The sequence below is a fragment of the Crassostrea angulata genome, chromosome 6 (genome assembly GCF_025612915.1).
Source record: "Crassostrea angulata isolate pt1a10 chromosome 6, ASM2561291v2, whole genome shotgun sequence".
Lineage (NCBI taxonomy): Eukaryota > Metazoa > Mollusca > Bivalvia > Ostreida > Ostreidae > Magallana > Magallana angulata.
In genome coordinates this window covers 45297739-45441917 of record NC_069116.1, presented here as the reverse complement: position 1 = coordinate 45441917, position 144179 = coordinate 45297739, and the positions used below count along the sequence as shown (strand labels likewise).

General features: G+C 33.0%; 10 protein-coding genes and 1 pseudogene across 16 annotated transcripts; 7 read left to right on the top strand and 4 right to left on the bottom strand.

Moving 5' to 3' along the window:
* Positions 1–806: 806 nt before the first annotated feature.
* On the bottom strand, positions 807–4512 carry LOC128186781 (uncharacterized). The gene is made up of 3 exons (XM_052856672.1): positions 4395–4512; positions 1788–1965; positions 807–1519 (listed from the first exon to the last, which is right to left on the bottom strand). Exons 1-3 carry the CDS (start codon positions 4395–4397, stop codon positions 1224–1226), a joined length of 477 nt encoding a protein of 158 aa, XP_052712632.1. The 5' UTR covers positions 4398–4512; the 3' UTR covers positions 807–1223.
* Positions 4513–12096: 7584 nt separating this feature from the next.
* On the bottom strand, positions 12097–19748 carry LOC128190617 (uncharacterized). The gene is made up of 6 exons (XM_052862735.1): positions 19595–19748; positions 17413–17576; positions 16543–16721; positions 15194–15235; positions 14134–14310; positions 12097–12868 (listed from the first exon to the last, which is right to left on the bottom strand). Exons 2-6 carry the CDS (start codon positions 17493–17495, stop codon positions 12576–12578), a joined length of 774 nt encoding a protein of 257 aa, XP_052718695.1. The 5' UTR covers positions 17496–17576; positions 19595–19748; the 3' UTR covers positions 12097–12575.
* A 6672-nt stretch (positions 19749–26420) lies between these two features.
* On the top strand, positions 26421–30713 carry LOC128188809 (hydroxysteroid dehydrogenase-like protein 2). 2 transcript variants are annotated; one of them, XM_052860085.1, is made up of 6 exons: positions 26421–26519; positions 28386–28701; positions 28985–29185; positions 29403–29491; positions 29836–29977; positions 30141–30713. In XM_052860085.1, the coding sequence occupies exons 2-6, from the start codon at positions 28457–28459 to the stop codon at positions 30307–30309; spliced, it is 846 nt and encodes a 281-aa protein (XP_052716045.1). In that variant the 5' UTR covers positions 26421–26519; positions 28386–28456; the 3' UTR covers positions 30310–30713. The 2 variants fall into 2 exon arrangements, with proteins under 2 accessions (XP_052716045.1, XP_052716046.1); XM_052860086.1 differs by having other exon boundaries at positions 26496–26513.
* A 1472-nt stretch (positions 30714–32185) lies between these two features.
* On the top strand, positions 32186–38110 carry LOC128187539 (uncharacterized). Its single transcript, XM_052857959.1, has 5 exons — positions 32186–32524; positions 32908–33130; positions 33606–33769; positions 34220–34297; positions 38081–38110. The coding sequence occupies exons 1-5, from the start codon at positions 32273–32275 to the stop codon at positions 38108–38110; spliced, it is 747 nt and encodes a 248-aa protein (XP_052713919.1). The 5' UTR covers positions 32186–32272.
* A 6905-nt stretch (positions 38111–45015) lies between these two features.
* LOC128190682 (uncharacterized) lies at positions 45016–58194 on the top strand (annotated as a pseudogene).
* Positions 58195–61454: 3260 nt separating this feature from the next.
* Positions 61455–69577, bottom strand: LOC128187846 (protein NipSnap homolog 3A-like). 2 transcript variants are annotated; one of them, XM_052858477.1, is made up of 6 exons: positions 69434–69577; positions 65394–65613; positions 64811–64969; positions 64388–64498; positions 62754–62816; positions 61455–62429 (listed from the first exon to the last, which is right to left on the bottom strand). In XM_052858477.1, the coding sequence occupies exons 1-6, from the start codon at positions 69470–69472 to the stop codon at positions 62368–62370; spliced, it is 654 nt and encodes a 217-aa protein (XP_052714437.1). In that variant the 5' UTR covers positions 69473–69577; the 3' UTR covers positions 61455–62367. The 2 variants fall into 2 exon arrangements, with proteins under 2 accessions (XP_052714437.1, XP_052714438.1); XM_052858478.1 differs by lacking the exon at positions 69434–69577 and adding an exon at positions 67300–67320.
* An 88-nt stretch (positions 69578–69665) lies between these two features.
* Positions 69666–96057, top strand: LOC128187845 (protein broad-minded-like). Of its 4 annotated transcripts, none has more exons than XM_052858472.1 (36): positions 69666–69810; positions 72569–72736; positions 73050–73208; positions 73548–73737; positions 74097–74171; positions 74483–74608; positions 74832–74907; positions 75045–75148; positions 75328–75389; positions 75658–75802; positions 75911–75967; positions 76093–76198; positions 76441–76575; positions 76946–77032; positions 77458–77597; positions 78452–78484; positions 80122–80249; positions 80570–80771; positions 81214–81314; positions 81648–81786; positions 82169–82256; positions 82684–82802; positions 83242–83361; positions 83792–83880; positions 84400–84507; positions 85179–85290; positions 85561–85660; positions 86963–86992; positions 87887–88009; positions 88708–88785; positions 89951–90020; positions 90228–90343; positions 90731–90885; positions 91295–91435; positions 91784–91972; positions 95295–96057. In XM_052858472.1, exons 2-36 carry the CDS (start codon positions 72585–72587, stop codon positions 95406–95408), a joined length of 3969 nt encoding a protein of 1322 aa, XP_052714432.1. In that variant the 5' UTR covers positions 69666–69810; positions 72569–72584; the 3' UTR covers positions 95409–96057. The 4 variants fall into 4 exon arrangements, with proteins under 4 accessions (XP_052714432.1, XP_052714431.1, XP_052714433.1 ...); XM_052858471.1 differs by lacking the exon at positions 86963–86992 and adding an exon at positions 86120–86164; XM_052858473.1 differs by lacking the exons at positions 78452–78484; positions 86963–86992 and adding an exon at positions 86120–86164.
* A 3937-nt stretch (positions 96058–99994) lies between these two features.
* Positions 99995–112913, top strand: LOC128189993 (placenta-specific gene 8 protein-like). Of its 2 annotated transcripts, none has more exons than XM_052861839.1 (5): positions 99995–100191; positions 109752–109876; positions 110140–110248; positions 110823–110971; positions 112156–112913. In XM_052861839.1, the coding sequence occupies exons 1-5, from the start codon at positions 100158–100160 to the stop codon at positions 112261–112263; spliced, it is 525 nt and encodes a 174-aa protein (XP_052717799.1). In that variant the 5' UTR covers positions 99995–100157; the 3' UTR covers positions 112264–112913. The 2 variants fall into 2 exon arrangements, with proteins under 2 accessions (XP_052717799.1, XP_052717800.1); XM_052861840.1 differs by lacking the exon at positions 99995–100191 and adding an exon at positions 108752–108980.
* A 5822-nt stretch (positions 112914–118735) lies between these two features.
* On the top strand, positions 118736–121577 carry LOC128189634 (placenta-specific gene 8 protein-like). The gene is made up of 5 exons (XM_052861310.1): positions 118736–118828; positions 119550–119674; positions 119941–120052; positions 120746–120894; positions 121369–121577. Exons 1-5 carry the CDS (start codon positions 118813–118815, stop codon positions 121474–121476), a joined length of 510 nt encoding a protein of 169 aa, XP_052717270.1. The 5' UTR covers positions 118736–118812; the 3' UTR covers positions 121477–121577.
* Positions 121578–128320: 6743 nt separating this feature from the next.
* On the bottom strand, positions 128321–132299 carry LOC128189624 (sushi, von Willebrand factor type A, EGF and pentraxin domain-containing protein 1-like). The gene is made up of 4 exons (XM_052861296.1): positions 132007–132299; positions 131550–131628; positions 130841–131002; positions 128321–130148 (listed from the first exon to the last, which is right to left on the bottom strand). The coding sequence occupies exons 1-4, from the start codon at positions 132292–132294 to the stop codon at positions 128800–128802; spliced, it is 1878 nt and encodes a 625-aa protein (XP_052717256.1). The 5' UTR covers positions 132295–132299; the 3' UTR covers positions 128321–128799.
* Positions 132300–135503: 3204 nt separating this feature from the next.
* Positions 135504–139505, top strand: LOC128189884 (cornifelin-like). Its single transcript, XM_052861671.1, has 5 exons — positions 135504–135559; positions 136127–136338; positions 137301–137397; positions 137493–137641; positions 138904–139505. Exons 1-5 carry the CDS (start codon positions 135541–135543, stop codon positions 139009–139011), a joined length of 585 nt encoding a protein of 194 aa, XP_052717631.1. The 5' UTR covers positions 135504–135540; the 3' UTR covers positions 139012–139505.
* Positions 139506–144179: the final 4674 nt, after the last annotated feature.

Here is a 144179-nt window from a genome sequence, read left to right as displayed (position 1 = left end):
TTGTTAGGTTTATACGGGGGGGGGGGGGGGGGTAAATAAAATTATGAACAAAATTGCTTTAAAACAAGTGCCGTTTATCAATGCTAAAATACTATTTTGAAAATTATAGAAATAATAGTTATAATAAGTTGTGATGTATGTATTTTTCCAAAGTAACAAATATAAATTTCTTGTTGTATAAATTCATTATGAAACAGTTTAATAAAACTATAAAAAAACAAATACAAAAACGTCTGGAATCTAAAGAAGCTAAATGTGCTATAACATTTCACAACATAATGTTTTATGATATAATAATACTGCATATCAAACCGGTTTCTTTGAACAGTCATTTACTATTATAACATACGTCGGGTTCTTAACAATTTACCACATGCTGTTGCATCATGATATTTACAAATGAGCTCGAGATAAAGATACAAAATTTTAATTCTACTGATCAACATATTCAAAATAATCCATAAATATATTTATTGTATATTTGCCAAATATATATATTTATATTCATTTATGTTATTCACATTCTGTATATTCTTCAACGATTACTTTTTGGAATTTTATATAATTTTTTGTTGTAAAAACTGGTTTCAATATTTACCTACAATCATTATGTAGGGAATTATATTTCAAAGCTTTTATTTGCAGACCATGATCATAAAACTGTATAAAAGTAAATATTGATACTTCAAAAAAATAAAGTAGAGAAAATAAAGTTTCAAACAAATTTGAATATGACAAACACTAAAAACTGTTTATTTGTGTTTCTAATTAGTAAGCAATGAAAACACATATGCTTGAATTGCACTGTAACGAGTATTTATCAAAGGTAAGCAAAAACATGTTTACATAACAAAGAATTATGAACTCTGTGTCCTTCATGTAACTCGACACTTGATATTCATACGTTTGTTTCCATCAGAAATCATGCAATAAATCAATTTAAAAATAATAACGTCAACAATCAAATATAAGAACATCTATTTCAAATCGTTGCCATGCCCCTTTGAAAATATATGGATATTTAGATTTGAATCAAATTGACTACTACTCATCTCCTTGATAAGACAGTTTATAATGTATATTTTTTCTAGTAATAAATTACGATTATTGCATACTTATTGACAATGTAAACTTTTCATGATACGTCTATGATGATTAAAATAAATAAATATCTTAATTAATGACACATAAGTAACAAGCAAGAAAGAGGTCTTAATTTGTTTTTAACTAGACCTTATGTTTCTGTACGCTTTCTTGATTTCACGTAGGATCAACGGTAAATCACTTGCAATAGTTGATGATACAAAACCTCCTATGATAAGTCCACCTAGGATACTTCCGACTGCTTTCGCTGAGGTTCGCCCATCCTTTGCACATACTTTTAAACGCCGAGCTTTAGAAGTTTCGTTTGCCCTGATAGAGAACTTGGATTTTATTTCCTCCAGTCTGGCTTGTAATGCTTCTGTATCATTTACGTTTAGGTATGCATTGGATCCACATAGACAATGGCACGAATTGGCTGTAAAATATCAAATACCTGTTCTATTTATTACATTTCATTTAAACCTAGCACAATTGTACAAATGACATGGGTGTATTTTTAAATGGAAATATATTTTTGCATTACTATTGAAATAAAAGAAATCGTTAATTTTTGTTGAAAAAATGTTTGGGACTTTATTTTAAATAAATCATTAGCTTACATGTAAAGTTTAATGTAATGTAAGTATGATACATGGTGTGGGGAGGGGGTGCACTGTGTATGTGTTTCAAAATGGTAAACTCACTACAAGTAGGACTTGTTCCTGTCCAGTTTTCCAGGTGATTGCATCGTCTGTACAGGTCTCCGGATGTATCATTGAAACCATCCAGGCATCTATACGTAACAGAGTCGTTGAATTCCTTCCCTGTTACATTGTAAACGGCGCTGTCGATTTGCAAATGACTGTCGTTGCATCTAAACATCTAAAGTTAAAAGTTTTACTGTTTTTTAATCCAATTTTACCGTGTGCTTGCAGTGTAAACCAATTGCAAGTTTGTACGTGTATTAAAACATCATTCGAAATTTACTATTATTTATTATCATTATTTATTTACTATTACTATTTATTTTTAATTATTTATTATTATTATTCAGCTGGCAGATATTTTTTGCACGTGGAAATCATACACTGAACTTTAGATAAATAAAATGTTACTGTGCTAATTTCTCGCAGAAATTACTGCTTTGAACCGCTTTTGAACATTTTATCAGTAAATCTTCTATGATAACTGACGCTTATGCTTAATATTTGGATGCCAGTACATTTATCTTCTGTTTAAAATTTCTAATTATTCCAAATGTTTTTGTTAAGTCTTAAGTATATACCTTTGTTAAGATTATGCATATAATCAGAACCTTAAAAAAATATCTAGGTAGAAAGGATATGTTACATGTATGGTTTATTTTGGTTTTATTTTTATGTTCGGATTGCTGGAATTAAGAGAAATTTAAACATATGGTAGAGGTACCTTTTAAAGATCGATGATAAAGAAATCTATAATTTCATTTTCGGAAAGATTTGATAAGTCATAGATAAGTAATGCCTTCAGAATTAATCATAATTTTACATGTTTCCTTTCATATAATGCGTTTTGGTTCTGCCTTTAAAAAATTTCAATCTGTCAAATCTAAATATAATATTTTTCATGATTTGATATAAATTATATTAATTTTTGCACCATCTTAATCATGATTGTTTGATAATAATGCAATATGAAAATTTTAAAAAAATCATTCTATAACAGTGGAATATTTTTTAAAGAAGCAAAATTTAACCAATATAAAACATTATTCAATTAAAACAATTATTAACAGATACATACAACATACATGTTTATGTTTTTTTCTTAAATGTCTCTGTTACTCACTTATATTGACTTCTACAGTCATTAAATCTGCTTTCAGGAATCTTAAAACAAATACTGAATGTTCATTTATTTTCTTCCTCTCGTTTAATTAAAAAACATAGTTTATGGGTTGGCAATTCTTAATCGGTTAACTGGTAACTCTGCTGAATCAATGGTCATCGGTTACGCAATCAGCAGTCAGTTAGTCGTAATGAATTTAAAAAGGAGAATACATGTACCTGACCGAAATTTCATAACTTCATAAGATTGTGTACCTTTGCTTGCTCGTCCTTTAAGAATTTTTTTTGGAACAAAAATGTTAATGTCAAAATTTCATATCATACTGTATACTGGGAAATAGTCGCCCCCGTTTTATTTTCGCCCCTTTCGCCCTCGTTGTCAGCGGGCGAATTTAAAATTTGGCGGATTCCCAGGTTTTAAGTTATCCCTCTTTAAACAAACCTATGTCTGGGCGAATTCAAAACGGGGTGAAAACGTTTGCAAGTGAAGTCGGGCGAAAATAACACGAGGCGAAAATAAGTCTGTATAAAGTATTTTGATTTAGAATTTACAGAATATTCCTGTTGTACTTTCTGTGATATAAATATCGGTTAAATATGGCTCATATATGTTGTGTTTTGGTGTAAGTAACAAGTTAATTGGTCAGGACAATTTGAGGTTGATTGACAATTCTGCAAGCTACTGTCATCCCTTGAAAAAAAAAGTAGCATTTCAAATGCCACCTCCTTTTCACTTTTCACTTGATATGTTTGTAACAATGTTACAAATTCATTATGTAGGTAAAATTAATTTAGTTTCCTACATGTTCATATGTACAACGTTTTTGAAGAATATTACAGGAACCTAGACAGAAATTATCTCAAGATTATTTTTTCAGTAATAAAATTTTTACAGAATATATTCTTAAATTCGTTTGATAAGTCTAAAACCAAGCGCAACTCCTTGTACGCAATGGATATACAGTTTTTATATGGGCGGAATTGTAGGTCCACGGTCCGTCAACCCAAGTTTCCCGTGGAGCTACAGTTCTTCAGCTAGTTGCATGGTATTGTATTGGTATAAGTTTCAATTAAATCTTGATTTTTGTTGTTTATAACTTTTATGAATATATTGCTTGACACGAGTCATTTTGTGAAAGAAATAGTTATTCCTTTACGGCACAGCTTTGAATACAAAAGCTGAGCTTCGTTTACATAACAAAGATTACCGACCTCTAACTTAGATTTCAATTTCTAAATTTTGGTCAATCATACAAAATGCTTAAGTAAACTCATATATACCTTTTACATTTAAAACGAAAACTGTGTTAAGGTCCCTCTATATGGATGATTAATATGATTAATTCTATACCATTTTTTTTTATTTGACTCAATTGTTTTAAAATTATCTTCTCTTCTCGGGGGCATTTATGGGGAAATCGAGTGCACGTTTAGGATAAAAAACATATTTCAAAAATAAAGAATTAGTAATCACAGTTGATTTACCATTGAACAGATTCTTTGTCGTCAAACCACTGTACCAGATAGTTGTTTCAGACACTTGATCCACTTTGCAGGGTTCAGTTAATACGGACTCTTTGACAAGAAGCCACCCAATGTCCCCAGCACATCCATAGTGAAGATAAGTTACATAGAATCTTCTCTTTGCCCTAGGGACCTGAAAGCTAAAAACATTCAGGACAATTAAATGCTATAAAGACGAGTTACTTAACATTAATATTGTAGCAGTTTGAAAGTTACAGTTAGAACAACAATAGAGGAATAACTAGGGTTGACCTTATAAACTATTCAAATTATATGTGAAATAGCTTACAGGCTTATAAATGTTCCTCTAATAACTAGACTTGCTTTACGTCCTGTGTCATCAAACGGACCGGGGTCAAACCGGTATACATGTATACCTATTAACCCCTGCGAATGTTATTGTCATTTAAACTTAGACCATGTGGTTTTATTTGACCCTTTTAGTTTCGCAGTAAAAATCGTGCCTCGTGTTTATAAACTATTTAATGAAATCTATAGGTACTTGTAGTCAAATATAAAATCTAGACGTTTATTGATTTTAAGCTTTATCTTAATTAATTAGGGGATAAAACGAGTTCTAGAAATAAATATGACAATAGAAAATTAGGTTTTTTTCGGCTATTACAACAATTAACATGCTTAGCAGCGGTTCCCCTTTTAGGATTAATTTTTGATCCGCGCCCGACCTACTAATAGCATCAATAGTGAAACAGACTATAATATTTTATGCAGAATGTTCCTTGAAAATAGCTCGATATACTAAATTTTCATACAAAACAGACACCCATTCTTTTTTTAAAGCATGGTATTGCACGCCAAAAGCCTCAAACATGGCTTTGATTTTATTAAGCAACGCAATGTTTATACTTTCAACCACGTGTAGAGTGGTTGAACACGAACGATAACTCTGTTCTGAATATCATCGCTTAGTTTGAATAACCTCTAGATGATGAAAAAAGACAAGCATCTTAATGGATTTTCATGTTTTAACATAAATCAAAGAAGGATGTGATATGAACACGACTAGTATTTACGTATTTTGAGAATATTATCCGAACACTTATGCTTCCGCTCAAAATTTCACAGGAACTGAACAAATCTTGGTGATGTCTCGTGAACTTTCATTCGAGCACCTCTGGATTTATTACATACTTAGCAACGATAAAGAACACATTCCGAACACATTCGCAGGGCTGTATAGCGATTCGGGAACGCGTACCGACTCATCCACTGCAACTGTAGTTAAATGTGACAAAATTTGAAATTGGGTCACTAATGTTTTAAAGTAAAATATTTTATTTCTATACTAAAATTTATTTTAAAACATCAATCATATTTATCGATAATATTGTACCTTATTTGTAAATATTTTAGCGAATCGACAGTGCTGGTTGTGAGATCTGTGTATGAAGAACCCTTTAATCGCTCTTTTGACATCCAGTTGGTTTTGTCGCTATTTCTGCCATCAAACACAAAAACCAGTCACTTTTTCCTCTTTGTAAATTCTAATGGTCACCTGAAAATATTGATAGCAATATTTTTTGTAAGTGGCATGTATATATTGAATTGTGTACTTAATTATTTATTGTGTCACAGTTGTAGGTGGTCTGTCATCCTTAAAAATACTTTTGTACTCTATCCTCTCCTAATGCTCCTCAGACACAGTACGACTGTATATGCTTTTTTGTTTTCAGAAAAAATAAATTCAACATATATCAATTGATAAAGAAAATAAAAAGTCAACATTAATTTTAAAAAAAATGATAAAATCATTAAAATATTTCAAAAAATAAAGAAAAAAGTAAATAAAGGAGGTAAGCATAGACGGGAAACCACTGACTACTCTGTAAAGGCTTTGACAATATACTATAAGGATTCTTTCTCTTGGCATTGTTTTGGTGAAGAAAATGTTCATAAAGTACATGTATTTATAAGAAAGTTAGTTTGAAATGACTGTGGCTACGCTGGATTTGATTATTTAATGTATGTAAGATATAAAGTTGTATCAAAATGATGAAAAACTTGTCTTAGCATAAAAGGCACATGATAAAGCAAATGCTATGTCGACTCGTTTGTGAACATTGTCTGAGCATCAAAATCATGAAAACAGAGGTTCATTTCCTGTGACTTTTCTGAATTTCAAAATGATTTTGAAAATTAGATATATGCATGCAGGATTTTTTCAGAGGCATGATAATTTGAGGTCGCCTAAAGTTGTACAGGTCAAGGACCGGTAGGAGTCAATAAAAGGGGGCGTAGCCTTTGGGTGTAACTGAATTTTGTAGATGTTATAGAATGAAATGAAACCTTAAAATTAGCATTAATATAAGAATTACAAATTATATCATATCAATTTGTTATCAGATATTGCACTTCCATAAGCACTGATTTCGTTGTTTAACTTTGGGTTGGTTCGCTTATTTAACCATTGGTGCCCTTTTAGTTGTATAAAGACCATTTATCTAGTCTGTCATAAAAAAGACCAATGTTTATTTTAAAAATATTCCAGCTATCATAAACATTCAAATTATAAATTGACTACGTCCATTTAAAAGTCTTTCTGTTTTTTTAAATCTTTCATTATGATAACTAATACATATACAATACATTTAAAAGAAAAAGAAAGTGTTGATCATCACGCATTATTTTTCACCGAGCAGCTACAACGGAAGACCTTTTCTTTGCTTTGCAACGAGCTTTTCTCTAGTTACTATTTCAAATATCGATGAAATAGTGTTAATTTCACGATTTTTATTTTTTACTTGTTTGAAATATTTTTTTTTCAATTTACGTTCTATAAATGGCATTAACATATCACTCCAGTGAATAAGAGGTCCATTTGATAAGTGAATTACCCCTTAGCGGCTATCAAATCACCCAAAGCTCCTATATCTCAGCAAGCTACTAAATACTTAAAGCTGACTTGAATTCATAAAATCATTTGGTCGTCATATTAGTTTCAATCGCTCTTCTACTGCCACTGGGTTATATATACCGGTTGAGAGGGTTACGGTGGGTTGCTTTTCGATCGAGGCATTCAGGATGCATGGACTTCTAATGCAAGAACTACATATTGTATTAAAATCTTTTGTAATAAGAAATAAAGGAAACTACAATCAATAAAACACAAAATGTTTTTACAAGGCATTCGTATTATTTTGTACAGATAGGGCCGCCTTACTTAGCATGCACATCGAACACGTGTGTCGTTCATACAGAGTGCATAACATCTGCATCTTTTTGAAAATCCCCGCGGCACTACATTCAACACAGTAGATAAATGATAGTAAATTTAAAAAAGTAAGAACGTATCATTGTTTCCATCTGTTTCTACAAAAATCCCCATTTCTAAAATCCATAAGATCATTAACATTGCTCGATCGGACACAGTTTGTGGTTTGCGCATGAACAATGTTATAACATACACAGGAAAATGGTCTACAATCATTCGAGGATTTTTAAAGTATGTGTGTCTGGATTTCAGTCTGTCTTGTTTCGTCATGCGCTGGATATTCCTTGCAAGTGCAGTGATTCTCATATTATTTTTTTTAAAACGCGTTTTTTTGGGTCTTTTCTACCAGTGGAACGTGTTCAAGTGTATGAAATTCCTGAATGCGGTGAAGCATGAATAGTACCCTTGATCTTTTGTAGGGGGGTATGTAACGATGAGCAGAACAATAGAAATCGACAACTAATATGGCGGTAGTCGAAGAGAAAAGCGATATAATGCGTATTTATGTCAGCTTTAATGATATTGCTTGATAACTTTTTTTTCAATCGACTTAAAACTTACACCTTGGCAGTTAGATATGTCGATAACTTTTCTCTATTGATTTTATTTGATCGTCCTAAAACGACTTCACTGAGACGGGTTTCACTAAAAGCATATCTAATTAATTGATTATTTGAGGTTGAATGAATATAACAGAGGTAGGAAATATAATTATAATCGATTTTCCTAATGAATTGAAAATTCATTTCTTTTTTTTTCTTTTCTTGCAAGTCCATACAAACAATTATCATGATTCTGTAGTTTACTTTGTTGTCTAAAAAAGACAATTAATCTTCACCCACTGTTAAAACTGTGATTTTCATTATGAAAATTGATATCCCTGAATATCAATGATACCAAGTATAATGGTAACATAACGGCAACGATAAAATAAATACTTCTCTACGTCGAATAGATTAACATTCAATATAGATGTATTTTTAAAAGTCGTTTAGATAAATGCACATTTATAATAGAAAAGTTGATATAATGTCTCCCAACAGTAGTCCAATGTTAACAGAAAACTATTTGGATATTTTGACACAGATTCTTACATCCATACAATGATGTAATGATACTAAGAAACTAGATGAAAGCCCGCGCAAGTGCAGGAATTAACACTTTACAATACTAAACTCGCATTGATTGTTCCATCTTATTTATTACCTTTTTGCATTAATCGAACTCCGATCCAAGGTATCTGCCCGCGATGCATGATGAACTCGTCCTACACTTTTCGTTAATTAGTCAATCCGCGTTCATGTTTACCCCGTTCTGGAAGTTCTTTTCCATTCTCTCAATGAGTATCAAAACTAAAATCGTCCACTAAAGAAACTAATTCTCTCATTTTATTCATTCAACATGCATTTTTCAAATCTTAACTTCTACGTATTCTCTAAATAGGCTCACAGTAAATATATTCACTCTTTACGTAATCATTTAATATCATTTCATTGCAAGTTTATATTTTGATCGAGACTATCCATGATTTGGATCCGGCAAATCGTGTCCATCACCTTTCTCTCAGTTTTGCTATTTTGGGCTTGTTTATCGAAAATGAGAGTATGTTTTTAATTAATTTCACAATAATAAGTCATTAGTTTAAATTCAGTTATACCTGACGGACATCATCACACATGTGTTGAAATACCAAAGGTGTAAGTAAGTACTCTGGAGCAGGCATTTCGTAGTTTATTTGCAAAATGCCTTAATTTATAAGTATAGATTATCTGGTGCTCGCCGACTTCACTGGTTTATTTATGTTGAGCTCTATTTGATAATTGTATCGAACTCTTTCCAATCAATAAAACAGCAATATAGACGCTGTTTATCATTTTCCCTCAAAGTACAGATCTTGTATTACGCGACAAGCCAGGAATCCAAATGTGTCGGAAATTATTTTCATCGCGATGTAAGTTAAAATAGAATTAGCTTAAATTTCCCTAAGCTTCTAGTTTTGCTAATACATCAGTTTTTATAATTGATATTTTTTCTTTTGTTTTTTGTTTTGTTTGTTTTTTGGCGGGTTTTTTTTTGGGGGGGGGGGGGGGTGTATTAAAAGAATACTGATTGCTTCGACTATGATAATAGGTATATTTATGAATTCAGACTTTTATTAAAATTGTCTGCTAAATTGAGAGAACTATTACCCTGAGCGCCGAACATTTTTTCTTATTATTAGAAACAGTATCATTACATGTATGATACAATCATTATGATACCGGTATATTACCGGCACACTATTTATCGAAAAGATTAATTAATTAATTGGAAATTTTAACGTACTAATGAAGAGAGCCGCATGGTCGTGGCCTCCATAGACTGTATCTATTTAAGGACTAAGGAATCATTCTTTGAGTATTATGAGGTGCTAATTTCGGTCGGGGCATGGTCAAATCCAATAAATTCCGAAGGGCTTTACAATAGATTTGACCACACTCCAGCCGAAATTTATAATTCTAAAATACTATTTTGAAAATGATAGTAATATAGTTAGAATTAGTCGGTGATACAATGTAATTAATATCTTTCAAAGATAACAAAAATAAATTCCCCGTTGCAATATGATACAATATAAAAATATAATGATACAAAATTGTCTAGAGTATAGAGAAGCTAAATATGCTTTAAAACAATACAACACAATATTATATAATATGATAATTAACTAATTATAATAGATTTCGTACTGTTTCTACTTCCTCTTATTTTTTTTCCCACAAATTTTGTGTACGCGATTTCTCGGAAACTTCCAACCGATTTACAATATTTTTTCACAGATGATTGGAAGTGATCTGAATTTATTTTGTTTTTAATATTTTTGCCGTCGTTATTATTTTTTTTTTTTTTTTGCATTTAATTTATTTCATATAGAATTGAAATATAAGTATTAATCCTTACAGACGTCATCTATCCGATGTAAAATAAACAAAAAATTCTATTTCTGGTGAGATATCTCAAATATCTCAGATAGCCTTTTTTAATAAATGGTTTACCAAAGAGATCTCAGAAAGTCAAGTGATCAATTTACGAAACTTACAAGGATGATAGACATTTGATAGAACATGCGTTTAACTGCTTTCATTTTGTCAACCGTCACTTCCGGTCCTCACCGGAAGGGTTCAAACAAATCAAGCTGTTTAAATGTTTAACTGTTTTTCTTTGACAATTTTAGTAAAATTGATAAACAACAAAGTACAGTCGTCTAATGTTTAAGAAATACTTTTATTTTCACTGAGCATTTCCGTTTGTCCTTTTCCTGTCAAGAGACAAAAACAATGACTCCATGAGATCTAAAAAACGATGACGACTTGATCAACCAAACTTTGTTGGATAAAAGCCCTAAGTATGTATCCGTGTTTACATTATTTGGTTTGATTCGTCTATCTTCCGGTCGTCTTCGGAAGCACTTAAATTTTTTTACCTTATTTTATTTATTTTATATGAATGAATATATCAGCACACATTCTTATATACGTTAACTATACACTGTTGAATAAGCAAACATATGTACTTTCGGTGAGATACCGGGTATATCAAATATCTTAGGTACATATCCTTTTTGACAAATTTGATACCCGCGAGATTTTAGTCACTGTAGGTGATTAAGACACGAAACTTTTATGAATGATAGACAACTGATTGAAAATGTGTTGAACGATTTTATTTTGTCAACCGTCACTTCCGGTCCCCACCTGATGGGTTCAAACTAGTTCTGTTTTTAACATGTTTAACATATTTTCTTGGGTATTTCATCTAGTATGACAAACAGTGATAAACAGTAGGTAAATGTACAAGAAATACCGGCTTTCAGATTTGGCAGAGAGTATCGATATTTTATCGTATCATATAAAACAGAGCGGACGGAAGACCTACTCGTTACTCGTAACGAGATCTAGTATTATAAATCAAATTGCTTGTTTGGAACAGTTATTTACTATGAACACAGTGCGACGGATTCTTAACAATTTGCCTCATGCTGTCGCATCATGATATTTACAAATGAGATAAAGGTACCAAATTTTAATTCTACTGATCAACGGATTCAAAATAATCTATAAATATATCTTTTGTATATTTGTTTTTTTATTTTATTTTACTTACATTGTGCATACTCTTCAACAATATGTTTTCATTAATGAATTGCTGAAGAAGAATATAAATGAAATTTTTGTTGAAGTATTTTGTTTGTAAAATCAAGTATCAATGTTTACCTACAAACATCATATAGGGCATTATATCCAAGAGCTTTTATTTACATACCATGATCATATAACGGATGTCTTCAGAGAAAAAGTAAACATTGATACTTAAAAATAATTAAAGTAGAAAAAAAAAGTTTCAATCAAATTTGAATATGACAAACACTAAAAACTGTTTATTTGTGTTTCTAATTACATGTAGTAAGCAAGGAAAACAAACATGCTAAAATAGAACTTTGACGAGTATTTAACGAAGGTAAGCAAATACATGGCACGAACCTTATTTACATAACAAAGAATTGTAAACAATGTGTCCTTCATGTAACTCGACACTTGACATTCATGCGTTTGTTTCCATCAGAAATCATGCAAAAAATCCATTTAAACATAAAAGCACGAAATATTCAAATTTAAAAATATCTACTAGTATCTAAAAACGTTGTCATGTCCCTTTGAAAATATATGGATATTTAAATTTGAATCAAATTAACTGCTATTCGTCTCCTTGATCACACGGTGAATACTAGTAATGTAGATTTTGTCTAGCAATAAATTACGATTATTTCTTGCGTATTGTCAATATAAACTACTCATGATCCATTCAAAATGATTATGTTTTATAATGACATTTAAGTAACAAGCAAGACAGGGGCTTTTATTTGATTCTAGCTAAGACCTAATGTTTCTATATGCTTTCTTGATTTCACGTAATAGCAATGGTAAATCACTTAAAACAATCGTTAATACAAAACTTCCGATAATTAGTCCACCTAGGATACTCCCGACTGCTTTCGCTGAGGTTCGCTCATCCTTTGCACATACTTTTAAACGCCGAGCTTTAGAAGTTTCGCTTGCCTTGATAGAGAGCTTGGATTTTATTTCCTCCAGTCTGGCTTTCAATGCCTCTGTATCATTTATGTTAATGTATTTATTGGATCCACATGAACAATTGCACGTGATTGCTGTAAAAAATGTAAAATATGATAATATGATAGATTCAGGATCATTTCTTATATTCACAACATATTATTTAAACGAATGTTTATGTACATTTCTACTGGTTTCATTCTAAATCAATATTTACTTCTTGTGATATAATAGAAAAAAAATTGTTAATTGAAGATTGGAATGTTTTAATTATATAATTATTTTCATTATGGACCTATTCTCGAAGGTAGTTTATTTCAATAAAGAGAAAATGCTTATAATTATATCGACCAAGCCAAAAAATAAAAGGAAAAATATATAGTAAGGGGAAGCTATGCTATGTTGAGAGTTATAAAATATCTTTTGGTAACGATGAGAACTTTTCTGGCGTCTGTGTATTACATGAATCTTATTATAACAGTAGAGTGTATTAAAAAAATGATACCCGCGTGAATTCAAGATAACATGGGAACTTTTTAATTTTAAAAGGCTTTTAAAACCAGAAACACTCAATATTTTTTAATACAACTTAAAATGTATGTTTATTAGGCTTATTGTAACAATGTCTTGTATGCTCTCCTAAATTCTGAATCCCCCCCCCCCCCCCCACCGCCTTTTTTTGTGTTTGTGGTCTAAATTCTCTCTAAGACGGTAAAGAATGGGGAAAACGTCCTTGCTAAGCATTTTGTAGAATTGACAATATGAATTTATGAATAATAATTTCACTGATCTTAGAATACATGTAAAGAAGAGTATATTATTACATAATTTTAATCATCGGGTATTTTTTGGCGAAAACCTAAAGTAAAGGTACCGGAAGTCCAAAACCTTACATTTGTTTGTCATTTAGAATTTGTATAAGCAAGAGCATTACCATTTTAAAAACCCCTTTCGTTTTCGTTAAATCGCTCACAAACCAATCGACAAGAAGAAAAATATCGGCCTTTCCATCAAAAGTCGAAAAGTTCAAATGTTATGTAAATTTAGAAGAAAAGTAACATTAACATTTATTGATTTATAGGGTCTCTCCTCCTATGAATGTACATGTATGAATAATATTTTTTTTGAATATTGTTTAACGTCAATAGCGAACTGTTTGATTTTGATTGGATAGAGTGTAGCATTATATATTTATAATTATGTACATATGTTTCAACAGCTTATAATTCATTTGAATTTAGCCAATAAACAATACAATACAATAAAAAAAAACGATTCGAAAAACTAACTCATTTACATATCTTGATAAGTTAATCGAATTCTTAGATGTAATTTTGTTTTTTCATTCTACTAAACCTACTACAAGTAGGACTTGTTCCTGTCCAGTATCCAAGGTGATTGCATCGTCTGTACAGGTCCCCGTATGTATGATTGAAACCATCCAGACATGTATACGTCACAGTGTCGTTGAATTGATTTCCTGTCACATTGAAAACGGCGTTGTCGATTTGCAAACGGCTGTTGTCGCACGTTACATCTGAAGTTTCAACTTTTAAGTTTTAAAGTAACCCTTACTGTGTACATAGCAATTGCAAGTGTGTACGTGTGTGGAAAAACATCTGCAAGTTTGAGAGGTTAATATAAGTTTGCAAATATTTTTCGCCCGCGGACAAAAAAAAAACGCTCACCTGAAAAAAAAAAATGTTACAATTTTCTCGAAGATATTATTTGACGTGGACTGATTAATAATTTTTTTTAAATGACACGTATGTAAAAAAAAAACCAAACAAACAAAACCAAAAAAAATTAACTTAAAGAAGAAAAAGAAAGAAAAAAACAACAACAAAAACAAAAACAAAATGGGAGTTTAGAGTAATATATCTTTGTTTCATTTTTTCTTCAATTGTATGTTTAATTTGAAATTGCCAAAATAAAATACTACCGCTATTGAATTGGAAAACTGGATTTAAAACAATAATAAAGTAAAAGTCAATGACATACATATAACCGTGTGCATAACAGACTATTATTAATTTTATACATTTTTTTCAACAAATCCCTTTTTTATTTGCTCAAGTAATTAGTTTAGTTTGTCTACTGCCCATTTAATCATAGATCTGCATGCTTTATTGATAAATGTGTTTTAGATAACATGCCCTAAAACTTTATAAACTAAAATCCAACTTAATGCAGTATGATATCATAAACTGATATATTCCGGAATTTTAGCCACAAAATGCATTGTAATTGTTGGATGAAAATCTATGAAAATCAAAAGACACCATATACTTAAGACGGTGACTTAAAAAAACAGTAACAACAAATCTATAACAATTTAATTAAGTCACCATTCAATCAATATCGGTACTTGTTTAATAGCAGCTAAAGGATATATAAACTTAAAAGCATCCATAACTCACCTATATTGACTTCAACAGTCATGAAGTCTGCTATGAAGTAATCTAAAACAAAATATGATCGATAATTATGGTTAGTGTTGTGTTCCTGGTTTTTTTAAATTAAGAAATATGTAACATCATTCCAGAATTGCAAAATACTTTTTGACATGTTGGTAATAATGATACAATTTATATTGGTAAAATAAGTTTTCCATAAAACAATTTTCGGTAGAAACCTGCAACTGCTAAAATTCATTCTCCTCTTCAAACTCGCATCACTTAAAATTGTGAAGTCTTTCAATTAAAATGCGTTCCTCTGCACTAATTTACTCTGTGATTATTACATTCCAATAAAGTTATGTGTATACAAATGTAAACTAGGTGCGAACCTGATAGATTGTACTCATTTACATAAATGTACACGTGTAAGATGATCTATGTTTTACTTTTTAGTTTCTTCATCCTGATCTACTGTCTTTGTCAGCGTATATTGTAATTTTGAACGAGAGAATGTGTGACTGTATGAATTTGGTTTATATGCATTGTACATGTCCATAATACTTTGCTTATTTATTTAACTTTCAGTTTACTGGTACATCAGAAAGCTTTTCACGTTGGACGTTTTTAAGTTGAAAAGAAAATTATCATTTTTGCTTTATTGCTACAGAAAATGTCATCTGGATTACTCAGTTTACCTTATCTCTATTTGAACATTGTCGTGTTTATTTCGTTTTGTAGACTTTTTCACATTTTCAGCTCCATATGGCTGACCTTATTAAGTATAAGGTCAGTGATGACTCAAAACATGGTAATAATAAACAGCCCCTAACAGGGATACCTTTACCAAAATTTGGAAATAAATGACCCCTAGGTCAGGGGTTCTGGTGATAATGGTGCTTCAAATTGATCATATAGTAGAATTCCTATCTTAAAATATTCTTTATTCCTCGATATTCTAGTAGAAACACCAAGTACATGGTTTGGATGATCAATCTATTGAATTTTGTGAAAGCAGTAGCCCATGCAGGATCATCATTTAGTAACGATGTGGCTGAAATGCTCAAAATGTTAAAACGAAATCTTTAAAAATATTTCCTCTGCTCTTGAATATTTAGCAAGAAAAATACTGCAAGGTAAGAATGAGTATGAAAAAAATTAATCAACATGTAATTTGTAAAAACCTTAATTTTGTTGTAAGAGGAGGGTTTTCATAAAAATTGACCATGTAGTGCAATTGACTGAATTGTTTTCAAATCATCTTCTTTACTTACTGACATACTATTGGGAAAATTGGTGCATGTTGAGGATAAGCAAAAATGCCTTTCTTTAAACAAAACAACCTCAAATACTAGTAGATATGAACGATTTACCATTGAAAAAATCCTTTGTGGTTAAACCACTGTACCAGATAGTTGTTGCGGACACTTGATCCACTTTGCATGGTTTAGTTATCACGTCCTCCTTGACAACAAGCCAGCCAGTGTCCCCGTCACAGCGCTTGTGAAAGTTAGACAAATAAAATGCTCTTTTTGCAGTGTTGGACTGAAATCTAAATTCATTAAAGATAATATAATTAGGTGACACAGATACAATTCATTCAACATCTGGACAACATAGTGACAGTGTGAACGTTACAGTTAATACCATACAGACTGTACCAATCATGTGTGTTGTATTATATCAGTCTTTAATAAATTCCTCTTTCCAGGTCGGTCTATCAAAATGTATGACATGTTTCTTTTATTGCTTGATTACTTTTTCACCAGATGCTTTTTTAATGAATTCTAAAGAGGCTGGGTGGTCAAAACTAACCTTCAGGTCTCTCTTAAATATCGAAACATTATATTTTCGACCATATACTATCATTTAGTAAAGAAAAACTCCAAATGTTTTATAATCTTTATACAAGAGCCCTTCGTCTAAAAGAAGTAAATATAGCCTAAAAATGGTCATGACCAGTCCTCTTTATTTAGAGCTTTTCATAAAGGCTATAATTCGTGTCGAAGCTTGTTGATTCTGTTAGAGATACTAAACTTAATTCATTTCCTATCTGCCAAAGTTCATGGAATATTTGCGATATACATGTTCATCTTTACGATTTGTATCATAAAACGGGCCGCGGATCACATATATTTGAAATTGTGTCACCAATGTTTTAAAATGAGTAAAGTATTTGAATTTTAAATTAACTTGTATATAAAACATCAATTTTTTTAATCGACAATTAATATTCAATGTACCTTATTTGTAAATATCCCAGAGAACCGACTGTACTAGTTGTGAGATCGGTGTATGAAGAACTTTTGAAACGATCTTTTGACATCCAGTTGGTTTTGCTGGTATTTCTGCCGTCAAACACAAAAAACGCAGTAACGTTTTTCTCTTTGTAGATTTTAATGGTTACCTGTAAATATCAACTCAAAAATAAATACATGTATCTTTTAAGCATCATTTATATCTTGAACGCTGCATTTAAATGGCTGTGCTGCAGTGTTGGTTTTGTTAAAATACTGTGTCTTGGGAAAGGCCTTCACCACAGTTAGAATGTCTCCCATATACCCATAATGTAGCAGAAAATTACAGAATTATAGATTATAGATTGACAGGGTTTTGCCATGTGCCAGGTTGAAGTGATCGGTTTATGCAGTTGTTACTTCTTTCATGCAGTTATTGAAATTTGGCTTAATCGACATATTGAAGGAAGGGAAGGAACTTTACAGTTTTCAGTAGAGGAAATGCGGAGATTATGACACAAAATATGATATCGTAAAATGACAGGACACGATGTGAAATTCTACTGAAAAGCATCTAATGATACCCCTGCTTGTTGCTTTATTGGACTCTTCCGTCTTGGGGTTATTTTCTGTTAAATTCTTTTTTCTGGGAGGGCCCTGCTTGCTTGTTTGAAAATTTAGTTTTGTCGATGTCCCTTGCTATGATTTAAAGATGGCGACTGATAGCGGATCTGATACATTGTACATGAACCTTTCAATGTTCTGTTTTGGTGTTCCTTGTTAAAACTGATATTCCTTTATCTATTCGTATTTTATATTTGGTTGAACTTCTTTGTAAAACCATCTCAACTTGTTATAAATATTACTTTTAATAGAAATAACTCTAAAAAAATTTAATAGAAATTATAATAAAAGTCCTGTCTTGATTGCATTGACTTGATTTAGCGTTTGTTGGTTTTTGTTTTATTTTACTCTATCCAATATTCCAGAAGTAATGACCATTTTGTTGTGCTTAATAAATATGATGTTTTGTCCAAATGTTTTCATTCATTAAGAAAAAGATTTTTACTATCGAGTCATAGTTATGTGAAAGCTATTCATTTTATTTCATCTGCATTGGAGTTTCTTTTTCATCTTCTCTAATTATTACGGCTTATCCAAATGATTAGTGGATTAAAGAACTAAAAACACTTTAATCTTAAACTTCAAACTTTGTTTTCATACTTTTAATTTTGATTAATAGATCTGGTGTATATATATCCTGCAATAGTCTCACTCCGCCCCATTTAATATATTGAGCTTTGAATCGACTTTCCAAAGCCCCTAAAATGTCAAAACTAGCAAATAAATACTAGTAACTGATATAAAACAGGCCTCTGATCTTTTTTAAAATCATCGGTCAATTTAATCATAGTTTCGTTCTCTGGGCGTAAATTCAAATCAGATGTATAAACAATCATAAAGAGATTTGCTTTTTGTCAAAATTCCCATTTTATGAAGGTGTCGAGAACTCCAGTGAATAACAGTTCCGGTTGCTGAGTGAAAACAATCGAAAAACACAAATCTGTAGTTGTTATCAAATAAATGATTTGATCAAACAGAAACCTTATATCTTTCCAATCAATAAAACCAAAGTTTATTTTTGGTGTCCAAGTAGCGCAGTGGACAATGCAATCGCCTCTTGTCGCTGCGACAAGAGTAGTTGTATGTGAAAAGATATGTTGGTCGCTTGCATAGACACATGAGTTATTTTCGGGTACTCCACATCAATGACTCCCCCCCCCCCCCCCCCTTCGCGCTTACTAGCTTGCCAAAGAGAGATGTTTTTTTTCAATCGCTGTAAAATAAAAAAGTGAAGTTTTTTTTAAACTTTTGTCTAAAATCTAATTCGTCGCGATTTAGTGATTAAAAATGTGTTGTCGATAAATCTTCTATGTTGCTTACATGTAATTTGATTGCCTGAAACAAAATCGACTTATCTGACATGGATCGACTTCATCACATGCTTTATTTATTGATACGTTTCCCTCTATTTGAGGTTCAAAGCAACATGAAATTCAAGATAAAATTGACACTCTCTTGGAATTGAAAACCATCTTTCCTTTTTATTTACTTAAGCCCAAACGCATAGTAGTCTTGCTAATGTACTTTTTGTTGACAAAAAAAATTACATTGCTAAATTATTTACCTCCTGAATGTTCGTTTGTTCCCAGTCGTTCACGATTTCAGACTTAAATTGTTGTGAAGATGATGTGTGGAATCCGAATTCGTCGCTGATAAAGAAGTCATATAATCCAAACGGGGCACCTGTCACTACTGTTAACACAGGGACTTTCGTTGAAAGGCATACGGAAAGACAAACTGCCAAGATAACCAGAAAATGTCTCTGAGAATAATTTTTCGGTTTAGATACCACGGATTTCTCTTTACTTTGTAATGATATTATCTTACATTGTTCTTCAGATCAATACTATTATATTTTTAACTAAAAGCAAGTATTTTTTTTAAAAAGCTCTCACATAGTTTTTGATATAAAAATCGGATGCACTGCATTGCATAAATTTTCTGTCCTTTGCTTCCCTACTCAATTAATCTTAAGGCGGAATGCTACACTAAGATTTTTAATTTTAATGATCGTTATAATATAAAAGAGCGGATTTTTACTTTCCCTTAATTATTTCTATGATTTTAAGCATTTTAATTAAAAGTGCGTTGCTTTGAAGAAGCTGTTTTGGTTGTAATTACAAATATTATTAATCCATTAAAAATTGATTATATACCATATAATAAACGCTGGACATCCCCAGAAAAAAAGGTCATAAACCAATTACAATAATCTTACCAGAGATGTATAAAAATATCCAATGCATAACGGCTTTAGCATCGGATGGCATGATTGCAAATATCACCAGCTATCTGAAGGTGTGATTTTCAATATCGATTGTATGATATCCATATTTGATTCGTTCTTTGCAACCATACTTATTCCGTCGAGGCTTCGTTGGAACCATTCAATTTTAATTTTACATATACAAAGGTTCAAGCGAGTTTCCTCACTTGTCCAGGGACTGTCGGGCGTCCATCTATAAAAGTATTTACATTTTTTACTTAAGAAACAGAGGACAAACTTCAACCATACCTTTGACTAAGCATCATTTTGTTGAGGAAAATCTAAATGGTTAAATATTGGTTAAGAGCAAATTGAAAGCCTTTTCAAGTTTAATTAATGATAAAAAAAATTCAAAATATGAAATAGGGTTGATGTCTTAAACCAGAAATGCCAAACAAAGCGGATATGTATAACTAGAAGGTTGTCAGGGAGTCTTAAACCACACCAACTCCTTCTTAAAAAATATATACTTACACGTATTACATTCACATAGTAAAGTAACTGCAAATATTTTATCCCATTGACCAATGACCCCCCCCCCCCCAAAAAAAATTATTAATAGAAAGACATTCCTTTAAATTGTAATGTTACCATAAGTTTGACACCATTCAAAGTTTAAGTCGAAATTAATCAAATCATGATAAGCTACCGACCAAAGTGGTACAACCATGTTGGGTGAAAGTTTTACATAGACATTTTTAACGAAATACTTTATTTTTGCTACAATTCTATCTTTTTTAAATAATTAAAATTTTACTTTAACTGGATCCTCGTTTTCTGAAAAGTAAAGTTTTGATTTCTTTCGTGTTTACTGACAATTTTTCAGAAGAAAAATATTGATGCAAAATTTCGAACACAATCTCTGTAGGTCTTCTGGTGAGTTATCGAACATACAATGTAACAGTTACATCAAAGCAAATAAATTTTATTGCCTGAGTCATACAGATATACATTTATTATTGATGAAATGGTGTTCTAATTCGTTTACATACATTTAGAAAAGTTTACAGAACGTCCCCCTACGGTAGTCCAGTGTTAACAGGTAATTCTTTGGATAGCATGGTATAGCCTCTTACATATATACAATAATGTGATTCTTCTAAGCAGTTTTGCAATGTTTTCCCGACTTCACTATATAAAGCTTTTATCATGTTAATAAGCTTCTCTTCTTTGATAATCGTTTCAATCGCTTCTCATCAATAAAACAACAATGAAGACGGCGATACTGCTTTACATTGCAATTGATCGTATAACTTGGAATCCTTTGCATCCTTCATGACATCGGAACTACCGTGTTTGAAGAATTAGACGATGAAATTTCTAAAAAGAAAATATCAGATCTTGATTATATTTTGAATGAATATTTTATAGAGTTCAAGAGTATACTTATGCTATATTTACATAGTATTTTTAATCGTATATTATCATTCGGTTATTTTCCTACGCAATGGTCAAATGCGGTTATTGTTCCTGTTTTTAAAAAAGGGTGACCCAGTTGACCCCAACAATTATCGAGGTATAAGTCTTATCAGCTGTTTTTGTAAATTGTTTACCTCAATATTGAATCGTAGACTTATATTATGGGCATCTTCTAATAGTATTGTCACAGATGCACAGTTCGGTTTTCAACCTATGTTAGGTACTACAGAGGCAATTTTTGCACTTCATTATCTGATTTTACAAGTGCTTCAAGCTAAAAAACGTTTTTATTGTTGTTTTGTTGATTAAAAGAAGGCCTTTGACTCTATCATTAGGAAAAAATTGTACAGAAAATTCTTGAAAATGAATTATAAAAAAAAAGGTACTGCCCCTACTGACCTGCAATTATTAAGTCTTTATCTTCTTATGTATGCTGATGACATGGTATTGTTTTCTGAATCAATTGATGAGCTACAGAGCATGTTGAATATTTTATAGTTCTATACAAATGAATGGAACCTTGATGTAAATGTATCTAAAACTAAAGTTGTTATTTTTAGAAATGGTGGGAATTACCGCACCAACGAGAAATGGCTTTATAACGGTGTAAATTTAGAAATAGTGGACCAATTTGTTTATCTAGGCGTTGTGTTCAATTATAATGGTATTTTTTTTACCACTCAAAGCAATTAGCGGCACAAGGTCGCAAAGCCATGTTTGCTCTCAAATCAGCAATTAATCAGCTTTATTTATATTATTGTTTTCTCTTTTTCATACTTATGTGTGTAGCATTTTAAATTATGGATGTGAAGTTTGGGGTTCCCACAAGGGACAAGATATTGAAAAGGTCCACCTTGAGTTTTTACGCTTTGTGCTTGGTGTACGTATTTCGAGACTGGGCGTCTACCCTAATATCTCATTCGTATATATCGAATGTTCAAGTTCTGGTTTAAATTATTGCAGACAGAAAATTTTATATCAAGAGCTGCTTATGACTGGTCATATTGTATTTGTGAAAACAAAAAGCAAAATTATCAAAGCTGAACAAAATTTATTAAGGACCAAGTATATTATTTGGGACTTGGCCACATGTGGAATGGTCAAAGTAATTTAAACAGTCGTATTTGTCTACCAATCTTTCAGAAAAGACTTAAAGACAATTTTATTCAAACGTTGCATGGCAAGATGCAAATAGAAACAAAAATATTTTATTTACAAGCACTTAGTTGATAATTCTTGCTTACAATATTATTTAGAAGAATCAATTCCTAAGTTGTACAAAAAATGTATCTCTAAAATGGAAGTTGTCCATACATAACTTGCTTATTGAAACAGGACGACATAAAAATATACCAAGAGACAAAAGATTTTGTAAAACTTGTATTACAGACATTGAAGACGAATATCATTTTATACTTGTATGTCCAATATACATGTATTTAGCATTACGATCACATCTTGTAAAAAAGTATAACTGGTGTAAACCATCCATGTACAGATTAATACAGTTACTAAGTGTTAACAATATCAAAGAATAGTGTAATTTAGGATAATTCATTTACAAAGCCCTCACATTCAGAATGGCTTGAACTACATTGTGCCATTTGCTGATTTAAATTGTTATTACCATCAATATAAATATATAATACCGGGTATATATGTGCTATTTTTGTGTGTATTTTTCAGTAACCTGTATGTCATTCTCCAAATACAAATTATTCTGTAATCATATGAGTTTGTACGCAAGAGACAAGATTTGTAAGGACTGACCGTCCATTTTTGCCGATATTTTTGTATTGTTCACCATTATATTGAGTGCTATAATACGTATATCTTCTGCAATTAAGAAATTGAAATTGATTTCTTAATTGCAAATCCATTAGACCTAATTGGAACGGATATTAAAAGTTTCCTTAATCAAGTTGCTTCTGATGCTAATAACCCTGCAGTTTTCAAAGTCTTCGGTATTTTGTCTTTTCTTTTTTCCCATTACTAGTAATCTATTTTTGGGGGGATGGGGGTTGGGGGATGGGGTTGGGGTAAGAATAATAAGAATACTGTTTGCTTTCTACCATGAGAATGATTAAATTTCAGAATAGAATATTTAATTGAGTAAGGCTCTAAGATAGGAAGAATTATGTCGCTGATCATGAGCTCGGTAAAACATCTGCACTTTTATTGTGTCCAAGCTAATTTTTTTGTTGCTGTTATTTCGGCATCCATGCGTTCATATAAACGACACTTTCAATATTTATTTATTTATTAACAATGAAGATAAACGAAGATGGAGATGCAAGTTTCCGGATATATTTGAAAATCTCCTTGAGCATTCGTTTGCTAAATTGTTTAAAATATGTTTAAGGTTGTTTTTCTTTAACTGTTATACCATACATGCTCGTGTATTCTAAATTGAATATTCAGTTTCTCGTGAAGGTTTTTTTTATTCACGTGAATGCATAATTCACCTTATTTTTCTTTAACTGCTGTATCATATATGCTCGTGTATTCTAATTTGAATATTCAGTTTCTCGTGAAGGTTTTTTTTATTCACGTGAATGCATAATTCACCTTATTTTTCTTTAACTGCTGTATCATATCTGCTCGTGTCTTCTGAATTGAATATTCAGTTTCTCGTGAAGTTCTTTTTTTCTATTCACGTGAATGTTTGATTTTACATATACATTGCATAATTCACCCTGTTTTTCAGTATATATTCATCTAGGACAATAATGTCATACCTGAAAGTCCTTCACTCAGGAATACAGGAGTCAGTCTGTTGGAATGCTAGAAACAATCAAGAAAACAGATGATAAATGCTCTTGGTTTAAACACGAAAATGAACAGCGACAACTTTTATATTAAAAAAGTATCATTACGATATTGGTATTTTACCTGCACATTAATTATCTAAAACATCGATAAAACAAAGCATGCGTATAATAATTGTTTTAATTGTTTTAGAGTGATTATTGGGAAATTTAAAAGTACTAAAAATAATTAAGAACTTGCGCTTGTACATTGTATATATATTATACACATATATCTAAATACGCAATGCCGGGAAGAAACTATTTTATAGGAAATATTAATTTTCCCTTAATTGTTATTTGTGTTTTTCTACTATCGGGTGATACATTTAATATCTTTGAAACTGAATGTTCTGTTGAGGAAATGATCAAAGTTTGCACTTGATGAAATGTGAAATTAGTATACAATAAAACTATATACCATTGAGGGAGCACAATTTTAGTTTTCCAAGAGAAAACCCATATTTCCAGGATTTACTTGTGGAAAATTTTATTTCAAAGCACCTATAGAATGGTTAATACATTATGTATAGGCCTAATCAGCAATGTCATAATGATCAATCGATGAGTTTCTAAGCAAGTCAAATATTTGATGCGTTGAAGGATGAATGGCTTCTGGTTTTTTTATTTAGGATTTTTAATATAGGGATTGGATGGGGGCAGTAAAATTATTTTTAAAATAATCATTGATTGGCAAGCAAAATATATTTAAGAAGTGCAATGCAAATCAACTCCAAACTAAATTTTAATTGAGTGCAATATATGCCTTTCAACATTTTTTTTTTTTTTTTTGCATTTCCGAATATTCATTTTTGAGACAAGTCGTGCGAGATTCCATTTAAATACATCCGGCTTTCATATATACTTAGTGGTTTTCTATGTACTTAGCAACAATATGAACAATACCACGAACCTATCATTTTTTAAAGATTGATAGTCTTATTAATATAAACGATTGAAAGGTTGGTGTTTCATGTAATGTAAAATCAATCAATCATTTAGATCCAAAAAGCATGAAACAACAGGGTGTATCGGGTACCCTATCGAAACTTATATTGTCCTCTTATTCAGAATTTCACTTCAAGTTTCTTTTTATACAATAACAATCTCATGAATCAAACATGCGAGATTTAGTGAAGGGAGCGACATTGCAGAAAAATACATATAGCCCGCCTTAACGCGTTATGTAATTTTTTTTTCAATGATCATTACCTTCATCACCCGAAAGGTAACTAAATTATTGCAAATGAACATCGGGAAATAGCCAATATAGGATATTGAGACTTCATCATGGTTAAATTATTTCGTGCAGTCCGTGATTTTTTGAGGTTGCTGTTCAAGGTTTCGATCGATCGATAAACTGGTTATAGAACTACTGTAGAGTTCAATCCTGTCAGTTTCGATAAGCTGTAAAATACAATCAATTTCCGTAAATAATAGAGGAAATCATACTTTATAGTGGATAAAAATATTCTGAAATGAACCCAGCCTGGCGTAGACATGTATATATATGCTTGTCATTATGATCTGGCCAGGCTATAATGGGTGAAATACAAAATTTACAAAATGACACACTCTAAAGTAAGTGCGCACACCAATTGTTTGAGGGAACACACCCAAAAACTTTTTGACAAAAAAACTTTGATCCTAACCGACTATTATATTATATATACATGTAAAACAGTAAATACGTGTAATGTGAAAACTTATGTCTTTGTGATGTAGAACATAAAAAGTTAAAATGTCCATTTCAATTCGTACATGTAAAATAAAAATCCGAGAGTTTTTGGTGTCTAAGAAAGCTAGGTGGGCTAATTTTGGTGAAGTATTTTATTCGCTCTGGCAAATCTCTCGTCATTATATATAGATATTACGGAATTTCAAATTGTGGCCGTTTTCTTCTCTATAATTATTAAATCTAGATAACACCTTTTAAGGGAGGGTTCTAAACGCTAAAATGCAGCTTTTGGACATCGGAATGCGAAATTAATGTAAAGGTACTTTATATTTCTGTCGATCAATATGGTTTTTTAATCTCAGATATATCAGGTGTTAATGTTAGTGAAGAGTACATGATTTCACCCAATGTCTAAAAATGAAAGTAAATAATATTTATAAAAGAGAAGTTCGGTTCTAGATAGACTTCATATTTCCGGAAAACGAGCACTTATATTGAAGGGTGCAGTTGTAGACTCGACCTGCCTTTGATCCTGCATGACAGATATATCTGTAACTATATTTCATTTCCATAGATGACAATTAAGTTTAGATCCCATCATAACACTCAGTCTGAATGATTTATTTCCTTGTCGTCGCTTTAATAACTACAGACGGATAAACCGGCTCCCAACGACAGATATTAATTATGATGCGACCGAGGACTTAAAAAATAAATTATTCAATATGCTTAATAATTGCATTTTTTAGTAATCAATTAACTTTCTTTAACTTTGACAAATGTTTGTCAATAACTGAGATAGTTAAACAGTCACAACAAGATGAGGTTGTTCTACAACAGATACATACTGACTGATCGGTTAACTTCCATCTTTAAAGCATTCTAAGAATAGATAAACTGTAAATAAAACAATAAGATGATTTATTTGGCGCTTTGTGAGGGTATGAAGCTAGTTAGGATGTTGCAGAAAAAAACTTATAATTAACACGACGGCCGCGAGTTATGTAGTGGGTTTTTTTTTCGTGCAATTAATCCTAGCTATGCCTTTATAGCCCGATTTAATTTATGAAAGTCCAAAGAAAACATTTTACTGTTTATATTTTCATCCATCTTTAAATCATTTAAACAATTATAATTTTCCTTAAAAAGTGAATAAAAGTGTAATATATAATTTTCGAGATGAATGTTACTTAAAAGAGCAGCCAATTTTACATTGTAACTTTAGTTTCTGTTGATCAAGAATTAACCCACGCAAATTAAGTCAACAGCAAAAGTACAAAAGAAAACATGAATTAACTGTGTGAGCATTAATTATTTTCTATAGCAATACTAGAATTAATTAAAAAGCAAAACAATCCACCCAAAGCAGCTTAGAATGCATTTATTTTGCCGACAGCTATAGTTCATTTACTAGTTCGCGTAGGTCATGCATGCTTGAATTACAATCGATTATCGTAAGAAATAGAGGGAATATGGATACCTAGCATCTTATCTCGAACAACTTTTTTAGTTCCTTTAGAGAACAATTGTGATTAAGTTTCGGCAATTTTAAGCATTTGATAAACAAGCATTTCAAGTATTGAGGTCCTTTTAATTAATGTGTATATAAATAAAATTGGGACCGCAAATAAATTTTAGTGAATTCTTTCTGGTTACTCTCCCATTTCAAATAGGTTTTATTAATTTTGTTTACACTTCAATTACACTTGAGCATTATAATTTTTGTGTAACCCAAACAAAATTAATTTCATTTACGTCAAGTTCGTAGAAAAAAGATCGCAGTCGAAATTCTGCAGGTGTAATTTCTGATTTCATCAGCACCAACACTACGCTTCTACGAAAAGGCTCACGAGAGCTCAGAACATCAAGAAGCCGTTGTCTTTTTATAGATTAATTGATCTTTCTTTAAATTGCATGTTGATGAAAGTTTGGATTCATTTTCTGAATTTATTCTTCGAATTGCAAACTGAAAAGACAATTATGCATAATTTGCTAACACGTTTGGACTTTTTTCTGCATTGAACTTATAAATTGTAAAAGATCTACAATTCTATACATTAATAATTACAAATTTATTTATTGATTTTTTTTTTTTTTTTTGCTGAAAATATGATTATGTCATGAAGTATTTATAGTAACTACATGTATGTTTTTGTGTATTTTTTTAACATCACATTTTTTGTAGGGGCTGATACCCAGAGTAATATACCAAATTACCACTGTAAAATACATGTATGCCCCATCTCAACATAACCCATGAAATCGGCGCTAGTGATCGGCGCCTCCCGTGGAATAGGAAGGCAGGTCGCCATCACCTTATCCAGAAATGGATATTCAGTGGGCGTGGCTGCGAAGACCGAGGTTTCGCAAGACTCGCTTCCGGGAACGATTCATGACGTAGTTAGTGAAATCACAAAAGAAGGAGGCTTTGCAATACCGATTAAATGTAATGCAAGAAAGAGCGCAGATATAGAAGATGCTGTGAAGAAATGCATTAAAAAGTATGTAAACTTATTCAAGATTGACAAGAAACAATATTTGCATTTTTGATTTTTTTTGTCTTCGTTTCCTAATCTTGTGAATGCAATAGGGGTGGAATTGCAATTTTAGTCCACGGACACTTTTTTCTATAAAAAAAAGTTTAACGTTACCCCTGTAGTATGATTTTATAGAGACAAGTGTCTGTGTTTTAGCCACACTAGTTATTCATCTTTGTTCAACATTGATTTCATGTAAAATGTAAATGTAAATGCATTATAAAAGGACGTTATAACTTGATTTTAGATTCGGTAAACTAGATTTGGCTGTCTATAATGCTGGAGCTATTTTATGGAAACCCGTGATGGAGACTCCTTTGCCTCGTTTTGACCTCCTACATGAAGTAAATGTCAGAGGTGCTTACGTCATGGTCCAGCACGCACTGCCACATTTCCTTGAGAGAAAATCGGGAAGAATCATACTGGTATCACCACCAATTTACAAAAGGTTAAGCCCCAATACTGCGATTGAATACTGATGAGTAAAAATTCAAGATTTACGACCAAAGCAGATTTTTTTTTTCGTTTCAAGACTTTTTGAGGTAGAAAAAGTATTTTTCACCGAACTTTATGACAAAACTTGTGGAAGATGCCATTTGATTCAGTGTTTTTTATTGATTTTTCCTTAACGTATTGCCCATTTTGGTTTTTCTTTCATGGTACAGGTTCTTCAAAGGGAAGACACCATACAGCATCAGTAAAGTCGGGATGACTGTGTTGACGCATGGCCTGGCTAATGAGCTCAAAGACACTGGTTTGTCAACAGCTTTTTCTGTGCTTAAAACTTTTTAGTAGATATTTGATGTTTCATCATTGGATTGTGTATGTATTTTTTTCTATAAAACACAATGTAACTTCAATCAAATATCAATCAAGTATCATGCCTTATGGGCAAGTTACGGAATTGCAGTACAAACTCAATTCAATTTTTTGCGATACAAAGCAATCGTCTCTTTCCTGCAGGACTGGATCAGGAACTCTAAACTTTGATATTGAAACAACGTTTTTTTTTACCTATTTTTAAGGTTGTAAAATGTACGCCATTTTAAAGTGTCAAACTACACGTATTACCAAAGCATTTGTATATTTTATTTGCAGGTGTGTCAATTTCATCTCTTTGGCCCGCTACTGCCATCAAAGCTTTTGTGACGGATAAGCTGGGGACCCCGCCCTCTGTCCTGAGAACCCCAGATGTATTTGCTGACGCCGTTCTTGGAATAGCTGAAGAAAAATCAGACAAGTGGGTTTAGAAATTTGGTTCCTTAGTTTTTTGTGGGTTGAAAGTTGTACATATAAGAAAACAGAAAGATTTCTTGGTAAAATCACTTTTGTTAGTGTTTACTATGTGTTTCACAAGTCTATCTTCTGATGTTCAACGCACGTGAACATTCCTTTTTTTTCAGGTTAAATGGCTTGGCTCTTATCGATGAGGACTATCTGAGAACCACCGGCATATCGGACTTCTCCAAGTACCGCTGTGATCCGGATGTGGAGCCACCCAGAATGATGCCACGTAAATTCCCGGATTTAAGTGTTGAAGAAGAAAACGAAAAAGTGTTCCCTAAATTATAGCATAGCTGGTTCAGTGAGGAACTTTCACGGGCGGATCCAGAAATTTCTAATTTGTTGGGGGGGGGGGGGGGGCAAATTTTTTTTTCAAAGGCAGGTGATCAAGTGCCTGGCCATTTACTTATTTAAAGCGTAATTATATGTCAAATGTCTAAATTAGATTCTTGTGATTGAATGTGGTATATATATATGAATAGATTTCACTGGAACATTTCATTTTTTCAGTTAGCTATTTTTTGTTTAAAAGTTTAAATATCTATATCAATGGTCACTGTGTGATTGAACTTTCAAATTTCAAATTGATATCATTAATATGCATGCATTAAACTAGATCTATGTAAATGTACTCATCATTTTGTCATATGAAATAATTTACATGGAATAAAAATAAAGCTTTTTTAATCAAATCGATTTGGTTTTGATTTCTCAAAGAGATCAATGTTTTGGCCCAATGTGCTTGAGAAATAAAGTACGAGTTTTCGTGAATGTTGCAGAATAACCTCCGAGGTCGAAAAATGTTGTTTTGAAATATAAAAGCCGAGGCGTTAGCCGAGGCTTTTATATTCAAACAACATTTCGAGACCGAGGAGGTTATCCTGCAACATTCACGATAACAAGAACTTTATTTCTATTCTACTAACAGCTCAGTATTTCTACAGATCATTTCTTCTATAGAGAGACTATCTAGGTCATTTTGACAGCTGTTCCGTGTAACCCCAATGGTTTTGTTAGTAATGTTTACATGTGTATCGATCAAAAGAATCACATGCAGACGACAGAATTTTTCTTTGGATTTTTAATACTCTTTGTAAAAAACACGCAGTGAAAATGTGCTAGGGAGGTCCTAGGAACAGCCGTATTGATCTCTTAAAAATAAACATTTGAGGCAATACACATCGTTTTGACTGGAACTAACACGTGAAATTGACATGGTTTTAAAACTTTGTACGGTTTGAAGTTGTACTTTCATGATCAGTGCGAGACAAATAGGTATTTCTGATCTGATAATTTACTGATGACGTTCGTGGTATATTGGAGAATAATGTCCGCGGCATCTCTTTGATCTCGGCAATAACTGTAGTAGAAAATGTAATATTCAGTTCTTCTCGAAATTTTAAAACGGTACTATTTAATCATTTTAATGCATTACTTGAAAGTAACGTCCACGTGAGTAAGAAGGCGAATGCGGCTGTCGTTGTAGAAAAAAAGTACTGAACGAATATAAATTTTCTTCGATATTTACAACTTTATATGATGATAAATTTTTGAAAGAAAAAAATGTTTTTCGCAATATTTTACTGTTATACAGAACTGTGCGAAGATGCATGTTTGTTTTTCGTTGCATGCAGGGATATTTCAAGAGTTATACAAATTACATGTTCGTACATGTATTGTAATACATGTAAATATGTCACCTCTGTGTATATGGGTGCTTTCCATTTAACCGGCATCGCCGGATTTGCCGGTGTTGCCTTCGTCGCCGATTGCTGGAACGCGCGTCGCCGGCGAGCGATTGTGGCAACGCAATATACCGTTGCTGATTAGGAAACAATATGGCGTCGATGTTATCATATTCTACAAAACTAGTATTTCTAAAACTACAATTTGTCGTACTACATTGAAATACATTAAAACTGCAAATAGCCAACATTCCGCCAACATTTTTGGATCAAATTTTAAGATAGGTATCAGTTTTAAGCTGCAATCGTCATCGTTGGATCATTGTGACGTTGCCAACCGTTCCATTAACGTCGCCGTTTCCCGATAACGTCGCCGGCGAGGCAGCGTAGATGGAAAGCGCCCTATGTAAATAATTTAATTCTGGTTGTAACACGCTTTCTGATTGGTTGAAAAATTAATTTTATATCGTATAAAGGGCGCTTTCCATTAACGTTGCCTCGCCGGCGACGTCATCGGGAAACGGTGACGTTAATGGAACGGTTGGCAACGTCACAATAATTCCAAAATGGACGATTGTAGCTTGAAACGTAATTCGCGCATATGCAGAACATTTTTATTGAACGTATTTGAGGACGATGAGGCCAATGATTATGACGATGACGTTATGATGGAAGTTGTCCATCATTTGCTGAGAGGAAAAAAGAGACGGCAGCGTATTGCGGATTATTTTAGCGCAACAGTGCCTGCATACGCTCCTGAGGAGTTCTCATCCCATTTCAGAATGCGAAGAGAGACTTTTGAAGAAGTCTGTAGACAGGTATTGTTTCAATAATGATCATTTCATATGTATCCCTACTGCATCGCTAGCGGTTTGTGGGTGGATTATGTACATATTCGGTGGATCGACATTATGACACATTTTACGGTACCCATAAATCAATGAAATTGTTAATGAACTTTAACGAATATGATATATAAAACACAGTATTGAATATATTTTTTTAAAAACCTTATAATTTACTTTCAATAAATTTAATGAATATACAGACTGAGTATATGAAAAAAAAAACAAACATGCGCATGATAACGCTGCGCTTTAAAAATAATTTTTAAAAATCTTCTACTTCTAATATAAGGTAACAACTTATATGCACTAGATCGTTGTAAAACTGTACATTCTGAATATTATTTGACCAACAGATAGTGTCAACAGGCCACATTCCACAAGAGCAGATGCGTGGCAGGGAAATTATTGAACCCTCGAAACAGATAATGATCTCCATATGGATGTTGGCCAACATGGAAGGATATAGACAAATATCTGACAGATTTAACGTTACGTATTCATCCGTGTATCGTTGCTTCATGCGCACATGCAGAGCTCTTCAATGCCTGTCTGCTGAAAAAATCAAGTGGCCCACTGGTAATTTTGTTAAAATAAAAGCTTTGATTGTTACTAGTATTACCCATACGACCTATATCTGTAATTTTAAGGGGAAAAGATATTAATATTTCATGTTTTAAGGGCATCTAGAATGGTTGTTGTTTTTTCTAAAATTGGGATATTTACACACACAATTAAAAGAAAAAAACAGAAAAGAAAAATATGTTCATAAACGTCAAAATCCCTCAAGAGAATGTTTTAAATATACAACTTTTTCTACTTTTGATATTTGCATGCCTTTCAAAATTCCATGAAATAAAAGAAAAAAGGAAGAAACAGTTTGCTTAAAAATGCTTTTTTTTGCGTAAATTTTAGTTTAATAAAGGTATGTTTAGTTTGATGAAGGTGTGTGTTTGCAAAAACGAGCACCCTACGTTCGTTGTTACGCGCTTGCATCTCAATTAAGTCAATTATTTATTAAATCAATTTTACAACTGAATTTTTAATGTCACAGGAGCATGGGCAAACGAGGTCATGCAAGGCTTCGAGAAGATCAAAGGGTTCCCTAGAGTTTTAGGAGCCGTCGATGGATGCCATATTGAAATTAAAGCACCCCAGGAAAAATACCATCCATTGTCCTACCTCAACAGGAAAAGGAACTACTCTGTTATTTTACAGGTGACTATATAATTCAATTCATTAGCAAAAACACTTCCATCAATCTAATTCATTCAAATATACATATGATCATTTAAAATAAGGAATAAAGAATCATTCTTTAAGTATAATGAGGTGATAATTTCGGTCGGGGCGTGATCAAATCCAATAAAGTCCGAAGGGCTTTATGATAGATTTGATCACGCCCCGACCGAAATTATCACCTCATAATAATCAAAGAATGATTCCTTATTACTTATATTTATATAATTTTAAACCATCGTATAATGAAATATTTAAAACATAAATAAGCAAACCCCGCTGACGCCTCAATTTGGCTTCATTTGAAGTTACGGCTTTTATAGTACAAAATCGATACGTAGTGTTATCACAGGCAAAGACACTGGAAAATGTAAATATCACTACATATATATATAAAAGTAAATATAAAAGTAAATATTACTTTTTCAGGCTGTATGTGACCATACATTGCGTTTTACGGACATTGTGTCAGGATGGCCAGGTTCCGTACATGACGCCTACGTCATAGTAAGACAAACGTCAAAAACGTATCAATCCGCCTGACGTTACGTTTGAATTCTGTACAATTTTATGTCATTTTATAGATCAAATGACCGTTTTTATCAACAATTGATAGCAAATAAATTAAATTATAAGGAATGAATTCAATATTTATTAGTTTTATACGATATAAAATGGTTTGGAACAGTTTACGCTTTTTTATAAACCGCTTCGCGGTTTATAAAGCGTAAACTGCCCCAAACCATTTTATATCGTATAAAACTGAAAAATATTGAATTCATTCCTTAAAGAAAAAGGACATTTACTGTACGCACTGTATTACTTGATTTTACCTACCTAAACTATTAAATGCTTTCTTTACTGATTTACTGTGGTTTCATCAATATTCGTTGAATACCAATTTTCGTGGATTTTGTTGTTAAGTTGATCCACGAAATTTAATGTCCATTGAAGTGTAATTTCTATTAACATTTTCTATTGATAGGGTCATTGGCCACGAATTTACGTATCCTTGAAGCTATGATTTTCACTTTATCCACGAAAATTGATACCCTTGAAAATTAATGAAACCACAGTATGCGGGATATAAAAGTAGCAACATTGCAGAAAAAATACATTAAAAAATATTCAAATACAAAACATATACAAAATATTTTTTTCTGCAATGGTCGCTAACTTTATAACCCGCATGAATCATCAAAGAAAGCATTTTATTTTTAATATTTACAATCATCTTTCTTTTAACAGATAATGAATTGATTGAAAAAAGTAAAATAAAATTAAAGAAACTAAATTAATGTTGATATACACCAGTATGTTAGATTAAAGATATATAAGCCAAATCGTCTTAGGGAATTTGAGTCTGACATCATCGATGATTATTTCGTGCAGAACGTGTTTTTTTTTATAGAGGGAATCATACCTACTGGATGTAAATATGACACTTTTAACAATTATAAGACAGTGATATATGAAAATGACTTGCATGTCGTTTTAGTTGTTTTGTAAACAGAAAAGGATCAAACAATTTATTTTTTTTAAAAACGTAATAAGGCATCATTTAAAAAAAAATATATTCTATAAAGAGATAATAAACGTCGATATTTCATGCTCCAGATTTCAGAAATTCGTCGAAACTTTGAACCTATATAATTACATCTTTGATGTAACTATTAAACAAATTATTAATTGCATTTATCCCAATGATCTGAAGTTTGAGCGAGTTAACATGAAACTTTTGATGTTATTCTATACAATTTATTAACAATGAAGAGCTTTGTTGGTCGTCTATTATACCTGCATACATTTAAATTGGAAAATACACATATTTTTCTTGCGTGACAGTTTGTTTAAATTTCATATGCAAATAATTTTTAAGTTAGCGTTTAAGATCAATAGATGTTGTTACATGTACATGTATAAATAAAGAACCATGTTTGGAAAGTATAGGTATCAATTCATCGCATGGCGTGTGATGCGGAGCTACATGTACATGCATATGTACATGTTAGTTTGTGCAACAAAATTGCTCTGTCTTACATGCCTGTAAAATATTATGTAACTTTGGTCACGACCGATTGATTTACATGAAAATTGATTGGAATCAGTATCTTGTCAATGACGAGTTTATTTATAGTCTGTCCCAAGTTATAATTGCTTCCATTACTTTTTGATGATTTTTAATAAAAATACACATACCTTTGAGAGAAGTACAGCTGAAATCGATGAAAGGGAATACATCAAAGATATCTCCATTAACAAATTATCCCTTTTCACTCATAAAAGTTTACAGGTACGAAAACAAATTTCTCACGGAGATTTATTAAGGGAAATGTTTACATCTTTTTTCCATTCGGGAGTACTCGGAATACCTCGCGTAATTTTTCAACGTTATCATCCGGGCTTGTTGATGGCTGATGCAATGCAAAATCCCCGTAGACTTTCTATTTTGGGATATGTATTGAAACCTGAGGCGGTGGGGGGGGGGCGCTTCAAAACAGATAATCTGGACATTTTTTCATATTAGTGGATGAACGTAGTTTGAGCACTATTTGAGCATTATTATCGAAATATCAAGCGAAAAGTGGTGGACGCAAAAACTCGGGACAGAGCAATACATGTAAGTATATATATGACTAGACTTTGACCCGTGCGTGCACGAGTTGACATTGCATATGATATCGGATAATAGAAATAGTGCCTGTTTGGTAGGATAACAGTTGAAACTGACAACCCGAGGAAACCAATGTCAACCAACGTCATATTAAATGCACTGAATTAGAGTTATCTCCCGTATTTTCTTTGATGAACAGAATATATATATATATATATATATATATATATATATATATATATATATATATATATATATATATATATATATATATATATATATATATATAAAATTTCCAATGAAAATTTACACGCATTTGTATTATTGTTTCTGAGTTAATCCATGCAAATGTTATATTGTGCGGGAAACATAAACTAACAGGCGCGTAGCTAGGCGTATGCAAGTACGCAAGTGCTTCCATATCATTTTCAGAAAAGAAAAAAGAAATGAATGAAAAGAATAAAAATAAAATTTAAATAATGCTGATTAATGAAAACTTTCTTTTAGGAATAAAAATTAAACTAAGCCGCTGTTATCTCAGAATTTGCTGAGAAATAGCGCAGACGACTTGCCTTCTTTTTCAATAAATAAAAAAAATGCTCTTCTGTTATATTCTTTTATTATTTGCATGCAATTCTATAGCCTGAGTGATCGTGACAGTGATTATGAATAGATTATCGAGATCGAAATAACGGAATCTTAAAAAGTTTAAATAAATATTTATGTAGACAAAAATGTTATAGACCATTAGGAGAGAAAGACTTTTTAGATATAGAATAAATTGATTAAATTAATTACATTATAAATAAGGCACTACTTTTTTTTCTTTATCGTTAGTATTATGATGATGAAGTAAGCATTTTACACATTAAAAATTGGGGTTATTTTGATGAAACTTCTTTTTCTGGATACTCCAAATTAAGTATTTGAAATGCCGAAAACTCGCCAGCTTCCGGGCGTCCTGGGCCCCTACCATGGCTTCGCTCTGTACCCATTGGGGGGGGGGGGGGCTCAAGGCGGCCCCCAAATCCCCTGCCTTAGTTTGCTTCCACAATAAGGAAGCCTTAGCTACGCCCCTGACTAAACAGCCTCCCGTGATTTAGCGTGAATGTTATGCGCATGCAGATGATTTTTTAAGGAATTTTCGTTGATATTTAATTAGCGAAGCTTGATTGAGAAAAAAAAAACAAATTGGTAATCTTCAAGCACCAATTGTGTTTAAAATATATTAAAACTCTTCCGATTTCTCGGTATTAAAGCCCATAAATTCGATCGAGTCTATTATTTTAATATAGTAGTATAGATGTAAAAATAGAGTATTTGACCGTTTGACGATGGAAAAAATTAATCTTGAGGCCATCATGAGTGCAAAAGATATGGATATTGCGAAGCAGAGCTATAAAGACTCTTTAATGATTGACTGAACAACATGCAGGTTAGGCTAACAAATTCCGTATGAGACCTTCCCCTTCAAATGAAGGGTTTTTTCTCCTTTATGATGATCGACGTCGTTGACTTATGAAAGCACTCTAACTAGCAATTATTTGCGTAAATTTGTATTTAAAATATACTTTTAAATGGATCGCAAAGTCATATTTTAGTTGGATATCTTAATTAATGATGAGGTTTTTTTTACCTCAATTTAAAATTTGTTTCATTTATGTGATCAACTTCAGAAAAACATCCAGAGGCGCCACACCCCTTGATAATGCAAGATACTGTGGTTTCATTAATTTTCGTGGGTATCAATTTAATGAAGAATAATGACCCCCATAGAATAATGACCGGGGGTCATTTTTCTACGAAGAATAATGACCCCCCGGTCATTATTCTACGCAGAAAAATGACCCCCCGGTCATTATTCTACGTAGAAAAATGACCCATTTGCCTGAAGAATAAGTGTCATTTTCATAAAAATGAGCACACTCCACATGAAGAAAAGTGACCCCTGTAGAATAATGACCCCCTTGTAGATTAAAGTTTTTCAGTATATTTATTTTATTATTTGTAAAATAGTCTTTATTCTATTGTAATTTTTACTGCTGCAGTTTACAGAAAGTAACAGAAATTATAATTCATCTTCATATAAACTTAAAGTGAAAGAAGGGGTGTATCTTAGAAAATAAAAATCCTTCCGTTATAACAAGATATTGATTGTATTTCATCGGGGTATGGTTGTCATCTTAACAATTACATTTACATATATCTATGGTGTTCCAATAGGGCCTCTTCGACCTAAGTTGCAATGGCGATAGTGCGAAGGCGAAGGAGCAAAAGTGCGAAGATGCGACGACGAAGCGCGAAGATGTGATGCCTAAAGTGCGAAGGTGCGAAGGCGAAGGAGCGATACTACGATACTACTATCGCTCCTTCCCAACTTTGCACTCTGGCCTTCGCATCTTTATTTTATTGGTACGAATTCGCTAGGCCATCGCGCTAACTATGAATGTTTATAAATATTTTAATGTGTACATGTAACATATATGTTTACCAGTAATGGCTATGCCTAATCATTATCTACTCCACACAAAATTTAATGTCCGTCATAATGTGTACATATGCACGTCTAAACTCCTGTCACTTACCAGCCGTCTGTTTACCGTGAACCAAACACAGTAACATTCTAATTTCATTATGCGACACACCTTGCTCATGCATGGATCTAGAGGGGGAGAGGGGGGTCCGCCCCCCGTAAAATTCAATATTAATAATTTTACGCAGTAAAACGGGAGAGGGAGTCCGGACCCTATCCCCCTGGATAATTTTATCAATTTTGTAAAAAAAAAAAAAAAAAAAAAAAAGAATTCCAAAATATGCCTCGGAACCCTTTAAACGATGGAGAGCTCCGCAATTATAAAACATAGGTAATCACAGACTACAAAGCTCACCGAGACGAGGCATCACCTTTATGAGGCATCACCTTTATGAGACCATCTTTATCATATTGTATGAAAACCATCCTTTATGATCTTGGATATTCATGCATTCTGTTTTGACACAATATCGTATATCATCTGTTTAAAAATTGTATGATAATCATATGTTCATATGTTATTCAATACAATAATATATAATCAAAATTGCATCCTATCATACTTACAATATATATCATAAACTACCATAAAATACCGTAAAAAAAAATGTGAGATATGATATTATAGCGTACGATATGACATTGTATTGTGTTATACATTATAATTGTATTTGATCAAATAATAGAATATCATAAAACATAATGCAATATAGTATTATATGAAACAATATTATATTGCAATAATACATCATAACATTGAAACATATGATATTATATTGTATAATTAAGTATTCAAACATTATTTTTTGAAAGATGTGGTCACATAACTGCAGCAGTGTGCATACAAATTATATAACGCGCGCTAGCGCGTTATGAAAATCTGTTTTCACTCATTGTTGCAATTATAAGACCTCATTTTTAAAAAAAAATATGAATCCCTGCTTATATTTACGTTTTTAAACATGTATTTCCTTCCCGCAAATACATATGTATAATTTATTTTTTAAAAAGCTGTCTTATTTAATGAGTAATGCGAAATTAACGGAATGGCCACTGGAACAGCCGAAATATGCTGACAAAAATAGTGCACAGCGTTTTAAATTCTAATAACCCAATTTTATTTTTCTTTCTGTAATTAAATGAATTTACCCTTGGTAAGTTAAGAAATTAATCAATTGAATTCATTTAACTGTCAAAATATATTTACATCAATGAAATTTTTATCAACGTAAGTATAATATCAGGCCGTTATCCGGTTTGAAGTCGCGAGAAGAGTCAGTTCTTGTTCTTCGAGAAATACTGAGGGAATACTAAATGTATTCATACGCACCAGATTTGGTGATTGGGTCTTCTGTGCTGTGCGTAAATATCACTCAAATGAACCAATGTAATTTAATAGAGGGAAAGAAAGTTTATGTAAATATTATAGTATGATATTGTATTGTATAATATTGTATTGTATGATACTGTATCATATTTGATACATAATATGATATTGTTTTATATAATACACTATAATTTGATACAACGTTGTATCATATCAAATGATACAATATCATGGGATAAAGTAAAGTATTATATAATACAATCATATTATACACATTGTTCATATGATACAATAACATATATTAAAATATCATAAAATACAATTTCATGTGATATGATAATATATCATATAAACCAATATCATATGATACAATATCGTATGATACGATATTTTATAATATAACAATATCATATATACAATTTCATGTTATATAATTCTATATTACAGAAACCAATATCATAACACAATACTCTATGATACAATATCATAGAATATACACTATAATATCATAGGATGCAATATTATATATTGCAATATCATATGTAATAGTATCATGTGATTAAATAATAAATAAATAATACAATATAATATTATACAATATTGTAACTGGAATTTTTCTACGTCCAAGGGCCATAGCTCTGTCGAAAATTGCTCGATCGTACCCAATATCGAACTTGACCTAGAAATTATCATGATTAAACGTATACCAAATGTCATTTCAATATGTTCATCCTCTGCGAAGAAAATGAACGGAAACTGTTAGTGGACCGACCGACAGACCGAGAGCAGCAAAGCAATATGCCCTCCCTTCTTCGAAGAGAGGCATAAAAATTGATACAATATTTTATCGTATCATTTAACGTTTTACAATATAACATATGGTATTATATTGTATCCTATTAAACAATATTGTTTCATATCATACAATACTATATCATAGGAATCATGTTACATTATCTAACAACAACCACATCTATCTTTCAAGCAGGTTTGAGTGAGGGATGAGATTTCTCTAGCATCCTTAAAAATGGAGATCAGGCTCTGCATCTAAAGCAACCTCTGCGTTTCATTTATAATATAGTTACATCAACTACTTAGTATGCAAGCTATTATCTATAAATCATGTGACCTGTTCCAAAAAACTAAACCTCATCAAAAATCATAAACCTATGGCTCTGAATCAGCATTCAAGCCTGTCAGGTGCATCAGTATCATAAGACGCACCATCCATGCAAGATTGGTGAAGTTTTATAGGACCAGATAACTAACATATCATCATCAGAGGGCACCAGCAATTAAAACTTTCATCTCCTCCAGCATCTCCAACCTGTGGCTCTGATTCAGCATCCATGCCTGTCAGGTGCATCTGTATCATAAGGCACACCATACATTCAGGTTAGGTGAAGTAAGGACCTGCAATAACTAAGATATATATTTTGAGCATCCTTAATAATGGAGATCAAGCTCTGCATCTGAAGTTACCTCTGCGATTCATTCATATTACAGATTAATCAGCTATGCAAGTTTGAAATAGTACTATTATCTATTAAACATGTTACTGTTCCAAAAAATTTATCATTATCCAGCATCCGAAACCTATGGCTCAGACTCAGCAGTCAAGCCTGTCAGGTGCAGCAGTATCATAAGACGCACCAGCCATGGACGTTTGGTGAAGTAAGGGCAAGTTATAACTCAGATATCATCATCAGAGGGCACCTGTTTCAAAAACTTTAACCAGCTCTTAAAATCTTAACCTCCTCCAGCATCCGAAACCTGTGGCTCAGATTCAGCATTTAGGCCTGTCTGGTGCATCAGTATCATAAGACGCACCATCCATACAAGTTTAATAAAGTCCAGTAGTAACTAAGATATAATCATTAGAGGGCACCTGCAACAAAAATTTTAACCAGCTCCAAAAACCTTAACCTCTTCCAGGATCCAAAACCTATAGCTCAGATTCAGCACTCAAGCCTGTCTGGTGCATCAGTATCATTAGACACACCATCCATGCAAGTTTGGTGAAGTACGGACCAGCAGTAACTTAGATATTACTATTTAAGGGCACCTGCAACAAAAACTTTTATCTGCTTTAAAAACCTTCACCTCCTCCAGCATCTGATGGTTAGGAACCAGATTTAGTAGGTCCAGATGCATCATCCATGTAATTTTGGTGAAGAGAGGACAAGTAATAGCTTAGATATAGGAGCTGCAACTAAAACGTTAACCAGCTCCGGACGCCGACGCCGGGGGTATAGTATATGCTCCCATTGACTTCGTCTCGGTAAGCTAAAAAGGCGAAAGCGCGAAGATTCGAAGGCGAGAGTGCGAAGTTGCAAAGGCGAAGAAGTGATAGTATCACTTCTTCGCACTTAACTCAGCACTTTCGTCTTCGCATCTTTGCGCTTCGCCGTCGCATCTTCTATATTCTTCATATTGTTTATGAATTATACTTGCATTGAGGATTTCCACAATAAAAACTGCTGGGTACATAAAAGTTCATCACCCAGAATTAATGATGAAACCAAAATTATGAAAAGTTTACTCCACTGTTAGGCATTATAACCAAGCTAAAGTTAGTAGGCACTGACAGCAGCCATTACGCCAGTAGAGGTTAACGGCCAATAAGGAAAATCGTCAAAGTACTGAGAGTACTCGTACAGAAAGTATATTTTACTTTATCCTCGGCATACTTTAGTAAGTTTAGTTAATGCTAAGATGATTAATGCTTCAATAGTTTGTATGAGCTTTGGTAACTTTGGATACAATAAAGATCGTTTGATCAAAATCAAGCGGGATACAAACCTCTAACATCGACCCTAACCTCTTATCAAAGCTTTTAAAAACAATCTTTCTTATTATAATCGATCACTGTCTATTAAGATTTACTATAGTCTGGTATTCTTCACAAATTTGCTCTTAAAGAATAAAGTCTATTCATGATCACAAAACATTACAACAAATGTTTGAATATAGATGTTCATGTATTACGTAGAAGAAAACAAAACTAACGCAGAATGATTTTTTTAAAAATCACTTTCCCCAAGAAATGTAATAAGAAGTATCCATATTCCTACGTTACCTGCCCCCTTAGTCTTTTTCCATAAAGATATACACATGTATCATTCTTCGATTGACAATTCATTCACCAATGAATATTGCTTATATCATTACAACAATTATTCTTTCATGATTACTGTTCATTAATTATCTCACAATATCTTCATTGTATATGAATTTTTCTTTATTTGCTTCATTTCCCGCGGTATCTCGACGAGAGAAGTAACGTAACTGTTAACAATCAATTTGTGGCAATTTCAGAGTGTTTTGCATGTTCTTGCTACGGATATGAAAAACTATATACAGCGATTTATTTACAAGCTCGGTGTATAACTTCAAAATCAGTTGAACAGAGTGAAAAATTATGTAATTTCAAAGTCATATCTTGGATACGGGGTAACCAATTTCTATTCATGTTTACAGGGGGGGGGGGGGTCATTTTTCTATGGGGGGTCATTTTTCTTCATGTTTAACATGAAGAAAAATAACCCCCGGGTCTTTTTTCTTCAGAAAAATCCAATTATTCTTCAGCTAGGGGGGTCATTATTCTACGTAGAAAAATGACCCCCGGTCATTATTCTACGGGGGTCATTATTCATCATTACACCGGACATCAACATTGTTCTTCACTTGAGCATATACCGGTCCTATTTTTTTTTTAATTTCACATGAACACGTGTGTCGGAGACCTATTTATGTATATAAGTAATGCGTGCACGTGCACTCATTGACTTGAAGCATTGTTGAACCATGAGTGAATCCCAAATATTTCCTGTTTGCCATGGGGGGGGGGGGGGGGGGGTCCAAGGCTTATTAGGAGTTGATTTTAATCAACTCTCCTATGCAGTTACTCAGACAAACCGAAAGTGAAACAGTGTTTGGACCTCAGCACAAATCATTGCAAGACTAAGTTCTTGAAAATAATTGATGAATTCGATGTGATGTATGCTAAAGCACTGTTTTTCAAGGAAACTTATTTATAGATACCTTGAAAATAGTCAGATTTTAAATGGTACGAACAATTTAAATATTTTTGTGGTCGTATGTATTCCTACGCCAGAGTTCAATATAGTCTCGTTCAACTCGACGCTCGGCTATCTCCGTAAATCCTTTTCGGAGATTCACGGTGTCAGCCGAGCGTTTGGTAGAACGAGACTAGAGTTCAATATTGCCTGGATCCATACAATTTTCGAGAAATATTTCTATCAATGATACATAGTTTGATTGATTTAAATCTTTAAATATTATTTAACATTATTCATATGGGGGTTTCTCGATATTCTTGTCGAAAAAGTCCAAAAATTCAAATTATAAAAATATGCGTAATTCAAATGATAAACTACATGTACTTGTCATGCAAGATAACAGATCATTGATTTTAAAATAAATAACCATCGACAAAATCAACTCCCGTCAGTTCTACAGTACTTTGATATTCGGTAAAGGATTTACTGTGTGAATTTAATCGGGGCAAAACAGAATAGGAGCGAACCATCTCGGGACAAAACATTTTTAGGTGCGAAACATCCCGTTATCCCCCCGCCCACCCTTCGATTATACACTTCGAGTAATGTTGATATTAAACATTAAGTCAAAATGACACGTATACGCAATCGTAGTAAAAATATAATATATGATGCCTATATCGTTTTGTGCAAATATGATTTCTCAAAATAGATTGGCGCTCGCTGCATTGTTAGAGGAGTTCCGAAGACGTAAGAGACGTCTGCCGCCAAAGTTTGTATGATTTCTAAAACGAGGCCCAATATAGATGGTAAGTTGTCCTTTTAACACAAATACTTGTTTTTCGTGAAGCCTAAATATCTAAAAAAAAAAAATGTCCATCAAAAGACTTCATTGCCTATAAGGCGTCTCATTAAACACATCAAAGAGTCGAAGCTCGGCATGATTATTGATAAACACAAAAAAGTCGCAATCAGCAAACACCTAACGAAGAACTTTGCCCACAAAGCGAACACTTAATTTGTAAATGACCATCTTGGTGATTTAAAATATATACATTATTGCAGTAAAGGTAACAACCAGCCATGTTAAATTATGGTCAAAGATAGCAATTAATCAGTTTGTTGTATGGTCGAGGGTCCTAAATCGACAGGGTCCAAATTTCGACGGCGTTCGTCTTTTGTTTAAACCTCATTCATTCTCACAGGAACATATATACTTGCAAATTTATATACATATAATCTAACTGTAGACTAATGCTCAATCAACCCAGTATTTATTAAAATGTGCCTCAAAGAATCAAGTAAGAATATATGAAGTTTCCAAACAAAAAAGAGCAAAATTTAATCTGCCTTTACTTTGAATTCAAATCATTGTACTAGGATAAAAAAAAAGAATATGATGAACCATATGATGGATCGTCTGCAAAGACAGAACATTCAGTAATAATGAAAATTTACTGACAAGGCTATATTATATTTAGTTAATAAAGTTGTCTTATCGACAAATTTGTACTTTGTCAATGTAAGTAATGAAATGTAGACAGGTTAATCAGCTATAATGTTAAAAAATCAAGCAATGAATGTTATTTATAATAAACAACTTGGATTTTCAATTTATTGCTCATTTACCGATAATTTGTAAAGAAGACCCATAGATTAAGACTGTCCAAATATGGGCACACAAGGATACAGTTATGGCTTCGTGAAGCTGCAGATCATTAAAAGCTGCATATCTACAGCTTAAATTCAAAACTTGGGCTATGAAGTGTCCCTCATAATACATTTCATAATTCATTTTTTCAAAATATGTGTAGAATAATGTGAAACACATTACTCATAAGCTAGGAAAAGGTACCGGAGGTGGATCCAGCAATTTGTAAAAGGGGGGGTTCTAATTGATGAAAATCAATACGTGCAAAATTCATTATTTGTCAACAAACAGGGACTTTTTGAACGTTTTCCATGCTTAAAATTAATGAACATTAATCTCGTCACTATCTATTTCATCATCAGAGTGCACTGCATTATTGATCGTTTTGCTGTTTTAAAATGGTTTAGGTAAGGAAGATTTGCATAATTTCTAGCCTTAAAAAAAACCCAAGTCTCCAGCATTGAGAGCATGCGTCTATGCTTAATAAAAAAGAAAACCAAAAATAATTCAGACTATTTATGACAAGCTATTATAAAAATGGATTTTTTGGTAATTTTTTTTATGTCTTTGATGTTTAAATTCTACTCTATTTATCAATTTTAATTTCTATTGATTGCCTTCTTGAATAAAGGTCTAAATGATAGGATATGACAAAAGAATGAGGATAATTTATCTGCTGAATAGATGGTACATGTGTACAACATAAAAATAAAACAGTCTAATGATATACTGATACAACAATGTTATAACAACTTAATAGCTGAAACTTTACATCTAAAATTTTGTAAAACCATATTGGGGTTGAATAAGAAAAGTATGAACCATGCTTCACTTTCTGAACTAGGAAGATTTCCTCTACATTATGATATTGTCAATAGATTACTAAAATATTGCTACAGATTAGAAAATTTAACAACAGAGTTTCCTCTATTAAAAGATGCATTTGTATGTAGTAAAGAACTTCATTTCGCCCAAAATACAACTTGGTATTCCTCTATTGAAAAGCTACTAAACATTCTTAATATTCAAAACATTATGACATATTCTAAAAAAGACTTTGTTACTTCTTTAAAACAATCTCAGACTAGAAAATATTTGATGGATTGGCAGTACTCAAATGAAACACTTAAAGATGGCAAACTTGTTACTTATTTATTTTTGAAAACTAACTTCAGACTGGAAAAGTATTTAACTATATTAAGACCTGAATACAGAAAGCCAATCTGTAGACTGCGGATATCAGCGCATAGACTTTTTATTGAATCGGGCAGATATAATAACACACGTAGAACAGAAAGAATATGCAAAAATTGTACACTTAATAAAATTGAAGATGAAGAACATTTTCTTATCCAATGCAGCAAATTTACAAAAAAAAGAGAGGAACTATTTGATTTAATTTCATCTAAAGCAAAACATTTTACTAGTTTAGAAGATAAACAAAAATTATTTTGGATTCTAAACTGTGAAGAATTAGATATATTAAACTCTGTTGGTAAATTTTTACAAAAGGCATTGCCTTAATTTGTATTTCCTATTCAAATACTGGTTTTTTATTTTTCAATCATATGATAAACTATTTCAAATTTGTATGTGCATTTGTATCTTGACATATTTATGTATGGTGTTTAACATAAATATATAGAAGACACTATATTGAATGTATGGAAACATACATAATTATACATATATATATACATATATACTATTTAATTGTTCTGCAGTTCATGTCTGTCATAGTTCTTTAAATCATCCAGCTCTTTCCCTCTTGTATATGTTTATTGAATGTTTTATGTTCATTGGATGTTGTATGTCAACAGTCTTCATGTTGCCCCTTGAGGGCCCTTAATTGGTTAATAAAGAAATTGAAATTGAAATTGAAATTGTGTATTACAATGGTACAAGCAATTGTCGTCCCAGGGAACTTGATGTGACCTCTGTAATGGGTGCGCTACATCATCCTGTAGTAGTAGAGATGCGATCATATTTAGGAAAGTTTTCAAAAGTTGTGCATTTTCATATTAAATGGTATACGTATAAACCCTTTACACAGTATTTTTGTAACAGAGTTTCAGATTCTTGGAAGCAAAAAAAAAAGGCTTTATTGTGTTTCATGTGGGTATGAAGGTAGCTAGCATTCCAGAAAAATAGCACAACTCACATAAGGGGGTCATGTAATTTTCTTTGTATTTTTCTTTGAATTTTCGTATAAATTTAAACGAAGTAAAACTCATCTATTATAATTACTTAAGTTAATTAACTCAAAATCAATTCAAAACAGTATGAACTGTAATTGATTTTTTTTTTTAGAAATAGAGTAGAAAATACATTGTAGATATGTTATTATGAATCTGTGTTTTAAGGAAGGAGTCTTTTTATTATCAAACATACTTCTTATAATAAGAAATGCATGAAATTTTGACACAGTCAAACGGATCATATTACTTAATGATTCTATCAGTTTAATTAAATTTGACCTTTTTGTTTTCGGGTAAAGGTCAGGTCAAGGTCACTACCTTTTTCCTCAACGTAAAGAGTGATAAAAATAAGTGTAGCTCTTTATAGTTCTGTAGACATTTGTTTAAGATTTGAAGATTCAAATCTTCAATGAAATCATAGATAATGAAAGTGTCTATCAGCTTATACTACTAAATTGGAATAAATATTTATACTAAAATTGATATTGCTTAGCCCGCATTTCCTCTAATTTTCTTAAATTTTGAAGAAATTTTGATTATTTTTTTATGCTTCCAATAATAAAATATTTCTAATTTTTATGTATTATGAAGACTTTATACAAAGATACAAATTGACAGAAAAGCTAATATATTGACCGTTTCATAAGAGAGAAAAACTGATTTTAGTGATTTTTTCACAAAAATTAATGTATAAAATGGGCGCTTTAAAAAGCTTATAAACATGTTATTTGATAGGCAAATCATATTTTAAAAACATTTTCTGAAACCCAAGTATCATATTATTAGTTCACATTAGTAAAAAAAATCCAACATTATTGTTATTGTTTTTAATATGATAAAACAGACTCATTATATATATATATGATATGCAGCAATTCTGAATTGCGCAACATGTGATATTTTCCTACGCCAAAAATATAGTCCTTGTTCCATTCTAAACATTGATTACATTTTTCTATGCCAAGTTGTATGATAGTAAAAAAGAAAGAAAAATATACTATTTCAATTTCCTTTCATCTTGATTTAATGAACAATTAATCAAATTTACGTTTGACAAGTGGACAACCAGAAAAGACTCCTTCCTTAAGCGATACTGCTTTAGTTTATGTATTTTTTTTTTATTTTCCACATGTTTAGGCAGTGTAGTAAACACCAGATGCTGAAGAGGAGTACTTTAAATCGATAAAAATCGATACGGTTTTTTCATGTAAGAACAAAATTACAGTACACTCACTGTGTATGAAATTCTTCAAATAAGCAAATTTATTAGCATTTATTTGAGATAATTACAGTATTTATTATAAATGGGAAAAGATTGCCTTTAAATAGGCACAAGTTTTCAAAAAAATTCATATGTCCCAGAAAAAGGAGGGGGGGGGGGGCGGCGGACCCCCAGACCCCCCCCCCCCCTCTGGATCCGCAAATGGGTACCCCATGTCAGTTTATATACAGTTATGGGTTTTACCCATTGTAAGTGGGATTGAATTATCATTCTGCCTTTGTGACAGTTATATCCCTTATTCTTACCTTGAACCAAGTTTCTAGGTCAAAACTCAAGGTCATATAGCAGCCTCAGTGAATTTTTTTTTATCTCTTCTTGGCTTATGGCAAAGGGATGTGTATGCAGAGACAGTAAAAAAGTCAAGTACAGTTAGTGTACTGTTGTCATACAATATTTTCATACCCCAAAATTTTCCAATTCCTATTAGATATAGTAGATTCAAAATATGGCTGTAAAATATTGAATCCACCTCATATTTTAATTGCTATAGGAGAGGGGTTCAAAATAATATGACTGTGATATATTAAGCCCTCTTTCTATACCGGATCTGGATAAAATGAACCCCCTTTTGATTTTCATTGCCATTGAAGAGGAGATTCAAAATTTTAAGGCAGCAACATATTGACCCCTCCTCTGATTTTCATTGCTTTTAGAGAGGGGGTTCAAATACTGTGGCTGCTATATATTGAACCCGCTCCTATTTTCAATTCCATCTGAGGGGGGTTCATAAATGATCATGGCTGCGATATACTAAAGCCCCCTCTTATTTCCAATTCCCAATAGAGAGGGGATCCAAAATGGAGAGGGGATTTAAAATACCATGGCCCCGATATGTAATGAACCATACTCAGCTACTCTATATTTGGCCCAACACTATTTTGTCTCAACTTTGTACTGTTGATCTGCCTTAAACATCAACCATATATAGATGAAGGAATGTCAAATGTTTATAAATTTCTTGTTAGATGATGGATGTCCAATGTTTTTAATCTAATCATCAATGGGCAAGATGTAAAAATACTTATTTATTTAAATATGTATATTTAAATACCTATGATGATGACGGTTGATATTGTTTAATTCATATGGCTTATTTTGAACTGTTATGTGTATTATTTGTGAGACTGATTATATAGATTTGAATATATGATTTAATTTAGCTTAATTGAAATGACAAGCAGTACAAGCTAATCAGATCTATTGATGAATGAATTTTTTATCCCAAAAACTTAATTTAAAGAGTAAACTCTTACTCACTAGGTATTAATATAAAAAGGGGCTGCTTTGCTGGCATCCTACATGCAGCTAGCTAGCTCCCATGTCAAAGTGGAAGGCAGTTGCTTGGCAGTTCCTTAGCAGTACTAGTTTTGTTATCTAAGCAGTTTCTTAGCCTTAGCCTTCCATACTTTGGATTCCACTATATGTCTCATAATGTAAATATATAATATGATAAGACATACCGGTATACCAAGGTAAATTAAATTACAATCATTACCTAAGCTGCTTTGCTAGTTGTTTTTGAGAAGTTGTTATTTAAAATGTTTTCATGTTAGATATTCTATACCTTTGACTGACCATTGTGGTCTCGTCCTACCCTAGGGTCAATTCCCATGCACACACTATATCAGATCTTATATATATAAATTCAAGTGATCTAACCAGGCCATTATTAAAAGCTGTTCAATGAAAATTTATTAATGTTTTATTTACCTGAAGAGAAATATATGTAATATATCCTTAGAACATATTAAATTCCATAAATTTACTTGAGTTAAATTGCCCAACACACCATTTTCAGTGGTGAATATCACATGCACTCTTAACTGCTCCTCATGCCACTGAGATACATTCAAAATTTGCAACCAAACTTCCTGTTATCTCTGATCTTGATTCTGAGTGGTCAGTTTATCTGGCAGTGGCCAGTGGCCATGACCCTGATTTGTAACTGGTTGGAAATGAATTCTAGAATGATGCAAGACCTGTGTGAGGTTTTTAAAAAAATATTACACTGCTTATACTGCAAAGACTGCTAAGAAAACTGCTTAGAATAACTGCTTATACTTTTACCTAGGCAGTTTTGACCTGCCACTAAAATCCTTACTGCTTTGAACTGCTTAAGAACTGCCAAATATTTTGAAAACTGCTTAAGAACTGCCTATCTACTGCTAAAATAGGCAGTACACTTTGCCATGGGAGGGATCAGTTTGTCCATCAATCCTTCCGTCTATATTAAGTGTCCATCTATGTGTCCATATTTTTCATTTCCACTTCTCCTCATGAACTACCGGGCCAATTTCAACTAAACTTGGCAAAAAGAATCTTTGAGTGAAGGGTATCAAGTTTGTTTAAGGTCAGACGACACGTTCCTCGAGAATCTTTTTTGTATCTCCTCGTAATAAAGAGTTCCAATAAAAAATATTAATTTTATAATTACTTTAAAAATGATCAAAATTTACTTGAATTTGGTTATATGTGTACATGGTCGAGTGGTTAGAACCATGGCCGCTCAATGCCAGAAGCGTATAGGTTCTAGAGGTCGTGAGTTCAAAGCCCCGCCCCGGCGGAGATATATTTCTAATTTAGTGAATTTCGCTGTGCTGTAGATGTATATATTTTTATATCAGCAATTCAAGTGTATTTTCAAGAAGATTATATAGGAAATTGCATACTCTTATATTTTGCAAAAATGCCTGGTAAGGTACCCTAATTTTTTGCAAGAAGGCTTGTCAAAGTAGTAGTAAACCATTAACAAATTCCTGGAAAAAGTTATCTAAAATTGAGGAACGTGTCGTCTGACCTTAAATGAAGAGCCATGCCTGCTTTCTAGTGGAGATAATTAGGAATTATTGAAAATTTATTAGTACTATTTTCAAAATCTTATCCAAAACCATTTGCCCAGAAAAGCTGAAACTTGTGTTTTAGCATCCTCAGTTAGTGTGAATTCAAATCTGTTCAAACCATGATGGGGTGGGCTGACATTTGGAGGGGGGGGGGGGGGTACCTAAAAATAATAGAGGAAAAACTGAAAATTCAATTGCTTTGAAGCATCCTCGGGTAGTGTAGATTTAATTTTATATCAATCATGATCATGATAGGGTGGGGCAAAAAAGGAAAAAGGGGAATCAGATTTAAGATGGTATGGGACATTTGTCAATATTAATGTATATATATTAAAGTTCATTACAATTAAAATACTTTCACTGGTTTAGAATTTTCAATTTTTAACCAAAATATATGTTTAAATTGGAACGTACGTTAAAAATTTTAAAATCCCCAGTGGGATTCGAACACATGACTTAATACAGATTTGTGAATGCTCTAACCCACTGCGCTACCCTGTAAGGTGACAACATTGGGAAAGAAACTATTTATAGAAATACACTTGATTTTATTTTTTATTTCGACAAATAGTACATCACAACATGGAAGTGTCCCATACCTCCTTAACAGCTAGAAATCTTCAAAAAACTCGATTTTTAATTTTTATAATTTTACTTACCGGGTACTGTATTTAATGTGCAAGAATCCTGACATATGATTCTTAATTGTTTAAACTGTGACCCCATGACAATTCTTATGCCTAGGGTGTTTTCAGTTTCATGTAGGAAAATTTATGAAAATAATTTGATAACAAATGTGTGTTATTTAATCATTGCAGGTATATATTATGTTACAATGGGTGCTGAGGTGATACTATTCAGGATATACTAAAGTTCAGAAACATCAAAATGGAGAGAGGACTCTTTGAATTGTATGAAATGATGGACCAGATACCAGAATATGGTATGATGGGTAGAAGTAATGAAGAAGAACAAGCAAGTCTAACAAGAGGTTTCTTCGAAATTGAGAACATGCAACAGGAATTGGGAGCAAATTTTAATCAACCAAATAGATCGCAAGTTTTCAGCCTTGCTCCTTCATTGCTGCCTCAACGCGCTTTACACACGAGGACTCTAAGGTCATGCAGGAGATTCAGAGGTGAAAATAACTCTGTTTGGGGTTCCACCTCCACAGCATTTGAAAAAGTCACCTTCAGAAACCATCCTTCAGCTCCATATACCAGATATGGCCATCGAGTGCAGCAACATCATGACCATAGGATTATTCAGACTCTGAAATCCCATTCACAACAGATCATCAGGGATGGGAATGACTGTGATGTTTGGAGTTCCACCAACTTTGAAAAGGCTACCATCAGAAATCATCCTTCAGCTCCATATACAAAATATGGTCATCACATGCATCAGCATCATAATCATCGTATTTTGCATTCTCCTAAGTCCCATTCAAAGCAGATCAATAAACATTCTAGCAGATCTTATCCTATTGCACAGTTACCAAACCAAGTAGGATGCACTCAGTTGAAATCAGCGAGGGTTTGTAAACATTCTCAACAACCTTGTAGAGGTTTGACCAGTGGCAGTTTGTCGTCAGATGCACTACTAAAAGGAATACCTTTAAGAAATGCCCCAACTGCTCCTTCTCCTTATATTACTCAGATAAAGCACAATGAAAAGACAAGCAGATACATTTCACAACTCACCAATAAAGCCATCAATCTGAAAAAGAGGGAATGTTTCGGTAATGCACATGAAGACAATTGCATTCAGACCAAAACAGAAGTAGATGACAACCAATTTGTGGACAAGACTTCTTTTGAGAGCTGTTTTGAGAATTTTTTACCAAATATTGTGTATGATGACAGTAGTGCTACAAGTTCCCCTGAGCAGCAGTACACTTTCAGAACAGCTTGCCTAAAGCCTAGAGTAGGATATGATGCTTCAAAGCATTCAACCAAGTTGAACAGCTTGAAAAATGAACCTGCATTCATGGATACAGTCTCAATACCATCAGAGGACAAAAATGAGGGAAATAATTGCTCAGGAATTGGTTTAGAAGTGCTTAATTGTCTTACAACTTGTCCTACTTCACCAGAAATAGACACTTTTCTTAAAGAGGACAGTTTGCAGAGTTCAGATAAGTTGACAGATAAACAAGATGTGATGCATCAAGAGCCACCTAAATTCTCCAGATGTCTGTCATTGCCTCAAACTGAAGAATTGATGGATGTGAATACTCTTGCAGAAAACAAGTATACTGAGGATGAAATTGAAGATGGTCTCAAAATGGATGTTTCGTTTAGTTTTATGGAAAAGGGTGGATACCATCCTATTGCTTTGCCATTGGGATGTCACATACTTGAGGATGACAGTGCTTCTAGTGAAAATGAACTTGAAGATGGTTCTGTTCTTGAGAAAAGAATGACTAAAATGGGCAGAGATGAATTTAATCTGAATGAAGACAACTCCTCCACATTCATGCCTTGGATTGTCATACCACTGGATGAAATACCAAGAGTAAACTATTTGGACTATGTTGATTTTCTCAATCCACGTGATCCAAGACTCCGAAAGCCAGTGATGGAGGATTCATTGAGCATAGAAGCCACTGACTTTATGAATGAGAAACCAAGAAAAGTACCAGTATCAACAGAGGGCGATACATTGTATGATGACCAAGTTCTTCCTAATGTAGAAACCATTCATTTTGAAAACATGGAAAGTCTTGTAGAAGAGGCAGAGTATTCAACACAAAAGCAATCCCAGGACCATGAAAATATGTTTGATGCTCTGAATTTTTCATTTTCTGACTCATATTTACAGAAAAATGTAGGTTCATTTGATTTTTCAGACAAGTTCCTTGACTCTTTAACAAAAGATCCAGAGACTTGTGAAGCAAATGAAGGGCTTATGAAACAAAACAATGGGGATTTAGAATCTGGAAAAACAAGTCTACCAATCTTTGACACACATAGAATCTCTGGGACTTCCAAGATTGAAAAGAATTTGACAGGTATTCCTTCACAAGGAAAATCTCCAACAGAGAACACTTTAACCAACACTGGCAGTATAAACCAATGTATGCAAGAAAAAGTGGGTGAAGATAAAACTGCAGATAATGAGACATCTTCAGTTTCCCCAAAGACAAAAAAATTACCCCATTCCACTCTCCAGTTGTTGAAAGAGTCATTTGAATTTTTGAAGGATCAGAGCTTGTCTAGAAGAAGAATCAGAAGACTTAGAAGAGTCTCTACTGCTCTAAGAGTTGCAGACTTTGCCCTACCTACATATCTTGAAGAGTTTTATGTGGAAAATGAATCTTGTAATTACACAGAACAGTCTGAAAATTTTCCCAAAAAGGATAAACTGAAGTTGGTCTTAAAAGACTCTGAACCCAATGAGAGAGGGAACTTTGATGATTATAAACTGAAGGGCAGACCAGTTACACCAAGAAGATCAAAAAGAGTGGCACACAAGAACATAGATTATAGTACACAGAAACCGCAGGGAAAAAGAGAGAGAAATGGTAAAGGGAAACCCCAGCAAACTGTACAAGATCGCCCACAAGTAGATCATGGAAAGCATTCATCTTTAGAGAAAAATCCTCCAATTTATGGGGATGAAAAAACCAAGTCAGATAATGCAAATGAAAAAGAGCTAGTTATACAGTTTTCAGGCAAGAAGTACAAGTGCAGTAAAGGAGTTCTAACTCCCATTGACAGTGAAAAGTCTCAGAAAGGCTGTCATCTAAGTGAAAACTATGACAAAAATGAGTCCAAAACTCAACACATTGCAAAAATGAAAAATTTAGTAGTAAAGAGGACATTGGAAAACAAGGACTCTGAATCATTTAATATGAAGTCATCTTGTGAAAAACTAGAATCGTCTCAGCCGAAAGTACTGGTTCAAAATTGTTTACAAGAGATTGCTTTGTCTGCAGGAACATCCTCTAAGAAAAGTTTAAGGAAATCAATTAAAAAAACAACCACAGTGAAAAAAGAGTTGTTTCCCAAAAAGAAGAAACACAAGTGTAACTCAAAGGAAACTCCAGAATCCTTGGGCTTAAAAATTCAAAAGGAAAGTCTAAAAGCTAAGAAGAATGGCAATTCTGTTAATAAAAAGAAGGTGCCAATTTCTTTGAATCAGACTCCATTATCTAAGAGAAGCACTAAGCCAAAAGCTGTCAAAGAGAAGAGAGCAGCATGTGCATTAAGTCGCAATGGGAATGCCTCTAATTCCAAGAAAGAATACACTGCCTCCATTATTGGAAAACGAACAGATTGTGAACTGCAAAGAAAATGTGTTAAGCCTATCATAAAAGTTCACCAAGGTCTGCGCAATACGAGTCTTAAAGAATTCAAACAAAAACAGAAAAGCAAGAAAAAGAATATTATTGTTTCAAAGAAAACAGCTTCTCTGAAAGCATTTTCATGTCCAAATTGTGAAAAGCGATTTAGCAAAGCATCCCAAATTCATAAGCATATTAAAGAAGACCATCAGTGCTCACAGTGTGAGGAACTTTATGTTTCAAAGGTAAGTACAGTTCCAGTAAATTTAAGATTATACAGTTATTTTTATGGCCCCCTCTGAAGAAGAGAGGAGGGCATATTGCTTTCCTGCTGTCTGTCTTTTTGTCTCTGTCGGTCAGTTGGTCCGCCATAGTTTCCATTCATTTTCTTTGCAGAGGTAGCAGATATTGAAATAAAATTTGGTATACAGATTTATCATAATAATATCTCATAGGTTTACGTTCAATTTTGGTTACAATTGTGCAATTTTCAACAAGTTATGTCCCTTGGACTTAGACAAATTCCAATTTTTTGCAGTTTCTGTTCATTTTCTTCATGGATGTTTCCAAGGGAGGGGGCATAAGTGTTTCATAAACATCTCTTAATTTATGAAGATTCAGCAACCATGTGCAGTGTGCAGTCACATAGTAACTACCATAGTATTAAAGAACCATATATTTTATTAGGAGCTTGGACTTTGGGTAGTTATGACAAACAGCAATGTGAGGATTTTCTTATGAGTTGGATTCTCAATTTAGATACAACTCAATTGTTCATAATCAAATAAATTTCTGATAAATTATTCCTTTATAAAATTAACACTACTTAATTGAAAAAAAATATTAATCAAGTACTAGTATTTTGTCTTCCAAGATAACTGCTGAAATTTGTTTTTCTTTTTGGGTAATTTTATTGTTCATGTGTTCTTTTTAGACTGCAAAGCAAACACATTTCTACTACTGCCATGCTGCAGAAGTCCATGTTTGCCTGACATGTAAAAAGAGATACAGCCAACCTTACCATCTACGGAAGCATTTTGAAACTCAGTCTCACAAAGAGCTCATCGGATGTCTCCTGAGCGAGATTAAAAAAATCAAGGGAGGGAAGTCTGTAGTGTCAAAAAGGCTGTCTGGTGAGTTTAGATCAACATCTTAACAGATCTTATTTTTAAATGATTTTAAGACAAGAGCCGGCCTTTTTGTACAATACATAAGATACATGTATATGTATATACCCAGTACCGGGTACCCATATACATGTATATCACAATTCATGATCAATTCATATAGAACTCTTCCAAATTGCTTCATTTAGTTTTCAATCGTGCTCTTACTGCATCTTTGCTGAAATTTTGTATATTCTGACACCTGTTAAATTTTGTTCATCAATTTCAGTTGAGGATAATCCTTCAAAATCGACAACATTACCATATAAAGGCTTGGATCACACCTCAGATCAGGCCGTGGAAAAGTATGACCATTTTGCACAGGTAAGGTCTAAAAGGAAGCAGAAATTCATGGAAATGGAGAGCAGCTTTTTTGATCAGAATCCAGATCTTCTTGAACTTGTACACAAGATAGATTATGTGGATGGTCAGAGCAACATTGTAAAGCACTATCTATACAAAGACCCAGATCTTGCTGAAATCCAGTCTCAGGTGAAAGAAGAATCTCATGACAGCTTTTATGAAGAGATTGAAATTATCAACGAGTACAGCATTACTAGCCAATGTGAGAATTTCCTTGAGGACACAGGCCGCCATTTTGCCATTAGTGACAGAAAAAGAGCATTTGAAAACAGATACAGTGAAGCAAGCACATTTAGTGAATACTCAGAACAAGATTCAGCTTATAGCAGTTCTTGCTATCCAAATAATCAGTACCAAGATTTTGATCCCTTTAACCCCGTTGGTTACAGGGAGACAAAATCAGGCTCTGCAGTGTCCGGATGGTTTTCTGCAGCAATGGATGCGATTGAACAAAGAAACCTAGAAGATGACTCCTCCTACTCCACATATCTTGGAGTAGTCGGCAGTGATTCGGAACACATACCTGCTAATAATCCAACAACACTGCAGAAGTTTAATGAAACATGTCAGAAAACTCCATCTGAAGGTTCATATACCAGTCAAGGTTCAATGGCTGCTTCAAGGTCAAATCTGCTAAACCAGTATCCCTTGGATTCTCAGAGCAGTTTTCTTCTCAATGAGCAAGAGTTGTCCCATTTCGATCCTGATAGGAATGCTCCAGTCATTCCACTTTCCATTGCTGCTAAAGCTGATCATGCCAGTGCATATAGCACTGATTTGTCATCTTATTCTGCTGGGTATGATTTCATGCAGAATCTTACAGTAAATACTACATGTACTGATGAGAAAAAGAATATGTTACTTGATGTTGCCAAAAGCCTTATTCTTCTTTCCAACCCAGAACCATCTCCAAATGTGGATTATATATCAACTACAGGTAACTCTACTTTTGTCAAACCAGAAGATGACGTCCAGAGAGAATGGGAATCCATTTGCTCAGAAATTGAAAAAGATGTTGGGGACTACTAGAGAGGTGTTTGTAAGAACAATGACTTTGAAGTCTGTTTGAGCTTGTAGTAACACTGTACATTTACTTTTAAACTTTTTGTGATTATTTTGTACGAGTGTTGAAATCAAACTGTGTGACACTGCTTACAAAATTAATGTACATCAATACTGTCACTGCTGTTAGTTGATTTTAAATTATTATGAGATACTGATGGAAAGAAAACAAGAATTTTTACTTACAGTTGTCAGTTGATATGCAAAGAATTACAAAGCAAGCAAATGTACATCATTAACCTGATTATCCTTTTTTCCTCAAAAGTAGAAACCAAGGAAAATAGAGAAAATACCGCAGTTGATTTATTCCTATAAGAGTCAGAATTTAGAAGCGATGTTAAGTTTGAATTCTTTAAATAGCCCAGAAAATATATAACTCATTTATGATTGAGAAATAGATGGATATGCACTAAGGGTTATCATTTTGCAATATCAGTTTGACTTTCTGGTGTTCAGAATTTTCTTGTGTTTAAAAACTAGAATAGCTGTTTTTGAAAGTTTACAATTTTTTTTTAAAAAACAATTTTTATGGAAGATACATTCTGTTTTTATGTTAATTTGCTTGAGTTGCAAATTGCAGTTATAGATATTTTTAAATTTAATAAAGGAATATTCACCCTTTATATGTTGAAGAATATTAGTGCTAACTTTTACAATTTATTAAGTACACTGTATTTGGTGTATTTTCATGTTTTGTAATATTGTTTGAATTGTTATTATATTCTGCATTAATTGTGATTTTTTTTCTAGTCATCCAGTTTGTTATTACAAATGTCATCTGGAAATGACATTGTATTTTTTTTTTATAATGAAAATGTTTTGAATAAAAAGTAGTCTTATCGACTGGAATTTTTTTTAATAGCGTATTTTGGGCATCTTAAGATCATGAAAGTGATGATGGAGTTGTTTATACAGTTGAAGAAAATTCATTTAATTTAAAAAGTAAATAACTAACAAGGAATTCATCATGATGGTATATCAATCTGCTTTCTTAAATCAGTTGAAAATTGGCAAATCACAGCCTATATAAAGAATACTGATCGAGGGAACAAGAGGTACTGTGAGCAAGCTCACAAATGAAACCCCCTGATAAAAAAAAAATTATTTTGGCTGTATTGCACAGATACAAACTGGCTGGGGTATAGGAGTGAAAACAGAACATTTGGGCAAGCATATAATGTTATGAAATAGTAACGGCAGTTTCAATATGAGCAGCAACTTGGTAAATATAATGATTTACAAAAGTTGTGGAGTTGACCTGAGGGTGTGTCATGAGTTTGACCCAAGGTCGTTTGGACAAGTGCAAGGTCACTAGAAAGAGTGCATAATTTTTGTCTGGTCTTATCTCTCTTATGGAGAAACATTGGAAGTTATAATCCTACCATACATCATACTGTATATCACACAAAGTTTCTAGTGACATGAGGGTGTGTCATGATCTAGATTCAAAGTCATTTGGGCAAGTTCAAGGTCACTGGAAGAAAAATTTCTTAGCTTGAATTGTGTCTGCTCTATAGCTTTATATATATATATATATATATATAAAAAACTTAGGAAGTTCCTACTTCACATAATGATTGCTTATGACCTGACAGTGTGTCATGAAGGTCCAAGGTCATTTTTGCAAGTTTAAGGTCATAGTCATAAATGCAAAATTCCTGTCTGAGCCATATCTTGTAATGGAAAATGATAAGAATCTTTGTACTTCACACAAAGATTGCTTAATTATGACCTTCAAATATGTTCTTACCTTAAACTTTGGTCATTTTTGTAAGTTTATGGTCACAATATGAAAATTAGTGCATCCATTTCTTTCCAATAGAGAAATACCCGGAACTTGAGTAAATTTTCTTAGTGGGGGTATCATTTGTAAGCTTGCTAACAGCATCTTTATTGTAAAAGTTTATTTTCAAGTATCCTTAGTAGGTACTACTTCTAAATTTATCTCAGGAGCTGATATTTAATTCATCTCGAAATCTCTAAGCTGATATGAAGTTTATATATCCGATCATATTAAGTTTATCTCTGAGGCTAATATCTTTCTTTCCAAAACTATTAGATACTTTCATGGATTGGAACAAAATTTATTTTTTACATGCATGCTTGGAGGCAATATCCATAGTAACCCTTTGAGGCTGATATTACTCACTAGAGGCTGAAATCACCTTCTTTTGAAAACATCAGATGCATATTTGATGCCTAGCTTGATAACACATTTATATGGGAATCACTCGGACACACTTATCAAGTTAATCTTATATTTCTGACAAAACTGAAACTTAATAAAAATTGCAAGAAAAAGAGAAAAAAAACATCACTGAAGTATCAGCATAAAATATTTATTTCTTTAACGTGTCTTAACATTTGTATACTAAATGTAACTAGCACCATACATGTACATAATACGAAGAAAAAGTAACAAAAAACTTTGGTTTATGAACTGCTGAATGCTGATCTGTAAAATACACACAATTGAAATTAGAGAAATGAAGAAAAAAATGACTGACTAGTTTGGTTTTAGCATATCTTGGATTTAGATAGTGATTTGTACATAAATTTATTCTAATTTATCTCTAGTGAACACACTTATAATTGAACACGATCTAGAAAACAAGTTGGGTAAAACTAAATAAAAACTGCTGGCAATACATGTATAGAGCATAAAAATTATACATGAACCGGTATCAAAAACCCACATCAAGTGCTTGCTGACAATGGGCCAACTTGCTGAACTCTCTTTGGTTTCATAAATATTTTATTAATGGTATTTTTCATCCACAAATGAAAATGCAAAACTATCAATTTTGGTGGAATGTTTTCAATGCAAACATGCCAAATGCCAATGTTCATGATCACTTGTTTGCATAAACATGTCAGATTGCTGAAATTTCCTTCACGAAAGTTTGAAATATATGTCCCATGGAAATAAGTATAAATTGTTCATGAGAACAAAGAAAGTTTAACCTGTTGGTTCACAGTCCGTATGCAATAGTTTCAGAAGATGAATATACTTTTTACATATAACATGTACATAATAATGGTTACATGTGTACTACCATAGATCTGACTACAAACAATAAATGTATATATATAACAACCACTGTTTAAACTGGTTTCAGAATGGGTATATACATGCACTTAGCATCAAGTTTAAGTCCACATTCTCCCTACCTATCATGACATTGATTAAATGAGCTGAATCCATTGTGAGGGTGGCAGTACACTTCTAAGCTACTTCATTGGGGACCAGGGTGTAGGTAAGAGGAGTCTGCTTTTGGTGCTATGCGTACCATCTATACAAAATACACATAACAATTACCGGGTATTATAACAAACATAAAAGCTTTCATAAAATTAATCAAAACATTACAAGTTTAGTTGTACATTGCAACTTGCTTGATGGAAACCATAAATGCACATATATACAGATGCCTCAAAATTAGTTAAAATAATGTAAGTATTATATTACACTCTTACCAATGAATATAGGTCTACTTTTCCTTGTATGGTAATTCGTTTAAGAAAATGATTTATTCAGAATATCAAACCCTTATAAACCTGTAAGAATGTGAATAACCTTGATAAGAAATGACTTTACAGACAGCATCAATACTTACATGTTCCTAAATCAGCACTGGAAACTAATGCATCCAGGGATTTGTGGTACCAAAGTTGGTATGCTGTAATCAAGATAATTATTTGATATATCATTTACATGTATATCATGATCCCATCCAATCTTGGTAAAATTTTGTATCATATCCAGGGTTGTCTGTAAGACCCGGGAAGCGGGCCTGCCTATAATGACATATTATTAACTATAGTCTGTCCCAAGTTATTGCTTCCATCAATTTTTGATGATTCTTAATAAAAATACACATACCTGTGAAAGAAATACAATTGAAATCGATGAAAGGGAATATATCCAAAATATCTTCATTGAACAATTCCCTTTTCACTCATAAAAGTTCACAGGAACAAAAACAATTTTCTTACGGAGATTTATAATGGGAAATGTTTTCTCCATTCGGATTACATTTTTTAGCGTTATCATCCAGGCTTAATAATGGCTGATGCAATGCAAAATCTCCATAGACTTTCAATTTTGGGATGTGTATTGAAACCTGAAGCGGTAGAGGGGGCGTTTTGAAACAGATAATCTTGACATTTTTCATATTAGTGGATGAACGTAGTTTGAGCACAAAGGTATTTACTATTATTGAAATATCAAGCAAAAAGTGGTGGAAGCAAAAACTCGGGACAAAGTATAGCTATTATTGCATTTCAAACACAATCTGCTAGAAGCTAGACCTCCATACCCCCTTCTACTTTTTTATTCCTTCCTTCTACTTCAATTTTTAGAGACAACCCTGATATCATAGGAAACCGTAATATAAGGGTTTTATGTTGTTTTATATATTACATGTAATACAGGAATCTGGATATGTATATTTTTTTTCTATCTCAGTATTTTTAAAACAGGGACCAGGAAATCAATATATCATATAAAAGCTATTAAATAGAAAGCGAATTAGAATGTAAAGAGATGGTCATAGAGGTGTAGTTCAGATTTTGAAAAGAAAGAGAACTCAATTGTAAATCTTAAATTAAAATTTCATTAAAGAAAATTAAATTAAAGACTATCATTGATATGCAGATGATACACATATATATGTAAACATGGTAAATGTTTTTTAATAATGAATAATGGATAAAATAGAGCTGCCAATGACCCTCATGGACCTTACATTGTGCATGTTTTAATAAATGAAGAGGTTAAGCAATTGAACGTGTACATCTACTGATACGTGTGAAGCTACAAGTATGTTTACATGTACAGGTACCAATATTTGGAGTATGCTTAATAAACTGTACGTGTAAGCAAACCTGTAAAATAATTAGATTTAACATTTCCAACATATTCAGTTACACTCCCTGGTTATGAAAAAATTCAATGAATTTGATGAAACCCAAAGCAGACTTCTTCAATATATATCATGTGCTTTACATAAAACAATGTTTGATATACACAAAGTCTATCTTTTTATTAAAAAATGCTACAAGTTTTAATATCTGTGTACTTTTAGTTCTACAAATTTTGTACAACTTGTAGAATTACACTGTATGCAGAAATTATGACGTAATACACATAAAATTAGGGGATTACCCTATTTACACATACACGTACATGTTCAAATGCTTAACCTCTCTAACGAATCAATAAGTTATACATGTTTAATGGTATACACACATGTATTGAGGGATCCAATAAGAGTTGAGAAGGTTCCCAGCAATTGACCATCCCCCTTGGTATTAGGAAGTTCTTTTAACGGTTTTTCAGTGCAACAGATTTCATAGACACCTAAAACATACAAATAATAATATGGCTCTCCAATGCAATTTCAACATTTTCAACACATGTCTTCTCAAGTAAAACAGATGAAAGACAAGTACATTGTACATGTATCTAGTTTAAAAAAAAAGCCAACACAAATCTTCATAAATATAAACAATAACATAAAATATATATTAGTTTTATTGCTTCTAGAGATCAATGGAATCAATATTGGAAGCATCAGAATAGATGTCAATCTTGAAAAATGCAGATAGAAGAAGATTTTTAGTCTGACATGGCAAATAATATTCAATATGTAAAAAACAAGATTGTGCCCACCCCCTGTGTTTGTCTGCTCTAGGCTGCTCTTGCTGTCCAGCTTGAGGAGGACATTCTCCAAACGTTCCATCATGGGAAAGACTTTGGAGATGTATTTTGACGACCATTCCTGATCACCTGTCATAGCTTGTCTTACCTTGGCCCGATGCTGAAGATTATCTGTGTGCAGAAACACAAAACAAAGCAAGAGTTATTATCCAAAATAGTGGTAGTATTTAATACTATTTAAACAAGAAATATTTATGCGGTCTAAATTTTGTCTGTTCATCTTATTTTAAAGACAAGAATTTGCTAATTTTGGAGTAAATGTACTAGCTACTTCTATTAAGGCTTAAACCCATTTCAAGGATATATGACCCTCTCTGCCTCTATAAACTTACACTCCTGGCCAATTGATTTTGAGATTAAACTGTTGGCCATAATACCTATAAATTAATCATGATTTATTAATGAATCTATGAAATTACCTTCACAATAATTTTTTACAGTAATTATTGGGAACATCCATTAAAATTACATGTACATATACACTTTGTACAAAACATTAGCAAAGAAGATTTCTCGAAAGCCAGGAAATAATTACCATATTCCCATATGTGAACCATATCAAAGATTCCTCCTATTTCACTGGTCCAGTACCCTACCAGCTTGGAATGGTTGGTTCTTAAATGCATGTATTCTACAGATAGGTCATAAAACTCTTTGAAATTCTTGGGTGTAATGCTGTAGGTCCTCAGCTCATAGACTTTGTCATTATGTAGACTGCGGATGCTTGAGGCTTGGGCAAAAGACCTTGCAATGACCTGGAAAATAATGAAAATAAATGTATTATTTTTTTGTACTGTATACACAATTTAAAGTTATTTTCACCCTGTGTCATTTTCATCCTTCTACACTTGCAAACTTTTTCATCCCAGTAACAATTTACTCTCATTTAAATTACTAAATCTTCCTTCCAGCGATATCTTATATGATCATGTCTGTTGCATGAAGTTCCTTCTGGCTGATTCAATGTGATGTTTATAGTATAACCCATTCTCAATTTGATGTGCAATGGTCCGAGATCAGAAGTGTTAAACTGAAAATGTTTGGGATACTCGATACAAAAATCTATAACACAACATCTGTTGGCACCACAATATGTAAAATCTTTAGCCAGATTATCAACCAGTTACTATACACATCTGAATCAACTTTAGCCTGTAGGCATTCATTGTTTTGTCTGAAAACACACACACTTAATCTATTGTCGTCCTTGTAATTACAGATACTGGTAGGTGGTATAAAATCAGAGATTTGTTCATGTACACTGTCACATTCAGTATACCAGGTAATCATTTATATTTAAATTTTGAACTGTCTTTGTCTGTGATAACATTACAAATCAATTTTCAACCCTAAAACCTAATAACTTCATAAAACATGAGTACATGAGTAACACAAAATGGGTGTGTCTTATAGCATAACTGAAATAAATTATTGGGTCCGCCGCATAGTAATACATAGCATGTGCTACGTAAAAAAATAGTGGTTTTAAAATAATGTTTTAAAGTGTACAAATCGGGAATAATATAGATATAAGTAATAAGGAATCATTCTTCGAATAAGAGCTAGGTGATAATTTCGGTCGGAGGGTAGACAAATTTATCGTAAAGCCCTTTGGGCTTCATTGGATTTGACCACGCCCCGACTGAAATTATTACCTCATAATACTCGAAGAATGATTCCTTATATTCCTTAAAACACTGAGCACCTACTATTCAAATCTCTGACAATCATTACTTTACTGGCAATCATTACTTTACCTTTCTTGCAATATTTAGCAATTTGGTTCTCTAATTCATAGAAAATATCACAGATAATTTTGCTTGAAAAATGAGGATTTATCAGGCGGAATAAAGATGCAACAAATGTATAAAACATTCATTCGACTCCTAGACTATAATATTACATCACCGTTTATCTTAAGTCAGCAAATTGAGTCAAAAATAGTATCAGATACATAAAGCCATCCCCCTCCATGTTAAGATCTAGAAAGAGATCTTGGTATAAATTAAATCTAAATGTACAACCTGGTACATCCAAATCAAATTCATTCTCTATCCAACATGTTCAAAAATCCTCCAATCTTTTTTGTTTAAATATTAGACATTACTTTTTAATTCATATTTTATTTGAAAGCAATGCATAAATTTAAAATAATAGAGTTAAATAGTTAAAATACTTCATACTGAGAAATTATCTTGAGATCTGTGATGTAGATACTACATGTAGCTGGTATTATCCATTATATGTAAAATTAAATTGCATTTTATAAGAATTAAAAAATAAGAAAAGTAGAAAATACAAAGTTAATATTCTCTTTACACATGATCAGACATCAAAATGATATACATGTATATTTATAGAATAAAAATAACAAAAAATGCAGCTGTATTAAATCAGTCTCAAGATTTTTTGCTTCATTATTATAAGATATTCATAAATACCTCCATCTTTGCTAGCCAAGGGTTTCTGATCTGCAGGACCGACACGGATCAGAAACCCTTGGCCAGAGAAGATGAAATACCTCAGGGTTAAACAATATTTATTTATGTACCAGAATGAAAATTTGTTTACACGTTTTGGGATTTGAATTTCCCAGCTCAATCTCTCTAACTTGTTTGGTTAAAGAAAGTGGCTTTAAATAGATAGGTGATTGGGGTTGCAAATGCTATAAAATAAGGTCTGGATGATAATTAACATTTGAAAATTGTGTGAGGTGTTCCCTATTTAAGAGACTTCCAAATGGAAAAAAAATAAATCGATCTCACTGAAAAATCTGCTTTCCATTATTGTGAAAATCTTTAAGTAAAAAAAAAATTGATGAAGTTTTAATAAATGATTTCAACTGTATTTCTTTCAGCATATAAATTTTTTTTTTGATAAGATCTGTCAAAGTACACTGTATGATAGAAACGGTAAATTGAGACAGTCTAGATAGTCTAGTAAATCAGGGATCAAATATGGGACAGGAATGTACAAGGCATTATATATCTCTTACTTTGAGCAATAAATATTATGTTAATTTAGAACTATTAATATTTCAAATATTGCTGAAATATTTATTTTTTGCTTACATGTACATACAGACTCAAAATATATGCTTTTAAATCTGTTGACACAAAAGGTATAGGTTTCTAAATTAAGTATTTTTTTAAAATAAAAAAATTTGATTCTTTTTATACCAATTAACTCATGTAAGTGAAGTCTAGACCTATAATCCTATCATGGGTCAAAATTTGTGGTTTCAACAAAAAACTTCCCACTTTGTTCATATTTGTCATTGATATGATAGAACTATTTTAAGAAATTTTATATCGAATCTCTTCAGATAACGACAAAAATACATAATTTTCTTGCCCTGAACAAATAATGTCAAATTACAATATCACTAGAAACCAAACACATGCAGTCAAAGATTGTTTCAGATTAAGTTGTTATGTTGAGAAAATAAATGTATACCAGTAGGAAACTATTAACATGATTAAGGAGAAAAGTAAAAATATAAATCTATATTTGTTGATGGTCAAATAATATGTACTGTTGCACAATTTGTATGTTTTCTCTCATAATAGTTGATTAAATACTGTGGAATATCATTTATATTCATGGGGCCAATTTTCATGGATTGTGGGTTTTTTCCTAATTTATGGGGATGTAATTTCATGGATGCCTTGGTTTTCAGTTTCAATAATGTGGAGATAACCATACCTGTTAACCCTCCCGCATTGGGCGGGAGACTCCCGGAAAACGTCCTAAAAATCTAAGATCTCCCCGTCTAACCTATCTCCCGCGCGGGAGACAAATTTCTCCCACAATTGTATTTGTCTTCCCCATACCCCCCCCTCCCAAATCTAAATCTTTACATGCAAATTTCAACAACCACTGCGGGTTTTTCTCTGATTTTGAGCTAAAAAAAGATCATAACTCTAATTTGCTTTCGTTGAGGGTGTAAATTCGTGGGGGAGATCTACCCACGAATACCAGCTAGTGTACAAAAATTGAGCCACCATGAGTTCTAATGATTCCACAGTATACAAGGAATTTGACAGGCATTGTATGCACTCATCCTAGTTTTAAATAACAAGGGGCCAATGCTCTTGGCCCAGTTATATTAATGAGATTACTCAGAGTTCAAACAAAACAAACAATATATGAGATGACAGGCCAGACCGTGATGATGAAAGGACATCTACTGATCTAGTCCCATTATAGGCTTCATCCACAGAGGCATCGTATCCGCTCTACACTCTATGATATATATATAAATAATACACCAGACCTTGTGTATTATTTATTATGTCATAGCCATGATAGCATAGGCGTCGGAACTGGGGGGGGGGGCCTAAGCACCCCCCTCCCACTTTTTTGCACAGTTAGACCTAACCATTAGGGACATAGCATCATAGAGGGTTCAGCCCCCCCCCCCCCCCCCCACTTTTTCTCGCAGCAATTTCATGATTTTGGGGGGGGGGGGGGGGGTTTTGGTAGGTAAGATTTTTTTATGGAAGTATAGGTATACTCCCCCTTGTATATCTTTTGAATATCTATCTTGTAAATTATGCATAACATTATACATACTTTTCCGTTCTTCAGCAATGCATTTGCTGCCATTTTCATCCGTAGGCTTTTGATTCAAACTTTTTACTTTTGGCTGAAGCCAGTAGGGGCTAGTTGGCAGAAAAATAGGTCAAGGTACTTCTTTTCGGAACTCTTCAAACATTTTTAGTGTGTTTGGTAAACTCTAGAAGTATTCCGATTTATTCTTGCCAACTGCAAGAACGGATTTTCTTACGTGAAATTTTATTGGCTCTTGTTTGACAAAATTACCACTTTGACTAATCGAAAAGCTTAAAAGAAAAGGTACTTTGAAAAGATAACCAATATGGCGGAGGAGTGTAAACATTCCAAGAGAAACGTAAAATTTATTGTATTTTGAATCCTTGGAACTCAGTGAAGTATGTTATTTTGTTCCTTTGATTTTTAATGTTTTAAATGAAGTCATTTAATTTTCATACTCTAATCGTAGAAGATTCAGATCGGAGTAAAGCACCTGGTCCTCTACAGACACTTGTTCCATACAGTGATACACTACTTTACGCAAAAAAAAAATAAAAAATTATTCATATTGACAGAGACATAAATAACAGAGATTGGCAACTCCGCCATTAGCGTGTTTTGATGTTGAAAAATGTTACGGGGCCAACCTTACTGATCTTAACGAGGCCGGGTCTAATTAGTTCTGCCCTAGATTTTTTAATGAAATTTTTTACCTGAATTTCTACTGATATAATTATTATTTTAAGATTAAAAAATAAGACATTTACCACACCGTTTGTTTAGGGGGTCAACTCAAAGTTTGTTAATCTTTAACATAGGACCCTATGGGATTTCGCTTGAAATGTATCAATTTTGCACATTTTTTTAAACTTCTGCCCTAGGGATTTCTTTTTCTGTTCTACATATTAAAGTTATTGCTAAAAGGCATCAAATGGTCAAATAAAAAAAACCTTTTACCTCCTGGTTTGTTCCAGGGGTCTTATCAAAGTTGATTTTTGTATGCCCAATATCCCAGATTTGTCAGATAATGGCTATTTTTTATTTGACAAAGGCGGAAAAGGTGATATTTATAGTATTATTGAAGCATTCAGACATATTTAAGTAATAAAAAAATATATAACATCACATATTAAGGGTCATTAATATAAAATACATGGTTACTGTCTTGAAATATATGAATTAAGCTATATTTAGGCGGGTTAAGAAAACGTGACAGAGGGTTAGGCCTGCTGAACTCTCTTCACGTTTTCGACCCGAGCCCAAATATAGCTTATACTTCGAGACAGTTATGTTTATTCCACAATATAACATTAATTTTACGCATTAAACGAGCCATTTTCAAAAAATTTCGCTGAATGTCTGCAGTTGAAACTATCACGCCATGGCGTCAACCAAGCAAAAAGATGACGTCACAATACAAATGAAACGCTGCGCGAAAGCGTGCGTACTCGTTCTGTACTCGGCCTCGTTAAACCAAAAATACATTGTTTTTATGAAAATGTGCATAGGTTTTATACATTTTTGACGAAAAATGGAAAATAAGATTAATATATAGAACATATATTGGTCTGCTATAAAACATCAGTGGAATCTCGGACGACAAGTGGCCAACTGCCACCTAAAACTCCTCTTTTAATATTGTTTTATATAAGACATAAACTCGTGAAAATACATGTAGGCTATGATCAGTCTAGACGGGACTCCCAAAACGGAGTTAACTCCCAAAACGGAGTCTTTGGCTCCATCATGCATTGCGGTAAAATGGCGTTTCTAATGTAAACAACGTGCGAGTTATGCCCCTTAGTTCTAAATAAATCTCTAAAATTGGCCAAAAACACGACAAAAATTAATTCTAAACTTTCAAAATCATTTCTGAACGTTTATGTGTCATGTTAATGTCATATGTTCATAACCGTTTACTTGTATTACGTAAGATTAATTTTTAAAATGAAAAATTCACCCAAAACTTCGATCACTCACAATTACAACTGTTTTGAATTAAATTTAACGCTTGGATATGTTTATTTATCATTGTTTGTTAAAAGTATAGTCTCATTTTAATCTTTTTCATGCTAAATTATCCAATTACCTTGAATAATTATGTATTTAACATGGTTTCCTAACATCGCAAATGCCGCGAGTGATTATAATTGTTTTGATGATAATTATCAGTTCAATTTAAAGAGTTATTGAATCTAGAGTGACAATTTGTTTTATTTTCTGGGCTTTCAAACATTCAATCCTATTTTTTAGATACTAAAAAGACGTTTTTTAATCATCGCTAAAGCAACCAGTTTTTGTTAGTATTCGAAGTTTTTTTCGTTTATACACTTATCAATTTGTATGTTTGGTGATTTTAAATTGTAACACAATACGAAAGAAGTAAAATTTAATGCAATTTACCTTTTATTAACGATTAAATTCCATGAAAAACACAAAAATATCACTTTTTAAGCATCGTCCAAACGTCCAACTTCGAAGAGAAATAACTTTCTTAAGTGCAAATAAACCCCTATTTCGTGCAAATACGATCGATAGTAAATTATATCCTGGGTCTTTTAAAACATGTTAGAAGTCTGCCAACACATGCAGCACTTTGCAAGACGATTTCTTGTTGACCCCATGTTTTCATCGAGAAATCGCCATATTTTGTACCAGTGCGCATGCGTAGACTCCCAAAACGGAGTCCAAAATGCTTGCAGAAATTCACTTCCGTTGACTCCGTTTTGGGAGTCCGTCTAGACTGATGATATTTTGAATGTTTTGAATGAAAGAGTTCAGCTGTTAATATTTTGATATAATTGTTTTAATTATTAGAAAGATGTACTGATTTATACTGATTTTACTATAGGGACCACAAGATTTCGCGAGATTTCGATCAGTTGCCAATCTTTGATATTTATGTCTCTGATATTGGTATAACTGGTAAATGAGAGTACTGTATAAGAACAATTGCCCCTGGTGTCTAGCAATTCATTTAAAGCTTCTTAGCTAAATGGAATTATGATTTCAATCGTACATGCATGTATATGATCATTGATAATATATACACATATAATGACAATAATGTACTTAAGGTCTCAAATTTAAAACTAAGACAAGATTTGAATATTGATGTGAGTAATTTTATCGAGTATATACAATTTTTGTTTTTAGTATAATATAAAACAAAATGACTTGGAGGGGATTAGAAGGTGAAGATCTTAAAAATAACATCCGACAACTAATTATTGATTTTGAGCCTCATATCAGAGAAGCAGGGAATTTTGAATTAGCAGAGGAGACCTTAATTCATCTAGAAGAAAGTGAACAACATTTCCACAGGTAAGAAATTAATGCAATATATAACAGTGCTATTTATCTCTCAGAATCTTGATAATGAATGATGCCCATGAATACCATACTGGCGTGCGACCAATTCTCGCCGAGTACCATTTCTCGCCAGTACATTGTGACGTCATTTTTCGTATATAATTTTGTGTGTTGATAAAATGACGTCACAATGTACTGGCGAGAAATGGTACTCGATGAGAACTGGACGCATGCCAGTAATGATATTTAAGAATTTACCATGCATGTACTTTTTTTGTATTACTAATTTTATTGATACTGTATTTGTATGTGTATATTTTTGTAGATTTGAGTTTGTTAAACAACTGAAAAGAAAGATTGATGAAGCTTTAAGTCCATTGATTGAGGATGAAATTGAGAAATTTGCAATGGCTGGCCAGGTTGACACCTCAGGTCAAGAAACCCTCGTCAGCAAGATTACCCAATCTGTGATTCATTCAAAACCGTATGTAATTAGTGGTCTTTAAACAAATACTTTTTTGGACAAAAAGTCAAAACTGTGTGTTGGTTAATCTATTTAATTGTTATGTAAAATTTCAAAAAAGTATACATCGATCAACACAATAACACTGCTACTTTTGAATGGTCATTATAGAATGATCTATATTCCTGAAAATATGGTATTTTAAATAGCAAATGACTACCAGTTATTTATAACAAACAGAATGATATAGATGTTAATAATAAGTAAGTGACAATTTTTATTATAACTTTGTGCATGTGAAAGATCTTTGATAGATAATCATATCTTTCTTTATTGTAACTTGTTATATATGTATTTTAGTTACTGTGACATGTCCAAGAAGATGAAAAGATACTTATCTGAAGCTGTTGAAGACTTAATTAAAAATTTTGATGCTGAATTTGGATCAGGAAAACACAAGGAAACATCAGATCCCCTCCACTATCCTCGACACAGTCACCATTTGGACAGTGATGAGGAAGAATCATCATGTGACAGTTCATTTAATCAGGTCTTTATGATGTTTTTTTTTAAGTGTCTAAATTAGTTAGGTTTACATGGAACAGATAGCTAAAAATGAACTTGCATTTCTATGTTAAGGTACAATATTTAGTACTGTAAACCAAGTGTTATGTGTATTTCTTATGGTGATTGCCATTGGTGAACTATGGGAATATATAACAAAATCGAAGCCATAGTTATTTTGTTAAGCAAAAAGATGTTTTTCTTCACATTTTGTTTAAATAAAAGGTAAAAAATTGTTTGGTGAATGCTGGCAAAATTTCACACATATTTGGTGTACCAATGTATTTCTTGATTTCCAAATGTTTCTAATGTACATGTACTAAGCTCTTATTTTTTCATATCAAGGGTATGCTTCTGATGCCAAACAGTGAGGAGCTGCAGACAGTAGCAGATAAACTTCACAAAAACAGAGACATTCAGGTACACTTTTTAATGCATTTATTGTTGTTTTATGTTGTTCTATGCTATTTTTGTAGCAAAGAAGAATTTACTCCTTTTATCATTGATTTATAGATAAGATGTTCATTATCTTTAATATTTATATAATTTTCTCTTAAATTTTGTTTTGTTTTTACCATAGAATTTTTAAGAGTTAAATTCATTGGAATTAAAGAGTTGTTCTGGGAAATCAGTAATGTACATGTATTTGTTCAGTTGTTAGATTTACAAGACACAGTACAGTTTTGCATAATAAACACGTCAATTATTTCTCCAATTATTGAAATTTACAGTCCAGAACAGAAGCCATGCAGATCTTGAATCAGAACATGCCAGCAGACTTCATTAATAGTGATTACTGGCCACAGATTCGTAAAAATCTACTGGATGTTATGACTGAGCCCGAGGATTCACTCACAGTATGGCATAGTTTATTAGTGAAAATAGAATGCCCCCTCCAAGTTTTGACTTTCTAACTGTTTTAAACTATCTCTCACCGAAAAAAAAAACCTGACAGGGCAACTACAATTTACATTAGAATAGTATCTGTGTCCAAATTCTTTGAAAAATAATTAATTTTAAAATGTTTCAATGTAATTGTTACAGTGTTTTTTTTTTAAATATCCTTTATTTTTTTAACAGCACTTATCTCTAAAGTTCATAACTAGAGCTTTCATGACCACATCACCACAAACCAGAGAAATATACACACTGCTGGGTGAGAATTCTTTTTTGAAAGATTTGTATAAGTTTTTATGGTAAATTTAAAAAAAAATAATTTAAAGTATCTCTTAGCTATGAAAAACTTGCTTTTTGAAAAATGAAATCCAATGATATTTTTTTATTTTTGTGTAGCTGAATATTTGATTGGTCAGTTCCAATCACGGCGAGGGACAATACCAAAGATCAAGAATGGCCTTGACATTACAAATCCAGCAATCACCAAACTAGTAAAGGCTGTGAGTTCTTTTAGGTTTTTTGAAAAAATACTTTGCCTTAAATTGAAACATTAAATGTATTAAATAGAGATGGAACATATTTATAGTTATATTTACATGATTCATTATTAAATTATTGAATGAATCTTGTATTGTTTATTTTATGCAAATTTTGAGCATGATTGGTCATTTATTTTCAGTTTCGTTTATTGAATGAGTTCCAACAAGAAACAACAAATTACTGGATCCGTTATCCAGACAGGTTTGTTGTAAAATTCATGGAAAACATCCCTAATGGTTGTTTTAATACTGCTAACATCCCTTAAATTAAAATTGAAATTTAGAAAAAATTCATCATATACATGACTTATATAAAAAAATTATACTCAATTTTCAAGTACATGGAAAAATTTAAGGCGACCAATATAGATGGTACTTGCAACTTTCAATTTATACTTTTGTTAATGAAACAACTTGTGCTTTATGGTAGACATTGTTTTTTAATTAACTTGCTTTCTGGTGGCCTACAGGTACCTTGAGGAGATCCTGGAGAGCACATTGAACCTGTTTTCCATTCATCAGATGGGGGGACCAGTAGGAACCTCCGCACAGTTATCTCCCATACATTTCATCGCCCTCATTGATCCCAAGGCACAGTGGTTCATTAAGTGGATGGTCAGTTTAGATATCAAATCTGTGGCAAATCCATTCGAATGTTATATTCAACATAGTAATAGTTGCATCGATGCTTTTTTATAAAAAAATTTTCTATTTCTTCTCCAGCATGGAAATTACAGTCGTCACAGATTACTGAAGTTGTTAGAAAAGTACAGACCAATTGTGAGTACGAACTTGGAACTATAACAATCATTTATTCACTCTACCTTTAATGTTTACGACTTTATGTACCAGGTATTTGTGTTTATATAAATGTATAATGTCTATATTTTGATTTTGATTTCCAGGTTGTTAATGCTGTTCGCCACTGCCTGGATTTTTCTGCAAACCGCAAGCTTCCATTTGATCTGATGAGTGACTTCTCAGATTCCTTCACCAAGATAACAGTAGGAGGTATGAATCTAGTTTAGTTTGAATCTGATATACTCTATTAAATACAGTACTATGATTTTTTGTTATTATTCAGTTTGCTTGAATACATGCATGTACCTAAGTAAAATTGTACAAAAAGTTAAAAAAAAATTAAGAAGTTAATTCTTTATTAATGCATGTATGCATCAATATGCTAGAATCTATCTGTGTAATCAATGTAATTAAATGTTTAAGTTTTTAACTGTGATATTTTTATCATTTAGGAGGCAGAAGGAGTTATTATGCAGGAGCAGAGCTGGAGTATGCCTATTTCATTCACTCTGTGTATCTCATTGGCCGTCTGCTGTGCTTTACAAATGGCCGAAAATTCTTCCCCATAAAACTGAAGGATTCAGAAGGTTAATACATTTGTCTTAAATTACATTGTAGTGATAGATTTATTGCATTGGTTAATCCCAAAAGTGACTGACATTCATTTGCTAATGCATGATTTTTATGCAAATACACATTTCTATATAATACATGACAACATACATCAAAAAACAATTGAGAAAATTCAGATTTAGATAAGCAGCAGCAAAATATTATCATACATTTGTTATTAACTAACTCTTTCTTTAACTACAGTACTAACCTTAGGTATCCATTTCTACCCTATATAAAAAAAAGAATGCCGTTAAGTGTAACTTTTATGAATCATTTTTATCAACAAAATGTATTTGCAGCAATACATCTTTCTGTTGAATAGCAATGTTTTTGAATTCACAGAGCCAGTGACCATTAAGAAGCTCCTAGTTTCTCTGGTCCTAGTGGTGGTGGATCCAAGTTCATTTACCATGCCCAGGGCCCATAGTAGTAAGTTCATATCAAAAGCAGCAGATTTATACACGTACACAGAAAGTAAACAAATATTGTCATGCTAAGTTGACATTTTCTGTATAATCTGAAATGCATAAATATCATTGCATTTTTCAATAATCATTTTCATATTAACAGTTTGAGAATATGAAAAACCTTGCAAAAATTTCTCACACAAGAATAAAAAGTTGATATACAGTATACATTTAATTCCTGTTTGCAATAGTAATTCATATATGTGACTGTGAAAATCAAGAGCTTATTTTTGACACATGTATTGACATCTTTGCTAGGCAAGGTTTTACAATCCACTTTTTTTCTGTTCAACAAGTGAATGAAAGAGAAGCAGATTGTAAACTCTTGGTCAACAAAGATAATGCACAATACAGGATACTAATCTTTGTCGTATTTTTTATGCTCAGTGTCCTACGAGCCTGCCTCCCTGGTGACCGAGATTTTGAAGATCCTGTGTAGCCACGAGCAGACGGCGGAGATCTGTCTGTACAAGGACGAGATCACCACCGCCCTCCTCTCACCTGTCTCACAGTTCCTGGACTCACAGGTATGCAACTAATTGATGTAAAATATTCAACTCCTGTTAGAAAAATAATTTTTCTTCCTTTTCTGTATCTTTAAAAATTGGTTTGCAATTTTTCAAATCAAATCATTTCTTGTTAAAAAAAAAAAGAGAAACCATCTTCATTTGATAAGATATGATATTGAATTATTTTTATGATCTGAAATTTCACAGGTTTAGTTTTATCGCCCCCCCCCTTTTTTTTTTTAAACTAAATTACCGGTAGTTTGTTTTTTCTATTAGATTACTTTCTTGTCTAATCAGAGGTTTTTGGGGGTTTTTTAAATAGATATTTGGATATTCATTAGTCTCATAGTACTTTCACTACTTTTGTATTGCATTCCTATCTCATCAATCTTCATGGGTATCATATTTGCTCAGTTCACAAAGTTATTTGATTTTACTTTTAAGTGTGAAGTTATAGAATTTGATTTTTTATCATTCAATAAGCTGTTTTAAATATTTTCTCTATGAAAGATAATTAAATGCTAAAACCCTTCAACTGTTAATTACAGCGGTATCAAATTGTATTCGATAATTGCATTCTAGTATTGTAAATGTAAAGCATAAATATTATATTCATCATACTTATCGGTGAACATGATATAAAGCAACAAAACATAATTCCAGCAAAACAAGTTTGTAACACAGCCAAATCAACAAATTTTAACATATGACATGAAAGTTGTATTTTTAAGCAATTGTTCTTCTCATGATGCCCGGAGATAACTAATTCATTTCATTATATTTCAAATATCAATGAGAATTTTAAATATGATGGATTGCTTTTCTTATGCACAAAAATCATGATATTTCCTCATTTATCATTCTTCATTTAGTGTAACAAAACCGAGAGTGAAGGGGAGGAAGTAGTAAGTCTGCATGTTTCCATGGTTACTCATTATACTGTGCATGTATTCATATGAGGAGTATTCACTGCTGATTGGTGAATGGTTGCCATAGAAACCAGTTACTGTGTTAATTTCTTAGTTCTTAGTTGCCTTGGTGATAAACACATTGACATATTTTTTCATGTATTGTTTATATTTCATAATCAGATTTCAAAAGTCTTTAGAACAAATATTAAATGTGCTGTGGTTTCATTATTTGTTGGAGAATTTCCTCAGTTTTGTTGAACATTTTTTTTCATGGATTTCACTGTTGAGATGATCCACAAGATCATGTTTATTAAAGTAAGAAAATGTGACATAAACTCTGTCTGTTGATATGTATATCCTCTCAAGTGATATTTTTACTGAATCTGTAGAAAAGTGTTGCCAACAAATATTAATGAAACCTCAGTATTATAGAAAGCTTTTTAAAAAATTGTTGACATATTAATGTTGACAGTTTGGAAAAAAATGTATTTTATGCACACTAAAGAGTTCACATTGTATGGTCATTTTGTGCAGTAAGAGTGATCTGCCTTTTGACATGAAAAATATTGTCTTAAAGGCAATACATGTACTCATTAAAGTTAATTTCATGTGGATACCACAGATAAAAAAGAAACACTTCCAGGCTTTCAAAATATTTTTACTATTTCCAAATGTAGCTGGGTCGTCCTGAAAGTGATTATTCTTTCTTTGAGGTGAGACAGACCAAAGTGTTGATGACCCTTATTCCAGTAATGTTTTTCTCCTCTAGAATTCAAAATGTCTACCTATATAAACCAACCAATATCAGAAAGTTTTGTACTCCAGACCTTAGAAAATGGTTTCATTATAACAAAACTGACACATTTTCCTTTTAAAGAGTTTGATTCTATACATATAATTGCCTTTTATTAGAATGGAATAATCCTTTTCATTTGTCTGTGTGACCAACAGACCATTATTCTAATTTTTGAAATCTGTAGAATTTTTTTGTACCCGTTTCCCTCTTAGAAAGATTGCAATCATATTAAATTATGGAATACTCCTTAAATTGGATTAATAATCCCCTGCCACTTATTCCCTTTATGGAGTAACCATAGGGCCATTTCCTCCATAGAAATACCATTTTAAAAATTTTGATTTTATTAATACTTTATTACTACTTTATTATTGTGCAAGCTAGTACATGTACATATGATTTTAGTTTAAACCATTTAACATAGACAGAATTTTTTACATGTATAAATTTTGCAGTAATCTTATAATCGATGTTCTTTATTTATTGCCTTAAATGTGAATTGCATGATAATTCCTCATAACTGCATTCTAATTTCAACTAAATGAATGTGAATTTCATTTATAGGCCTTGTTCATTTCATTTGCTGTCAATATGTATGAAATGTACAGAAAAATGTTGAATTTTCATAACTCAATACTATGTATATGATCCATAGTAACAACAATGTTATCAAATTCAAAACTGAATTTATGCCTGCATACTTTTTCTTTCTCTCTTTCATTATTCTTAACACATAGCAAATTCTGTTCTATAGCTTGCTGAATTAAGATGCTAATAATAATGATACTGATAAATCTAATGTTGTAAATGATTAAATGTTCCATTTGATAAACAGGAACATAACACGCCAGGGGAGAGCACTCTGCTACACATTGCAGACATCGTGTCCATGATTGCATCCAGTACCAAGGGGAGACGACACCTGATGTATGGGGAGGGGAAGAACATGTTCACTCGCACAAAGTAAGAATTCCAGATTGGGTTATAACTAAAGGCGGTCACTGCATAATTAGTCAAGCATGAAGCAATATTGTCAGATAATGGAAGTGTCATATGAATATGATGTCAAATATACCAGATTTATGCTGTATGATTGGAGATAGATGAATCCTCTTAAAATTTGAATATATTTGATACATGACTGTATATTAATTTTGATGAATTGATCACATATAAACATGAGTTGTTATTCATTTTATTACATGTCAAATTTCTATGTACACATACCTGGTAACCAGATACCAGAGAAATTGTTAATGTCATACATTAAAATATTGATCCAGGTCTTCAGCAGCACATATCATTGCCAAGTTCACAAAGAAAGCTCTGCTGGGTGAGATCCCGAGGGACAGTAGCTCTGCGCCCTCAAAGAACGTGATTGGGGCATACCTGTATATCTGTAGACAGCTGTACAATACCTGTGAGGGACTACTAGTGCTGTATCAGTACGATCTCCATAACGTCATTGTCAGGGTGTGGAAAGAGGTTGGTCAAAGTACTAATAACTACTGTCAAATGTTGAAAGAGGTTGACTAATGACTGCTGTTATCTAAGGCCAAATTTCTTATCAATGTTTCATTGATAAGTGTTTAAGAATATTTCATGTGCAACAATCCTTTGTTTTAAAACCAATCAAAACTTATTTGTTTCTAGTATGAAAGTGAATTGCAATAGTAAAAATGAATACCAGCTAGAGATTACCTTTGTTTTACAGCATGTTATTTCCATGTACCAGTACTCTGTAGCATTTGATAATGAAACATTATATGATGTAAACATTTACCTTATAATGATTTTTTTTATAAGCATGCAACTTTCTGTCAATGATTTCCCCATTAATAATTTGACAGCTGTAAATATTAGGCATGCTGAAGTGCACTGAGAGTCAAATGCATTTTAAGGGAAGTAACTCTTACTGTGATTTCAGGCGGTCAATGAGCCGGCTGTGTCTGTGACCCCCACTCCATCAGAACACAGCTCCAGTGACTCCGACTCCATTGTCACCACCAGGCACAGTGCACTGGATATGTAAGTATATCATCCCATGTTCTATTGTTCAATTACAGGCATTCACAAAGCTTTACTTAAAGCTAATTAATGAAATATACTGAAAACTCGTTAGATTTTTGTGAGAAGGGATTTTTTTTTAGTTTTATGAAATTGATGAATTTTTTAAAGAGTTTTTATTAAGAGTTTTAATTGTAGTTAGAGAGATTGTAATTCTAAATAATTTACAAATAGTTTACTGCGTAAACTAAGTATGATATTCATAGCTCTTAAAGTTCGGGTTAATATTTTGAATTTCACAATTTACAATCTGATGTATCTGTTCAATTATCAGCTGTTTTTTGTCCTCTATAGCACCGCCTGGGAAGACATCCTGAGAGATAACCTGTTGAACTTTGCCAGCTCTGCCAAAGGCCTCCTATTACTGCAGCAGACTGGAGCCATGAATGAGTGCATGTCTTACATGTATGCCAGATACGAGAAGAAATTACAGGTACTTATAAATTTTAACGAATGCAATTTTGATTATTTATTTTTTTTTGTATTCATTATTTCAAATCCATTTTAATTCATTTTTTATAAAGTACTGTATATATCTTTGTGAAAATGTGGATGCAGATATTTGATTCTTATTGAGTTAGTGAAACTTTAAGGAAGCTAAATTTATTTTAAGGAGCTTCATTAATTTTCATTGTCATCAATTTTTATGGAAATTGTTAAAACATGCAGATAACTTTACACAACAATGAAGTTACATCGCAGTGTCACCTAATCATATATTTAACACGTGATTAATCAAATGATAACATTCTTTATACAATTATATGTAAAATGAACTACATGCACCATGATGACATTTGTATAAATGAACTCAGGTCAGCAAGTGTGAGAAGTTTGGCTATGGTTACATGGTGACTCAAGTGGCAGCAACAGCCCCTGGCATGATTGCTCTGCAGAAAACTGGTAATTTGATATAATGTAGATTCCTTATTAAATGCAAAGTGGAATTAGGTACTCGCGTAAAATAAGGAATCTATAGTAAATCTGTTTGAAGATGTAGATGGATGATGTCATCAGTAGACTATCATAACAGGGCAGTAAGATTTTACTGAACTCCAAGCTGATAATAATTATATCATGTTCTTTTTTGTGTTTGGAATATTGTCTGGACGTGCCATTGAAAATTGCACTTTCACATCTTTTCAAGACAGATACGTACCTGTAGAGGAAAATTAAAGTATAGGATTTTACACTATGATGATTGATGTATTCAGTTTTCTATTTGGCCAAAGGTTAACGTTTATAATGCACCAAAATGACCAAAATACAAGTAAATTAAATAGTATGGAAACAGCAAGGAATCATTTCTACATATATTTTCCTTACACAGGTTACATTAAATCCCTGATAGCAGAATTGTGGTCAGTGCTGGAGTGTGGAGCTTCAGACACCCCCCTCTTCACCCCCAAAAGTTGGTCTGTGGATGCAATAGATAGATCATCTCACAAGGTAAACATCAAAATACTGTAAACCAACTTTAATTCGCGTGCGAGAAATTTTCGTGAGGTTAGCGAGAGCCTTGTCGTCGCGAATATTTCTTGCTGCGAGCCAATCCTTTGTCTATAGTTTTTATAAATGTTACAGTACATTTTAAATGCCTCATTTCTCTTGGTCAGTAATTGCAAGATACTGTAGAAGCACATTTACTCACTGGGTTAAAATGTTGTTGTTTTAAAACCAAATACAATTTTGTTTGGATTTAATTTCGTCATTTCATAATCTCTAACATGTATCATCTCTGTATTTATGAATACCGGTACTTGGGCTAAAATTCCTCATGGATTTAATTTCGCTATTATTACCGACTTTTCTTCTTTTATTCATACAGCATTAGACACTGTCTTCCATCTGAATTTAAATATTTTGTGAAACTTTTTTTTTCTCTCAGCACTTGATCAGACTGCTGAATGTATTGTCTGCCTTTCCTGCTGTATATGAGGTTCTGGCCAATAAACCTCTCCCATCTAGAGCAGAGTATGGATTCAGGGAAATCCCCAAAACTATAGTGGTAAGTCAGAAGTCTTAAAACCTTGATCATACTGGGGTTTATTTATATTATTGGGCATCTAATTTTGATGATTTTGTAAAACATGCCGTTTAGAAGATGCATAAATTGTGGGCAATGGCTCCACCTTCTTACTTTTTTTATTTTGATATTTGATTTTGTGGCTCCCGAGGAGGACCTCCCAACTAGATCAACAAGATTTCATTGATTTGTGATTTAAAATGGTTTAAAATGAGGATTAAATTTGTTGCTAATGAAAATTACATCACATAAAAACACAAAATTAAAAAATGGTAAATGATTTTGTCTTATTGATTTATGTTATGACAGAAATGAAAATTAATCCCCAGTAAATATTTGTACTTTTACAATGATTTTTTATGTGGGACAATTGTATGGATCATGTCTTACATGTGTATTTTACATTTTTCAGGACTTTATGGATAGGTTAATCATAATGGACTCAGATGCCAAAGCCCATTCTCTGTTTAATTTTGAAGAGAGTCACACTTTTGGATTGAGGTGCCTATAAGTCATGCAGATACAAATGCATATTGTGGAATCATTTAATTTCGTGGGGTCCAGTTTTCGTGGATTGTGGGTTTTTTGCATATTCGTTGGGATGTAATTTCGTGGATGTGTCAGTTCTTAGTTTCAGATGGTAAACTAAATCTTTTATAATTAGTTTTCGTTGAGGATGTTAATTCTAGGTGAGGGCTACCCACGAATACCACAAATTCTAATGATTCCACAGTAATTCAAACCATTGTTTTCTCGTGTGATTTAAGTTCTATTTTGATCGGATGAAATACATGTAATTGTGACTAAACTTCAATGCAGTATTGATAACAATATTTCCTGAGAGCAATTAAACAACTCAATTTTGTTTTTGCAAAAATGTGAACAAAATTAGAAAAAAAATCCATGCTCTTTACAAACATTTCACAAAGCTTTTTAGGGATTTTTGATTTTTTCTATATGGACAAGTTAGTCACTAGTTTTCCCTGCTAAGTTACATGTGTATATTTGATGTGGTTTCAGAGTGCTGAATGTGATGATCTGCTGTCTGGACACCTTCCTGTTGTTGCAGTCTCAATACAACTTCCAGGACATCCTGTTGTCAGCCCAGGGCCACAACCACAACCTAAAGTAGGTCACTACACATCTGTCAACATGAACACAACCTAAAGTAGGTCACTGCACATCTGTCAACATGAACACAACCTAAAGTAGGTCACTGCACATCTGTCAACATGAAACTAACATAAAGTAGATCACTACACATCTGACAAAACAACCTAAAGTAGGTCACTGCACATCTGTCAACATGAAACTAACATAAAGTAGATCACTACACATCTGTCAAAACAACCTAAAGTAGGTCTCTACACATCTGTCAACATGAAAACAGCCTAAAGTAGGTTACTACACATCTGTCAACATGAAAACAGCCTAAAGTAGATCTCTACAAATTTGTCAAAATTAAACTAACCTAAAGTAGGTCACTACACATCTGTCAACATGAATACAACCTAAAGTTGATCTTTACACATCTGTCAGCACATCCACAACCTCAAGTAGGTCACTTGCACATAAACTTACACTTAAAGTAAATCACTTGCACATCTGTCAGCTCAGACACAACCTTAAGTACATGTACGTCACTTGTACATAAAAACTGCAACCTCAAGTAGGTACTGCACATCTGTCAGCATGACCACAACCTTATGTAAGTCACTTGCACATAAAAACTACAGCTTAAAGTAGCTCACTACACCTAAATTCCACAACCTTAAGTAAGCTGTCCTTATGTTGTACAGAGAAGAGATAATTCTGGACATGCTGTCCTTGGAGAGGAACCACATCCTGGTGAGGTCCTACCTAATTGGAGGTCCGTCTGAGAGGACCCTCCCACCCAGGTCCATTGATGAGGTCAGCTGTTTAAATTAATAACTTTACATAATAATTATGTTTTACTTTACTAGTTTCCAGTGTCTTTTGTCTTATGCTACAAAGAAATTCATGCATAACACAATTCCATGATATTTATTGATGGATTATGTAATATGGTTTGAAATACATGTACTATTCTTAGCATGACCATTGAAATGGCAGTTGTGTATGATCATTTTCAGGCAAACCTTGTATCATTTAAAAGAATAAAAAAAATCATTCCTATAATACAAACATTCTTTGTTGTAGAAAAAAAAGACAGGAGCCTTTTCATTCCCTCTCTTCTCCTCTTACCCGGTCCCCAGAGAGTACATTCCAAGCATTGGGGGGAGGTCTACGGTTAAACAAGGTGGGATATTTTATTATAAGGCACCACCACTGTAACAATTCATTAAATAATGCCCGGCATGCTATACTTTTATATACGTGTTTCCCATATTGTAAACAAATTTGTTGTATATATATATATATATTGGAAAAGGTGTATACTACCTTAGACCACCAAGTATTGTGTTATTTTTGGGTGCCTATGATATAAACATTGCATATATATTCTAACATGTCAATATATAAATATAGGTCTATACCCATTAGTTGCTTTGCTTGATGTTCTTCAGTTTTAAAGCTATTTTATTAAGAATTCAATTATGCATAGTAGATCTTTAGAGATTTTGTTAATTTTATCATCAAATTATTTAATAGTTTCATTGAGTATTGTGAATGACATAATGATTGTGAATGCTATTGATTTAGTGCACTCGCACTAACATACCTAGACATGTACCTTGATGTTCGATAATATACACAGAGTCAGACATGAAGAAAAAAGTTCTGGGTTTTTTTGCAAGTTCAGGTCAGCCAATAGATTTCTCTCATTTCTGTGTGGACTAATGCCCTCTGGTGGTGAACCCTGAGTTTAGGGGCCAATCGCTGTTCTTACTGATTCCAAGAATTAACCAATCACAAAGTAGTTAACTGTATGTAGGTGTACCGTCCTGTTAGTTTCAGGTGAAGGGTGAATTTGTATGAAATAAATCTCCATATCTTTGTTCGTTTTGGGCATATACTATATGTGTAACATTGTAGAACTAATCAACAAACCTGTAATACTATCACCATGCAATTAAGGTACTAATACTAGTGACATAGAATTACTCAGAACCTATGATATATATATGTGATTGAAATTATCATAATTCTAACCCAAACATTGAATTATTTTCTCAGTATTAACACCAATTTTCTTCCACTGCCCACACTTAATGTTTCATATCTATCACCTTCATTCCTCATCATCTTCAACATATTACTCATCACAGCATTATTTTTAACTTTATGATTATCAACATTATCACATTCAACAATATTTTAGGTAATAACACCACCATTTCAACTTCAACATCTTCATTAGCAACATTTTTATCATCATTAGTTATCATCAGGAATTGAGTAAAACATTATGCAGCATCAGTTTTTACCAACATCAAAAGCATCATCAATATTATTTAGCAAGATGATGATAATCATCATCCTCATTAACATCATCAAAACACATTAATCCATCTTCATCACACAAGTTCATCTGTGTAAGTATTTGTTGCAGTGCACATTTGTTTCCAACCACTGTTCAGTTGCCTGTTGTACATTGTAGCTTTTGTTTTGACGTCTGAACAAGAGGAAGGTTTGTAGTCTGCCAGGCACTAGTTTGCATGTGAACATGCACTGAATTTATCCATATGTACATGTACAATTATATCATTTACAAAAAACTGATCATGCAAGCATCTATTATCTAGCAATCATATGTTAAGATGTTTGTTATTTAAGAAGAAAAACTTAAGAATTTTGAGATGATAGGAAAATAATTTATTAAATGATCATGATACAAATCTTTCAAATCTGTAATTTTTCTACAATCTAAGCATCATTTAGTTAATATTTTATAGTACCATATAAGAAGAACTTTCCTATGAGTGGCATTTTTAAAGCATTTGCTTTTTTATGAATGAACATGTATTTTTTATTTGATAAAGCTTATTAAAAGTTTAGTCATACATGTATTACTGCTGTTATATCTTCTCTTGATAAATTCATTCATCATATATTTTTGACTGCTTCTTTCTTCACCATGACATGGGAGATTTGATTTGCAGTGATTGAAAAACTGTGTTTTGAGACATACTTGTTGAAAGAGATTTAATTTTTTTTTCTATACATTCTCGAGCACACACGAGCTGTATATAATATATCACTTCAAACTATCCATGGTTGTGAAAAATGACCATGCAATGAAAGTTTCCTAACAGCGTAGGCATTAACTTCGATTCATGGTTAATTTTGAACATCTTAAATTCATGCTATAAATGATTTTTACTTTCAGTGAAGGTAAAACTACAAATTTAAACATATCATTAAAGAATAAACAAATTTACTTGATGTATTTTATTCTAAGAAAAACTTTATGAAATTAGGATTAATTGAAAACGTCAAAAAGAACCTGAAAAGTCATACCATAATCTTAGCTTATATGTAAATCTTTTGAATAAATCTTAAGGAATTTATGAACTTTTTCCAGACAATGACCTTGGAAAGTTCCTCTCTGCAAAGAAGCCAGAAAAAGGCCAGGCTTGGTTGGATAAATGTAAAACTCTTTTTTCCAAAATGTTGATCTCTAAACCTGATTTACTGAAGGCAAATAGTGAGTATTAACCTACAGGTACATGTATATGCATTCAATACATAAAGTTTATTCTACTGGCATTTACATGACTGTATGTAAAGAGTATACTTTAAAATGTAGTTTAGATTATATTTAATTTGATAGCTGTTTTGAAAATATAATGTATATCCCATAAATTTCATAATGATCTTTTTCCACTATTACAATGCAAAATATTTAAAATGCAGCAATTATATTCAGTACTTTTTAACTTTTAAATAGCAAAAAATGACAGATGCAAAGCAAAAAAAGCTTCACATTTTTCTAATTTTCACAAATTTTCTGGAAATAACCAGATATACTGCGTTTGCAGGACCAAATTCTTTTAAAATTTGGTTACTTATAAGTAAATATATGGAGTAGGTATTGGAGTTGATAATTACGTGTAGCAAAAATTCTATTCAGCTAGATACCTGAGATCTGTTTTTAAACAATTTATTATTGATTTATCAAAACTGATTGTAGAGAACAAGACATAATACAAATTTCCAACATTGCTTTGACAATTTTTATATGTGTTGATGGCATTAGGGCCAAGTGTCTAGGTCAGGAGTCAAAGTTCACACAGATCACTTCGGAACTCCTTTTCAAGAATGAATTCTTTAAGGAAGGACATCATCTTTATGATATCTTGTTGGTTTCTTTCAAAAATTATTCTCCTCTTTTTCTCCTTTCAGTAATGCAGCAGTTGTTGGAGGTAGGGATTCCCATCATGTCTAAACTCCAAGATGTATTCCCCTTGCTGGAGTATACAGGTAATTACATAATAACTGACATGTACTGTATCTTCTTCATTTTAAAACTCTGTGCATCATATATGGTCTTAACTGTTTATCTGTTGACGTTTATACTCTAAGCCAACTTTTATTCATGTGCAAGAAAATTTTGTAAGGATCACAAGGACCTCATTTTTGTCAATTTTTTTTTTTTACCACAAACCAGTCTATTATTGCCTTTATAGCTATTAATAGTTTGTTTAGGATTTTTTAAAATAGATTTGATACAGTGGATCCATGATTAAACATGAGAAATTAGTATCTACAAAGAAGCGCGAGAAGCACATCTCGTTGATTTAAAAATCATGCTATTATTTTAATATTTTTATTATTTTAAGATAAGAACCATAAGAAATTGAATAAATCATCCGTGTCTGCGATTTAATATTCTTGTGGTTTGATACGAAAGGGAAAGATCCCAGAATTAAGTACTTGCAGAAAATAAGGAATTTACAGTATCACAAAAATTTGTCGCTGTGAACCATATAAGATATTTCTAGACAATGACAAAATAAAGTCATCACAAGTAAAAGTTGGTTTACAGTTCTTTAATTTCCTATGTATTCAACTGTTTATCTTTGTTATAGCCTGTAACATGTTTGCTGAATAATATGACTGTCATAACACATCTGTGTATTGTACTGATGACCCTTTGTTTATATAGAACCGTGGTTTTATGGGCGGTGTTCTCGTCCCAGCAGTGGCAACAGTGGTAGGCCTGTTCACTCAGATGCCACATTTTTATGCCACATACAAAATGAGTCACCACTATTTTGATCTGCCCTGCACTGTTGTTCTCAACTAACTTGACAATTTTCAAATGAAATTTTTCTTTTTACAGTATAATTGTTACATGTATTTTCACAATGATTTTTTATGCATAAATCCATGCAGCACTTTTTTTTTCAAATTGATTAAGTTTTAACACTATGATACCTAATTATATTAAGTTTGTAAATTTCTAAAAATATTTATTTGTATGCATTAGGGGAAAGTAACTGTTGCTGAAGCATTAAAATGTAAAGTAACTCTTGCTGGCCATTGTATGAATTTTTCAGATATGTTTTTTTGCTAGAATCTTAAACATTATATTAAGTGGGTTATAATTAGTAACCTCAGTATATCTTTTGTTTATCTATCAAAGGTTCAGACAGTTCGTTGCGGGCTTTAAAACTATCCCCACTTCAGAAAAATGGAATAAAAATGGCCATTAGGTAAGATGTCTATTTGGGTCATTCTACTGTAAATTCCTTCACATGCTCCTGCAATAACTGAAGAAACCTTGTTTTGCTTTAGTTTTCATGTAAAGCCAACAAATGATACCATATATCATGATTATGATATGAATTATTATATAGTTGTGTCGCATACTCTCTGCAGATATGGTGTGATTTTATTGGTGAGTTTCGTTTGATTTACAGGTATGGTCTACACCTGAAAGTGATCCACAACGATGTGACAGATCGCCTTGCCCAGCTGCTGAAGCAGTGCTCTTATTATCTACAACAACAGCAAAAACCAATGGAAGTTTCCATAGGTAAAGTATACATTTACAAATATCATGTAACCCTCCTTCTTAATTATCATAATGTAGATATAAGGATCAGGGTCACAGGGGTTTCATATTTATATTGGTTTTCTGTAATACCTGTTTGCACCATCGTTTTTTCCCATGTTCTTCATATCTTATATAGGCAACATGTACGGTATTTCATTGTTTATTTAAATGGCATTTACTCCATCTCATTTGCACATGTTCTTAAAAATTTTGTATGGACTACATTTATTTTATCATTTTAGAATTTTTGAAATTGCTGCCACCATCTTTTGTAGGGTACTCCATTAATCTTCACTGAATGTTCATATTTCTTTTATAAAGAAACTATAATTTGTAACTGCTACATGTACAAGTATTTCATTTTAGAATATCTCCACTCATTTTATGGGGGATTTGACTGGTTTGCTGCCACCATCTTTCTGATGTTTGGAGGTAACCTGGAGAAATCCTGGAATTTCCTCCACAAGTTTTCCACCCTAGGTTGTTCTGGTTACCTCTGGATTCCAAGACTTCACTGCTCTGTGAGTCTATAATGTTAAGAGCTGTAGCTATCTGAAGACAAAAGAAAATTAATCTTTAGTTTCTCAGGTCAAAATTTCGAAATACAATGTGTGGCAGGTGTTTATTAGGCCAAAAAAAATTAATCTCTTGGTTCTCAGGCTAATATTTTTAAGAAAAGAATGGCAATGCCAAAGAAAGTAAACATGAACCTTTTTTGGACTTACAATGTTTTATGCTTTTTATAGAAAATTAATTAAAAAAACAAAAACAAAAATTAGTGTAGGTATAAGATATAAGATGAATTTATTAGATAAATTTTCACTAGTCATTGACTTTCCTTAAAAAATGCCTTAATTGGATGTTGATTATCTGAATGTACCAAGATTGACTGGAAAATGTATGATTAATGTTATAACATTTGACCTCTAGGTTCACTTGCCCTCTGACCTGATGTGCAGTGGGATTTCCCCCATATTCTCCAGCACAGGTCACAACATTGAACTCATCCTCCAGATAGAACTCCCCCTGGTGGCCTCTGCATTCAAAATGTCTGGATTCACTCCAGCTCAGGTGAGCCTATTGTTACCGTTGAATGTTTTTTAGTGAATATCATCTGAAGTAGTTAGAATTCAATATTAGCAGCTGAAATAGAAATTACATTGTATACCCATAGTAAATGTAACTAATTAAACCTTTCAAGAAAATGAACCCCCCACGGTCCCACCCAAAAATAAAATGCTTACACGTTATAGATCCTTATGTTTTGTCAGGTGAAAATGAAACATTTATTCCAAAGTAACTTCTGTATAGAATTTCCCCTTAAAAAATCTTATCTACACATAATTATACAGACTTAAATCAAATGTTGGGTCTCATGAAACTGATAGATTATAAAATTTCACATTTTGTTGCTTTCAGATTTGCTTCCATTGGCTGAAGCAGTGTTTCTGGAACTACCTGGACTGGAATGAGATCTGTCAGTATGTCTGTCTGTGTGTAGTGATGGGCATTGACTACCAGGTGTATCTGTGCTGTGCCATTCTGAAACATCAGCAGAAAAACATCATGGAGCACATGCAAACTCAAGACCTCATTATTCATCTCAAGGTGAGGTTTTACTGCAACAGGCACCAAGAGTGCACAATGCCTATGCTACCCATTATTGAAAAGTTTTCAAATAAATGATTTTTGTTTCATTTACTTTGCCTTATGGGCATGTTTTTGTATAAGAATGTAGCAATGCCACCCCCTCTCCAAAGAATGTATTATTGTTTAAAAAAATTAGTAAGTATAATCAAACAAATTTAAAATTCAGTAATTATTATTTCAATATTTAAGAATAAAGAATAATTGATTCAGCTTTGACCCAATATTGAAATTCTTTATTGGATAATACTCTCACTGGCATTGTTAACAAGCAAGGCTACACTTTAATAAAGAGAATTTATTTACATGTACTTTGCGACATAGTTTTCTAATTGACACTTATAAATAAATATTCTTGGATAGATACTAGGCAAATACTGGTAATTTTCAGTTTTCATATACCAGATAAATTGACATGTCCATTTAATCACCTCATGGTATTCAAAAAATGATTCCTGAAATAATCTGTAATCTAATACATGTGCTGTATCAATACAGTCCTCTCATTTGAATGCAAGTGATGTCTTACATCTATTCAATAACTCATATATTTAGCTCACCGAGACGAAGTCGGGGGGAGCTTATGCTATACCCTCGGCGTCGGCGTCGGCGTCGGCGTCGGCGTCGGCGTCCGGACCTGGTTAAAGTTTTTGTTGCAGGTCCTGTATCTAACTTATTACTTGTCCTATCTTCCCCAAACTTGCATGAATGATGCATCTGGACCTACTAATGGACTTGAGAGACTTGGATGCTGAATCTGGGCCATGAATTTCAGATGCTGGAGGAGGTTAAGGTGTTTGGAGCAGGTTAAAGTTTTTGTTGCAGGTGCCCTTTGATAGCCATTTCTAAGTTACTTCTGGTCCAAACTTCACCAAACTTGCATAGATGGTGTGTCTTATGATACTGATGCACCTGACAGGCTTGAATGCTGAATCTGAGCCATAGGTTTCGGATGCTGGATGAGGTTAAGGTTTTTAGAGCTGGTTAAAGTTTTTGGAGCAGGTGCCCTCTGATGATTATATCTTACTTACTACTGGTCCTTACTTCACCAAACTTGCATGGATGGTGTGTCTTATGATACTTTTGCACCTGACAGGCTTGAATGCTGAATCTGAGCCGAAGGTTTCGGATGCTAGATGAAGTTAGGTTTTTCGAGCAGGTTAAAGTTTTTGTTGCAGGTGCCCTTTGATAGCCATTTCTAAGTTACTACTGGTCCCAACTTCACCAAACTTGCATAGATGGTGCGTCTTATGATACTGATGCACCTGACAGGCTTGAATGCTGAATCTGAGCCATAGGTTTCGGATGCTGGATGAGGTTAAGGTTTTAAGAGCTGGTTAAAGTTTTTAGAGCAGGTGCCCTCTGATGATCATATCTTAGTTATTACTGGTCCTAACTTTACCAAACTTACATGGATGGTGTGTCTTATGATACTGATGCACCTGACAGGCTTGAATGCTGAATCTGAGCCATAGGTTTCGGATGCTGGATGAGGTTTAGTTTTTTTGGAACAGGTCACATGTTTAATATATGTAGGTAATAGCACTATTTCAAACTTGCATATATGATCTAACTATAATATAAATGAATGGCAGAGGTAGCTTCAGATGCAGATCCTGATCTCCATTATCAAGGATGCTAAAAAATATATCTTAGTTATTTCTGGTCCTAACTTCACCAAACTTGCAAGGATGGTGCGTCTTACGATACTGATGCACCTGACAGGCATGAATGCTGAATCTGAGCCATAGGTTTCGGATGCTGGATGAGGTTAAGGTTTTAAGAGCTGGTTAAAGTTTTTAGAGCAGGTGCCCTCTGATGATTATATCTTAGTTATTACTGGTCCTTACATCACCAAACTTGCAGGGATGATGCATCTCATGATACTGATGCATCTGACAGGCTTGAATGCTGAATCTGAGCCATAGGTTTCGGATGCTGGATGAGGTTTAGTTTTTTGGAACAGGTTACATGTTTTATAGATAATAGCTTGCATAATTGATTTAACTATAATATAAATGAATTGCAGAGGTAGCTTCAGATGCAGAGCCTGATCTCCATTATCAAGGATGCTAAAAATTCTCCTACCTCACTCAAACCTGCTTGATAGATGTGTTTGTTGTTAAATGATTTAACATGATTCCTATGATATAGTATTCTATGATATGATACACTATTGTTTTATATGATACAATGTAATATCATACATTATATTGTAAAAAGTTATATGATATGATATGATATTGTATCAATTTTTTTGTACATTATTACATGATATTGTATTATGATATTGTTATGTATAGTATTGTATATTATTATACAATTTTGTAGAATATGATATTGTATAATATATTATTTTATCGAATGATATTGTTTCATATTATATTGCAATATATGATATTGTATCATATGATACGATATTGTATATTATAATTATAGCATATCGTATGATAAAATATTGTATAATATGATATTGGTTTATATAATATATTGTTATATAATACATGAAATTGTATTATATGATATTATAAGATATCATATAATATGATATTGTATCATATGATATGATATTGTATAAAATGATATTGTATTATATAATATCGTACTGTATCAGATGATATTGTATCATATGATATGAAACAATGTTTTATCAAATTATATTGTATCATATGATACAATATTGTGTATCAAATATGATACAATATCATACAATACAAAATTATACTATATTATACAATATAATATCATATGTTACAATATTGTGATGTATTATGTGATATGATATAGTATCAAATTATGCTATATTGTATTTATATTAGATATTATGATATTGTATTATGTGATTAAATACAATAATGTATAACACGATACAATGTCATATTATATGTTACAAAATCATATTGCATCAATATTTATTACAGTATTATATTGTATTAAATGATATATATTGTAAGTATCATTGGATGCAATATCATATTTTATATTATTGTATTGATAAACATTGTATCTTATAATAATGTATGAAATGAACATAGGATTATCATACAATTTTTTACATATGATATACGATATTGTGTCAAAACAGTATCCATGAATATCCAAGATCATTAACTATGATTTTCATATCATATGATAAAGGTGGTTTTAAAGGTGATGCCTCATAAAGTTGATGCCTCGTCTCGGTGAGCTTTGTAATCTGTGATTACCTATGTTTTGTACTTATTTAGATATTGGTAATCTATTAATTTCAATTTTTATTAATTAAATTATTTGTTGATAACAGGAAGCCGCCATCACAGGATTTCGAATATCAAATTACATGACATACATGTTGGAGCTTGAGAAGAAATACAGAGATACCATTTTCAGAGACATGTTGAATATTACACGACCTTGACCCTAAAACAAAGAAACAAGGTCAAGGAGGACTCCAGTCAGATAAAAACCCCTTATAAAACATCATTTAGTAGCCATGACCTAATATTTTCTTTATGAAGAGTGTGCCATTTGTGATCCTGCACAAGGTTTGGGACAGGCAAATCTAACACTGGAATATTGAAATGAATACAATACATGTATTTGTTGTGAATGTTGACGTCCATTAGACCTCGGTACTTGGAGCATCCAGAATATCTGTATATCAATATTATAATTATTAATTTATCTTAGACCACTGTTTAATGTACAGACATTCAAATAATGAAGAAAAAACCATCCAAACCAGCATAGCTCCCTAATAAAAAAATTCAAGCTGAAATTGCACGTAGTCCATAACTTGTAAATTGCATACATCCAAATTTCACCTTTATGTCGATTTATTTGATGTCATTTAATAAATCGGTGGGATTTAAAAATAATTGAATATTAAATAATACAGGGGCGGAGACAGAAATTTTCTGCTCCTTTTTCGTGTTTACATGCTTTTGAAATCATTACATACATTTTGATCTGTGTATTTTTACTTTAGATGCCGTCCATTGTTTATTTTTTACTTTTTATTCATTTTTGAAAGATTTAATTTATTTTTAATAAAGCTTTTAAAGGTCTTTGTGTTGAAAGTCTTTCAGCAGAAAAAAAGAAAATGTCGTATTCATATATTCCTCAAATGAATATTGCAGATGTAGATATAAACATCATACATAATGATAATGATAAATACATTATAAAGAAACTGCCCACAAAAAAATGGAGAGAGAGAAATGTGTAGTAAGGTTGACAATTTTTAATATTCCAGGTTGAGAAAATGAGAACAAGCTAAGAGATACAATGTACCTGTAAGTTCCTGTTATAATCAAGTATAAATAATAAGCTCCTGAGAATAATGTTTATTCAGACACTTAGTATGAAGTGTCTTAATTTTCTCTGATTTTAAAAGATCTCTTTTGACAATTTTAGAATGTTTGATTTATGCCTCATATGTAAACTAGTAAATGGGACTTATCGGTCATGTGTGGAGATTATGTAATGACAGTGACTGATTTTTCTCTATACATATAAATCAACATAAAATGCCGTGCATCTGTTGTCCTCAGATTAAAGCAGACGCAGACATATTTACAGTACATGGTTTACCAAGTGCAACCCGCCAAGGATATAATTTTAAAACCTGTGCCATTTACTCAACCTTTACTTTGCACTATTCGCAGTTAAAACTGTAAAGTAGTTTAGAATTTAAAAATTTAAATAAAAAAATAAGAGTTTTTTAATTTATTTCGGTTTGAAAGAAATCGATTTTCCTTGAGAACCGGTTTGCATGTTTACCTGTACAAAATAAACGTGTCATGCCTCATGCACTGCACTGATACTTGCAGGTAAATTATTGATTCAAGGAAACTTCTCTAACAACTTCCATGCTTAATTTTAATTTCTCTAAGGGTAATTGATTGACTCGTGTCGAAACTAGATAACAATTTTCATGGGTATCGATGTTGAAAACCAAAGAGTCAATGTTGACTTTAGTTGCAAAGGTAGCGAAAGGAGGGGGGGGGGGGGGGTCACTACAGATTGTTCTTTAACCCTCTTTAAAATTCGGATGAAGATTGCTGTCCAAAGTTAATTGACTGTACTGTTTCAAGAATTTATAAATTTGCGGACAATTACGTTATCAATACAACTTGATCATAGAACTTGTCTTATTGAAATGAACATTTAATTTCATGAATTTAATTAAAAACTACATCCGCGAAAATTGGTTTTCAACGAATATTGAAGAAACCAAACTTTTGATAATCGATCATATACTCACTGGGATTGTCTTTATTACTTTCAAAATTTATCATTTATCATATAAACTTTAAAGGGGCATGGTCACAATTTTGGTCAAAAATTATTTTTTCGATTTTAATGTTTACAATGCTCCAGTAAGGCATTTTTAATAGGCAACCAAAATTTGAATGTCATTTGATGAGTCATAAACGAGTTACATAGCTTACAATTCTTCGCTATGTAAACAAAGCGTTTTGAATGTTGAAGTGAAAATTCCAGATTTAGACATAAAATGAATGTGTTAATCGTTAGGAACCGTATATTTATTCTTAAAATGAATAATAAGATAGACAAACCAGCTTTAAAAAGATTTTTTACTGGTATATTGAACCTATGTAAACAAAAACATGGCACGAGCCTTGTTTACATGACGAAGAATTGTAAGCCCTGTATCTTGCTTAAAACTCAAGGACTGGCACCCAAATTTCATTTGATCATTAGAAATGCATTCATAAAGCATTGCAAATAATAAAAACAGAAAAATAAAATTTGACCAAAATCGTGATCATGCCCCTTTACAGGTGGAAACAAGATAAAACTGATTCAATGGGTTCATAAATAATTTCATCAACAACAAATATCAACATTAGATTGAAACTTATACCAATACAACAAATATGTAAACATTAACAGGACTCGAGCTTTGTTTACAAAACAAGGAATTCTAACCTCAGTAACTCGCTTGTAACTCGATACTTGACTTTCAAATTTTGTCAAAGCATCTATATTAACAATTCTAGACATAAAAATCGAAAAAATAAATTTTGAAAATTTTAAGCTCAAATCGTGTCCAAGTCCCTTTAAATTGTCTTTGACTTCAATTCTCGCAGTAATTGTATGAACGTTATCCACTCTCATGTTTTGTGGTTTGAAGGTTGCGATAAACGAAGTATTAACTTTGTAAAGCACCCACCCATATCAGTTCGTTATGTATCCAGTGCTTAATTATTTATGGAAAGCCAATACAAGTTCTAGGCTAACAATATCGAATGAAAATTACCGACCACAAAAAAGTTAGGAATCAGAACATAGAAGAAAAGATCCTTTGACAATAATTTTTTTTTTTGGGAACCCAGTTTTAACAGGCAAAGATATATTTCTTTGGCGAAAATGAGTTACCTTATGTTATTTAGTGGCATTGTCTGAACTGCAATGTATCATGGGCTTAACTCAATAAATTTTTATTAGTTTATAAACAAAATGAGAAAATCAATACTCTTTAATTTATTATTGGACGGTTTGAATGCAATGAATGATCATTTTATGAAAGTACAAGTATGTCGCTGCTTTGATTGGAGTTTTTACACGAAAGTAAAGCGGAGCCATATCGAATAGAACATGCATCATTCATGAGAACGAGAAAATTTCTAGGAGGTGACCAGCAGTCAAGACTTGTAGTTGGTTTCCGAGAATAAGCAGGTTGTCAAATCAATATATTTACATTTTCAGTGCCTTTGCCAGTGGTAACACTACGTATAGATATTGTACATGTGAACTATACAGTCCTAATAAATTCAAATGACGTATAATTGGGGCGCAAACGGGGTTTGCTTATTTATATTCAAATATTTAACCGTACAATTGCTGAAAACTATATAGATATAAGTAATAAGGAATCATTCTTTAAATATAATAAGGTGATGTACATGTATAAGTTCGGTCGGTGCGTGATCAAATCTATCTTAAAGCCATTCGGGCTTTATTCGATTTGATCACGCCCCGACCGAAATTATCACCTTATAATACTCAAAGAATGATTCCTTATTCCTTAAAGATCTCATTTAGACAACAATAGACAGGTTTAACCATGCAAGAGTTTTGTTTGTTTAATATGAAAAATTTAATAATAAATTTGCTGATAACTGTTAATTGAAAGATTTGACAAAACTTTTAAAAAGAACTGAAATATATACTTACATGGGGAAAATGTCAAAATAGGAGTAAAATGTAATGATATATAATAGTGCTCTTTTTTCTTTTTATTCTTTTTTTTTTTTTTTTTTTTTTTGCTAATGATTGTTAATTAAAAGCGTTTACAAAACTTTTAAAAAGAACCGAAATATACTTATTTAAGGAAAATGTCAAAATAGGAATAAAATGAAATGCTATATAAAAGTGTTCTTTTTTTTTTTTTGCTAATAATTGTTAATTGAAAGAGTTTACAAAACTTTTAAACAGAACTGAAATATACTTAAATTGGAAAAATGTCAAAATCGGAGTAAAATGTAATGCTATATAATAGTGTTTTGTTTGTTAATGTAAATAAAACATGATTTCGTATTTCAATTGATAAAATAATACTATTTTTGTGAATCTTTCGACACTGCTTTACAAACAAATTTAAAACAACTTTTTAATGCTTATTTTTTATACATGTAAATTTACAACCGAACATGTAACGAATTTTTTAAAAAGCTTATTGAGATATAATTGCGAAGTTATATAATAAATAGAATGAATGAAATATTACTTAAAGTACATGTAAATGTTTGGATTTGAAAAAAAAAATATCTTTCTAAATGTACATATATCTTTCAAAGGTGCAAGAAAGTTTGCAGAAGGATGTTTCATAGGGCTAAAAGGTGTACCGAAGCCTTCCTACCTTTAAAATGAAAAACAAAACAAACAGTTCATGGTATAATGCACAGAACCCAGAATTCTGGTATCAAGTTACAGAGAAACAAAGTATTGACGAGTGGGTCAATTAGAATGCAGCGAACATAACGTTACGTAAGACATAATTGTTTTGTACCAGGTTTTTAACACCATCAATCAATACAAAATCAACACAAATTTACTAAATTTATTTTATTGCATCAACGGATTCGATCAATCATTTCTAACACAGACAGGAGTCTTGGGACCTTTCAAAGTTAATAGAATGGCGGAAAATTCTGCAGGCCCACCAACTGTTGGTAAGTAGTAATTAAGTATAATTAGCTGATATCGTCATCTTTATGAAATTTACATATTTATTAAGGAATTCTGACATAAGAAAATGTCGGTTATAATAAATAAAGTTAATGTAATATTTTTTTCTTATCCTTCCTATGTTGAAACCGCTGTCATTCGGATATTCTTGACCTCTTATTTTCCTTACAAGCATGTTTCAATGTATCGAAAGTCAAAATATAGTTAAAACAAAGATTCTCGAGGAAAGAATAGTTTGAAAGAAAATTTAGAACATTATTTTATCATAATAATAGTTGTATGATGTTATATAAACGCATGTGCTTGATGATGCAAAAAAAAAAAAAATAATAAATAATCACTTGTAGATGTTTAATGCGGCTCTGTATCTCAAAAAATTACTTTGATGATGAATTTATATAACTAACAAGAGAAAAAAAGCTGTCAATGTGACTGCAAAGCAGGTATTCTATCGCGTAAACAGTATCCATAATCCATTTGTCGACCCTGTAAATTGCTAAACACTACCTATCCAGAGAAATGTTGTACTCTATATGGAATATTTTACAAAAAAAAAAATAATAAGTTAAACAGGTGATATCTTTGCAAAATTTTTGCAAAAATAAAAATCGGAATGATTTGCACTGATATATGTCAAATTGACCTTCAAAGCCAAATTATCTTATCTTGAAAACTGTAGGAGGAGTTAGAGGTACCCTATATGCAATATTTTGCCAAAATGACTGAGTTCAATTGACAGCTGGTAATTGCATGAATCATAAAAAATCAAATCCACTTGCACATTTCTGATGTATGTGCAATTGACCTCCAAAAAAAATTGAAAACTGTTGAAGAAGTTATCCGTACAATACCCTTTTCGCAAATTATCATACCGCGCTAACACGCGGTATTCAATTTGCTTGCACATACTTGGACCGACGACATCCAAAAAATAAGCATGCAATTTACCGGGTATTTATATTGAAAACGGAATTTTATTCGACAGCAAAGCATTATGCAATAAACATAGCGCATATCAAGCAGAAATTGCCGCACAAAATGCCATGCATTTTATTGATTGCATCTAATCTTGTTGAAAAAAAAAATATATTGATTATGAAAAACGTCTTCCATCAAATCGTTTATATACATGTAATAGTAAGTGTCTGCTGGGCCACACACCTGAACCAACAAATATTTGAATATTATGTAATGAAGTCGCATCAACCCATAAAAGACCGGTTATGCAACTCGACAGGTTACCATGGTAAACAAACGTTGCTTTACAACGCTAGAGATTTTAACAGTCACTTTCGTTGGTTGAATGACTGAATGTGTCACCAAGTTATAATCTCGTCTGCTGCAGACCTGCACGTTATCTTACAACTGAAAGGTACACAAAAAATGCATGGTACAAGAGTATTTTGAAATCCAATTAATGGGATATCTGCAATCCAATTTATTGTTCATCTTCGCAATTTGGTTTAAATACAGAGAAATAAAAAGTAGGATAAATTGATTTATCACATAACGGAAGGGGGGGGGGATTCAATAATTTATTCAACTATAGAGTATAAATATAGGCTTTGTGTTCCGTTTAAACATGTTAAGCATGTTGCACGCGCTAATGATTCGATTTTAAAATACAAAAAAAAAATTTTGTAACATAACTTCAAACTTGGTCGTAACTAAGGTATTTTTTCTAAGTGGCAAAAATAGTTTTGGACTAGGGATCGGGGGGGGGGGGGGGGTCGCCTAAGAAGTTTTGCCCTAAATGCTTAATCTTCTATTAGCCCTCTCCTGGCATCTTTTCGCGTTTATAGTAATGCTTCTTATGACGTAATATGCTAGCTGAACCAGCTTTTGGATGTATTTCGGAATCCATGTAAACTAGATCTGGGTACAAATCTTTTTATCTGTTATGTTAAAGAAAGGATAGGTTGTACATGGGTACATGTGCGTTAATGAGACATCAAAATAATATAAAATACAATAGAGAATATAAAATACATTAAAAACACAACAAGGAAATGATGTGGTATATGTATTTAAGATTTACCGCTATGTGGTAAAGGATTTAAGATCTAATTAATTTATATAGCTTTCGCTTAAACATGGGTAAGTGTAAAAAAAAAAAAAAAAGGTCAGATTCTGTTTTTCAAACTTTCCGCAAAATAAACGTTAAAAAACACTATTTTAAAAACAATACAAGAACTCATTGTTGATCGATATTTCACTGACAGCTAGATGTACAAAAAAGGAAACCTTCGCCAGTTTACTTAACCTGCGAGTTAATAGCCATTTTTTTTAATTTACACGTACCCCTACTTTCATCCCAGTCCCTCCTGGTTTGTTAAGCGCTCTTTCTTCGAAATAAACTAGAATTCGGACTTGTTTTTAAAATGTCCTTAACGGAGCTCTTATTGATTGAGCAGTTGGTAAAGGTAGAATCAAATAGCACAGCAATTTACAGAATTATGAGAACGGGGACAGTGGCTTTTCTTGGAGAGGGGGTAGGGTTTAAAGGTCCTAGAACTGCGAGTCAAACGAGTAATATTATCAGATGACCTTACAGCTGTAGTCTTTTTAGGAAGAAGGAGAACAAATATTATTTTAAACGCAGCAAAATACCGGTATTTAGGTAAAAAGAAAGTCACACACGGGTCATAGATTTTAAACAAAATTATCATTGTAAAGTGTGCAATCTTGCACAAAAACATTTTTTCTTCATTGTATATAAATCTTTTGCACGAATGAATTGCATTGAATTGTTCCACTTATGTTCAACTTTACAAACAAATCGCAATCGACCGCATATTCTATATGTTTTATGACGATAGTCTAGAACTTTTTTAAAACCCCTTGTATATTTCAGATATATATATGACTGAAAATGTAACAGAATATTCCGCATTTGTATAAATTTCGTGTTATGATTTAAAACAATCACTTCACATACTATGTACTATTTACTAAATTAAAGTTTGATATCATACTGCTTACAAAATATATCATTAGTCAGCAACTAATTAAGTTAAGATGAAACTCCATTTGCGCTTGCGTAAATTGGAATTCTGGGAAGGAAATAGACAGTCCATGTTAGAGAAATTCGTATAAGTTATAAAATAGGTCAGGGTTTTTTTTTAAGTCAAACTGGGCATCATCGTATTGGATGACTTGTCCATGGGTATCATCCGCAGTCGTGGCCCCGAGTCTGCATATACCGGTATATCTTCCCACCCGATCCTTACCGTTATCATCTTTTCCTAAAAGAAATCTATCAAGTTTTCTGACTCTTTAATAGCAAGATAAGAGATAACAGTGGTTTGCGACGGGACAATAAAATTCAGAGAGCAATCTTTTAGTGCAAAGTTACAAATTTAAGTATATATTAAGTAGGTGTGCATTAATACTCCCTACACTGTAATTAATATGTACTCCGCTACACGCTTGTCTCCTTATATACAGCCTTAGAAAATGCAGGTGCATTAACTACACCAGTCCTGTATATTATGGTTGTTCTGGAAACATTATATCTTCTATTTTAATAGGTTGTGTATTCATTTTTATCCTAAAATGATATTCCGCTGGCTGACTTCCATATCTTTTTAGAAAGCTAACCTTGTATACTGCTGTAAGGTGTTCTGGGACAATGGGACCACTTCGACCATCGCACTTTCGCCTTTAGGGCCAAGATGCGAGAGTACGATGTTGCGAAGGTGAAAGTGCGAAGGCAAAGGGGCGAAAGTGCGTATGCGAATGTGCGAAATTGCGAAGGCGAATGTGCGAAGTTGCGAAGGCGAAGGAGCGATACTACTATTGTTCATTCGCCTTGGCAATTTCGCACCCTTCCCTTCGCACTAAGTCTTTTGCCTTCGCCTTTTTATGTTTGTGAAGCTCTCTATAGTTGAAAGATAATTATAGCTGTATAAAATGACATCTTAGGCAGAAGATGAACTTTTTGGAATTTCCGTGGATCCATAATTTTTAGGGGGTAGGGGGTCCGAAGGATAATTGTACTTGCCGGGTCCTGGGGTCCAAGGCATACCTTTAGTAATTTTATTTTGAAATTTAAATTTTCTAAAGGGATGGGGTCCGGTGTTGTATAGCAGTTTTTCCCCCATAGTAGCTTCTCCCCCCGGAAAACATACTATATAGTAGACTTTCCCCCTGGGGGGAAAAGCTACTATATAGTAGCTTTTCCCCCATAGTAGGGTTTCTCCCTCGCGTTTTTGGTTCAGATTTTATAAAAAATATTTATGGAAACCCAGTAAGGATTAAAATCAATGTTTCTACACTTCCAGGTTGTATATCTGCATCCATCTGTCAGGTCATGTTTCGTTTTGCCGATTTATTATTTTTATAGACAATGCCGAAAATTGAACATGTGTATAATGGAATAATACGTAGAACTTAATTAAATTAGGTAATTAATTGAAAAAGTACTTGGTTTCACAAGATATACACTTACATGTATATGTGAGTGAAAATGATTTGAGAATTTTGTAATAAATCTATCACTCCGTCTGCAAATTTTATTCAAGCTAAACCTCGGTTTTAGAGAAATTTTGTTTCCGATGTTTGAAATCCTATTATAATGAATATAGTGCATATTCTTTAGGGTGCCATATCTCATAAACTAGAGATAACCACATCACCATATATTTACAGTGGCAGTGGTTAACAACTTGTTGATGACTCTAAAAATTTGAGCCCTCATGGTAGGGGCCCTCATTGTTTCAGGGCCCGATGTTTAAAACCCCATTATAATGATTGAATAGTGATTTATAAGTGGGGGCCCGAATATCAAATTATAGAGATGACCACTTAACCATATTTTTTCAGTGGTAGTGGTATAGCACTAGTATATGACCCTGAAAGTTTTAGTCCCCAGGGTAGGGGCCCTTAATGTTTCCAAGCCCGATCTTTAAAATCCAATTATTACGAATAGTGTATTTTTAGGGCTATATATCTAAAAAAAAAAAAAAAAACAAGAAAAAACTAGAGATGACAACATCAGCATATTTTTCCGGTCATTAGAAAGTAAAAACATCATTTGAAAATACACACTCACTTATATATTTCCTTATCAAAATGGTTAAAAACTACGTTTAATTCTGCTTTTCTTTTTAAATTTACGAGCAAAAATATAAAAAAAGGTACGCGGGTAAAATCATTATTTTTCAAAACATTTAATCAATTCATAAGATGACTAATGATATAATAAATAACTAAATAAATAAATCAATGAATTTTTATTCATGAAAGTAGCAACCGAAAATTTGTATATTTATAAATCACTTTGCAAAATAAAAAGCGGGAAATTTTGCAGGCAGTGAATGATAATATTTACATAAGGTTAGTTAAGGCTCCATTTCACATTTTCCAGAGTGACCAGCAAAGATACCGACTTTGTTCTGGTTGTAAAGTTACATTACAAAAATCTTTACATCATAAAACCTCGCGTTTCGTTAAAATTGTGCTTAAAGACATGTGTATGAATATGCGTGACTTTAAAACAAAATTGTAAACACTAACTTTACACATACCTTTAATACATAATCAATTAAAATACCCCTTACCCATGATTTAGAAACCCATCAATCGAAGTAAAACATTTCAGTTTCTCATCATATCATTGCACCCTTTCTCTCGTTTGATATTTAGAAGTAGAAATATACGATTATATTTAAGATCGTCAATTCTACCGGTATTAAATTATTCTTATTCCCTTCCTCTACAAAATTAAGTCAAATTTAGTCAGTTTCCTGGGAGGAGCTTATACATAGATGATAGTACATGGGAAAAATAGAGTTCCAAACCGGCATATTTTCATTCAAATGTATTCTGACGTGTTCTGTGAAAATGTCAATGTCATAACGTCGAAGTCAAAACTGTAGATAAGCATCGATTGGATGAAAAAGATTCGAGGTATTCTGAAATCCATGTAAAAGGTGTTGCAAAAAGGTGCAACAAAAGGTGAAATAAATGGTGACGACACGGGAATGTTATGAAGGAGCGTGCCTTTGTTCATATCAGGGTTGAACAAACCATGTATTTTATTCTTTTATGAGAAATTAAAATCATATCAGTTATTGCAAATTATTGCCACGAGTGGTCCGCCATAAACATGACCGGAATTTTAAAAAAGGGGGAAAATCTACTATGTAGTAGGTTTTCCGTGAGGGTAATCTGGCTATAAAAAGGGGGAAAACCCACTATATAGTCAGCTTTCCGTGGGGGAAAAACTGCTATATAGCCATTTTTCCGGGGGGAAAAACTGCTATATAGCCATTTTTCCGGGGGGAAAGATGGCTAGGGGGAAAAGGCACTATATAACACCGGACCCATCTCCTCGTTTACTATGTTGAATAGATAATATTGAATTTTCAAGGTGGGGGTGGGGGTCCGGACCACGGTATTGATTTGAAATAAACACACAACTGGTAAATAACAGTATAGTTTGGAAATGCATTTGTACACATTATAATGGCGGAGTATATAATGATTAGACATAGCCATCACTGGTAAACATATATGTCATATTACACAGTAAAATATTTATAAACATTCTTAGAAAACACGATGGCCTAACGCATGCGTACGAATAATATCTGAGATAAATCGACAAACCTTGGGCAAGTACGGTTTCTGCATCAAATGTCATGTATAAATCGACAGAGACTTGCTGAATGCAATGAAAAGGGTGAAGGTGAAAGTGCGAAGATGCAAAGGTTCGCCGTCGCGTCTTCGCACTTTGGCCTTTGCACTTTGGCCTTTGCACCTTCGCATTTGCAACTTCACACTCTCGCATAGTCACCCTAAAGGCGAGAGTCGAAGTGGCCCGATCGGAGCATTATAGATTTGGTCAATTTCCACGAACATGTTAAGGTGCTTACGAATGATCACAAGGTGAAATGTTGAAACTTCATCAGATTAACAATACTGAACTTGGTTCATTTAAAGGTCAACTGCAAAAAAATGAGGAAGTACAATTCATTAGTTATGGTGAATTAATTCATCCTCATAAGAGGACAAGTGCACTCCGATAAAGATAGACCCAGCATTGCAAGATCTTATCCTTGTTGTTTTAAAGATGACGCATGACTCCCATATTATATCATTCTTTGTAGAAAAAGGAGTCATCTGATAACGACAATGAGGTGTTCATTTAAACAAGAATGGCATTAAACCATAAAATGACGCAAACAAGATTTTACACTGTATATTGGCAGCAATAAACAGTATCTACATGTATCTTTTATCTGTTGGTTTTGGCAACCTTTGATTCTTTTTATTTGAGAAAAAATAAAACGTAAAATAAACTGGACAGCAGACAAAGATGAAACACATTCTTTTTTTAAGTAAGGCGAAGAAGAGGGATTAGAAAATTAACGCCAACATTTTGACAAGCAAAAAAAAAAACCCGCCACTAATACTTCATCAATAAAAAATCCCCTAAAAAATTGTATCCTCAATGGGAGAGCTCGAATGAATGGGGGTGTAAGAAGGAGTTTCCTCGCATCTTTCTTGGGAATATATGTAAAAAATAAATCGATATTTAAAAAAATGTGTTTGGAATGACTGTGAGGTGGGTGGGTGACTAGCTCCCCCCCCCCCCTAATCCACCACCGCTTTCACTGGTACATGTGTGTTAAATCCCTGTTATCGGGTACTGTCTATTTAAGACCTCTTCTTACTACCCCTTTCACGGGATAACAAGTGGGCAACATTTTTATTACTAGTATGTATATATATATATATATATATATATATATATATATATATATATATATATATATATATATATATATATATATATATATATAAAACCATAATCAAACAAGTAAAAAACAACATCTTCTTGTCATGGCCATGGTCAGTCGTTTTTGTGCAACTATCATGTACTCATCACACTTTAAGTTGGAATCAGCGATATAGTACTGAAGTTAAGTTTTTTAGGACATTTTCGCACGTTCACAGCTTTAAAATCTATATATCTTAGACTTTGTAATTAATAGACGAAGTTCTTCATATAATTAATGGGGTCTTGAATTTCTATGCCATTGGACGACCAAAATAATGGCAGTATCCACTTACCGACGTTTGCATATCAAAAAACCCTTAAAGTGTGTACATGTATGTATGTATATATATGCAGAGGGAGTGATTTATTTATTTACTGCTCCTTATAGCACATTGCGAGATGCTATACATTCCATTAAACTTGCACGCACAAGTTCATGATCAGTTTGCTTACAGTACGGTATCAAGGTGTCTTAAAAACTTATTTCAAAGTTAAGTGTTTTTGAATAAAAATTACTACGTCAAACTCAATAAATTTCTACATAAGAACCGAAAAAATGCTCTTACGGTATATAGGAATGAAAAGGTTTTGTGCAGTGTATTAACGTGATGTTTCTGTATTGCCATGACATTGAAAGAAATTTACAGAGGTATATGGCATGTGTGACACATATATAGATATATAATGAACATTCGCACAAACATGAGATAACATGACTTGTATGTTTTATGCATTGCTATTGGTGCAAATCTTTTAAAGCTTAATAGATGAACTTCGAAAATTCTTTGTTAGGAAATTTTAAAGAAATCAATCGAACGAGGGCACTTCTTAAATTTTAAAAAAGAGCCCCTCTTTAAGTAGGCCGTATATTCGGGGGGAGCATTGATGTGTGAGCTCGAGTGATTCTTATGATATATCAGAGGAATTAGTTCAACCTTGTCTGGTCTACTCAAATCTTCCTAACTTTCAACATGGACGGAGGACACGGTAAAAAATTATTAATTTTTTAAAAACTAATTTTCAATTAATATATTAACTTTTTTTTAATATTAATTAATCAATATGAACACGTTTATTTTTTTTTTATCGTATATGTTTTAAATATTATACCGTTCTAATACAGTCATACTTGTTAAAATTTACGGAGAATGATCGGTTGAACTTATCTGCAAAATTTGTCTTTTTCCAAAAAAAAAAAAAAAAAATCCGCTTTCATATGATTTGACTATTTTTTTCTGAAAACAACAGAAACGCTGCTTTTCCTGTCGACAGATTTAACCAATTGTTTCACAAATCGATTATAGAAATTTTTGAATTTATGAGGAATTAATTTATCTAATCGGTTTATGGACCTTTTAAAAGATGGATGTGGATAAAAGTAGTCCATGTTCAATTCAATGTTAAGATATAACCAATATGGTTGATATGTTATATATTCAATTTTGAATTACTGAGTGGCAGTAAATTCAAAATTTCTCATGTAAAAGACGATTTACTTGAAAATTGCATTAGTTTAAACGTTGTAAAAATATATCCACAAATTGCTTTCCTTTAAAAAAAAAAAAAAGGACTGCAATATGTTGACCATATGCTTGTGTTTTCCCGTTCCATCCGGTTTAACTTTGCTTATACATATTCTGCGTGGACATTAAAAAAAGCTAGATTTAATAGTAAAGGAAGTGGGCGCGCAAGATTGCAAGTTTGCAGGAATCATCGACGCGAATCAATGGGGATTTTTATATTAATATTTTTACGCAGGATTTGGTCATGGAAAGGTTGGCCAGGAACCAGGAACTGGTCCCCAGCCAGTTACCCAACAGCCACAGCAGCCGCCCCCCGGGGCACATCACTACCAACCCCCAGGATATCCACAACCAGTACATGTAAGTGCTCGTGCATGTTTAACCCGTACCCCCAAGTAAATACCCAAACCAAAGTTGATAAAAAGCACCACAAGATGAATCCAAAGTGCATGTTCTGTTAGTGTAGCGCAAATAACAAAATAGCCATTGTAACAGTCGAATAATGCTGACAAAATATCAGAAGTACTTAAATTACCAAAAAAAAATTAAATTGTATCTCAGTACTTCAATTAGTATAATTCTGTAACATATAACATAGGCATTATATGACCGTGTACTTGCAGCAACAGCAATCGAACACGACTGTTGTTATCAACCAGGGGCGGGTTGGCCGACCCCCTCCCCGGAACTGGAGCTCTGGAATATTTGGATGTTTTGAGGACATGTCGTCTTGTACGTAATTTACATATATAGCCAATTGCCACCGTCTTTCTCTTTTTGTCTCTCTCTCTCTCTCTTCATCTCTCTCTCTCTCTAATGATATGTATTACTTCTTTGTTTGGAACCAAAATTGCAAGATATCCTTGGTTTTGCACTTCCATAAAGATAATGCTGATAGGTTTCGATTTATTTTTCCACTGTTTTATCAAAACCTATAATCCGGCATTCACTTTGTATTTTTGACGATCGTAAGGAACTGGATAAGAGAGTAGTCATAAGACGGTTTATTCTACCTCAAAACCAATGTTCTTTATAACGCATCATCTGATTATAGTCGAAAAATTATTAGAAAATTAGAGAAATCGACGCAATTTGTATAATTATATCAGATAATCTTATTCGGTATGATAAAGCTTAAATTGCATGAATGTTTGTGAAATATGAAGGATTAGGTTTGACAATCGACACTCGATTAGTTAAAGTTTTTTTTCTAAATGACAGTTTTATAGCGCGATTGGTTAAAGGTCATGAGTTCGATACCAATTCGGATTTCTTATTTTACCCATATCTTCTCGATACTTTTCAGGCTGTGGTGTTTACTGGTGTGGAAATGGCTGCTACCCATGTTACCTGTCGTCCAAACTCAACGAAAGCTGTTGCCTACCATGCTGCCTGCCAGCAAATTCGTGGCTGATAGCCCTCCGTGTCAAAATGAGGGCCGAAAATAACATTCAGGTGAGCAGATATTAGATAAATAATTACTGCTTGTTTTAAAGGTGATGCCATGCTGTATATAGCTGCAGGTCTGTAGCTCCAAGTCTGAAAAAAATTGGACGAACGACCTGGGTACTACAGTGCCACTCTTTGAAAAAATGGTATATTTGTCATGTTGTAAATTTTGAATTTACTGGGTCGGTGTAGATACAAAAGTTACAACATGACAACCTAATTTTGTATTTACACCCACCCAGTAAATTCAAAATTTACAACATGACATATTTATTGCGTAGAAAAACGTGCGTTAGTTTTGGATTGTTTAACCTTAGTTATTTATACGCATATATATTTTGTGAAAATAATTAGTACCAATATATTCTTCATACATTTTACTACTGATATCGTCTCTGATAGTCTTTTTAAACACTATCACCAGCCTGTATTGTGAAGTGGTGCTGTTTGTTTACAAGTAAAATGATTTAACATGCATGATTTTCCGAAGTCGGTAGCGTGCTCCGGACTGGAGTAAGTCGGAGGCAAATAAAGAGACGATTTCAGTTGTATTACATAAAAAAAAAACCTAATTGTTTTTACAGAATTTGAGTATAAATGAGGTTAACCAGTCCAAAACTTGAGCACGTTTTTGTGTGCAATAAATACTAGTATACAATTTTTTCAATGTGGCTCCCAGGTTGTCAATCCCAATTTTTTCAGACCGGGAGCTACAGACATACAACTATGCTTGTAATAAATTTGGTATTGTTATGTAGTAAAAAATTCATTGAATTTGATTATAAATTGTTTTTTTTTTAATTAACACACTTCTTTAAGAAAAAAACGCGGACTTTCGAATTTGCAGTGTTCTTTATTAAACTGAAACATATAGGAGTCACATAATGACAAGCATGGATATCAATACATTCTTTTCTTTTATTGGATTAAAGGACTATATGATCAAACAAATTAATCATCAGATATATCTAAAATTTCGGATTGATCTAATTAGCGTTAAAATATTTTTGAAAGTAAAAATCCATATTTTTAATTTTTTTATTTTTGGGTATACTTTCCTACATTTTTACATGGAGCTATTCTTCTAAAGAGATCAATAAAGTCTAAAATGGCTATAACTATCGAGCTCTTTCAAAAAAATAGAACTGAGATATACCACGTTGTTTTTTTATCATCTTTTTCTTCTATAGGGGTCCATAATGGACGACTGTTGTTGCGTTTGCTGCTGTCCCCTCTGTGTCATGTGCCAGCTGTCACGTGAACACGACTACACACTTGCTAACCCACAGACCTATTGAGAACGGACATGTTATGGATTGCTTCATTCCCTTTATGCGTAGTTGTGTGTGCATTAACTACCATTGTAACCACACCTTGAACTCTCAATCCCTATAAAGTGACATAGATTACGCTATTCAAACTTACGATGGTTAAATACATGTACATAAATCGTAAAAAATTGTCTTTAAAAAAAAAAGAATCATTATCCTGATTATCAAAGGGCCGGCCATTTAAACGTTTTGAGTTATTTAATAAGCAACCTTTAACTAGTATAAATAATGAAAATATACTAGCAGCAACGAAAATGATAAAAAATTAAAATTCCCCGGCCCCCTATTATCTAGCATCCAATGAATATGCATGTAGTTTTGAAACATGAAAAGAGTTGGCAGAGGCTATCTGATTTCAACTTTGAAACAATACACTTTCTATACTTGATTTTTGTACGTGAACACCGTCACCCTGAATCATTCTTGGACGTTTCCTGTTATTGACGCCATGCAAGCAGTTTGGATATGATTTGTGTAGACCTTCATCTTTACTTTTTGTAGTTATGGTACTGGTGTTGAAAAAATATCAAAGTTCATTTCATTTTCTATTGCTTTACTGAACTTTTTTCCATGTGTTATAGTTTGTTAATAAATAAAGAATTTTACGTCAATGTTAACCAGACTTTTCATTTCTTTGATCAGAGACTTATTTTTGCTTTTCCGTGTTGTTTTGACGCAATATTCAAATGCCGGCTAATCGGAACCAGCCAAGTGATAAGTTTGCTCAATAATGTCTTGTTAGTAAAAAAAAATGAGAGATAAAGCAGCCAGCACAGTTGGATGTAAATAATCCAAACAAGTTTCTTTTAAATTGATGGTTCTATAACATTTTGAAGAGTCATCGATTATCTTTAATTTCATTGTTTTCAAAACTGATTGCAATACTATATATGGTTTGAACAATAAGTGAGTTCTGAACAATGAGGATGATTTGCAGAATGTTAATAATTATACGTCTATGCCGTATGTATATAGAAATACGATGCTGTTATCGAAGGAATGCAAATTTAGATTTTCCTTTTCCTTATTAACAAATTGATTACCTCCCCTTCAGTAACTAATTTCTTCCCTTTCGTGTATATAAATCATGCGCACGCATTCCAATCGCCCTTTTCCCATAAATCCACTGCAAGAAGTAGGTTGTCATCGCTAAACAATTCTAGTTAATCATGCCCCGTACGCGGCAGACAACAGGACGCACTGCCACAGCTGCATCCTCATCATCAAGACAATCCTCCAAACGGGTAAAGAGAAGCAGCAGGACACCCCAGACCGATGTACAAGCACCGCAACCAGATCTCCATGTGCAAGTCAGTAAAGCCACACAGCAAATAGCACCAGCTCTCCAACCCCCTCTTTCTGTGGAAGCCAGGCAGCACACAACTTCGGCTCCTCAAATGGCTCTTAATATGCAAGCCACACATCTACCAGCATTGGCTCCTCAACAAGCTCATCAGATGCCAGCATACCTGTCACCTGCACAGCCTCCACAGCAGTCCCCACAACCAACTGCTCACCAGTTTGGAGAAGGTAATGGCATGGTACCTATACAATCTGTTCATAACTTGGGCATGCATGTGAGTGATTCATTTAAGCAAAATATAATCCAAGGTAGATTTATTGAACTTCATACACTACTACCACCCTCTGGGGGCCAGGGGGCTACACCTAGTCACAAGAAAATGTCAAAAAAGTTGACTCCATTGAAAAATGGACTGATGCTATGCACATTTTCGCTTCTATTTATTTGTCTGCACACCCATCCAAGTCTGCTGAACTGTTAAAATACATACATTCAGTTAGATTAGGAGTAGCAAGGGGGTCAACAGGCTGGTACGATTATGATACACAGTATAGACTTCGCAAGGCTCTTAACCCAACCAGCTCATGGGGGAGGTTGACGCAAAGCTGTGACTTCTATATATGTCTTCCAAGCTAGTTTACCACCATCAGAGCACACAATCGTCAGAATCTGGGCACAAGTGTTTTGATTACAATTACAAGGGCAATTGTTTAAAGAGTAATTGCCAATACCCACACTCTTGCATTCGTTGCGCAGGCATGCACCCCGTCATTAGCTGCAATCAAACCAGACCACAGCCATACACACATAATGGGCAAAGGACATCTCAATCTTCCTTTCGTACCAATCCCATCAGCTCAAGCATGTCCTACACAACAGCTAACCACAGTTTTGGGTTGCAATCCCAGCAACAGCAATGGAGACCACAGCACTACCAGCCCTTAAGATTTACCTACAGGGCTTCACAAAACATTTGGGACCTAGGAAAAACCCCAATCAATAAATTGGTGTTAAAAATTATTTGGTAAGCTATCCAAACAAAACTATAGCAAACAAACTACTATCTGGGTTTTCAATAGGATTTCGGTTGCATTACTCTGGCCCAAGACTTCATATAGAAAGTTCTAATTTAATTTCTGCACATCAGCATCCTAGGGAGACAATGGAAAAAATTGCGAACGAAATCAAATTGGGTAGGATTTGGGGGCCTTATGAAAAACTGCCATTCTCTAATCTTAGGGTATCACCAATAGGGGTCGTTCCGAAAGGAGACAATGCAGGTTGGCGTCTCATTACACATCTATTATTTCCAACTGGCAATAGCATCAATGAGTTTATTAATCCAGAAGAGTCTACAGTTCATTACTCATCTTTTGATTCAGTGGTCCAAATGGTAGCAAAAGTAGGGAAAGGGGCTTGCATTGGCAAGATGGATATTAAATCAGCTTTTAGACTGTTACCTATTAATCCAGGAGATTTTGACTTACTGGGGTTTAAAATTGAGGGAAAGTATTACATAGACAAGTGTCTCCTCATGGGTTGTTCTATATCATGCAAGGTTTTTGAAGAGTTTGCCACATTTTTGCAATGGGTTGTAGAACAGAAGACAGGTCTTTCCACTATTGACCATTATTAAGATGACTTTATCTTTGCAGGTAATGACTTTGACACATGCTCAAAGCTGATGGAAATGTTTAAACAGGTAGCTCAGGAGTTGGGGGTTCCACTGGCAGAATATAAATCTGTTGGTCCAACAAATAATTTGGTATTCGTAGGCTTAGAAATTGATACTGTTGCTATGATGGTTAGAGTGCCAGTGTATAAGCGTGTTGAGCTAGTTTCATTGCTTCAGAAATTTATAGACAGAAAGTCAATTACACTCAAACAACTACAGTCAATGTTGGGCAAGTTAAATTTTGTAACCAAGGCTATTACACCAGGCCGGGCATTTGTTAGGAGAATGCATAATGCCACCATTGGCATAATCAACCCACTTTATGCCTGTAGGGTGTTAGATTGACAAAAAAAAAGTTTTGTTTCATATTGACAACCAGGCACTAATCACTATCCTTAACAAACCTCCAAATCACAAAGAGTTAGGTTTTTGCTTCGTCCTTTTATCATCAATTGCATGTTGCATAATATTTGTTTCCCGGCAGTACATATACCTACAAAATTAATATAATTGCTGATTCTATCTCTCGTCAACAGTGGCAGCGTTTCAGGCAGGCTGCACCTCAGGCACAGATCAAACCAGTCCCAGTCCCCAGCTCCTTTCAACACCTCATTTCCAATATGAGATAGACATACTTCTTCAAGCTGCACTCTCTCAAAATATACATAGAGCATACCAGGCTGGTTTTAATTCGTACCATTATTTTTGTACACAATATTGGCAATATTGTATTTGGCCACCATCTCTAGAGTATGTCGTTCAGTTTGTAGCCTACCTATCTGCAAAGGGTCTTTCTTATGCATCAGTACGCTCTTACTTAGCAGGTTTATCTTACTTTACAAATCTACAGGGTTTCCAAGCCCCAACAGACTAGTTTCTGGTATCAAAGTTAATGCAGGGCCTAAAACGTAGAAAACACACTCAAGATAGTCGATTACCAATCACACAGTATCTCTTACAGAGGATAATAAGAATATTTCCGAGTGTATGCAAGGGCATATATGAGTCTGCATTGTTCTCATCAGCCTTTTCTATTGCTTTCTATGGCTTACTGAGAGTAAGTGAATTTACAGTTACTCCCAAACAAAACCACAGGGTCTTATTACTAGAACATCTTCAGGTTGATCATGTCAATAAACATTTGCATCTGCTGGTAAAACTTTCCAAAACGGACTAAACCGGGAAAGGGACTACATTGCATATACAAAGCACTGGTGACCTTACTTGCCCTTATGCACTTGTTACAAAATATTTATCATTTCAATCAAACATTAAGGGTCCGCTATTTTGTCATCTTGGGGGTGCATCAGTCATTAGATACCAATTTACAGCAGTCTTAACAAAGGCCATATCTGCTCTTAATAATGACTTAACTGCCTACAAGTCACACTCGTTTAGAATTGGAGCACTGAATTGGCTTCAAGGTTTAAAGGTTACCCATCAGACAATATTCAGATGTCGGGAAGATGGAGATCAAAATGTTACAAATCATACATTCGTATGCCTAAATTTTACTTTACTTTCAGATCAGCAGGTTATTTGGGTGTTTGGCTCGTCAATTATTAAGAGGGCATTTGTAGCTTCATTCCTTCGCCCGGGCGGGTCAGATCTTAATCTAGATAGATTGAACATCACATTGTGGTGGCAAGGTTATGGTGGATTGGAGATACTAGTAGTCAATGCGATTCAGAAATTGCAAGTCTTAAAGCAAGTAGGTCCTCTCCCAAGTGCTATTTTTATTCATTGTGGTGGGAATGACTTAGGCAAAACATTTGTTCGGAAAATAAGGTTAGCAACCATAACAATCCTTCAATACCTAGGTTGGGAGTTCCCAAATGTACACATTATATGGTCCCTCATTTTGCCAAGACTTAAATGGCGTTACTCTGAAAATACAAGGGCTATGGAAGAGGCAAGAAAGCGTATTAATTCTTTCATTGCGAATAAGGTTTGTGAGGTAAGGGGTTCAGTAGTGCAATGCCCAGATATATCTGACCACCCACATTTTTTGTCAAAGAGATGGGGTACACGGGGCTTGAAGAAATTCTTTGTCACGGTGTATCAGCCTACCTGCAGCCACAATATCTCTAATTCTCATTTGGCAGGGCAGGCTAAAGGGATGCCGCTCTAAGCTCCCACCCAATGTCCTCATGGTGGCGGAGACCCCAAGCGCAAGTGCTATGTGCAAAACACTTACGATTTGGGTCTTATGGCATATCGAGCGGCTCTTCTCTTAAACTGTTAAATGCCCAGTTGTTCTTGTTGAAAACTTTGGCCTTGACCGCTACACCTCCCTGGGTCAAGGTCATATATGCTGAAATTGTATATGAATTGAAATTTGACCTTGAGTCTTGCACCTCACAGGAACAAGGTCACATTGCTGTCATTTGTTTAACTTACAGTTGTTGTTGTTTGAAACTTTGGCCTTGACTGCTGCACCTTCCAGGGTCAAGGTCACATTTGTTCACATTGTAGATTGATTTAAAGTTTGAACAAACATTGTATTTGAATTCTAAATTGAAAAATATACATATATGTATATATCAGCCGTGCCCATGATCGCCAATAAATAGTTTACAAAACCTTTTTGTTTTTCTTGCAATCTCTGAGATAATTATGCATCTATGCCGTATGTATATAGTAATACGATGCTGTTATAGAAGGAATGTAAATTTAGATTTTCCTTTTCCTTTTTAACAAATTGATCACCGCCCCTTCAGTAACTAATCACTTCCCTTTCGTGATTATAAATTATGCGCACGCATTCCAATCGCCCCTTTTCCATAAATCCACTGCAAGAAGTAGGTTTGTGCATCATGTGTTCAGAAATTTTTATGCAAAACATTAGTTTTTCAAATCCCAAACCCACCCTCCCTTTTACTGTTTTTTACTTATGACTGTGATTATTCATTGAAACACGATACTGCTGGTTTTAATTCTTTATTGCAGACTATCCACCGTTAATCATATCACCTGGCACGGCTGAAAACCTGAAGCATATCGAGCGGCTCTTCTCTTAAACATGTTAAATGCCCAGTTGTTCTTGTTGAAAACTTCGGCCTTGACCGCTGCACCTCCCTGGGTCAAGGTCATATATGCTGAAATTGTATGAGTTGAACTTTGACCTTGAGTCTTGCACCTCACAGGAACAAGGTCACATTGCTGTCATTTGTTTAACTTACAGTTGTTGTTGTTTGAAACTTTGGCCTTGACTGCTGCACCTCCCAGGGTCAAGGTCACATTTGTTCACATTGTAGATTGATTTAAAGTTTGAACAAACATTGTATTTGAATTCTAAATTGAAAAATATACATATATGTATATATCAGCCGTGCCCATTATCGCCAATAAATAGTTTACAAACCTTTTTTTTTCTTGCAATCTCTGAGATAACGACTTTTGTTTGCCAATGCAAAATACCAGAACTGTGCAATGATAAGCCACTTTAAAGATAGCAGGATAAAAAGAATGCTAGCGTCCAGTGCAAGATAACAAACCAGACATTGTCTGATCTGCTCAAGTCTTTCCAACTTTCGACATGGAAGGAGGACAGGGTAAAAAAAAATTATTTGTTTTAAAATACTGATTTGATCTTTTAATAATTCATTTTCATTTCGTTATCAAATTTTTTATGAATTCATCAATCAAAACACAAGTTTTCAACGTTTATTGCATTTTTAAACTGTACTTTATAGGTTTTGAATACGTTATCATCTCTATACATACATGTACTTTTAAAAATCTGCTAAGGATAATTTGTTGTTTTCATGTTATATATTTGTCTTTTTCAAAAATAATAACCGTCATTTATAACTTGACCATTTGTTTTCTGAAAATATCAAAAACACTAATATTTCTTTCGACACATTTGACAAACTGTTAACCAAAACTAATATAAATTTATTTGAATGTATGGTTAAGTTTTAAGTATTAAATCGGACTATGGACAAATGTTTTGATCTTAATGTTCAACACACTGTTAAGAAAAACCAAAATAGTTCAATAAGTTTTTTTTTTCTTTTTTTTTTTTTCTTTTTTTTTTTTTTTTTTTGAATTTACTGAGTGGCAGTAAATTCAAAATTTCTCATGTAAAACGTGATAAATTACCATTACATTGCATAAGTTTCAACGTTTTAAAAATGTAAAATTAAAACAAATAGCTAGCTTCAATCTTATTGTCAAAAGTTTCGGGAAAGAATGCGCAAGATTGCAAGTTTGCAGGAATCATCGACTTAATTCATTGGGGATTCAGTTAGCAGAATATTTTTCACGCAGGATTCGGTTATTGGAATGTTGGTCAGGCACCAGAAACTGGTCCCCAACCTGTTATTCAACAGCCACAGCAGCCACCTCCCGGGGCATATCACTACCAACCCCCAGGATATCCACAACCAGTACACGTAAGTGCGCAAGTATTCCTCCCCCAAGAACCCCCCCCCCCCAAAAAAAAAAAATAAAAAAAAAATAAAACAAAGTTAATAAAAAAAAACACCACGCGACGAATCTAGAGTCAAGATTAACTGAAGAACTGAACTAAAAACAATAACAAACTTGTATCTCAGTTCTTCCACCAGAAAATTACGTAATGCAACATACTGGTGTGTGTATACTTTCTTACGTTTTGAATAAAACAGATTCATGCACGCAAATGATTTTTGCGTTACAGCATCAACAGCAAACAAACACGACCGTTGTTATCAACCAGGGGCGGGTTGGCCGACCCCCTCCCCGGGACTGGAGCTCCGGAATCTGTGGGTGCTTTGAGGACATGTCGTCTTGTACGTAATTTATTTACAAAACTATGCTACGTAGCACACACACACACACACACACACACACACACACACACACACACTCTCTCTCTCTCTCTCTTTTAAATGATTTAAATATCATATTACTTTTTTGTTTGGTGCCAAAATTGCAAGATGTCCTTGCCTCTGTACTACGATCAAGATAATGCTGATAGGCTTCGATGTATTTGTCCTCTTTTTATCAAAACCTATAATCCGTTATTATACTCTTAATGTTTGACAATTGTAAGGAACTCGATATTCGGATTAGGTTTGACAGTTTGACAATTGAATTTCGACTAGTTAAAAAAGATATATTGCAATTCAATCACCAATTTCTAATTTATTTATTTTTTTAAAAGACAGTTTAGGTTACATGTTATGAGTTCGATATCAATTCGGGTTTCTAATTTTATTTATGCTTCTGAGGGCACTGTAAACCAGCTTTTATTGGCCATACGTTGACTTTATTTCGCGACTGACTTTGGATCTATACTGGTTCGCGACGACTTATGTTTGCGACCAAGCCTTATCGAGACTTATGTTGTTTACACAACCATGCGCCAAGGATGTTTTCGCAGCGAGAATTAATCGCGACGCTGTGGCTTTCGCTAACATTGCGAAGTTTTCTCATCAGCGAATTAAAGGTGGTTTACAGTATATCTACTCGAAATTTTACAGGCTGTGCCGTTTACTGGTGTGGAAATGGCTGCTACCCATGTTACTTGTCGTCCAAACTCGACGAAAGCTGCTGCCTACCATTCTGCCTGCCTTGTTATCCATGGCTGATAGCCCTCCGTGTCAAAATGAGGGCCGAAAATAATATTCAGGTGGGTAGATATTAGATAAATAATTACTGCTTGTTTTAATGGTGATGCCATGCTATGTAATGAATTTGGTATTTGTTATGTAGTATAATTTTTTAAAAAATCAATAAACTTGTTTAGAAATTAATTTTTTTAGTAGGATACACTTCTTTAAGCAAAAATGTTAACGCTCGAATTGGCAGTGTTCTTAATTTTTGTTTAAGTACACATGTAAAAAATATAGGAGTCACACAGTGACAAGTATATAGATAATACTCTTTTTTTTCTTATATCGAATTTAAGGACTAGATTATCAACCAAATTAATGAAGTAAAAATCCATATATTTTACCTTTAAATTTGGGTACTTTCCTACATTTTTACATAGAGCTATTCTTCTAAAAGAGATCAATAAAGTCTAAAATGGCTACAACTATCGAGCTTTTTTATAAAATGAACTGAGATATACCACGTTGTTTTTCATCTTTTCATTCTATAGGGGTCCATTATGGGTGATTGTTGTTACGTTTGCTGCTGTGCCTCCTGTGTGATGTGCCAGCTATCACGTGAACACGACTATACAATTGCAAATCCACAGACCTATTGAGAACGGACATGTTGTTATGGATTGCTTCATTCCTTTGATGCGTAATTGTGTGTACTTAAACTATAATCGCTGTCACACATTAAACTCATTATTTCTATAAAGAGACGTATAGTATTCAACCCTATGATGTTTAAATACATTACCCCCAAACTATTTTCTTTTTTAAGAAATTCGTTTTCCTGACTATCAAAGGGGCATTAGGCAGATTTGGTCTATTTATTAAGCATTGTTTTATTGATTAAATACAGAAAATATACTTGCAGCAATGATAAAGATAAAACTTTAAAATTCCCCCACCCGCTATTATCTAAGATCCAATAATATATTGAAACCTGAAAAAGAGTTTACAGAGATTATCTTATTTCATAAGTTCGAAACAGAACCCTTTTCAATCTTGACTTAAAGTACTTGTGAGAGTAGTCACCATGAATTATTCTTGGACGTATAATGTTATTGACGCCATGCAAGCAGTCCGCATTTGCTTTGTGCAGATCTTAATCTTAACTTTTTGTAATTGCCGTAAAATTTATTGGTTTGATGTTTTAAAAAAATCAAAATTCTTTTCATTACCTATCTGGTGTACTTAATTCTTATTCTTGTGTTATAATATGTTAATAAATAAAAAAATTTGCGTAAATGTTTACCACTCTCATTATTAATTTGATCAAAAACGTATTGGTTAAAAAGACAAGGAAGCTAGCGCATTTGCATGTTAATAATCATAGAAATACAAATTTCAAAGTGATGGTTGTATAACTTCTTTGTTAATCATTTTATTTTCATTGTTTTCTAAACTGATTGAAATGATATATGTTATTAGCATTAAAGTACGTTCTAAACAATGAGAAAGATTTACAGAATGTTAATGATAACTTATGCGGTCAATACTAAATGCCAGAACAGTGAAATGGCAAGCCACTTTGAAGATTACTTAAATTCGGTGCGGTATAAAAAGAAAACTAGCGTACACTGCAAGATTACAAACATACGAATTGCGGCGGACCGGAAGTACCATATATACGTGGACTCAATCTAAATCTCATCCGTCAGGAAGTGTCTAAAAATTAAAATTAAACAGTCATCTATCTAACAGGTATTTTCAGTGTCGGTTTACATTTTTCTGCAGTTCAATTCTTTTTGCCGAGATGAAATAGAACAAATTGGACGCTGTATCAAGCTTTGTTGATTGAGACGGTTAGATGGAAGGGTAACACCAAGGATAAAAATGAAAATCATGGTCGTGTATCCAAAACCTGTGACAGGCTGCCTCAAATGTACTGCTGATTGTTTCAATGATTCATTTCTATTATTATTTTAAGGAACGTAGCATCATTTTGGAAACTGAGGAGCGGGTCAAACTTATTCAAAATATTGACTATCAAACAGAAAAATTAAATATAAAAAAAGAAAAAAAATACCAGTGCTGAAGTAGGACCTAGGCAAACTCTGAGACTTAAAGCTGAACACCGCTCGTAAATAGGCACTGTCCGCCATATTTCTCTTTAATCACTGCTGTCCCTACAACCCTTATATAAGGGACAGACCTGTTCAAAGTACTTCGCTGTAGAGGTCTCACCTGTGTGGACGTACATTTTGCCTCGCCGTGTTACCCGGTCGCGATGAAATTATCAAATTTTACGCACTTTTTGAAGCCAGGAGAATACTAACATCAAATAAATTGGTCAATGCATTATTTACGAACAGAAAATGAACATAAGATAAGAAAAAAATGCATAAAATCTAAAGACCACGAAAGGAATACTACATGTCGGCCACGAGGTTCAGGTGTGCAATCGGGTGTAACGAAATCGAAGGGTTTATATACCAGGTATCTGTGTGACGGTGCCTATTTACGAGCGGTGTTCAGCTTTAAGTCCGTAACTAGAAGAGTGTTTACTGTTGCTAGGACAATTTACCCAAAAAGTAGGCGGCCGGTAGAAGTGACTAAAGTATTAATATCATTGTTTACACACATTTAGAAGTTTTATTAGTTACATGTATTTCAATTCAGCATTTGAATACAGTGTATCACATAATTTACACAAAATCATAATATAAAAATTTTGATGTAAATATTTATAGTGGTCGTAATCGAGCTGTAACATTTTCCGTGCAGTTTGCAAGAAAAAATCTTAGCATGCTTCATGTTCCGAATCCTTGCATATTATTTGCCTTCGACTTGTTCTGACGTTAAGAAAAAAAAATCATTATTGTGACATTGTTTTATTTGTTACGCAATGATTTTAAAAACGAGAAGCAGAAATCTTTTTGAAATAGAATACTGTACTATTGTGCGAACGATCTGCATGCTTAATGCACAAAGATGACGCTTTTAAAATATTTTCATATGTTGACTCGATCTGTGCACAAATTTAAATGGAAACCAAAGTTGAGTAAACAAACATGAACACTTCACATTTTCGCAAAATTGTCCGTTAAGTTTCGGTTTAAATTCTTATAACCTGTACCAGTTACGTTTAAAAAAAATCGGATTAAATCACCATTTTTACTCTTTGACAAATCATTTCACGGTGTTAAATTGTTCACAATTACAGTTGTTTGAGCGATTGTGATCTTGTGCAGACATGTTAGCAGTTCATGAAAATAAAAGCCCAAAAGACTTTGTGATAGAGTTGATCACACCCGACTGCATTTGATCACCTCATAATATTCAAAGAATGATTCCGTTTTATTTATATTAAAAGAATTTTCAGCAATTATACGATTAATATTAAAATGGGTTGATGAAATGTATTGGACTATACATTACAAAATCAATTTGTAGTGTTATCATAGACAAAGACACTGGAAAATGTAAATATTTTTCTGTAACCTATGCATGGCTTTTTAAAAATATCTAACGATAATCAAGGCGCTATTTTCTTTGTTTTGTGTATTCAAAAGGTGGTACTGTGGAATTTTCGCATGAAGTAACATTCTTTGACATTAAATGTATCAAATCACCGTCTTAATTGTACTGACGTCAGGGCCTGGCACAAATATGTTGATGTTAGACACTGTTGTAGGACAAGCATTTTGGTTCACACGAACTAAATTTGTCGATATGTGTGTAAAAACGTGCGCACGCGTTTTGAATTTAGGTATTAATTAGACCACCTTTTACAAGGCTAAATGTCGCAGCCATTTTTAGATTAAAATCATTTAATAACCAAAATTCAAAAGTACATCTAGTAAGTAATTTGTAGACTACCCAGCCTCCTTTTGAAACACTGTTTGTTTGCCGTCTCCAGGCACACCGACAAAAAATACCTCAAACCAGATATTTTGTTTACAGTTTGCAAACTTTTCAGTTAAACAAACCAATTTGTTTTCGAATCTATTTTCAATTTAATTTTTACGAATCTTCAAGTTGTTAAAAAATAACATTTCTCTACCGATCCAAAGATTCATAACAAAGCATTGAAAAGGCAAAGTAATTCTTATTTAAATGTTGACTCCTTTCAAATAATTGCCGTAACTGAGACTTGTTTGCGAATTGCAATCTTCAGACATGTTCATGAAACTGTTCTAGGATACCGGTATAACTTGAAAGTGTTCCTACAATGTAAGATATGTTTATGGGAAAAATTAAAAATATCATAGTACAAAAAACTTACAACACACCTTTTAGATATAAATCAATTGCTTCTTAGACACATCTTATTTAGAATATTTAAACTATATCTACTATGATCATTTCTGTTTGTTAATTTCTATATTCTTGATTATTATTTATACTTTGTGCTCCAATACAAAATTTTTTTTATAGATTAAAGGGGCACGGTCACGATTTTGGTTAAAATTTATTTTCCAATTCTAATGTTTACAATACTTCAGTAAGGCATTTTTAATAGTCAAAAAAAATTTGAGTGTCATTTGATGAGTTATAAGCGAGTTACAATTCTTTGTATGTAAACAAAGCTTTTGATTACATTTTGAACGTTGAAGTGAAAATTCCAGGTTTAGACCTTAATTAATGTGTTATATGTTAAGAACGGTTTAATTATGCTTAAAATGAATAAGAAGATTGACAAATCGGATAGAAAAAGATTTTTACTGGTATATTGAACTTATGTAAACAAAATCAGGGAACGATCCTTGTTTACATGACAAAGAATTGTGAGCCCTGTATCTTGCTTTTAACTCTACGACAGACTCTCAAATTTCATTTGATCACTATTAATGCCTTTTTAAAGCATTGTAAATGATAAAAACAGAAAAACAAAATATGACCAAAATCGTGACCATGCCCCTTTATGGGCTTGTTTAAAGTGCTTACTACATAGGCACTATAAAAAAAATCTCATATTAGTTCTTTGCACAATTAACTTAAAACCGAGAGAAAAACATAATCGTTACTTGTAAAACACAAAATACTATTAGGCCACATAAAATTAATATTTAGATTTTCATCCTGATTTGCAAAAATATGGGGCGGGTGGGCGGACTTTATTTATTAATTTTTATTTTTTTAAACATCTTTTTTACCGTTTATGTTCCAGAAATAACAACTGCTCTATTCTTTTAAATTGTTAATGCTAATGTGAGTACACAAACCCACTTTTAATCTTTTAATTCCAATTTATTTCAACTTAACTGTTAATGCACGAAGACATTTGTATCCATATGATAACAATCATGACTGAAATCAAACGATGTTCCACATGTTTAGACTGGCATTAAAATGTTTTGAAATTTTTGTATACCGAGACCGATTTATTTTCCGAATTTTTTTTCTTCAAAATGAAATAAAATGCCTCGGGGCGGGCCACTTTTAGAGAGGCGGGCGGGGATGAGAGTCTAAAAATTAATTAGGTGGCCTTACGTTGATATACTATATAGAAATGTTGATAAAAAAAATCTTGAACTTATTATCTTTTCCTATTAAGAACATGCAAGAGTCCACAGCTAAAGGCATAATGGAGACCCACTTTCATCATTCTGATATTGTAACACTATTATTCATTAGGTTTGTTACTGACTGTGTACAGCCAATACCGTCTTTCGGTAATGCTATAAGACACGCCCATTTTGTGCCACTCATGCTTTATTAAGTTATTGGGTTTCAGGGTTCAAAATTAATAATATTATCACAGACAAAGACAGATGAAAATGTAAATATTAATGCTTATTACAGCAATTTTATCAGTATAGAACTGAATTTTCTTACAACTCAATTGCCTAGCTCCTGTCATTACTGAAAATACAAAGTGAACCGACTCAAGGAAATTATTACCTTTCATCACTGCCTCATTCTCCAAATCAAGTGGCCATTCAAAATACATCCAACTATTCTGAAAAAAGCAACCACAGCCAAGACCATTAGATCTTGCTCTATCAGTTATACATTCGAATTGATCCATTCCTGCTGTGGAATTTAAGAAATTAGAGTTATCCCAAAAAACCAAGACACATGATTATATCCTTCCTAGCTGCCTTAGATATCCTTGTTTTATAATTTGGGTTTGGTACTTCAATTGGCACTTTCATCATACAATCTGCTATTAAATGCTCTACTTCTAGGGTTGTGTATTGGTAAAGACTTTTCGATATGATACGATACAATATTTTCAAATGTGATATCCGATATATTGAATTTACAAATTAGTTCAGCATTTACAAGAATAAAGTACTACAATAAACCAAACTAACAGTGGTTTTATTGGATTTTAAAAAATAAAGTAAAATAACAAAACAAACACTTAGTCTGTCATGTTTGAGACAGTGAAAGTAAAAGAAATAGAATCAGTAAAGTAACTTATCATATTTTAATATTATATCAGGGACATATTACAAATCTAAATAAGAACTGATCATTGTAATATCGTTTATTGAAGAAAAGAATACAGATGATCAAGGAGTAGTTACTTAGTTATTCATGAGCATTGAAACTCCCATCAATGCTTTGTACAGCTCCTTTTAAAATCACATTTTATTGAAAAATAGGAAATTTACAATTTAAGGACTCAAAATTTGCTGTTTGAACTTCTTCCAAAATAAAAATCGATCGTTTCCCTCTTTAACATTTGGTGACGATTTTTGTTTATACCATTGAATATGCTGTAATGAACAATCATACTTGTACTAACTACTGTATTTATTGTCCGACCGCTCTTTAACAAAACATATATTACAAACAGTAATTTCTTTTAACTTGTTCTATATCTAACGGGAAATATGAATATTTGGCAAAAGTAGATATAAAAAGGGGGCACATTACTCTTCTTTCCCTAATTTCTTCGCATTCTGAGCTCGAAGTTGATTGGTTGACAAGTAATCATTCGAAACATCACAAAGTTTAAGTCCTTGATAACTAAACATGAAACCATATGTAACACATTGAAAAAATTTCTTTAGCCACATATCTTATAGTATATTTGTCTAGATATATACTAGACATATGTGAAACATTAATTGGGGTATGACCCAGGTCCCATAAGCCAGGGGTTATAAAATCTCGAGGGTCTTGTGAAATTGGGTCCCTCTGGTCTAAAAGCCTTGTTAATGTCCTGGTCTTGTTGTTTTTCTGGTGCTGAAAAAAGGCTGCCTATTTGGCACATGTATGGACATGGAACAGTTAATCATGAAGTGGTCTTGCCCACAAGTGCACGCTATTTGCAATCGGGGTATATAACAACACTATCATTTGCCAAAGGGCGTCGTCATATTGTATTGCATGTGTAAAGTATTGCATGTGTAAAGTATTGCTTGTGTAAAGTATTGCTTGTGTAAAGTATTGCTTGTGCGAATAAAACATTTTTATTTTTACTTAAAACACAGTTTATTGCAAGCAGATAAAACAAAATGTTACATTACTACATAAGTAAATATATGTATAACAAACATTGAATGTTGCACAAATAAAACATGTAGTTACAATAATGAAACCAGGGCATTTCGCAGAATAAAATCCATTGTTGCATTAAAAGCAAATTTTACTTCAGGTTCTAGATAAAAACCTAGATATGAATAGAAATACATCGTCATCGTTGGATTCAACCAAGACGTGTGACCCTTTGATATTTATTAGTTTCCTGTAACTTCAAAACCTATAAATAAATCAAATTGAATAAAAGCAACTGTTGTTTCTGAATATATAATTTATGATTTATTCCAAAAATTTGAACGTTACACTGATCGATTTTATCAAAGAAAAGCTAATGTGATCGGCAATTTATAATTCTGGGTTGATTCTTATCAATATAAGTTATAATTGTTTTTAAGTGCAACGCTAACCATTGATGCAGTACCTCTGATTTTTTGCATCTATTTTCCACCCTAACACTCGATCAGATACCTTTTCTATAACTAATGTAGCTCCTATCAACTGACCGTTGTGACCACATCATCAGGACACACTGTGGCGCCTACGACAGTAGCAGTCTCACACGATCTACAGTTGTCTTCCCCATAATATTTCTGGTAAGTCTGTACAGGACAAAGCTTGCAGGACGAAGCTCCTCTTACATCGCTATAGCTTCCGGGTTTACATTGTTTACAGTGCTCAGCTGCTTCAACTTTACTATATCTTCCGGTATCGCAAAGGCGACAATCTGTTTGTCCGCTATTGCTTTGGTATGATCCCATGGGACATGCGATGCAGCTCTCCGATCCTGGATTTGGTATGTAATGTCCAGCAGGACATTTTATGCAAGAAGGGGTTCCTGGACTCGGTGTGTAATGTCCAGCGGGGCATTCGGTGCAAACCTCAGATCCTGAATACGGTGCTTGGTAACCCGCAGGACATTTAATGCAAGAATCGTACGCTGAACTTGGTTTGTAATACCCAGGAGGGCATTTGATGCAATAACTGTATCCTGAAGTTGGTGTATATGATCCGGCGGAACATTCCTTGCACGAATCATATCCTTCTTTTGGTGTGTAAAACCCGACAGGACAGGCAATGCAAAACTCGAATCCAGGGTTCGGTGTGAAATATCCAGCGGGACATTTAATGCAGGAATCGTATTCAGGTTTAGGGGTGTAAGATCCGGCAGAGCATTCCTTGCACGAATCATATCCTGCTCTAGGTGTGTAATATCCCGGTTTACATTTACTACAATTTAAAGATGCTTCAAATACGCTATAACTTCCTGCTGGACAAAGAGGACAACTAGTTTGTCCAGCCTCGCTTTGGTACGATCCAGGGGGACACGCAGTGCAAGAGCTATTGCATCTTGGTTCCGGTGTGTAATATCCAGCAGGGCATTTAATGCAGGAGTCATATCCTGGATCTGGTGAGCAATATCCAGCAGGACATTCAATGCAGGAGTCGGATCCCGGAATTGGTGAGGAAAATCCGGCGGGACATAAAATACAGTAACGATATCCGGGACCAGGTGTGTGAGAACCGGCAGGACACACAGTGCAGGAATTGGATCCTGGGAACCGTGAAAAATACCCAGCAGGGCATTCCATGCAACGATCATATCCCGGACTAGGTGTGTAAGATCCGGCAGGGCATTCCTTGCAAAATGAAGACTCTGTCTTTGGTGCGTAATACCCAGGACGACAAGCGAGACAATCGGCATATCCTGGACCAGGTGTGTAACTTCCAGCAGGGCAGTCGATGCACGAAGCATTTCCCGCCACATCATCGTAGGGCAAATGTTGTCCTGCGGGACATTCAATACACGTGCTGCCGCCACCCCAAAATGTGCCGGAAAAACATTCTGAAACACAATTAGTATATCTCATACCAAATTGTTATGAATTTAATTCACAAATTAGATAAAGGACTTTCTCAACATCATAATCATTCATTTTTCTTTTTTCTACAAATAAAAATTTGATCAAGATTGGAGCAATCCAAGATCTGGCCCCAGGATCATGAAGCAAACTTAGACTTCAGTCAAAACTTGTACACTGTTTTAATGGACCTTGATTCAAAACACTGACAAAATTGAAATGCTATTAAAAATGTATTTTTTAAACGTTGTTAATTATAAATTTCAATTTTCATTTTATGATAAACAATTTTTTTTTATAACTTATTGAAAATTTGACTTAAGTCTGATATAGCTTCATGATCCTGAGGCCAGATTTGTTATTTTAGAGAAAAAAACTAAAATACTCAGTTTGAAACGACATCCAACGGCGACGGAAAGTTTCAATATACATATAACTTTTAATATTTAGATCAACATGATCAATTATGTCCCTACCTAATCTAAACATCATGTTTTAAATGAAATGTGGTGATAACGAACAGTGTTCAAAGCAAAAGTTTAAGAAAAGATACAAAACAGGAGCATAGCATGCGCAAACACGGACCTCTTCAAAAATTGTACAATTAGAAGCTAAAATTTAAAAGAAGAAAATAATGAAAATCAAACCTTAAAAGTAATTATTAGTCGTTACTCACTGCAAGTGTCGTATTGCCGAATCCATTGTCCGTCTGTGTCACACCTGACTCGTTGTCTACTAGGATATGGTTGTGTCGAGCACCGTAATGAACGCCTAATACCAACTAATCTACTCATATTGATAGGTATTATGTCCGGTATAATATCAACTGGGTCGCATTCTACATGAAAAAATGAATTGATTTGATTAGTATATCTCAGACATTTACAGTGTGCAGGGAAATACTCGCCCAAGTTAATTTTCGCCCCTTTGTTAGCGCGCGAATTTATGACTCAGTGAATTCTTTCTCTTTCTATTTCCCTTTTAGTACAAAGCTGTCTGGGCGAGTTCAAGACAGGCGAAACCGTGTGCAAGTGTAGAAAACGAAAATAACATGAGATAAACATAACCCTGATACAGAATTCTTATGATACTCTTTTATAAAAAGAAGCACAAGAAACATTGGTGCAAGCACCAAATTTACGGGCCGTACAAAATTGCAGGAGTAGGATTGTTTCTATCGAGTAAGGTTTTTAAAAACTATGATTAGACAATATTAAGTGTTCATTAACGAATAAACCTATTATGTCGATTAACTATGGATGTTAGAACTTCGATGAATATTTATCAAGATATTCAGCAAACAGTATTTTCTTATAAAAAGAAGCATAACTTTAATAGTGTTAATATATCAAATTTGCTTTTCAAGATAAACCAGGTAAAATTACCTGAGATTATACATGTCGGTTGATGAGCTGAAGTCAGGACACATTTTTCGTTAATTTTGCATGTAAGATTACAAAAATTCTGGAAAAAGCAAAATTTCAAAGGTTATTACATGTATTCTTTTAAATGGCAAAGTCATTCAAGAGAAATTTTTTTAAAAAGAATTTGAAAATTTGGAAAAAAAACCAAATTCATAAGTACATGTATTGTAATTATACCTTTTGAACTATATAAATATAGTTCGAGTAATTCCAGTTTAATCATCAAAGTAAGTATGTTTCTCATTATAGTGTCAGTAACACTATTAAATAGTTTAAAAAAAAACTTACACTTAATTGACATAGCAGTCAGTTTGACAAACTTTATAATTTGAAAGTTTCAAAAGTATTTAACAAGTAAGCAATTACAAGGCAATGGGAATAGAATTTTGATTCTTTCCTATAAAAGTTGCTTACTTACCGCACTACAGGAAGCTAGTGTGAGGCAGTGGACCCTGTCCATGTAAACGGATTCATTGAGAGCAGTTTTGTCGGACAATCCAGACACGTGATGGTAGTTTAACTCGCAAGAAAAGTCATTTTTGTTGTAATTGACGGACTGACAATTCGTGTAGGCTGAACATTCCTTGCAACAAGAACGCAACCCTACGTCTTTTAAGCTTTTCAGAAGAGGGACATCCAAGTGGTAACCCTCCAAATATTCCCCAGAAACGATCGACAGGAAAGACAATGCGAGAAATACTTTCATTTTTTAGTCTTAAATTGTGTGTTTCGATGACTGTTCAATAAAGATTTTTAAACTGCATTGCTTTTAATTTCTAATTATATAAGATTCAAAAAGAAAATGCCAGGTGCTATCATCAAAGGTCTTTAACGATTGTTTTAAATATTTCATGTGCTAATTTCACCTTTTCATGAAAAAAGTAATAAAATCAATTAAGTCTACATAAAATAAATATAAAGAACAATTACCTAATTCATCAATCGCCGGCATTCTGCAGCTGTTTATTTATACATATAGTTAATCGATTTATCATCGAATACAAGTACGCTACTGGACGACGAAAAATCAAACAGCAGTTTAAATTATTGTTGGAAACAAAATGTAAGCATAAAAAATATTCAAAAACAAAACAACATCCAATTCATGCTGTGCTTATGTACACAATATATCATATATATAGCCGGAGAGGTGCGTCATCTTTATGTGCATATGTTTAAGTTATGTGGTCGAAATGTAAATTTCGTCAATTATGATGCATCGGTTATTTTGGAATCCCTAATTGCCGTTTTATGTGCTTAATCGGTTTTAAAAAAAAATTATGGACAACTTTTTTTAAAAGGACAAATCCGATAAAAAAAAATGATGGTTTTATTAAAGAAGTGTACATGTTGACGAAAATTTGTATGAAAATTTAGGTTTAAAATAAACAAAGTCGTCATTTAAAAGGAGGTTGACGTCCAATTAGTACAAAAACAAATCTCCCCATATGGAATGCCTCAACGAAGAGTGCAAAATTTTAACATCTACAATTAATAGTTGCTGATAATCTTTGATGAAAATGTTTTTGAAATGTTTCCTAAAATTAAACAAAGTTGTCATTAAATAGGAAGTTGACGTCCGATTGGCACAAAATTAGATCTCTCCATATGATATTCCAACAAAAAAAAAAAAAAAGAGTGTAAAATTTCAAACATCTGCAATTAATTGTTGCTCATCTCCGATGAAATATTTGTTGTTGGGAAATCTTTTGTTTGAAAATTAAGGCTCTAATAAAATAAACAAAGTCGTCATTTAACAGGAAGTTGACGTCCGATTGGTGTGAACAAATTTCACCATATGGAATGCCTAACAAAACGAGTGTTAAAATTTCAAGCACCTGCATTAATATTTGCGGGGGAATGCGACAGAATGGTTTGATTTGGACACACAGACAGACAGTTGGACACAAAAAGGTAAACAGTCTACCCCCTTTCCTTCGAAGCGGTAGTATAGTTTTGTTGAACATATGAAGACTAGGAATTTAGCTCAGACAGAGCACCAGCAGTGTCTTTAAATGCACGCAAAAGGTTTGAATTTGCGAAGGGGTGGTGGTGGGTTTTGAGTTTTAAAACGAAACAAAAATATGTGGCTAAAAGTGGCAAAAGAGGAAACAGTATCCCACTGACACATTTACGATACCATTTTAAGCGATATAAAATGTTATCGGGGTAGAAGGGGTGAACATCCAACCGAGGTCAGAATGATCACCGCCTATATATTAAGTCTAATAGGAAAAAAAACTGTTGCAATAAAGTGTGGGTGAGTTTTTGAAAATTCTTGTTATTAGAGGTACTGTGAGCAAACTCACTTACCTTCAATAAAATATGATAACTCAAATACTTCTCTATTGGAAAGTAATGTTTCGCCCTTTTTTCATTGAATTTTAACTTGCACAAATGACCAAAACTCATGGTCAGTACACATTTGGTTACATGACTCGAATACATGATTTATCGAGCCATTTTGATTTGCAAAGAAATCTCATAGATAGAAGATAATAATTATTTATTAAGACAAATTGATTATTTGACAAATCTGGTCAGACATATTGCTTATCTACCACTTCTATACCATTGTGGGAAGTACCGTAAATACAAGTTTTGTAATCAAAATTGAAAATAAAAACTTTAATCTAAAATTATGGCCATTATCGCGTTTACTAGTAATTAAGACAAATTTAAACATACCGGTACATAGCAACACAAAGAAAGGTACTCCTGATATTATGCACTGAATTTACATCATCACTTGAATTAAAACTTGTTGATATAAAACAGCAAAAATATTGAAACAACAAAATAACATCACATCAATCATTATGAAATAGGAACCAGAAACATTACATAGAATACAGAAAACAAAGGTACACAGCGTAAAACAAGAATGAGGACATCCTCATCATATAGTGCAATGAGAGTGCCTCCCTAACTGGCTGTTCAGTGGTTCTTAATATCGTGGACAAAGAGGACAAAAATCAAAGATTTACGCGATGGATGACATTCACTATGAATTCACAACAACTTGGATTCAGCCAACAAGTAATGAAAAAAAGTTTCATTCTCCAAAAGATTTCAACTATCTGAAAGAGATCCCATCATGCTATGCCGCATACGCCATCACCATTGAAAGTCAGGAAAAAGACAACCGTCAGAGTAAACGCCATCCTGCCTGGACAGTTCAGGCCCCTTTCCATATTCTATATGGAGACCAGCTCGATATTTGGTAATTCATCGTCTGTCACCATAGGAGACAACCAGGAGACTGATTCAACTGGAGTGGGTGATATCATGATCAGTAAAATTCTTGGAGATCTTTCAAAGGGGACCGATGTATAACTAGCTAGGGATATTCTAGCCCATGCTGATGAGTTTCCCAGCTTATGAACAACAAGCGTCGAAACACCAGGCACCTAGAATGCAATGTTAAGGTATTAAGGCCTCTTGTTTCCCCACATGTCTAAAAGTAGAGAAGACGATTTTTGAAATGTTGGCATTATTTTTAATTTTTGACGCTGACCAGGCCCTGGGTGTTAAGATGATAAATATCACAACTCGGATAAATGTTTGAAGGGCGTATTCATTTGCTACCTCCAGAACTGGTCGAGGATATCTCTAGCGTCTATTTGCCATTTGGAAAGTAAATACTCCATACTGCAAAAGAGCATTACTCCTGCAGCTCTTCAATCGACTAAACAAATACAACCCAAGTTGAAAATTATAAGTAACAATTGGCATTGTAGATTTCGACGGACAAAGACCAATTGTAACAATTCACCTGAGTGACCCAAGTGATGCAGTAAATGGGCAAGCCTACTATCTTTGATGACAAATATAAACCATAACCGTGTTTTGATAATGTTATCTTACACTCAAAACTGATCATACTGATAATCCATGATTAAAATAAAGATATAAGCTACTTTCTGTTCACCTGCTTTAGTTAAATGTTGATATGGCGGACAAAAGATCAGGTATGCACTGAATCCTATTTTCCACAACTTTAGATTGTATAAAATGCCGCATGATTTTTGCATTTTACATCACATATGTTTCCAAATAATTGACATTTACAAGGAGCTGTAGGAATAACAGGAAGGGGATCCAGTAATAATAGATGCTTGTGTGTTTGAAAATAACGTCATCAAGTCATTCAAAAATCTTTTTAGAACTAGTATATAAAAATGAAACATATTTCATTATATTTACATTTTCTAGTGGCTTGTCTGTGAAAACGCTACAAATCAATTTTGTAATGTATAGTCTAAATCAGTTTATCAATGATTATTTAACATATTTAAAATTTTGTAGTTGCTGAAATCTATAATAGTAATAGGAAACAATTCTTTCAATATCATGAGGTGATCAAATAGCATCGGGCGTGCTCAAATGTATCATAGAGCCTTTCGGGCTTAATTTGATTTGATTACCACCGACCGTATTTGATCACCTCATTATACTCAAAGAATAATTCTAAATTTCGTAAAAATACTTACTTTACACTGTGATTAAGATGGTTCAATCTGTTTTTATTTTAACAGTACCACAACCATTAAGTGACAGTCAGCACTACACTAATGAACCATCTAGATACACTAATTTATCTCAGCCCGCCCCCTACGAATACGATAATTTGAACTACAGTCACCACGAATACAGTGAACCGAGTTTTAGTGGTCGGTACGATTATCCCTCCTTTCCTCCCCCTGGACCTATTACAGGCCAGCCAGGAAAAGTTCAACCAATGGAATTCGTATGTACTGCTTATTTCATATTGTAAGAATCAGTGGCAAAACATAGACGATTTTAGAATATATGAATTTAAACAATCTGAAAAACTAAGGTCATTTTTAAGCGCAAAATACCATTTGCTTCAGGTATTTCTAAAAGCTTTAATTTCAGACATCTTTTTTGAATGGACTTCATACTAAACATCTGATAAAATAAGATGGCCACATGACTAGACGGACATCTGACTAGTACAATATCCGTAGGAGTCTCATGTTTGCATTGAAATCTATATTTTGGGGTCTAAACCCTAATCCAGGACACTCCTCTGACTATTACGCCTGGCCTTTTTATTTATACAAAGGAAGGGGAAAGAAGTCGCAGGAATCTTTCTATACCCTAAATCCATGTGCCATCAATTGTAATCGTTTTGTTAAATACCTGCAGGCATTTAATAGGCACTTGTCAATGAGTAAATTGATAGATAAGTTGGTATCCGAGGATACTGTGAGATTTATTACCCTTGGCGCACTTTTCAGAAGTTGCATTCTTATCCGCTTCAGCTATTAAAGAATTGTGAAGGCTAAGGATTTATTGTACATGTACAGTGTAGCCCACAGTAAATGCGTTTACTGTGGGTTACACTGTACATGTAAAATAATTTACAAAATTACAGTGTTTGCATAAGATATTTATAGACATAATAACAATGAACTTAGTTTTTCTTCCAAGACTGTGAAAAAAATGTAAAATTTTCACTTTGTGACCATTTTGGTTCTACACAAGGACCTGAACTCCTAGGAACACGATTTTCACAATTCAGGTAGAGAGGTACATGGACATCAAAACTGCATTCAGTGTGTCTCCCTTTTGTTGGTAAACAAGAAAACTGCAATATTCAAAAAAGTATCATAATACATTAACTTTCGATAAACACTTGCATGATGTTATATCATTTTTCCTTAATGTATAATACATAATATGTAGAATATCTCCAAAACGACGACCCCAAACCAGAGATCTCAACCTACCGCTCGGCAGTGGAGCACTGGGATTTGGGATTGTTTCAAAAATAGGACAACCTGTAAGTTTTTACTTGCGATATGCATTTATTTTAATTGAAAATACTACTGATTTACTGCGTAAATGCTATTGATTGTTTTATCTTGTCGTGTTTAGGCTGTATTCTTGTTTGGTGTGCTCCATGCTACCTTTGCAACCTCTCCGATAAGTTGGGGGACAGTTGTTGCCTCCCACTTGCTATTCCTTGTGGTTTCTACTCCCTGATTCCTCTGAGAACGAAGATCAGAACGGAGAACAACATTGATGTAAGCTTAATAACGACTTACATACAATAAACGACATTAGTTAAGCTACTTTTAAACCTCAATTACTACACCACATTACATTCTATATTTTTATCTAAATCTACAAAAGCCCAGTGCTGGATGATTATGGCATTGCCAGTATGAAATTTTTTCACCCATCTGAGGAGCAGTTTTATTTAACAGTAACTCCATTTATGTCATTTAATTGATCAGCTCAAATAAGATATATCAAAGTACTGAAGAACTGATGGGAGTTGATTTAATTGATTATTGTTCATTTTTAAATGAAAGATATGTTATTTCGCATAGCAAGTAGTTTCTTAGTGGTATATTTGAAGAGTTACACAAATTTTTTTTCTCATGTGAATTATTGGGCTATTCCGAGCGAAAAAAAAACCATTATGAATCAATGACATATTCTGTAATATTTAAAGATAGAATTAATGCCATCAAATTCTACGATGCATTATGTATCAGTAATGAAAATATTTCTGAAAATTGTTTCCAAGCAATATTGAACTGTTAGCAATATTGAACTGTTGGTGTAGGAATTCATACGACTACAAAAGATATCTGATTTGTTTGTACCATTTAACGTCTGACTATTTTCAAGGTATATATTATTAAGCTTCTTTGAAACAATGCTTCTGAATGCATTCAGAATTTATCGATTTCAAAGTACTAAGTCTTGTCAGCGGTGGTGATTTGTGCTTAGGTCCAAACACTGTTTCACTTACGGTTTGTCAGAGTAACTGCATAGGAGAGTTGATTAAAATCAACTCACAATAACCCGTTTTATATATCAATTTTAATGTATTTCTTACGATTTATATATATATTTTTAAATTATTAAAATCTTTTTTTTATTAATTTTTTTTCTTAGAAGAGTATTAAAGATAGGAATTTTCAGTATGAATTTCATAAAATCCTATATGATTTTTTATACGGAAAATTACTTCTAATTAAGATGTTTTTATTCCTGCATTGGATGTTTAGTATGGAATGTAAATATCAAATAAGTCAGGTGAGACGAACTGAAAACATGATCGGATAAATAATCGTATTAGGCATTTAAAGATTATCATGACCTATATGGTGCAGAAGTCGGGTGCAAAAATTCTATTTAAGACCATATATATATATATATATATATATATATATATATATATATATATATATATATATATATTGAGTTTTCTTAAACCGATTCGAAAAATCAAAACATGCATGTCTATATCATATTTTTTGCATTGCTTTTACAGGGCAGTATCTGCGAAGACTGTTGTATGGCTTGCTGGTGTCCTTTTTGCACAATGAGCCAAATGTCACTCGAACAAGACTTTGTTAAGCAGAATCTAAATACTAAATGAGAACATTTTATCAACGAACGTGCTGCGCTTGCTCCAAGCCAGTGTATATATTCAATCATATGGTCGACAATACATCTCCATACGTGACAATAACGAAGCATTATAGTGTGCTTCGATGGCAATCACTTTTCTGACTTAAACCCAAGTTTCTATTTAAATATTGATTTAAGTCTTTGCACCTAAAGAACTCAAAACTGGGGTTAAATATGTTTTTTGTGGTTAACGTACCTCACTACATCAAGACCCATTTTTAAAGACATCCCGTCACAAGATGACGTTTTAAATGTTTTGTTTAACTGCTTATCAATCAGTGTCGTTGGATATCATTTTAGCTTAGTGGTAAAAATAAAAATTTAAAAAAGAACACGAGTTAAAAACCAGCTCAGACTTTTGTCATATTTACTTAATTAAATGTTTGAAAATCAAATTTTGTTGTCAAATATTTTATATGCTTTCCGTGATTTACATAAGTCTTATACATTTTACTCCATTGAGGTCAGGTTGAGGCAAGAACAGGGTCCAGTGAACAGAAACAACTAAGGATTCTTTATTGTGTATTTACTTGCAATAACCTAAACAGACCAATTGCTTTCTTACAAATTGAAAAAATATCTTTGCAATCATATTTGCCATGTGCCATATTACTTTAAATTTCAAACTTTCTATACAATCATAGATATAAAGTACATTAATATTTTCGTTTTCCAACTTGATATATTCTTATATGTTCCGATTGACATACCTGATTCTAGATGAAGTTACCTGATGGAGTTTCATTGTCTCTGGTACTGCGGAGAGATTACTTGGGATGACTTTCTCAAAAATGGTTATGTCTGATTCCTGAATTCCTGCATTAGTTTTTCCTGAAATAGAAGTCATGAGAGACTTTGCATTGGTTATTCTCTTCCTTCATTAGCAACAGAAGCGTCCGCAGATCGCTTGATAGCTCCACCAATGTCATTTGCGGTGCCTTTCCCATTCCGAAATGTAAAATGGGTTTAAAGTGCGCCCACGTGGAAAAAGAGACATGTAAAAATCTGAAACTGAGCAAAACGACAACACATTGTTGTCATGGTTAACTAAGCCAGTGTGAAGGGTATTCTGAACGCTTTGTGTCTTTTCGTTGTATTTGCAGTTTTCAGAAAAGTCAATGTGGATTACATCTAGAGAATCCGAATCCTTTAAATTCTACCTAAATGTGCATGGTGCCTTATAATGGTGTTTTATATCAAATAAGTGCCTGGGAATTTTAGCGAGCTGTTCTTGAAAGTCGTCCATAAATGCCGATAATGACCACTGTTGTTTTTCTCTCTGGATCACCGAAACTGTGGTAGTTTTGTCTTCAGAATAATTTTAATTTGTCTTTTCATTACTTAATACTAGAATTCTAGAACTTACATGTAACACTTAACTCACAAGTATTTCGAGACTTTTCTGTAGCTTTTAGAACCACAAACGGCTTGAGTATGCAAAAGAATGAATAGGAAAGGCAGCTTGCATGGTTTCCAGCATTGGATTTTTTGTGTACATTAACCATGTTGTCTCCAAGGTACCTTTTCTGTTTTTTTGATATTTTTTTCGCGTGACTGTCTTTTCCCCCTGCTGTTGTTACTGTTATTTTCACGTTCGAGAAATACTCTCACCTTCTCCTGTAACCTTTCAACGGAACGATTTCGTTGTAACTTCCTTCTGAAACCCAGACAAATTTTTAAATTTGAATGTGTTCTATTTTTATCGTAGGGCAAATGTTTTTTCAAGCGGTACCTTTTAAGGAGTTCAGAAGAAACTACCTTAGAAATGAACTGGCAATGCTTCTGCCTTTTAGTGTTCTTGTGTTTTTGGCAATGCTCTTAATCATATTGTGGTGGAACACCAGTTTCTTTCTTACAATGCCATTCACTATTTGATTCTTCAAGAGCCTCTCAGTTTTAGAACGTGCAGAATCAGTAGTTTTGGCATCTGTCTGAATATTTATTATTTGCAGTCGACTCCTGTATTTTCCTGTTCCTTTCTCTATCGAATTAAGTTTAAATTTCGTTTTCTTTATCTCCTTGTAAACTGTACTTTTTTCTACCAACGTTGTTTCGTCTTAATGCCTGATCATTTGTATTATTTAATTTGGAAAATTAAAGGGTGTATTTAGCCTTTGGACAGCACGCAGTAAGATTTTACTACTTTCTCTTTTATTTATTTATCCATTCTCCATGATTGTCGCTGATTTTTTGCTCTCGTGCAGAAGTGATACTATGTTTTTTTTCAAATTTCATTTTACCGAATAATATTGTCATTATCGAAACAATGATAGGCGTCTCGGAAATGACTGCTGTGGTAATGACAAAATTGTGGTTTTTCGATGTTAATAGCGTGTATCGTTGTTTGTTGCAAACGGTTATGCATTAATGGTTGATTTATATAAATATAGGTGCAACACGTACCTCAGAAGCACCAGCATCACCCTCACTTCAGTGTTTCAAGTTTATTACGTCATACTTAAATTCATCGACAAGGTTTTCCAACGGAAAAATCCGATTTTTAAAATGGTGAAAATATCAGGCGGCTGCCTAAAGGGCAACACTATTGTACGGATAACTCCTCCTACAGTTTCAAGATAGAAAGTTGGTGTTTTGCAGATCAATAGTAGATACATCAGAGGTGTGCATATTGCTTGGATTTTGAATTCTGTTAATTTTTGAAAAATACCAGCTGTTGAACTTGTTCATTTCCTTCAGAATATTGCATTTAAGGTACTCCAATATTTTGGATATGGTAGGTAGTGTTTATCAGTTCAGGGGTCACATGGATTATAGATACAGTTCACGTTAAAGAAAACATATTGTCACATTGACGGCCTTTCATTTGTTCAATGTGTTTCGGTAAAGGCAAAAAATTCTGGAACAGTGTATTTCTTTAATCTTTTGAGACAAACGTATTAAAGAGGTTCCTTTTTGGGTAACTTATTTATGTCACCTCTTATCTAATAATTTTGCAATTTATATTGATTCTATTTATATACTTATATTTTACAATACCAAATAAACAATATTGAATAAAACTGTTCAAAGAAAATTATATATTTACAGAGTTAAGTAAGAGACTATACCGGTATTTTGTAACGGGCGGAAGGTTTTCAAGAAGAAAATGAACAATTTTCATAACTCAATACTTTTAGAGTACTGTTACTTTAGCCTCCTTATTTTCAGCGCAAACTAAACTTCCAGAGAGTTTGTGTATTTCGATATATTTATGATTGTTGTGAAAAAAAAATTAACAATATTTTGATATTTCTATCAATATATTTTTGCATATATAGCTTGTATTTCACAGAAGTCAAGAAGAAATTTAATCCAATTTGTGCCTAAAATTAGCTTATTTCAATTCATATCTCGAAGTATTTGACCACTACTTTTATTTACTTTTATACGAGACGTTAAATGTATGTCTATTTGTATGCAAAGTTTTGGAAAGTTTGCAATACTATTATTTCTTTATTTGCGTTATAATTTGATTACTTCAATATTTGGTAACAGTCTTTACATTAAGTGTTGTATTCATTATGTACTGGCATTTGAAGCCATCATAAAGCAAGGTTTCAAAAACTTTGACTTGGATATGTCTTTTATAGTCTCTACATGTGCTCAACTTCATACTGTATTGAAATCAAAACTAAATAATAGTTCCAGCTTTAAATATTTTGTTAGATTTCTTCAATTTCCATGCCGAATTGAAGCAATACTTTCAGGAAAATTGTCATTTCTGTTGGGAACCCCATATTATTAGAAAATGGCATGTGACATGTCATAAATGAATTTAATGAACATCTTAGGTCCCATCCTTATATCCAAGATGTTTTGGATGATTGACATTACTAGTATTTCCGGTGTTAACATCCTTAAATAAACTCATTTCATCAATTTTAAGCAGTAGTGTTACGTATTATCAAAAGACTCTCTCAAGGATTTGGTTATGTATATTTATTAGAGAATGAAATTTCATACATTTAAAAAGAGCGTCACAGAGAAGAGGAACAGACAGAAAACATCGAAATCTGGTACAGAAGGGTCCAAAAATTAAAAGAATAATGCTTTCGTGTTTTATTGATTTTCAAATGCCACAGATAAATACAAAGCAATATAAACAGGTTAAATTTTATTTCAAAGTGCTTTGTTAGGTTGAAATTGACCATCGAGGAGCTCTGAAGTTTACAATTTTGGTGGAGGGCTTCGTAGACATCAATATCAGCTTTAAGTTTTTTCCAACATCTGTGAGAGTAAAGAATATTTTTTAAAATGTTGGCTTTTGGTTTATTTAGCCCACCAATGAGGCCCCGGGGTAATGTGGTCATAAATCTCAAAATCTATGTTCCTTTAATCCTAGACCATCGTTGCAAACCACTCTTTTCAGTCCACAAGCTTCCTCCAACCCGTAGTAGTCTTGAAGTTAACTTCGCGTCATTCCTATGAATTATGCATCAATGAAATAAATACATCGAATTGCAACTAAGCAAGAGTCTGACAATATCAAACCAATCTCCTAACGCCTAACTAACGATATTTGGAAGAACAGTAACAATGGCGGCGCCCGATATTACGAAAAATATTTAAAGTGGAGAAGTTAAGCGTAAAACAAGAACGAGAGGCCCGCTGGCCTTCATGGTCACCTGAGTAGCATTACTCTTAAACTGACCATAAAGAGGGTAATGTTTTTGCATTGGGTCATCCAGGTGTCTCAATTAACGATGTTCCCAAGGGCTGAATCAATATATCTTATTGTTATAGTATAAAACTGTCAATCAATACTTTGATGATACACTGATATGAATCGGGTTTGAAATTTGCATTAATTCTATGCTACCCAGCAGGGTTTTTTTTTTTATTAGATCTGAGAAGAAAAAAAGAATGTTTTTGAAAAATAATCAAAGTTTGAACATTTTTTCTCTATCCCTTATGCCCCTATGGAGCAAGAATCAAATGACTTAAATTTGTTACCCTTATCCCCAAGATGCATCATAACAAACCTGAAAACAATTGCAAACAATTTTTTCAAGTAAAAACTGTTTCATTTTTGGCACATGACTCAGAATGACACCGGAAACCAATTGCAATTAAATGTCACCTTAGTGACTCTGCTAGATCAATTAAGAAATTTTAATAAAAATCTTCATATTAAAT

What these genes read in the sequence shown, in the direction of transcription:
- LOC128186781 (XM_052856672.1), bottom strand. An exon ending in AGGAACAAGTCCTACTTGTA is followed by an intron (nt 1,520 to 1,787) that starts GTGAGTTTACCA and finishes GATATTTTACAG; the next exon opens with CCAATTCGTGCCATTGTCTA.
- LOC128190617 (XM_052862735.1), bottom strand. Translation starts at nt 17,495, where the DNA reads ATGTCAAAAGATCGTTTCAAAAGTTCTTCATACACCGATCTCACAACT. An exon ending in CACAAAGGATTTTTTCAATG is followed by an intron (nt 15,236 to 16,542) that starts GTAAATCGTTCA and finishes ATTTTGTTTTAG; the next exon opens with ATTACTTCATAGCAGACTTC. An exon ending in AGGAACAAGTCCTACTTGTA is followed by an intron (nt 12,869 to 14,133) that starts GTAGGTTTAGTA and finishes CATTTTTTACAG; the next exon opens with CAATCACGTGCAATTGTTCA.
- LOC128188809 (XM_052860085.1), top strand. Translation starts at nt 28,457, where the DNA reads ATGAAATCGGCGCTAGTGATCGGCGCCTCCCGTGGAATAGGAAGGCAG. An exon ending in TCACCACCAATTTACAAAAG is followed by an intron (nt 29,186 to 29,402) that starts GTTAAGCCCCAA and finishes TTCATGGTACAG; the next exon opens with GTTCTTCAAAGGGAAGACAC. An exon ending in GCTGAAGAAAAATCAGACAA is followed by an intron (nt 29,978 to 30,140) that starts GTGGGTTTAGAA and finishes CTTTTTTTTCAG; the next exon opens with GTTAAATGGCTTGGCTCTTA.
- LOC128187539 (XM_052857959.1), top strand. Translation starts at nt 32,273, where the DNA reads ATGGACGATTGTAGCTTGAAACGTAATTCGCGCATATGCAGAACATTT. An exon ending in TTGAAGAAGTCTGTAGACAG is followed by an intron (nt 32,525 to 32,907) that starts GTATTGTTTCAA and finishes TTTGACCAACAG; the next exon opens with ATAGTGTCAACAGGCCACAT. An exon ending in AAAAATCAAGTGGCCCACTG is followed by an intron (nt 33,131 to 33,605) that starts GTAATTTTGTTA and finishes TTAATGTCACAG; the next exon opens with GAGCATGGGCAAACGAGGTC.
- LOC128187846 (XM_052858477.1), bottom strand. Translation starts at nt 69,472, where the DNA reads ATGAAAATGGCAGCAAATGCATTGCTGAAGAACGGAAAA. An exon ending in CATTGCTGAAGAACGGAAAA is followed by an intron (nt 65,614 to 69,433) that starts GTATGTATAATG and finishes ATTATTTTCCAG; the next exon opens with GTCATTGCAAGGTCTTTTGC. An exon ending in AGAGCAGACAAACACAGGGG is followed by an intron (nt 64,499 to 64,810) that starts GTGGGCACAATC and finishes TGTATGTTTTAG; the next exon opens with GTGTCTATGAAATCTGTTGC.
- LOC128187845 (XM_052858471.1), top strand. Translation starts at nt 72,585, where the DNA reads ATGACTTGGAGGGGATTAGAAGGTGAAGATCTTAAAAATAACATCCGA. An exon ending in AGCCCGAGGATTCACTCACA is followed by an intron (nt 74,609 to 74,831) that starts GTATGGCATAGT and finishes TTTTTTTAACAG; the next exon opens with CACTTATCTCTAAAGTTCAT. An exon ending in GGCCACAACCACAACCTAAA is followed by an intron (nt 84,508 to 85,178) that starts GTAGGTCACTAC and finishes TATGTTGTACAG; the next exon opens with AGAAGAGATAATTCTGGACA.
- LOC128189993 (XM_052861839.1), top strand. Translation starts at nt 100,158, where the DNA reads ATGGCGGAAAATTCTGCAGGCCCACCAACTGTTG. An exon ending in TTTTGAGGACATGTCGTCTT is followed by an intron (nt 110,249 to 110,822) that starts GTACGTAATTTA and finishes GATACTTTTCAG; the next exon opens with GCTGTGGTGTTTACTGGTGT. An exon ending in GGGCCGAAAATAACATTCAG is followed by an intron (nt 110,972 to 112,155) that starts GTGAGCAGATAT and finishes TTTCTTCTATAG; the next exon opens with GGGTCCATAATGGACGACTG.
- LOC128189634 (XM_052861310.1), top strand. An exon ending in CTTTGAGGACATGTCGTCTT is followed by an intron (nt 120,053 to 120,745) that starts GTACGTAATTTA and finishes GAAATTTTACAG; the next exon opens with GCTGTGCCGTTTACTGGTGT. An exon ending in GGGCCGAAAATAATATTCAG is followed by an intron (nt 120,895 to 121,368) that starts GTGGGTAGATAT and finishes TTCATTCTATAG; the next exon opens with GGGTCCATTATGGGTGATTG.
- LOC128189624 (XM_052861296.1), bottom strand. Translation starts at nt 132,294, where the DNA reads ATGAAAGTATTTCTCGCATTGTCTTTCCTGTCGATCGTTTCTGGGGAA. An exon ending in CACTAGCTTCCTGTAGTGCG is followed by an intron (nt 131,629 to 132,006) that starts GTAAGTAAGCAA and finishes TGCTTTTTCCAG; the next exon opens with AATTTTTGTAATCTTACATG. An exon ending in ACCGACATGTATAATCTCAG is followed by an intron (nt 131,003 to 131,549) that starts GTAATTTTACCT and finishes TTTTTCATGTAG; the next exon opens with AATGCGACCCAGTTGATATT.
- LOC128189884 (XM_052861671.1), top strand. An exon ending in AAGTTCAACCAATGGAATTC is followed by an intron (nt 136,339 to 137,300) that starts GTATGTACTGCT and finishes CATAATATGTAG; the next exon opens with AATATCTCCAAAACGACGAC. An exon ending in GAACGGAGAACAACATTGAT is followed by an intron (nt 137,642 to 138,903) that starts GTAAGCTTAATA and finishes TTGCTTTTACAG; the next exon opens with GGCAGTATCTGCGAAGACTG.